The following is a 144,179-nucleotide window of genomic DNA, read 5'->3' as shown; positions in this document are numbered from 1 at the left end:
AAAGTGGTTACTTGAAATATTTGGCAAGAATGTTTTCTTGCCCTTCTTTGCAGTGGAATGTGCTCATAGAGTGCCATCTCACCCACCGTAACGGGGGAAACCGCACAGATCCATATTGGCGAAAATGTTTCACTACCATGATAGAGAAATTGTGCTGCGGCAGGCGAGGGAACGGGCAAACATTCAACACAACAGCATCAGGGTGTCCTATCCTGACTTCTCAGCGGAGGTACAGTGACAGAGGGCCAAATTCTCTGATGTGAAACGTCGACTTTGGCTCCTACAATTGTTCTACACTATGCTGCATCCCGCTAAGCTCCGGGTTAAAGTGAGAGGCCAAGCTCATTTTTTTAAATCATCAAAGATGCATTCCAACTGGCTTGACCGCAATGAGCAGGCACTGAAACAGCAAGGGCACGCGGAGGGGGAGGATTGACACCAGATTCCCGGCTATACTTCTGGATCTAAAGTTACAAACCATATTTAACCACTTCAATACCAGACACTTATGTACCTTCCTGCCCAGACCAATTTTCAGCGTTCAGTGCTCTCACATTTTGAATGCCAATTACATGCTACACTTTATCCAAACAAATGTTTTATCATTTTTTTTCTCACAAATAGAGCTTTCTTTTGGTGGTCTCTTATCACCAAATTTTCTTTGTGGGCCAAAATTTATACTGCTACATATCTTTGGTAAAAATAGCCCAAATTAGTGGATATTATTTAGTCTGTGTGAAAGTTATAGAGTCTACAAGCTATGGTGCCAATCACTGAAAATTATGTGTTGGTATCCCTTGCTATAGGGGGGTAATTGATCATTAATGTCACTGACTCTGGTTTCTACAGCAGTGCTTCACTCCCAGATTACACCTGATGTACTGACGGCCTCTTGAGACAATAACAAGCCAGGAAAGTTCAAATACCACCAAATGACCCCTTTTTGGAAATTAGACAGAAATTAGACAGTCCAAGGTATTTAGTAAGAGGCATAGTGACTTTTTTGAAGTTGTAATTTTTTTCCCCACAATTCTTGGGAAAATTAAAGAATTTTTTTTATTTATTTATATTAACAAGTTATTTCTCACACACATCAAATGCGTACTTGCAACTACACCCCAAAATACATTCCGCTACTCCTCCTGAGTATGGTGATACCACATGTGTAAGACGTTTACACAGCCTGGCCACATACAGAGGCCCAACATTGAAGTAGCACCTTCAGGCGTTCTACAAGCATAAATTACACATCTCTTTTCTCAACCACCTATTACATTTTTGAAGGCCCTGGATCACCAGAACAATGAAATTGCCCACAAATGACCCCATTTTGTAAAGCAAACACCCCAAAGCATAATCTATGAGGCATAATGAGTCTTTTGAACAGTTTATTTTTTTCCAGTTTTTGGAAAATGTGGGGAAAAATGAAAACCCATTTTTTTTACACAAAGTTGTCCATTTATAAGATATTTCTAACACATAGCATGTAGATAGCAAAAATGACACCCCAAAATACATTCTGCTACTACTTCTGAGTAGGGCAATACCATATGTGTGAGACTTTTATACAGCCTGGCCATATACAGAGGCCCAACATCCAAGTAACACCTCCAGGCATTCTAGGAGCATAAAGTACACATATAATTTTCTGACTACTGATCACATTTTTGAAGGCCCTTCATATTTCTAACAAATGTACATACCAAATAACAAAAGATTACCTGTGGTTTTAGTAGTGCAGTGGTCCACAGAGAAGAGCATCAGTCCAGGAAAAAAAGAGAGGAAGTAGAGAGAAGACGTTGCTGGAAGAAGCAGTAGAGGAGTATCTCTGCAATAGGAGTCAGGATTGGTGCAGTTCGGGTGATATGATTAGTGAGTGTTTACATACCGCTATCTGGTAAGCGTGAATTCTCACTGACGATTCACGGTTTTTGGCTTGGTGAAGGTGGATCGCACGGTTGATTGGCACCCCCTTAAAGTGATATTCCTTCATTACAAAGACTTTGTTTGGACTCTTTCTCATTGGTTGTGGGTTTATTGGTTCACCTTTTTTTATGTATATTATTTCCTTTTATTTAATTCATTTGTCACTGTTTTTTATTTAATTTATAATCAATTAATCGTTGTATTTATTTAGTGTATATACATAATTGTAATTTAATCACTATATTTATCATAATCATATTTATTTATTATTTCTTTTTGAGTATTTTTATTTTATTCAATAATTATTTATTCATATATAAGTACACAATTTTGATTGTATATGAATTTTTCTAGCTGTATTGTGGTTTACTAATTTGATATTAGTTGGCTTCGCTTAATTGTAATAATTAGATTTTTTCACTTTTTGCCCATAAATAGTGATATTATCAGTGGGTTATATTTAGTGGGGTAGGTAGCGCAGCCACATTTATTTTTATATGCATCAGTCCAGGAAGCAGGCAGGGATGTGGTCAGCGAAAGCAAAAGCAATCGTTCAGGCAGCAGGCAGGAATACTGTCCATAGTTAGTACAGGCAGAGATTCTGTCAGCACAGCCAAAGTATTGGTCCGGGTAGGAGGAAGAAACCCTGTCCATAAATTCCTGGGTCATTACAGGCAGCAATATGGTCAGCACAGCCAAAGTATTGGTCCAGGCAATGGGAAGGACCATCAAGCTTAGGGAAAGGGGGACAGGGGTAGAGCCTTCTCCCACAAAAACTATTTGAAGCCTCCGGGCAACCAGACCCTGTTCTGGGAACCCAGAAAACCAAAAACTGTTTTTCTCTACTCAGAACTTTATTCTGAAGCCCCTCACATATGTGAGACCCCTGTGTACTAAATTAGAAGGGCAAAAGATAAGTTCAAGTGGCAGGCAAAAACATTACAATTAACAGGCCGAGGACGGTGCACGTGGAAGTCAGAAACATGGTTTAAAACGGCAGGCAAAGACATCGTTGGTAAACAGGCCAGGGTCAGTTAACATAAAAGGTAGAAACATGGTAGCAGGCAAATGATCCACACAGGTATTTGAAATGGGGAAATGGCAGTCTGATAAAAATAAGGGGAATTAATATCTAATGGATGTGTGGTAACTTCTGAAGCAATCTCCGATGCACAGGCCAAGTTGGGAGGGACATTGGGGACAATAATAGCTGATATCTCTTCTAATTCCTCCTCTGCTGCATACACAACATCTCTTTTGGCATCTTCTTCTGGATTTTGTGGGGGGAATGTTATAGGGAAAATGTTGTTCATGAAGTCGACTCACACTATCAGAGCGAATGCTTCCTGGGGCAGGACCTTGTTGGCAAATCAGGGCAGTGACTATGTCTTCGATATATTTGAGATAGGTGATTTGTTGGTGTTCAGTCTTTTTTTTGGAGCAGACAAACTAATTAAATAGGGCCATATGAAACAGATGAAATGCAACTTTCTTATACCAATAAGTAGGGATGAGCCCGATTTCAAGTTGAACATAAGTAATAAGAACATTGGGTGTTTGCCTGTTCGCCGAATAGCGAAAAATGTGGGGTGTTCGTGGCAAATTCAAAAGCTGTGGAACACCCATTAAAAAACGATGGGAGAAATATCCAAACCAGACCTGAAGGGCCTGGTATGGAATTTGGAGGGACCCCCCACAGAATTTTTTTTTAACTTTGGTTGGGGTTCCCCTTAATATTCATACCAGACCCAAAGGGCCTGGTAATAGACTGTGGGGGAATCCCATGCCGTTTTTTCAATGACTGTTATGTGCATTGCTGGGACTGACAATTCATTATAGCCGTGAGTACTTTTAAATTACTTTTTTTCCTTTAGAAAGGTCATTTTGCTCTCGGACTGTTCTAAACACGGGAAACATGTGCCACTTTACAGGCATAATATAGATGATACAAAATTTAAAGGAATATTTCACTCTTATTGTTTCACTTTAAGCATTATTAAAATCACTGCTCCTGAAAAAACTGTCGTTTTTAAAACTTTTTTTTGCATTGATACATGTCCCCTGGGGCAGGACCCAGGCCCCCAAACACTTTTTTATGACAATACCATGCATATAAGCCTTTAAAATTAGCACTTTTGATTTCTCCCATAGACAATTCATTATAGCCGCCAGTACTTTTAAATTACTTTTTTTCCTTTAGAAATTTCATTTTTCTCTCAGGCTGTTCTAAACACGGGAAACATGCGCCACTTTACAGGCATACTATAGACACCCCCCAGGTACGAAATTTAAAGTAATATTTCACTTTTATTTTTTCCCTTTAAGCATTATTAAAATCACTGCTCCCAAAAAATGTCTGTTTTTAAAACTTTTTTTTGTCCCCTGGGGCAGGACCCAGGTCCCCAAACACTTTTTATGGCAATACCATGCATATAAGGCATATATATGGCATTCATCACAAATGTTTTGGTCCGGAATAAACACTTCAGCAAATCGTTGGGAAAATTAATTTTTTAGGGGACATATTTTGTATAATTTGTTGTGGTTGGGGTGATCTCGGGGAGGGCACTGTGAATTATCATTAAAAAGTAGGAAACACATCATCATGTCGTAGTGTGTCCTGGAGATGACAGCAGAATATATCGGCATGTGGTGGATGGGGTTGGTGGACCAGTAGGCAAGGAGTTAATTCTTCTTTGTAAGCTCCATGTTGAACCTAAGACCCAAAAACAATTTAAATCTGTCCAGTGTGAAATATCGCCACTGAAATATGTGGGCGTAGGATGAATTGGGGTTGGCAGCAATAAATTGCTCTGCATACAGATTGGTTTGGTCCACCATATTCTGCAACAAATCTTGTGGGAAAAATAAATAAAATGTATCCAATTCTGAAACTGTTTGGTGGTACCGATGGTGGTACTGGTGGGGGGGCCTGTGTGGTGGTACCAATGGCAGTACTGATGGTATGCCTATGTGGCGGTACCAATGGCAGTACTAGTGGTGGGCCTGTGTGGCAGTACCGATGGTGGTCCTGTGTGACAGATGCAGGGCCATCTTTAAGGCAGGGCAAAAGGGGCAGCTGCCCTGGGCCCTGTCATTGCTGTGGGGCCCAAAGCAGCTGCCTCATACTTGCCAACTATCCCAGTTTAAATTCCCTTGTCCCTTGAAGTTTTAGTCCCGCGCTGTGTCCTGATATCTCAATGTGAAGTGCTGCTACTAATGCTGCCCACCTCTGCCATATTGTTGTGTACAGATGACTCACCAGAAGACCCTGTGTTTATATGTAAATACCCGTCAATCATATCTAAATAGCTGCACCCGGTGGCATTGATATGTATATCATGCCCCCAGCAGTGAGGAGATGATGTGCTGTAACCTCTAGCAACCAATCAGTGAGCAGTATTACTGTACACTAATCTCTAGCAACCACTTAACAAGCAGAAATCATGTGCTGTAACATCTAGCAACTAATCAGTGAGCCGTAATGTGTGCTGTAACCTCTAGCAACCATTCAGGAAGCAGTAATGATACACTGTAACCTCTGGCAACCCATTGCAATCGCTGCCTGATACAGTAAACTGATTTTAAGTCTAGCTGCTATTTCTGATATGTCTCAGAGCAGGTGGAGAGTGAAATTGTATGGGGGGGGGGGGGGGGCCAAGAAAACGTTTGCCCAGGGTCCAATCAATATTAAAGACGGCCCTGGACAGATGGGTTGTGAGGGACGGGCTGTGACAGAGGGGTTGTGAGGGACGGGCTGTGACAGATGGGCTGTGACAGATCCAGATGGACTGGCGGAACTCCTGGCATGTTCTCTTTATTGGGGGGGGGGGCATGTTGTGTACAATAATACAGTACAGTTAGACAGACACTGGTATCTCACTCACTGATCCCTGCTCTCTCATCGCATGATCGGTGTGTGAGGGGAAAGCAGGGATCAGATAGTAACTGCTCTGCTGTGTTTACATTTGTGACTGGCTGTGATTGGACACAGCCAGTCACGTGGTAAACAGCCATTTTCATTGGCTGTTTACCCTGATCAGGGAAGCGCTGTGTTCGAGAGACATGCGCCATCCGCGATCGCTGTGGTGTGTGCCTCCTACTCTGTGTACTAATGTGACCGGCTGTGATGTGACACAGCCAATCACGTGGTAAACAGCCAATTTCATTGATCGGGGAAGCACTGTGCCCACGGGACAATCGCCATCCCCGATCGCCACGATGTGCGCCCCCGCGGGCACACACTATCGGTTATCCTGAAAGACATCATATGACGTCTGGTCAGGATAACATCTTTCTGCTATAGGCTGGGCGGGAAGTGGTTAATGCCTACTACATTTGTGTGGGAATTCCTTCCACTTGTTCAACAAATGTTCTCTGGCTGGGGGACATAATATTTCAGCAGTTCAAGATGAGAGCTACACAACTCAAATTGTGGATTTACATTCTTTGACAAAGTTCACACCTATGCGTTTGACTGTCGTTGTAATGTCTAATTGTGCCCTGTTTGTGGTGCAAGACGAACAATGGTTAGTTTGGTTTGCAGTTTTTGAACAGTTTTTTCTTCCGGTGTTCTCCCAGTGCTTCTAAAGCCCCATACACACTATCAGATTTTCTGCTGATTTTTTCCATCAGATTTACCAAAACCATATAATATGAGGTCAAACCTTAGGGGTTTCAATGTGTATGCAATCAGGCAGGCCCTTGTACTACATGGTTTTGGTAAACCTGAAGGAAAAAATCAGCAGACAATCTGATAGTGTGTATGGGGCTTAACAAATAAAAAGATTTGGTTCAACAGTACAGGAATTTTACGTCGCATTCAGTGCATTGCCTATCCATGGTGTACTCTTCGCCACCTTCTACATACTTGCCCTTATCACTAACTTCCCTTTCTCTATGGCATAGATCCCTATAGTGTCATGGAATGTGAGGGGAATTCACTCTCCTCTCAAACGAACTATGATATTTATGTGCCTTAAAAAATTTAACCCAGGGGTGTTTTTCTTTCAGGAAACTCATTTGACAACTTAGATGGTGAGATGTTTACAGTACAATTGGGTGGGGAAAGCACATCACTCCACTTACACCTCCTACTCAAAGGGTGTGAGTGTTTTGATCTATGGGGCCCTGGATTACCAGGGGTTTGACAGTAAAGTTGATTCAGAAGGTCGTTTTGTCTTTATACACTGTTGTTTTGGTTAATTGACATGTATTTTAGCTTATGTATATATCCCTCAACCTTTTACGGCAGTGGTGCTCCGGTACTTAATTTACTATCGGGGGGGGGCGTGGCTTGGCGCATGGAGAGGAAGGCAGCCTGAGACCTCGGCTCCCGCTCCACCATATAGAACGGCGCACAGCACGGCCGACAGCACCCTCGTTCTTCTCCCCCATGAGCAGGAGGGGGACCGGAGACACCCCCGACCCTCGGGGGATCTCAAATCCAAAGAAATAGGCAGCTACTTCCCCGCGAAGGGATCCGCGGGACGGACCACGCCGGCTTCCAAGATGGCGGCGACCCACTCGGCGGCGGCGCAGGCGGCCCTCGCCGCCTCTCAGGTACCCTCTCCGCTCCCGGAGACCTCTCCTCCCTCACCGCACTCACCCGGTTCAGACACCCGGAGCCCCCACTACCCTGCGTGTCCCGGGAGCCCTCCGCCCCACCCGCATCCTCAGCCAGTACCCTGGGACATGGAATCCTACCTCAAGGCCCTCCCCACCAAAGGGGATATTGAGGCCTATATCAACAGGCTTGAGCGCTCCTATAAGCGTGAGATCACAGACCTACGCCATGATATAGGCCAGCGCTTTGACGATATTGAAGCGACGGTGGAGGAATCTGTGACCAGAATTATTGAACATGATCACATTCTTCAGCAACACACTAATCAGATCCAACAACTGTTTTACGGTCTCGATGACCAGGAGAACAGAAGTAGACGCAATAATATTCGCATCCGCGGGGTTCCGGAATCGGTTGAAAACAAGGATCTTGCCAAAGCAGCCATTTTGATGTTTAACCAGCTATTGAACAAGCCCCAAGATGAGCACCTGGAAATTGACAGGATTCACAGATCCCTGGGCCCCCGTAATCCCAACCCTGCTTACCCAAGGGACATTATTTGCCGCATCCATTTTTTCCACACCAAGTCTGACATCATGCAGGCCGCTCGGTCTCGGGACTCCATTCTCTTTAACGGATCCCCCGTCATGCTTCTGACGGACCTCTCCAGGCAGACCCTTCTCATGCGGAAATCTCTGAAGCCACTCACAGACGCACTTCATTCTAAGCAAATCAAATATCGATGGGGCTTCCCTTTCCACCTGTTTGCATCTCATGAAGGTAAATCGGCCACGTTTCGCACCCTGGGTGATCTCCCTAACTTTCTTGGAGTGTTTGAACTGCCACAGATCCGGATTCCGGATTGGCCCTTGGAGGCGGCCACTCCGGGGTTCCCTAAAGCGCCTCGCTGGGAGAAGCAATCTAGGAAGAAGAGATCCAGATCCCGCACCTCCAAATCTCCACCTGGCTGAATTTACCCCTCATAACCTGGGGGTTTTTTTTTTCCTCTTCCTTTTTATAAACTTTGTGGTTTTCCCTTGACGCCTGCTGGCTTCCAGATCTGCCTATATGCTCTGTTTTACCTCTTTCTCCTCCTCTAGGTGACTGGTGAATTGATCACTGAGCTTGGACCCTGGACTCCTACCTGTGAAGTCCTACTTTTTCAACCACACTGTTCGCTGACGTTTTCTATTTTTGTCATTTTATTTTTGTTGCGACTCTTACATGAGTCCCCTTGTGCTCCTTTTCTACTACGGTTGCTCGCAGGCCTTAGACCGTAACTTGGACTATATTTTTGCTACTATGCTGTTGACTTTCAACTGTTACATTGCTGTTATGTCGCCCCGCACGTGCTGTGCTGTGCGCTTTAGATAAGCACTTTATCTTTATTATTGTTTATTTTGCTATGTTGGGGCGGAGCCCCTAAGTTTTGCCCTTCCACGTTCCCCACGTTAGGGTGTGCAGAGCCTTCATTGCCTCTGTTTTCTGTTGTTTTTCTAGATACCTGTGTAGTGTTCACCTCCCTTTTTCCCCCTGAACACTAGTGGGTGGGATCTGATTCCTCCCTTCCCGCCCTGCCTGGGGGCATTACATCCTGACCCACCCCCCTGGGTTCTGCTGAGCCCTTTTTCAGACATATTTTGCTTGACGCCCTCCCCCCCCTGACCTTAGGGTCCACTTCCTAACCCTTTATCTCCTCAACTGGAGACTACCTCCTCTAGTTCCCATGACAGGAACCCTACCGCACCCCTTCCGTCCCCCCCGCTTGACGTGCCCACTTTAGGTATTAAAATCTCCTCCCTTAATTGTAGGGGGTTTAATACCCCAGAGAAGCGTAGACAACTCCTGCATCACTTTCACAAATCCAAAACTCATATCCTACTCTTGCAGGAAACCCACTTCCGGACAGACAAACTCCCTAATATCTCTGACAAACGATACCCATGTTGGTTTCATAGCACCAACCCGGACGCCAAGACGCGGGGGACCTCTGTAGCCTTCCATGCCTCTTTTAACCCGACTGTTCTCGACCAGGAGATAGACCCCAATGGTAGATATGTGTTTTTGAAGTTGCAGGTTCAACAAGCAGTTTTAACCATTGTTAATGTGTATTTCCCTAATCAGAACCAGCATTGATTCCTCTCCTCCGTGGCATCCCGCCTACGCGCTTTTGGCACTCATAACTTGATCCTGGGTGGTGATCTGAACGTACCATTAGTACCGAGACTGGACTCGTCCACTGGTAAGTCACACATCCCTCCTTCCTCCCTGACCAGTATACGCTCCATTTTGCAGGACCTCTCCTTAGTTGATCCCTGGCGGGTGCTTTACCCTTCGGCGCGTGACTATACTTACTACTCCCCTGCACACAACTCATACAGTCGACTCGACTACATACTGATCTCCCAAGCTCTACTAGACTGTGATCCTACCTGTGACATCGGACTGAGAATTTGGTCTGATCATGCCCCGGTGCATCTGTCCCTTGGGAGGCCCCCAAACAATCGCGCCCACAAATCCTGGCGACTTAACGATAACCTCCTCCGTGACTCAGTCTGCAATGCAGCACTTACCACAGCAATCACAGAGTTTAACCTGGTCCATGCTGAAGACAACACCTCTAACCTGACCAAATGGGAGACGCTTAAATGTGTCCTCCGAGGCATTTTGATTCAGCATGGCTCCAGGCTAAAGAAGGCCCGTACTGCCGAAATTTCCAGGTTATTTGCACTGATCTCTGCCCTTGAGGCCTCCCATAAACACTCTCCCGATCCTAAGATACTCGCAGAACTTTCTAATGCACGTCGGGACCTCCAACGGATCTTTACCGAACGCTCTGTGATTGCCTGTGCTAAAGGTAGACATACTCACCTCACCAATGCGAACAAATGTGGGAGACACCTTGCTCGCACAATTCACCCCCAGCAACGCAGACAAAATATCTCCCACCTCATGTCCTCCACTCACGTTAAACGCACTAAAAACTCGGAGATTGTTTCTGACTTTCGAGACTTTTACTCTGCCTTGTATAATCTTCCAGTAACCCCAACAACCGCCCCTTCCTCGCACTTAGACCTCTTACAATATATACAGGATACCTCCTTACCGCATCTACCCTCTGACGCTGTGTCGGACCTGGAGCGCCCGCTGACTACCTCTGACTTTTTGACTGCCATTAAAGAGCTCAAGCAGGGCAAGAGCCCGGGTCCCGATGGTTACACGCCTTTATTCTTTAAGCAATATGCCCACCAATTGGCTCCACTGATGGCGCGAGCATTTGAGGAGGTTGGCGACGACCATCCGCTCTCTACCGAACTCCTGCAAGCTCAAATTGTAGTGATACCCAAACCTGGGAGGGACCCTACACTCTGCAGTAATTACCGCCCCATCTCCCTATTGAATGTTGATCTGAAACTCTATGCTAAGGTCCTCGCCACGCGCCTGGCCCCCCTCCTTCCCTCTTTGATCCATGGGGACCAAGTGGGGTTTGTCCCTGGCCGTGAAGCCAGGGACAACACCACGAAAACACTACATTTGATCGCCTACACCAAGACACACAATATCCCCGCCTGCCTCTTGGCTTGTGATGCCGAGAAGGCATTTGACAGGGTGAGCTGGCAGTTTCTTCGTGCGTCCCTGCAACAAATAGGCTTAGGCCCTAACTTACTTTCCAAGATTATGGCTCTCTACTCTCACCCCACTGCTCGGGTCTCAGCTAACGGGGAATCGTCCACGCCATTCCGAATAAGTAACGGTACCAGGCAGGGCTGTCCTCTTTCGCCCTTGCTGTTCGCAATCACAGTGGAACACCTGGCACAGGCTATACGTAACAATACCTCTATTCACGGTATTCCTACCCCATCGGCTCCCCGCAAGCTGTCACTCTATGCTGACGATTTACTTCTATATGTCACAAACCCCCGCATTAGCCTACCACATATTCTCGAGGAACTGGACCGTTTCGGTACCCATAGTAATTTTAAACTTAATATAGACAAAACCGAAGCCCTGAATATCTCTCTGCCGGAGCGGGACCTGGCGGCCCTGAAAAGGGACTATCCGTTCCGATGGCAATCACGCTCCATTAAATATTTAGGGACTGCAGTTCCTAGAGATTTACAGGACATCTACTCCCTTAACTATAGCCCCTTGTTGACCAACATTAAACGTTCCCTCGACTCCTGGTATAATCTGAAACTTACTTGGTGGGGGAGGATGAACGTCATTAAAATGGACATACTGCCCAAGGTTCTGTATCTGTTCCAAACTCTTCCTATACTTCTTCCTCGGACGTTCTTCCTCTCCCTCTGATCTGAGATAATTAAATTTGTATGGCTCCGCCACCCCCCTCGACTGAAACATAGGATCCTATGCGCCCCCAAGCTCCGCGGGGGGACTGGACTACCTGACTTTCAACTATATCACACGGCATCCTTGCTGTCTAGACTGTTAGAATGGTTCCCGAGACCCCTACCCAAACTTACAGTGACTATTGAACAAGATATGGCCCTTAGAGATCTTAGGGCCCTGTTATGGGGACATCACGCCGTGTTCCGCTCGCTTCGGGGGGTCTCCCCCCTGACGATCGCAGCTCTGACCAAATGGTACGCCGTCTCCAGCACGACAGGCCTGTCCACGGATCCTGGCCCTCTTTCCTCCCTTTTTGACAACCCACTTCTCCCCACTCTCCTCTCGGCTACCCACATTGGGGCATACCGCAGGGAGGATTGGCCCACAGCTAATCAATTTGTCCACCCCTCCACTGGTCGCTTGCGAGCTCTGACGACATCGTCTCCCCTACCGGACCTGGATTGGCTCTCTGAGCGGTCCATCAATCAATTTTGCAACTCACTCTTCCTATCCGGTAAAACCCATAGGACCCTCACCTTATTTGAAGAACTTTGTATTCTACCTCACACACTGAGACACACGTTATCTCTTCTTTACAAAGAACTCCAATCTCTTACTTACACCTCACTTCCCACTTCTACTGATAAATGGTCTGCTGACGTCGGAACCGAAATCTCCCCATCACAATGGCATACCTCCTTTATCCTTACTCACCAATCCTCTAGATCAGGGTTCACTCAGGAAAAAAACTATAAACTGTTATCACGCTGGTACAGAGCTCCAGTCTCGGTACGCAGAATGTTCCCCGGTTCAACGGATGTGTGCTGGCGGTGCCATGGTGCGACAGGTACGTTCTTTCATGTATGGTGGGAGTGTTCTATGGTTCGCCCTTTTTGGGATAAAGTTTTTGAAACGTATAATGCTATGTATCAAGCTTCCTTATCCCCCTCGCCCTTGGTTGCCTTACTGTCCATTATACCGGGCTCCATTAAACGGCACAAGTCTTGCCTTCTTAGATTCCTCCTCTCAGCTGCCCGTCATAACATCACCCTCTCCTGGAAGACAGATCGGGTCCCGTCGGTAGTTCGATGGATTGAACTTCTTAACCATATGATGGTCATGGAGGAGCTGCAGGCGAAGGTGGACGACAGATATGACAAATTTACTGCTTTGTGGTCTATCTGGCGCCATCACTCGGCCTCAGCGGGCTTCCTTAATGGCCTTCGATAGGACAATGCTGTGTCCTGTATTTTTGTTGTTCACCTGTGATACTCCTTTGGGGTTGCACAGCTAATGGGCCTGTGCTCTTACTTCCCTTTGCACACCACCTTCCGGCTGGCCCCCGTCTGTCTTCCCTCCCCCCCATGTGGCGATATAGGTTGGACGTCGGGCCACCGACCTGGATCCATGCTGACGGCTGCAGTACGACCCAGTATGATTTCAGTTTTTGAGGTTCCTGTCTTCCTCCTTTCCTCTCCCTTACCTTCCCCTGTCCCTTCCCCCCTCCTCCCTTCTCCCCCCCTCCCCTTCCCTCCACCGGTTGATTTCTTTCTTTATTTTCACTTATACTGGTATTAATCAGCTTTGTCATTTACGCAGTTTTTTATGCTTTTACACTTGTACCTCGCTGTTTGTGTATCTTTGGAAATGTACTGCCATTTTGTACTCCTTATTTGCACTGACCTTGTGATAATAATAAAACTATGTTCAACATTAATTTACTATCGGGATGGTAGTCCGGATGTGCCACTGCTCGTGATTGGGGATTTTAATTGCTGTCTGAATCCAGCCTTGGATAGACACCCAGCCCCTAGTTCCTCTGCCCTCTCCAGGAGTACCCCCTTGGCGAGGTTATTGCAAGAGGTGGGCTGGGTGGATATCTGGCGACACCATAACCCTAATGTCAAGCAATTTACGTGTTTCTCTAAATCTCATGGCAGCCTGTCTAGAATTGATCTAGGGGTGGGAAACTTAAGCATGCTCCCGTTTATCTCCGATTTGGCATATAGACCCCACAGTGTGTCTGAGCACTCTGCTCTGTTGGCACACATAACGGTATCCCAGTCGGTTACACAACCTAAAGCCCCATAGAAATTTAATGCATTCTGGTTGAAGCTGTTCCAATCTCACGATGGAATAGAGGGGAGCATGCAAGAGTTCTTTATGTTGCAGGATCCCGATGTTTCTTGTCTATAGCACTGGGAGGCTTTCAAGACCTGCATGAGGGGCTTATTGATTGCAGAAATTAATAAGGTTCCTTAGCCCTAAAGGATGAGGTGGAATCTAGAGTTCAGGTACTGGAACAACAGTATATTACGGATCCTTCTGACTCGGCTAAGGAGGTGTGGCAGGCTGCCCAATCTGCCTATGAGCGTTTTCTCTCCTCCTCGGCTGAGAAGAAATTCTTTGCTAAGCAGGCATTTTTTGAGGAAGGTGAAAAAAACGGACGCCTTTTGGCCAGGATAGCGAACTTTCACCAAAGATCCCCTGCCATAGGAGCAATAAAATCCCGGACGGGTACCTTAATAAATTCACCAGATTTGGTCATGCAAGAATTGGCAAGCTTCTATGAATACCTTTACTGTTCCAACGCTGCTTATGCTCAGGATGATCTAGACCAGTACCTTCAAAATATGTCTTTCCCTGAACTGACAGCGGGACAGAGGCCCCACTTACCTTGGAGGAACTATAGGAGGCAGTCGGTTCTTTTCCCAACTGCAAGGCGCCGGAGAAGGATGGAATTCCTATAGAAATATATAAACAATATTCTGCGGTCTTGCTACCACATTTGCGACAGGTCTTCAATAGGGCCCTGGAGTGTGTAGCTCTTCCACCCTCCATGTCAAAAGGAAATATCATGTTACTTCTTAAACTGGCAAAGGATCCTGTAGACCTAGGGTCCTATCGACCAATTTCATTTCTACAGAGCGACGTCAAGATCCTGGCAAAGGTGGTGGCAATTTGGCTGAATGTATTTATTACATCCCTTGTACATGATGATCAGATAGGCTCCATGCCTAACAAATCCACAGCCATTAATCTGAGACGGTTATTCCTGAATCTGCAGTCTGCAGCTGAAAATGTCGATAGCAGGGCTCTACTATCGCTAGATGGTACAAAGGCCTTTGATAGCATTGACTGGGACTACTTGTGGGCAGTGCTGGAGAAGTTTGGGATCGGACCTATATACATATCATGGGTGTGCCTTCTCTATAGTTAACCACAAGCTGCTCTTAGGGCCTTTGGCACTCTGTTGCATAATTTTGTACTAAGGAGGGGGACTAGGCAATGTTGCCTGTTGTCCCCTCTCCTTTTTGCACTGGCAATTAAACCATTGGCCATAGAGATCAGGGCTAACTCACAAATTGTGGGCTTCTGTAATGGCAATCTGCAAGAAAAGGTGATGTTATACGCTGATACCCTGCTCATGCTGGGTGACACAGATATTTCCTTGCGGGAGGCCATGAAGATCATAACTAAATTTGGTGACTTTTCCGGATTGCAAATAACAAATGATAACAAAATCTGCTTTGCTATTATTGGGTGGGGATGCCACACAACCTGTGGCCTCTACATGTCCAATACCCATTACTACTTCTTTCAAGTACCTGGGGATTCAGGTTACCTCAGACCCACAGGATTTCAGCCGCTTAAACATCTCCCCTCTAATTCAAAGGTTTAGGGAAAGGGTTAAAACTTGGAATAACCTCCGTTTATCAGTGGTGGGAAAGGTGAACTTGATAAAGATGATTCTCATGCCACAACTTCTTCATTTTCTTCACAATGCCCCAGTGGTTATCCCAGTAAAGATTTTTAGAATAGTGAACTCTATCTTCCGTACATTGATCTGGAAAGATAGACCCCCCCAGGATCAAGTTAGAACATCTCCAAAGACCCAAGGGTGAGGGTGGGTTGGCTTTGCCCAACCCATGGTTGTATTGCTTGGCAGCACAGCTGCAACACCTTATTGGTATCTTCCGGGCTAAAAGGGAATCTGTGCAAAAGCCGGTTGGTTCCTCACAGGCAATAACGCTTTACAACATAGGTAGAGGTCCCATTCCAATGGCACTGGAGGTTCTGGCCTTTGCAAGGCCACACAAAAAGTACCCAACATATAGTCTCATTCAAAAGGTGTGGAACAAGTGCAAATACATACAGAAGGCAGATGAGTACACTGAATGTAGTCCTATTTGGGTAAACGACACCTACGCTGAACTGGCTAAACTGCAGTCTGAAGCCCGGTGGAAAATGTAGGTGTTTACTAGGGATGAGCCGAACACCCCCCGGTTCGGTTCGCACCAGAACTTGCGAACGACCCCCGCGTTCGGTACGAACGTTAGAACCCCATTGAAGTCTATGGGACTCGAACGTTCGAATTGGAAAGTGCTAATTTTAATGGCTAATATGCAAGATAGTGTCCTAAAAAGGGTTTGGCGACCTGCCTCCTGCCTCAGGGGACATGGGTCACTGCAAAAAAAAGTTTTAAAAACTACCGTTTTAGCGGGAGCACTGATTTTAATGACGATTAAAGTGAAAAAAAAAAGTGAAATATTCCTTTAAATATGGTGCCTGGGGGGTGTCTGTAGTATGCCTGTGAAGTGCCACGTGTTTCCCGTGTTTACAACAGTCCCTGCACAAAATGACATTAAGCGGAAATAACACCATTTAAAACTGCTTGCGGTTTTAATGTTATATCTGGTTCCTGCAATATGGTTGAAAATCATTCAGAAAAATGGCATGGGTAGCCCTCCCTGCCCATTACCAGCCTATTTGGGTCTTGTACGCATATTAAGGGGAACCCTGTACCCATATTAAAAAAAGGAAATACGTGTTGCCCCCAGGCCCTATATACTCAGAACAGCAGTATACAGGCGGTGCAAACAAGACAGGGACTGTGTAGGTTTGTTGTGTTAAGTTGAATCTGTTTGTAATTTTCAACTGGTACATTTTTAAAGTGTAGCTCCAGTCAAAAAAACTATTTTTAAGCTTTTTGGAAAACATAGGGAAGGGTTATCACCCCTGTATAATTTGTTTTGTCGTCCATCTTTTTTCATCTCACTTGCTGTTGTCTCCTTCCGTTTGCAAGTAGGAGATGTTTGTAAATTGGATGTTTAAAAGTAGGGGCCTGCCCTATATGCTCTGCAGAAATGGCGGAACAAGGTGTTGGTTTTGCAACAACATTGTAAGCCCTCAAAGTGACTCTTGGTGGCCGCTGGAGCGCCCTGCTGTGAACGATTATATCAAGAATTGTAATTACATGCCATTGTTGAACAGTGGTAGAAAAATTGACCTTTGGTGGTTGTGGTGCTGGTGCCACAACACTATAAGTCCTCACAGTTACTCTGGGTGGGCACAGGAAGGGGCCCTCCTGTGAAATATTATATCAAGAATTGTAATTACATGTCCCTGTTAAACAGGGGCAGAAAAATTGGGCCTTAGGCACTGGTGCCATCACACTGCAACCTCTGCCATATACTCTAGTTTTTTTGCAGGAATTAGCCCTGCTGCAAAGCATTGCATCAAAAATTGTACTTAAACGCCCCTGTTAAACAGGGGCAGAAAAATTGGGCCTTAGGCACTGGTGCCATCACACTGCAACCTCTGCCATATACTCTAGTTTTTTTGCAGGAATTAGCCCTGCTGCAAAGCATTGCATCAAAAATTTTACTTAAACGCCCCTGTTAAACAGGGGCAGAAAAATTGGGCCTTAGGCACTGGTGCCATCACACTGCAACCTCTGCCATATACTCTAGTTTTTTTGCAGGAATTAGCCCTGCTGCAAAGCATTGCATCAAAAATTGTACTTAAACACCCCTGTTAAACAGGGGCAGAAAAATTGGGCCTTAGGCACTGGTGCCATCACACTGCAACCTCTGCCATATACTCTAGTTTTTTTGCAGGAATTAGCCCTGCTGCAAAGCATTGCATCAAAAATTGTACTTAAATGCCCCTGTTAAACAGGGGCAGAAAAATTGGGCCTTAGGCACTGGTGCCATCACACTGCAACCTCTGCCATATACTCTAGTTTTTTTGCAGGAATTAGCCCTGCTGCAAAGCATTGCATCAAAAATTTTACTTAAACGCCCCTGTTAAACAGGGGCAGAAAAATTGGGCCTTAGGCACTGGTGCCATCACACTGCAACCTCTGCCATATACTCTAGTTTTTTTGCAGGAATTAGCCCTGCTGCAAAGCATTGCATCAAAAATTGTACTTAAACGCCCCTGTTAAACAGGGGCAGAAAAATTGGGCCTTAGGCACTGGTGCCATCACACTGCAACCTCTGCCATACACTCTAGTTTTTTTGCAGGAATTAGCCCTGCTGCAAAGCATTGCATCAAAAATTGTACTTAAACGCCCCTGTTAAACAGGGGCAGAAAAATTGGGCCTTAGGCACTGGTGCCATCACACTGCAACCTCTGCCATATACTCTAGTTTTTTTGCAGGAATTAGCCCTGCTGCAAAGCATTGCATCAAAAATTTTACTTAAACGCCCCTGTTAAACAGGGGCAGAAAAATTGGGCTGCTGGCATCACCCAGAACCAAAAATGTTCTTCCAACATATCAGCGGAGGAGGAAGAGGATAGACAATCAACATAACAGGACAGTCACTCAGCATCAGCATAGGCAGTCTTGAAGGGATGTGGTATTTCAAAAAAAATTATTCGGTTACATCAGCTTCAGGTGCTTGGTAGCTGTGGGTGATCCAAGACTGATTCATCTTGATGAAGGTCAGTCGATCAACTGATTCGGTGGACAGGCGCACCCTGTGATCGGTAACGAAGCCACCAGCAGCACTGAAGGTGCGTTCCGAAAGAACGCTGGATGCAGGACAGGCCAGTAGCTCAATTGCATACTGTGCAAGCTCTGGCCAGTGATCCATCCTCAAGACCCAGTAAGCCAGAGGATTTTCAGTGGGAAAGGTGTCCAAGTCTGACCTTGCCCCTAGGTATTCCTGCACCATGTAAATTAGACGCTGGCGATGGGTGCTGGAACCAATCATACCTTGGGGCTGCGGACTAAAAAATTGTCTGAAAGCATCAGTCAGACGGCCACCTTCTCCACCGCTCCTTCTGACTGATGCCTCAGCAACACGTTGTCCAGGACCAGGAGTTTGTGACCTCCCAGTCTCTGGGAACGCGTTGCACAGAGCTTTCTGCAAGGCCTCCCGGAGATGTCTCATCCTCTGCTCCCTCTGCGATGGCAAGATAAGGTCGGCAACCTTACCCTTGTACCGTGGATCAAGGAGAGTGGCCAGCCAGTAATGGTCCCTCTCCTTGATCCGAAGAATACGAGGATCCTTCCGCAGGCTTTGCAGGATCAGGGAGGCCATGCAGCGTAGGTTAGCTGAGGCATTCGGTCCGGAGTCCTCTGGGTCACTAAGGACAACATGATCCGCAGCTACCTCCTCCCAGCCACGTACAAGTCCACGTGTTTCTTGGGACTGTAAATCATCCCTATAAGACTGCTGCTGCTGATGCTGAGTGCCAGCCTCCACCTCCATGCTGACACAATCATCCTCCTCCTCCTCTTCCTCCTCCTCACCCTCTTCCTGTGTGATGGGTGGCACAGCAGGAACACTGTCTGGATAAAGGGGGCCTTGAGAGGCAAGGAAGTCCTCCTCTTCCTGCCTCTGTTCTGCCTCAAGTGCCCTGTCCATTATTCCACGCAGCGTATGCTCCAAGAGGTGGACAAGAGGTATAGTGTCACTGATGCATGCACTGTCACTGCTCACCATCCTTGTGGCCTCCTCAAACGGTGACAGGACAGTGCATGCATCCCTGATCATGCCCCACTGGCGTGGTGAGAAAAAACCAAGCTCTCCTGACCCTGTCCTGGTGCCGTAGTCGCACAGGTACTCATTGATGGCCCTCTGCTGCGTGTGCAGCCGCTGCAGCATGGCCAATGTTGAGTTCCATCTGGTGGGCATGTCACATATAAGGCGGTTCTTGGGCAGGTTCAACTCCTTTTGGAGCTCAGCCAGCCGAGCACAGGCATTAAATGATCGGCGGAAATGCACACAGACTCTCCTGGCCTGTTTCAGGACATCCTGTAAGCCAGGGTACCTGCCCAAGAACCGCTGCACCACCAGGTTAAGGACGTGAGCTACACAGGGCACATGGGTCAGTTGTCCCTGTCGGAGGGCGGAGAGGAGGTTGGTGCCATTGTCGCAAACCACCATTCCTGGCTTAAGCTGGCGTGGCGTCAACCACCTCTCGGCCTGCCCCTGCAGAGCTGACAAAACATCCGCCCCAGTGTGGCTCCTGTCCCCCAAACAAACCAGCGCAAGCACGGCATGGCATAGTTTTGCCTGCGTACTTGCGTAGCCCCTGCAACGCCTACGGAGCACCGCTGGTTCTGAGGACAGAGCACTGGAAGAGGCCATGGAGGAAGAAGAAGAGGAGGGGGTGGAGGAGAGAGGTGTGTCACAACCAATAGTAGCATTTTGGAGGCGTGGTGGCGGAACAACCTCCAATACTACTGCACCTTGTCCTGCATCCTTCCCAGCAGCCAGAAGAGTGACCCAATGGGCCGTGAAAGACAGGTAACGTCCCTGTCCATGCCTGCTGGACCATGAGTCAGCGGTAATATGCACCTTACCGCTGACCGCCCTGTCCAGCGAGGCAAGGACATTGCCTTCCACATGCCGGTAGAGAGCCGGAATTGCCTTCCGTGAGAAAAAGTGGCGTTTGGGGACCTGCCACTGAGGAACCGCACATTGTACAAACTCACGGAAGGGGGCCGAGTCTACCAACTGAAAAGGCAGCAGTTGAAGTGCTAGCAATTTAGCCAAGCTAGCATTCAACCGCTGGGCATGTGGATGGGTGGGAGTAAATTTCTTCCGCCGGTCCAGCAGCTGGGGCAGGGACATTTGTCTGCTATAATCGGACGTGGATGTACCACTAGCAGAGTTCCCGGAAGCACTTGGCTGTGACACACCTAATTCTACACCTTCATTCCTCTCAGAGCAGGTTTCAGAGAGGACTGAAGGTCTAGTGGGGTTGGAGATGCCAGCTGATGAGGAGCAAGGAGAGGTCCGCTTTGTTCTTTGGTGTGGGTCTTTGAGGTATGCTTGCCAACGAGCTGCATGGCAGGTCAACATATGTCTGGTCAAGCATGTGGTGCCCAAGCGGCTGATGTTTTGGCCACGTGAGATACGCTTGAGACATATGTTGCAAATAGCAGCGGTGCGATCTGATGCACTCGTCTCAAAAAAGGCCCACACCAAAGAACTTTTAGAATAACGCGCAGAGGAAGCGCTCTGCGCAGGCGGAGCTCTGCGGTGTGATTCAGTCGGTGTGCTGCCCCTAAGCTGGCCCCCGGAGGGCATCCTGCCTCGTTGGACATGTGCCTCCTCCTCCTCCTCCTCCCTCCTTCCAGGCACCCACGTGGAGTCAGTGCCCTCATCATCCCCTCCCTCTTCATCGCTGTAGCAAACCTGGCAGTATGCTGCAGCTTGGGGAACATGACTGCCAGATTGCTGTCCTTCTTGAGCATCCCCTCTCTCTGTGCTCACGCTACTGCCTTCCTCTAGCTGAGAGTCATCATCAGAGCCCACCAAACACTGGGCATCCTCCTGGAGCATGTACCCAACACTGTGCTCAAAGAGTTCAGGAGACTCCTCAGGAGGACGTGGTGGGTCTAGGGAAGGAGTCACTGATGATGACATTGAGAGGAGGGACGACGATGTGTTGGCAGCTGCTTTTCTACTACCCTGAGACTGGGTGAGAGAGGATGAGGAGGATGAAGAGGGCTTGGTCATCCACTCTACCAAGTCGTTGGCATGTTGCGGTTCAACATGTCCAGCTGCAGAAAAGAAGGACAAGCATGTCCCATGGCCACGTGCTGATGACAATGCACCGCGTCCACGACCAGCACTGTTGTCTCTAGACACAGAGCCTGCTTGCCCTCTTTTATCGGCTCGCGCCTGTCTGCCTCTCCTTGCTGGCCTTCCAGACATGGTAATGGCCTGAAGGGAGTTGGGTAAAACAGTAGTTGGGTAGTTTATATTGTGCTGGAGGCACACAACACCCACTAACTCCTGCAGATGCCTTTTTTATAGAACAGCAGAGTTAAAGGGGTATATACAGATGTATACTGTGCTGTGCTGGAAGCACACACAACTTCCAATAACTCCAGCAGATGTCAATCGGGCCCAAATAGAGAACAGCTATGTAGGTGGATAATAGCGGTATGTACTGGGTACAGAGCAGGCACACAGCACGCACTATCTCCTGAGTGACACTACTGACTGCAAGCTCTATTGTTAAAGATGGACCACTAGCTATATAGGTGAGGTGAATATCACGGTGTATACTGCGGTCAGGGCACGCAGACAATAACAAGAGAACAGCAGAGTTAAAGGGGTATATACAGATGTATACTGTGCTGTGCTGGAAGCACACACAACTTCCAATAACTCCAGCAGATGTCAATCGGGCCCAAATAGAGAACAGCTATGTAGGTGGATAATAGCGGTATGTACTGGGTACAGAGCAGGCACACAGCACGCACTATCTCCTGAGTGACACTACTGACTGCAAGCTCTATTGTTAAAGATGGACCACTAGCTATATAGGTGAGGTGAATATCACGGTGTATACTGCGGTCAGGGCACGCAGACAATAACAAGAGAACAGCAGAGTTAAAGGGGTATATACAGATGTATACTGTGCTGTGCTGGAAGCACACACAACTTCCAATAACTCCAGCAGATGTCAATCGGGCCCAAATAGAGAACAGCTATGTAGGTAGATAATAGCGGTATGTACTGGGTACAGAGCAGGCACACAGCACGCACTATCTCCTGAGTGACACTACTGACTGCAAGCTCTATTGTTAAAGATGGACCACTAGCTATATAGGTGAGGTGAATATGACGGTGTATACTGCGGTCAGGGCACGCAGACAATAACAAGAAAACAGCAGAGTTAAAGGGGTATATACAGATGTATACTGTGCTGTGCTGGAGGCACACACAACTTCCAATAACTCCAGCAAATGACAATCGGGCTCAAATAGAGAACAGCTATGTAGGTGTATATAGTGGTATGTACTGGGTACAGAGCACGCAGACAGCACGCACTAACACTACTGACTGCAAGCTCTATTATTAAAGCTAGATCACTAGCTATATAGGTGAGGTGAATATAGTGGTGTATACTGCGGTCAGGGCACAGACAGTAACCACTACACAAGAGCAAAATAGTAAATCAGCCAAAAACAATTGGTGTGTAACTGTGTTGAAGGTACACAGAACACCCACTGCTTCAGATGCTAACAAACACTACACAAGGCCGCCTGAAAGGCAGCTTTATATAGTGTGGGGCGTGCACTACACAGTCTGAGCTATGATTGGCCACAGGCAGGATGCCTGTGGCCAACCATTGCTCTTCCCGCTACTGGCGCTGCGATTGGCCAAGCATGCGGGGTCACAGTGCATGCTTGGCCAATCGTGAGACAGCAATGCATTGCGCCATCGCAGTGCATTGTGGGCCACACAAATTTTGCCGCGAACGGCCCAAACGTTCGGAATTCGGCGAACGCACGAATGACCGATGTTCGAGTCGAACATGCGTTCGACTCGAACACGAAGCTCATCCCTAGTGTTTACGCACTTTAAGCAAATATTTCACAATGGGGTGCTCCGGAGTCCGGACCTTCACAGCTTTACAGACGGAATATAATCTGCCATCTTTAATGGACTTTTTCTATATGGAACTCCAGCATGCAGTTGCAGCGCAGAGTAGGTTTTCGGAGTGGCATCTATCCCCGACCCCAGTATTTAGTGTTCTTAGGGATCCTGAACTCATCTAAGGGTTTTATTTCACAATGCTATGCCATACTATTTCAATCCTATTTGAGGCAATATCCTCTGAAAGTACGGGAAAAATGGGAGAGAGATGTGGACCAGATGGATGGGGAGCAACGAGAGGAGGTATTTCAGGCGGTGGGCATTTGTTCACTGAACGTATCACACAGACTTACTCAGTTGCACATAATATTGCGGGTATACTACACACCTCGTCAGGGCCATCTTTAAGACAGGGCAAAAGGGGCAGCTGCCCTGGGCCCTGTCATTGTTGTGGGGCCCAAAGCAGCTGTCTCATACTTGCCAGTTTACATTCCCTTGTCCCTTGAGGTTTTAGTCCTGTTGTTGTGTACAGACGACTCACCTGCAGACCCTGTGTTTACATGTAAATAACCAGCATTCATATGTAAATAGCAGTGACATGCATATGAAAATATCTGAGGCCAACAGCATTGATATGTAAATAAGGCAGCATTCATATGTATATCATGCCCCCTGCAGTGAAGAGATGATGTGCTGTAACCTACAGCAACCAGTGAGCAGTATTACTGTACAGTAATCTCTAGCAGCCAATCAACAAGCCGAAATCATGTGCTGTAACCTCTAGCAACTAATCAGTGAGCCTTAAGGAGTGCTGTAACCTCTAGCAACCAGTCAGTAAGCAGTAATGATATGCTGTAACCTCTGGCAACCAATCGCAATCGCTGCCTGATCTGATACAGTAAACTGATGTTAAGTCTAGCTGCTATTTATTGTATGTCTCAGAGAAGGTGGAGAGCGAAATTGCATGGGGGGCCCTAAGCAAATTTTTGCCCAGGGCCCAATCAATATTAAAGACGGCCCTGCACCTCGTAGACTCCAGTTGATGAACTTACAAGCTGAGTCCACATGCACATGTTGTAAACATGATCATGACGACCTTATTCATCTCTTGTGGCAGTGCCCCAAACTGCACACTTATTGGGCTGGAGTGGTGAACACTGTTAATTCAATATTTAAAGTGTTGCTACCTTTAGACCCGAGAGTGTTTCTGCTGGGTCTACTAGAAGAATATGATTGGGAAACACATACTAGAGAGGCCATTCATAGAGTTATTTTCCATGTCAGGAAACTGATTATGATTAATTGGAAATCATAGGACCCTCCAATGACTAAGGAATGGATCCATAATATTGGGGAGGTATTACGAATGGAGAAACTTATATATCAACATAGGGGAAGTGCCCTTAAATATGAGAGGTTATGGGCACCGTGTTTGGATGTCCCGGGGCTTTCCCCGGTGGATCTAATCATGGATAGACTTCTAGGACTTAATGCAGTTTGAGAAACAGAATATAAGGGATAATGTTAGATAACCAAATGCTGTCTAGTGTTTCTTCATGCTGTATACTTGTGTTATATGAATGTAATGCATTGTACATTATTGAAAAAATGAAATGTCTGTATATCAATCTTCTATAATAAAAACGTTTTGTTGTATAAAAAAATGAAAATGCAAAGCATTCTCTGAATGATGCTCATGCCGAGCAGAAGACCTCCTGTGTTCAGTAACCAGGGGTGCAGTCACTTGGCACAGGATCCAGAAGCAAGTGAAAGCATTGCCTACTTCAGTGATTTCCTGCTTCCAGGGACATGGAAAGGTATATGCATAGATACATTGGTCCAAGCTGGATCAATGTAACTATGTATAATACAGCTATGCCTGGAATTATTCTTTAAAATAAATCCAAAGCAAAACGTTTTTATGTTGTGGGTAGAGTAGAAAATGGTTAAAATCCTTGTCTATTTTTTTTCGCAACCTGTGACCCACTAGGGAAAAATTACCTCAACTTCTTGCCCTATGAACGCAACAGGAAGTGAAAAAAAATCTCTACAGGTTAAAGGAAATCCCCTCTTAGACAGCTATCACAAGTGTCACTATTGTCTCCATGAAAGATTTCCACTCTTTTCCTGTTCAGGGAACTAACTACAGATCATGGGGCCCCATAGCTAAATTTTAATCCCCCGCAACCTCCCTACTGTCATTGATCTTATCATAAAGTATGTCTATATAGGGGAGAGGTTAGTAGCAAAGCTATCAGTATAGTCAGTACATTTCATAAAGACCAGTGCTGTAGACAGAAGTATTTTAGAAAGACGGGGGCACCAGTGCAGGCAATTAACTTTTTACATTAAAGCTGTTCGCACCTTGTGAGAATTAGACTGCTGGTCTCACACAGAGGTCCTTGGTCCTACAACTGTACGACATGCTTCCCGACACACTGCTGCAAAAACAGGGATGCTCAAGGGGCTAAAGCAGCACTGTTGATTACAGCAGTGCCCAGGGGAGCATGTCAGACCTCTGAAGACCTGGGTTTCTGCTTGAGTGAGAGTAGCGGTCCGACTCTCCAAGGTGCTGCCAGCACAGGGTGACTGCATTTCTGACTGCATTTCCTAACAATACATGTAGCACTACTCCTGTAGGGGTTGCTGATTTCTGGGTCCCCACTGCTACTAAGCCAGTCACATAGCATTTACTTCATTCACTCAACACAGAAAATCAGTCCTTGGCTTGTTTTTGTAGTTTTATTCGGGGATGATAACTTGGATGTGGTAGGGAATTATGATATGCCCCTGTCCAGGACACAGGACAAACAGGGGACAACTTCCTCCCTATTTACAAAGAAATTCACTTCTTCCTTCCTTCTGCACAAGCTTGGTTCACTCTGTGTGGAACTAACAGTCATTTTGTTAATTCAGTAGCAGCCCATTAGAGGTTAGGAACTTCCCATCCCTTTTTGGTAAATTAGCACATGTGGAATGAACAGCATTTCTCATAACCTTCTGCTTCCCTGTGGCCACTGATCCCAGTTCCACTGTTTGCAGAAATACTAGCCTGCCTGGCTGCTTGCTTCTCCCAGTCCTCCTGACTGACGTACACACATGAAGACTTTCCAGGACAAGGTTGGATGAAGACTTGGCACAACGCTGTCTTCAAGAGAGCACTGCTACAGCTGATGGTGTCTCTGCTTGTCTGTCCCTGCACTGTGCTGATCTACTCACTGTCTCTCCTGGCTCTCTCCGCTGCTACTCTGGCTTAAGTCCCTCCAAATGTCTCCTGCCAGCCTCCCAAGCTCCAGTAAAACTCCTCTGGCAGGGGTCTCTCAAGGACTCCTCAGTACTGATTCTCCATCTTCCACCGAACTCCCTGCTACTATGGCCCTTGTCTATTTATGGGCTTTCTTAGTTCGCTGCCAGGTCCACTCTTGGGAATTGGCTAATGGTCCATAACAATTCAAGGAAGCTCCTCGTTACCTCCACCCACTAGTTCCAGAACATTCTTCAATATTCTAGAAATGGGGAGGTGCCGGTGAGCTGCCAGGATGAGTCATCCAGCCTTAGACTCTAGTAACTCTGACCTAGATTTAATGACCAGCTATGTTTTTCCTACTCTCACTACTAGTAGCACACACTAGAGGGTGCTACACACACATAGGTGGTTCGCTTGGGCTTTAATCAATCTATGTACCCTTTGCAAAGTGTATTACATAGAGCAGTGGTAATTCTGGTAGCCCAGGTCCAGTGGTCGGTCGTTACTTAATATATTGGGGGAGGGTGGCAAACCAAAAACAATACCAACCCCTTCCCCCTGCGAGAGACAGTTGGGAATGCGGCGGGCACATGGATATGGGCGCCACTGCCTAGTTCACTGATCTCAAAGGAATTCAGAAATATTAATTTTTTTCTTTTATTTACAGTTTCTATGATTTTTTTTACACTTCACACTCATTTATAGAATATACTTTATAGAACCAGTCACATCAGTCCCTGTCTATGAAGGAACTTACAGTCTAATGATTGTAACACGGCCCCACATGCACAGTAGGTACAGCTTGGATGCAAACCGGTAAGTCTACTTGAGTGTTATTTTACATATTGGGTAAGTGTTAAAAATTCTTTGTTATATTAAAGAGGCACTGAAACTTAATCACTTATTCATTCCAAAAAAACTGAAAAGCCAAAATTATTCATTGAGCTGGCTCACTCTGTGAATGTTGCTCACATGAAACAAGGCTTCCCTGCTATGGACACCCAGAATATGACTCAAACTATGTACAGTATATATACCACAAGCAGCAAACTAAATGGTGAAAGGTTCAAAAACTACTTTAACTGTTCTTAAAATTACCATATTGAATTCATTTTGAAAGTTACCATTCTTTCCCCTGTTTGTTGGAGGATTTTAGAATATAGAGGGTAAGGAGAGTCAAATAAGCTGCCTGAATATTTCTGTGGTTCTTGCCAATCCCTGTGGAAGGGTGCCCAGAAGGTGGCTGGTGAGTGTATAAATAGTTGTTGGAGTCTGAGGCAGCCGCCTTTTTGTTCAGGGAAAGAGGTTCCAAACCTGAAAGGTTACTGCCCTTCTAGGCAGCCCAGCTTAAAACTTCTACTTAAGCTCATGAAGGTCCTTGCTATGGCAGAGCTGGGGGGCTGTTTTGCTAAAATCCCTGAAGCTAAAAGAGTGGTTTCACTGGGGATCCGGTTTCAAAGATTCTCTGAGGAATTGTCTTCCTGAGACTGTAGGGAGAGTTTCAGGTACACATAGGGACACTGTGAGTGAAGGATCCTAGGGAATCTTACTGCTGTTAACCCCTGGTACACTATTACTAAGGCTTGCCTGACCTGGAACATTGCTTATGGTGTCCCAGTGTTGTCCATTCCCTGATCTATTGCTAAAGGGACTGTTCTAAGAAGTAGATACAGAGAGAAGGACGTCCTCTTGTTAGTGTTCAGCGTTCTGGAGTATCCCACAGCTCCCTCAGACCTATCCAAGCAACAAAGTTAAAAAAGGGCAACCCCTAGACCGTTTACTGGGCCAAAGGGGGTGAGCACTACATGCACATCAGAAATGTAATAAATAGTGAAAACTTTTTGCTTTGGTAGGAAATGCTGGGTAGGAAAATTTGGAATACTAATGGAGATGAGGGCAAACATAATAGGGTAGCAACAAATCATCTCCACATAAACCAGAAATCCTTTTGGGGTAGACTAATCATGTAATGTAGATATGTTCATTTATGGGTGGATGTTAGAATAGTTTGTATTCACCTGAACATCGTCCATTCATGACATGCTCAGGAGACTATGCGGACATTTTCTACACTATCTTCTATGGGTAAAATTATTTAACAGCATCGGCTTTGGCAGAGAGGCTCTTTGTCCCCCCCTATTTGCATGAGAAGATTTTCTATCTCTACTTTGATGCTGCATTTCTGAGTGCATATCTTAATTCTTAAACACAATTTCAATGGACTATAGAAATCTTTTCGCCAAATCGTTTGGCATCTGATAATTATATGTTTTTTGAAATAGTCTGAAGCTTTAATGACATGATCAAGTAAAAACTGTCACTCCTCAGTATTATATTTATTGCATGGCCATCAGTGGCGTAACTAGAACCTTCAGGGCCCCGATGCAGGAAACCATGGCGGCCCCCCCCCCCCCCCGACCTCCGGACAGGGCTCTTTTCTCCGAGCCCGATGGTGGAACACCAGGGCCCAGTCCCAAGTGGGTGACTGCATATAAAGGAACCGATTTAAAAAACATAAATTGCAGCCACTGTGCCCATCAAACGCCACCACTGTACCATCTAATGCCACCACTGTACCATCAAATGTCACTACTGTGCCCATCAAATTCTGCTGCAGTGCCCATCAAATGCCACCGCTGTGCCCATCAAATGCTGCCAGTGTACCCATCAAATGCTGCTACTGTGCCCATCAAATGCTGCCACTGTGAATCCCCACCGCCCGCTCACTGTCTGCCCGCCACTTACCGTGCCCTCTCACCAATCATGCAATTAGGGCCCAAGTGCAGTGTTCTGGAACAGGCAGGCTCTGTCTTGGTGGGGCAGCGGGTAACGGCCATGAGCGGGGTCCTCCATGCAGCTACTGCCATCCTCATCTCCCGTCCTCTCCTACTGATGGGCGTCCAATAGCTGCACCTATCGTTTCAGCCAATCTGGTGATGGGTAAAAGACCCGCACACCTGGGGGCGTGGCCTGGATATGGCGGAGTAGAGACGTGCATCGCTTGAGCTCCCGGCCGTCTCCCACCTTTTCTGACGACGTCTGCCAGATTACCGCATTATGCCCTCCTCGAAAAAGCGGGCCACGCAAAGGAAGAGCATACCTGCCAAACCGGCTCTTCCCACGCCGCAAACGGGTGATATCGAGCGACTTTTCCATCTCTCCCAGCTCCGCTCCCCGGGCCCTGTCATGGCGGCGCCACGTGATCGCGGAAGCGGAGGCCGCGCTGCCTGCGCCTCCCCGGACCTCGACCCAGAGGACTCCACATCGGATCCCCTGCTGGGCACCCCATCGGATTTCCACCGGGAAATTACTGACACTCCGCAGGTAGCGGTACCGATGCTTCAGTTGGACGAGGAGCTCCGCTCGCTATTACACTCCCTCCCTACCAAATCGGACATCACCACGCTTATCGGAGCGGTGGAAGCTGCCCACCGAAAGGAAATAGCTCTCATCCGGGAAGAGGGGAAATGGAGGACCGCAGTCGTAGAAACAATCTGCGACTGCGGGGTCTTCCGGAGGCGGCGGGACCGGAGGACCTGGCAGACACGGTGGCGGCGATTTTCCGGAGCATTCCTGGGGTGGATCTGCCGCCTCGCCTGGAATTCGATAGGGTTCATAGAGCCCTTGGCCCATGATCGACGGACCCTGACAGGCCACGCGATGTAGTCTGCCGACTACACCACTACCTACACAAGGAGGAAGTCCTGCGGAGGTCCTGGGAAGCCCCTGCCGTGGAGTTTGATGGGGTAGAACTGAAAATCTTGCCGGATATATCACGTGCGACGCTGCAGAGGCAAGCCCTGTTAAAACCTCTACTGGAGCTGGCTCGTTGCAGGGGAGCGACCTACCGATGGGGCTACCCCTTATCGGTCACGTTCCGCAAGGACCAACGTTTTTTTACTCTCTGCCACCCTGGCTCCCTACCGGACTTATTTGCTTTTCTAGTGGCGGACCCCATTACCCTTCCGAATTGGCTGGCTCCTCTGCCCCGTGCTCAGGGTACAGATGCAGGTCCTGGACGTCAGGGAGGCCTGCCGCCCAGACAACAGAGGAACCGTCGGAGACCCAGAGCACCCTCACCGGAGATCTCCAGGGAAATGTGAGGTAACTTTTCTCTTTGGATTTTCCTCCCTCCCCCCTCCCACCTGCCGCGGCTGCTGCCACTGACACCCTGGGCGGCCTGTTTACCCCTGTTTCCCCGGTGTCTGGCTGCATTCGGACGGCTCTTCCCTGTTCACTGGTTGCAACCGTGATGGCTGATACGGCTCCCCCCCGCTGACCAGGACCGCGCGTTGTGGCGGTGGTCCACCACTTCTGCCCAAACTGCTATGCAGCTCCCCCTCCACTGATGTACTTATTTCTGCACGCAACCTGTTCTGGGGTATTAGTTGACACTGCAGAGACCTTCCTGCTCTGAATCTTAGGGTCCCCTGGGTGAACCGGACTCTGCTGTTATCTGGACTCCGGGGGGTCCTTCCCCCGTACCGCACGACATCCCACTGTCCCTGGACTGTTTTTGGTTTCCCCCGCCCCCCCCCCCTTGCTCTGCCCTCTGCTTCCCACTCACACCTGTCCCGTATGGCTTGCAGTGGAGATGTCTGCCCACCTGCCTGAGAGACTCGAATGAACTGTTTTCTGTGTAGCAGTTTGGAGGTCATGCGGAGCTGTCGTTCCGAAGAGGATTGAGTATTATGTGGGTGGGGGCTCTGGGCCTTGTGGGGGGTGGGTGGGGTGCTGGTGGATCTCCCCCTGGTGTGACTATGGGGGCACCCTACCGGAGGTGCTTAGTGGGCAATGATACACCCTGATCTAATGGTTGGGGGGCTGGGGCTTGGTAGGGGAGGAAGTTATTTGCGGGGGCCGGGAGGACTGGGGCTGTGTCTCTTGTGTTAGGGCGAGACGGCCGGTACACGGCCCCATACCTAGGTCTGGATTGGCACAGATGGGGCCCTGTATCGCCCAGGTCAGCTACACGTTGTGGGCCCCCATGTTTTGTTTTGTTTTATTTCACTGGGTGTGGATGCGGGTGGGGGAGGTTGGGAGTGTGCCCATTTATGGGCGCTCTGCAGACGATGCACGGTTTTAGTACTTGGCTGCGTGTGCGTATAGACTGGGCCGTGTATCGTCTGGGTTCGGTATACCTTTATAGCCAATGTGGTTCCTTGCCTGTTTTTTGCCCTCATTATCTGTTCACTGGTTACATGTGGGATGTTTGCTATATTGCCATTTTTTGTTTATCTATTTTAATGTGTATAATTTTACCTGGAGTCATGCATTATGCTATGGTGATGCTACGAGGTGGGAGGCGGGTTTAGGGAACTGGTTATTGCGTTCCCTACCCGGTTCACTCCCCCCCATAGGCTAGCATGTTTTGCTAGAGGGTATGTTTTGCCCTCGAAGCACTGTGTGCACATAACTAATTTAGTCTTCTCTGGAGACGTAGGGCGCTAGGCCCGGTTTCCGATAACAGTTCTCCTTCTTTGCATACTTGTCTTTTTTCTTTCTTTCTTTTCCGCTCCTCCCCCCCCCCCCTCCCCCACTTCCCCTCTGTCTTTCCCTCACCCACTTTTACCCCCCCCTACGCCTCCCTTTTGTTCCCCTTACCTAGTTATGGCCTCACCTCGCCTCCGCCTTTTATCGCTTAACGCGAAGGGCCTCAATACACCCGAAAAACTGCGTATTCTGCTGGCGGACCTGAAAAGGCTGTACACGGATATTGCCTTTATACAAGAAACGCATTTTAAATCCCGTGCGCTACCATACCTCCGCAATAGGCACTACCCGTTCTCATACCACTCTATCAATCCGATGGCCAAGTCGAAAGGGGTCTCCATACTTCTCTCCCACAAACTTCCGTGGAGATGTCAGGATTCCCTGATAGACACTGCTGGCCGTTATGTTTTCCTGAAAGGACTCATTGGCACGGTTCAAGTGACTCTGGCAACCATATATGCACCTAATGAACTTCAGGCCACTTTTGTGGAGGGAATTATGGAGAAACTACAGGGCTTTAGAGCCGGTCAATTATTGTTGGGTGGGGACTTTAATGTACCCTTATTACCGTCTGTAGACACCTCGGCTGGTCGTACCTCCTTGCCGGTGAGTCAGCTTAAACAGGTTGTGAAGGCGCTCCATAACTCCCAACTGATTGATGTCTGGAGACTCCAGCACTCTAGCGAGCGGGACTATACATTTTACTCTTCTGTACATAGGGTCTACACCCGTATTGACTATTTCATGATCCCTCACTCCCAACTACATGCAGTAGAGCACTCCTCCATCGGGAACAGGACTTGGTCGGACCATGCACCGATCTTTTTAAATTATCGACTATCTGACACCCCGCCTTTGGCGACCAGATTTTGGCGCCTCAATGAAAGTTTGTTGCAGATCCCTGAGGTTCTGGAAGAAGTGACCACGACACTGCGTCATTATCTCCGGGAGAATGCTCTCCAGGATTGTGATCCAGGTGTGCTCTGGGAAGCCCACAAGACTGTGGTTAGAGGTGTGCTTATTAAACATGGGGCATGGATTAAACGAGAGCGCACTAGACTCCTTGACCAACTTTTAGAGAAACTACATAAAGCAGAGGCCCGGCATAAACATGCGCCTACGCACTCCTCTGATACCGAGGTACAATTTTTACGGAAACAAATTACAGACATTCTGTACTACAGGGCTAAAGCAGCCATGCAATCCTGTCGTAAAATGACCTACGAGGCGGGTGACAAATGCGGGAAGCTGCTGGCACGGATGATAAGAGATCGTAAACTCCTGACATATATTCCCCACGTTGTTGCGCCAGGGGGGCGGAGGGTTACTTTGCCTCAGGATATCACTCAGGAATTCCGCGGTTTTTATTCTGATCTCTATAATCTCCAGGCTGACCCACAATCGCAATCAGACATGGTAGATTATATTGTAGCGTCCCATATGCCCTCTATTTCGCCAGAAGCCAGAGCAGAGTTGGAGTCCCCAATAACTTTGGTGGAGATACCCTGAAGTCCATGAAGCCTGGGAAGGCCCCGGGCCCAGACGGCTATACCCTGCAGTACTATAGGAAATTATTAGATCTGCTGGGCCCGCCCATGCTCACGCTATTCAATGCAATAGGCTCGGGCGGGTGCTTTCCTAGAGACTTCCTGAGTGCCCATATCTCGGTGATACCCAAGGAAGGGAAGGATCCTGCGTCCTGTGGTAGTTACAGGCCGATATCTCTTCTGAACATAGATTTAAAAATTTATACTAAGATCCTGGCCACTAGGATAGCTGCCCATCTTCAACACTTAATCCACCTAGATCAGGTTGGCTTTATCCCCTCTAGAGAAGCCCGTGATAGTACCACGAAAATCTTAAACCTGCTCCATTTGGCGACCACCGCGAGAACCCCATGTGTTATGTTGAACATGGACGCCGAAAAGGCTTTTGACCGTGTGAACTGGTCATTTATGTTCGCAGTGCTCCGACATGTGGGGCTGGGGGAACGAATGCTCAGCAGGATAGCTGGAGTGTACTCTACACCCACGGCCCAAGTTAAAATTAATGGGACTCTCTCTACCCCTTTTACGATAACCAATGGGACGCGACAGGGCTGCCCCTTATCCCCTCTTCTGTTTGCGTTATCCCTGGAACCCTTTCTAGCCATGATCAGACTTAACCCCGATATACAAGGGGTGCGAGTTGGACGGTCACAGCATAAGATTTCAGCTTATGCTGATGACATGCTTTTTACGCTGACTAACCCAGGGATATCGCTACCAAACTTGCTGCGGGAATTTGAGAGGTATGGGAGGTTTTCCAACATGAAAATAAATTTCACCAAATCGGAAGCTATGGGTCTCATGTTATCACCCCGATTACTGCCTGCTCTGCAATCCACTTTCCAATTTAAATGGACGTCCACCACCCTGACATATCTCGGGACTAACATCCCCTCGGACCTAGCGGACCTCTATGAACGAAATTTCCCCCTCTCCTTACTAGGGTGAGGCTGCTTTTGGACTCATGGCGAAACGGGATCCATTCCTGGTTCGGTAGGTGCAATCTGCTGAAAATGTGCATTTTGCCCAAATTTTTGTACCTCTTTCAGGCACTACCGATTAAAATTCCGCCCACGTACTTTAAGCAGGTACAGGCCTTGTTTACCCGTTTCGTCTGGGCACAGAAGCGGCCTCGGATACCTCGATCCCAATTCTCCCTGCCGAAATCTTATGGGGGGTTGGCACTCCCTGACGTTAAACAGTACTACTCTGCTGTACACTTACGTAGGATTTTGGACTGGGGTCGTAATCTCGATACTAAACTATGGGCACAAATTGAACAACAACAATGCCCCTTCCCATTGAGGACGGCTCTCTGGTGCCACGAGGCACTACCACGAGCGGTGAAATCCCACCCCCTCATAGGCACCACGATTTCTCAAGGCGCAAAGGCGGCGCTGCAACGGTCTCTGACGACCACGGCGTCCCCGTTGACTCCGATCCTAGGTAACCCCTGCTTTACACCAGGTCTATCACAGGCACAATTTCGACCACTACGGGACTCCAATCTCTCTATGGCCTCTCAGTTTGTCGTGCGGGATAACTGGACTTCCATCCCGGATCTTATGGACCCTTTAGGTCCGTATTGTCTGGATTTTTGGAACGCCAATTGCCTACATCACTTTCTCCATTCTCTCCCGAACCCCCTAGACTATGCCAGACCACTTACTACTTTTGAAGAATACTGCTCTGACACTGAACCGCTCTCCCGAACCCTTTCTAAAATGTACGTTCTACTCAACACACCTGCACAACCACCACACATCGCGGGTCTTACTAAATGGGAAACGGACCTGGGCCGCACCTTTACGCAGCAACAAATTAACAACATACTGCGGTTCGCTCTGCGGTCCTCGATTTGTACCAAAATACAAAAGACGAACTATAAAATTCTCGACCGGTGGTACCTAACACCTAGTCGCCTTCACGTTATCTACCCTGACGCATCTGAGTGCTGCTGGCGCTGTTGCGAAGGACGGGGCACAATTTTCCATGTTTTTTGGTCCTGCCCTAAGCTCTCGGAGTTCTGGGCCGCGGTCCGGACCATATCTCAGAAATTTACCGAATGGCGAATCCCTAATGACCCAGCCTTTTTCTTACTGCATGTTTCAGACATACCCCCTAGGACAGTGATGGCGAACCTTTTTGAGTCTGAGTGCCCAAACTGAAATAAATAAGTTGGTTTTGTGTTGTAAAGTGCCAACACGGCAATTCACGAGAGAGGGGTGCTGAGAAAAAGAGAGTGGGTGTGTGTAAGAGAGAGAGGGGGTTGTGAGATAGGGGTTTGCGAGAGAGCGAGAAAGGGGGCTGTGAGAGAAAGAGAGAGGACACATAGAGAGAGAAAGGTGACAGAGAGTGAGGGGGGACAGATAGATAGAGATGGGGGCACACACAGAGAGGGGGGACACACGAGGGGCAGAGAGAGAGGGGGGTCAGAGAGGGCGAGGGGGAGGGGTGTGAGAGATGCTGAGAGAGAGGGGGGGCAGAGAGAGATGGGACAGAGATAAAGGGGAGGGCACAGTGAAAGAGAGAGAGGGGACAGAGAGAGAGAGCACACATAGAGAGAGAAAGGTGACAGAGAGTGAGGGGGGGACAGATAGATAGAGATAGGGGGCACACACAGAGAGGGGGGACACATGGGGGGGGCAGAGAGAGGGGGGACAGAGAGGGGAGACAGGGGGAGGGGTGTGAGAGATGCTGAGAGAGAGAGAGGGGGCAGAGAGAGAGAGGGGACACATAGAGAGAGAAAGGTGACAGAGTGAGGGGGGACATATAGATAGAGATAGGCGACACACAGGGGGGCAGAGAGAGAGGGGGGCAGAAAGATGGGGGCACACAGAGGGGGAGGAGTGTGAGAGATGCTGAGAGAGAGGGGGGGGGCAGAGAGAGAGATATGGGACAGAGATAAAGGGGAGGGCACAGAGAAAGAGGGGACAGAGAGGGGGGACACAGAGAGAGAGAGAGGGGGGACACAGAGAGAGAGAGAGGGGGGACACAGAGAGAGAGAGAGGGGACACAGAGAGAGAGAGAGGGGGGACACAGAGAGAGAGGGGGGACAGAGAGAGAGAGAGAGGGGGGACACAGAGAGAGAGAGAGGGGGGGACACAGAGAGAGAGAGAGGGGGGACACAGAGAGAGAGAGAGAGGGGGGACACAGAGAGAGAGAGAGAGGGGGGACACAGAGAGAGAGAGGGGGGACACAGAGAGAGAGAGAGAGAGAGAGGGGGGACACAGAGAGAGAGAGAGGGGGGACACAGAGAGAGAGAGAGAGGGGACACACAGAGAGAGGGGGGACACAGAGAGAGAGAGGGGGGACACAGAGAGAGAGGGGGGGACACAGAGAGAGAGGGGGGGACACAGAGAGAGAGGGGGGGACACAGAGAGAGAGAGGGGGGACACAGAGAGAGAGAGGGGGGGACACAGAGAGAGAGAGGGGGGGGACACAGAGAGAGAGAGGGGGGGGACACAGAGAGAGAGAGAGAGAGAGAGAGGGGGGGACAGAGAGAGAGAGGGGGAGGGACACAGAGAGAGAGGGGGGGACACAGAGAGAGAGAGAGAGGGGGGGGACACAGAGAGAGAGGGGGGACACAGAGAGAGAGGGGGGACAGAGAGAGAGAGGGGGGACACAGAGAGAGAGAGGGGGGACAGAGAGAGAGAGGGGGGACACAGAGAGAGAGAGAGAGGGGGGACACAGAGAGAGAGAGAGGGGGGACACAGAGAGAGAGAGAGGGGGGACACAGAGAGAGAGAGAGGGGGGACACAGAGAGAGAGAGAGAGGGGGGACACAGAGAGAGAGAGGGGGGACACAGAGAGAGAGAGAGAGAGAGAGGGGGGACACAGAGAGAGAGAGAGAGAGAGGGGGACACAGAGAGAGAGAGAGGGGGACACAGAGAGAGAGAGAGAGGGGGGACACAGAGAGAGAGAGGGGGGGGACACAGAGAGAGAGGGGGGGACACAGAGAGAGAGAGAGAGGGGGGGACACAGAGAGAGAGAGAGAGAGGGGGGGGACACAGAGAGAGAGAGAGAGGGGGGGACACAGAGAGAGAGAGAGAGGGGGGGACACAGAGAGAGAGAGAGAGAGGGGGGGACAGAGAGAGAGAGAGAGGGGGGACACAGAGAGAGAGGGGGGGACACAGAGAGAGAGGGGGGACACAGAGAGAGAGAGGGACACAGAGAGAGATGGGGACACAGAGAGAGAGAGAGAGGGGGGACACAGAGAGAGAGAGGGGGGACACAGAGAGAGAGAGAGGGGGGACACAGAGAGAGAGGGGGGACACAGAGAGAGAGAGAGGGGGGACACAGAGAGGACACAGAGAGAGAGGGGGGACAGAGAGGACACAGAGAGAGAGGGGGGACAGAGAGGACACAGAGAGAGAGGGGGGACAGAGAGGACACAGAGAGAGAGGGGGGACAGAGAGGACACAGAGAGAGAGGGGGGGACACGGGGGCTGAAAAAGTGGAGAGCTGAGAGAAAGGGAGACCTCTAGCTATGTCCTTATCTGCAATCCCTGCTCTGCCTCCCTGCCCCAGTCTTCGTCTGCAGGTATTCAGTGTATAATTGTGCCCGGTACCTGTCTCCATCTCTGTTCCATCCAGCGGCTCCCTCACAGCCTGTGCCTCTCGCCTGTCCTTGTCTACTGGGCCCACAGTCAGTCTGTTCTCCGGGCCTCACTGTTGAAGGAGGTTTGAGGAGTTCAAGCTCTGGAAGGCACCAGGGATGCTGCGCCCCTCTTCAGCCAAAAAATGAAGCAGTGAAGCTCTTCTCTCCCTCCCGTGCGTGCTGTCAGGCCTGTAGCCTACCACGCAGAGAATGTGGGGCCGCCCACTCACTCGTGCAGACAGTTTCCCACACCTCGCCGCTGCCTGCTTCTCTCCCTCACGTGCTCTCAGGTCTGTAGCCTTCCGCGCGGAGGCTGCAGAGCCACCCACTCACTCGTGCAGTTAATTTCCTGTACCTCGCCGCTGTTTGCTGCCATGTTCTCCCCACCGTGAACCAGGACCCTCTCGCGTGCCCACAGAGATGGCTCTGGGTGCCAGCTGTGGCACGCGTGCCATAGGTTCGCCATCACTGCCCTAGGACATACGCACGATCGATACTACGTCACTTAATGTATGCGGCCAAGTCCTGTATCCCCTTGCTTTGGAAGCAGCAGACGCCGCCTTCAGCGGCGATGTGGGCTACGAAGGTGGAGGATATAAATAAAATGGAGGACCTGGTGCTTACAGCCCAGGATCGGCAGGAGACATATCGAAAGACTTGGTCTCTCTGGAACGTGTTTGTATACTCAGATGAGGGCGAAGCTCTGTTTGGCCGTTGATTTATTTACTACTGGGGCCTGACGGGCCGCGTAGGTGAAGCCGATCCCGCCCTGCCCCTCCCTCCCCCCCCCCCTTACCCATCACCTCTTCCCCTTGACTTTTCCTTCCCTCCCCCCCCCCCCCCCGCCCCTCTTTTCCTTTTTTCTTTTTTCTCTGTTACTCTTCCATTTTCATCTCAGTCTTTATTGTTTCTTTTGGCCGTGACTCCGAACATACTCCCGATGACCTTATGCCGAAGCGCTAGGTTAGGCTTCGGCATGATTGCTTTCTATAGAGAGGCGGGGGCATCTTTGCCAGTCCTGGCCAGGAGGGTTTGGCCCCCAAGGCCAGTGGGTAGGACATGTTTTGCTGATAATCCATATGTTCCCATGCCAATACCTGTACAGCATGTTTGTGAGGCTGCGACCTCTTCTGTCTTTCTTGTTTTACTTATTATTGTTTGTTTTGGGGCTCTCCCAATGTGTGTTTTCGATGTTCAAAACAATAAAAATAATATTTGCAAAAAAAAAAGACCCGCACACCTGATTGGTGGAGAGGTGGTTCAGTGTTAGGAAAGTGAATATTAATTCACTTTTCTAACACACCTGGGTAGACTGTGAGTCAAGCATGGCGCTCGCAGTTCACCTATTTTGAAGCCTATTAGAGCCCATGGCTCTAATCAGGTGCTGCAAAAACACCCCCCGCCGCTGTAATTCAGGCACCCGGCACCCCAAAAGGGACCAGACACCTAAATATGGGGGTGGCAGCGGTGGCCATGGATAGACTCCTGCTATGCTATGCATGAATCTATCCATTGGTCATAGAGGGGGTGGAACCTGTGCACCCTTTTGGATGCACCGCCACTGATAAACACATGCACACACACATGCATACATACACATACATATATGAACACACACACACATACATACAAGCATGCTCACACACATGCATGCTCTCACACACACACACACACGAGCATGCTCACACACACGAGCATGCTCACACACACACACACACACATGCATGCTCACACACATACAAGCATGCTCACACACACACACACACACACACACACACACACACACACACACACACACATACATGCATTCTCACACACACACACATACATGCATGCTCACACACACACACGCACACACATACAAGCATGCTCACGCACACACATACATGCTCACACACACACACATAGAAGCATGCTCACACACACACACATACACATAGAAGCATGCTCACACACACACACACACACACACACACACACACGCATGCTCACACACACATGCACATACAAGCATGCTCACACACACAAGCATGCTCACACGCACACACAAGCATGCTCACACGCACATACAAGCATGCTCACACACACAAGCATGCTCACACACTCACACGCACGCTCACACACATACAAGCATGCTCACACACATGCACATACAAGCATGCTCACACACACACACACACACACACATAAAAGCATGTTCACACACACATACAAGCATGTTCACACACACACACACACACACACACACACACACACACACACACACACACACACACACACACACACACACAAGCATGTTCACTCATACAAGCATGCTCACACACACACACACACATACAAACACAAATACAGTAGATAGTCTTATTAAAAAAAAAAAACAGCAGACATTTGCCTTTTGCTCTTCCTGCCGGGTACTGCACTCTAGGGGGAGACAAAGAGCACACACTGTGCTTTCACTAAGCCTAATGTGAGGAGCTCCCGCACAGTGCCAATTTTAGTTCAGCTGATGATCTGGGAGCTCCTCTCAGCCTCCCCTCCTATCGAAGAGTACAGGGGGCCCTCGGGCCCCCTGCAGCAAGGGGCCCGGTCGCCATGGCGATCTTGGCGACCCCTATAATTCCGCCACTGATGGCCATAAATCTTATCTGGCTACATTAAAGTGGACCTAGCATGAGATATATTATTTCATAGAATCATAGAAGAGACAGCAGAAAATGACCAAGTGGTCCATTGAGTCGGCCTCATTTTTTTAAGTATAGATCTATGTTTGTCCCAAGCATGTTTGAATTCACTTATTTTTGGCTGTCTCTCTGCTCTCTGCTGGAAGTCTTTTCCAAGCAACAACCATTCTTTCACTAAAATACTACTTTTTAGGATTCGTTTTGAACTTTCCTCCTGCTAGATCAAGGCTATGTCCCCATATTCTTGATCTTAGCTTCATAATAAAAATATTTCCCACCTGCACCTTCATCTTAATGTATTTAAAGGTTTCAGTCATGTTCTTACCTCCAAACGGTACATATGAAGTTCCTGAAGTCTCTCCTGAGGTTTTCACCATTTTTGTTGCCCGTCAATATCTTTTTCATGTTAAAAGAAACTCCAGCTTCATCAACACCCACCCCCGCAGTGAAACACCCCCCCAAGCGATACTTAAAAACCCTATGTATACCTATTTACATACTAATATTTTTTAATTTTCTGTTATAGTTTGTAGCTCTGGGTGCTCTGGTAAGGATGTCTTTGTTTGTAGGAGGCACAATGACAGCTCAGCCAGCAGGTTTCTTTTATAAACAAACCCATGTCACCTCCATTATTGGCTCTCATAGTACTTACAACAAGACCCTGATCAGTAGTGTGAGACCAGAAGTTCATTCACAAAACTGCTAACTAGTTCCATGCACCAGCGCCATTGTGCCAGGGAGCAATAATCTACAGTTTTACAGCTAGAAAATAATTAAACCTACCTTTAACGACATGCAGCTTACATATCCTTGCCCCTTCCCTCCAAAGGTCGCTATCAATTTGTGACTAAACACAGTATTGCTGATAATTGCACACTCTATGCAACATCCCCCACCTATGTAATAGCATTGTGGCCTGGCAATTGGTTATTCAGAGTAAATTTTGTATGGAAACTTGTGCACAAAGAACAAAAGCAAATAAAAATCTGCTCTGGAAGACATCTTTTGAAAACAAAACACGTTGGGCGGAGCCTCTTGCTCACATCATCAGGCTCTAGGAAGTGGATGTCCATCCCGGCTTGGTGAATGTATTTTATTTGCTTTGCATGAATTTTTAATGTTGGGAGCCTCAATATACTTACCTAACTGACGGGTCCCCAGTTGACATTGAGAGGATCTGGAGAACCTCGATGCCCAGAAAGATTGCATAAGTGCTTTATGAACGCTCTTGATTTAGGGGGTCATGGGAAGTCGGTAAGTGAGTACTACTACCGAAGTATCACTTCAGGTGAAAGTGTTCGTTGGCAGCACTATAACTATCAGGGAGAGACGCCGTTTTCACTTGTTTGCACATTTTGGTTGGAACTTTTATGATGACTTTGTTATTATATCACTACAGGCATACCCCACTTTTAAGTACACAATGGGGTTTATTTACTAAAGCTGGAAAGTGCAAAATCAGGCTCACTTCTGCATAGAAACCAATGAACTTCTAACCTCAGCTTGTTCAATTAAGCTTTGGTAATAAAACCTGGAAGCTCATTGGTTTCTATGCAGAAGTGAGCCTGATTTAGCATTTTCCAGCTTTAGTAAATAAACCCCATTGTGTACTTAAAGAGGAAGTAAACCCTGATGAGTTTACTTCCTCTTTCATTCCCTGCAAAGGCAAAGCATAATGGACTACTATGCATCGAATAGTAGTCCATTATGTGTCACTTACCTGACACAGGAGCCAGCGAAGTCGCCGCTGTCCCCTGTAGTCCGCCGCATCCATCTTCTCGGTGGGGTCTTGCAGCTCCGCCGCTGTCATTTGGCGAAGCCGCGATGACGTCATTCCCGCGCATGCGCACGGGAGCCAACACGTGCGGCAGCTCCGCCGTTGAGAATGCCGCGCTCAGTGCGCCTGCGAGCCGCTGTCTACGGCGCATGCGCCGTAGACAGTGGTGCCTGTTTTCGGGCAAATATCTCCTAAACCTATATTTCTTGGACCTACAGGTAAGCCTTAATCTAGGCTTACCTGTAGGTCAAAGTGGTTTGTAAGGGTTTACAACCACTTTAAAAGTGGGGTATGCCTGTATAAGTTTGTTTTTCACAATTTATGCAATATTATATGTTTGTTTTTGCACTGTAATCACATATTTGTTTAAGAAATATAGTATTCATATAGATTTTTTTATCCAACACATTTCTATTTCAATTGGTTATTCAGGTAGGAAGTTTTGCATTTGGGGGGGCAGAAGTCGTGTCTCTTGATCCTCCATACATGGAAGGGCCAATATTTTGATAGCAGCAGAAATCAGAGTGGTAGGGGACTTCAGCGGTCCCTAGCACAGGATGTAAAGACAATAGATAACTCTTTCAGAGATTTATGGTGGTTGGAGGTCAGAGTCTGCAAAAAAATGATTTTCCCTTTCCTTTCAATGATTTTGGAAATAGCACTAGGGTGATGCGGTCACCTTAGATACAACCAGTAATTAGCGGCATTCCTTGTTTTTGTATAATTGGAAGTTAGTTTAATCCTAGACACGTTTTATGGATATGTCATAGTAATATTCCAGCGCTACAGGGTCATTTGGCGGTTTGTACAGAAGATTCTATTTTAAGAAAACTGAAAACACTGTTATTATGAAAGAGCAATAACATAATTGTAGTATAATCTGCCGCTCTCAGTTCACAAAATAACCCTAAGACCCAGCTAGCACCGGGATTAAAAATAGAAACATCTAAAGCTTTCAAATCTTCCCCACAAATATGCTGGAGAACTGAACGGATGGAACTGTTTAATGGCAGGCAAGACAGAATAGGGATATGCTATAAGATGTAACAAGAAAAATCCTCTCTTGGCCCTAAGCAGACGTTATTTTATATCACTTTATTAGATACAGTGCCTCAAGAAAGTATTCATGCCCCTTGAAATTTTCCACATTTTGTCACGTTACAATCAAAAACGTAAATGTATTTAATTGGGATTTTATATGATAGCACATAATTGTGAAGTGGAAGGAAAATGATAAATGTTTTTCAATTTTTTTACAAATAAATATCTGAAAAGTGTGTGGGGTGCATTTGTATTCAGCCCCCTTTACTTTGATACCCCTAACTAAAATCTAGTGGAACCAATTGCCTTCAGAAGTCACCTAATTAGTAAATAGAGTCCACCTGGGTCTAATTTAATCTCAGTATAAATACAGCTGTTCTGTGAAGCCCTCAGAGTTTTTTTTTTATATAACTTTAGTGAACAAACCACATTATGAAGGCCAAGGAACACACCAGACAGGTCAGGGATAAAGTTGTGGGGAAGTTTAAAGCAGGGTTAGGTTATAAAAAAAAATATCCCAAGCTTTGCACATCTCATGGAGCAATGTTCAATCCATCATCCGAAAATGGAAAGAGTATGGCACAACTGCAAACCTACCAAGACATGGCCGTCCACCTAAACTGACAGGCTGGGCAAAGGAAAGCATTAATAAGAGAAGCAGCCAAGAGGCCCATGGCAACTCTGGAGGAGCTGTAGAGATACACAGCTCAGGTGTGAGAATTTGTCCACAGGACAACTGTCTTGTGCACTGCACAAATCTGGCCTTTATAGAAAAGTGCCAAAGAGAACGCCATTGTTGAAAGAAAGCCATAAGAAGTTTTGTTTGCAGTTTGCGAGAAGCCATGTGGAAGAAGTTGTTCTGGTCAGATGGGACAAAAACGGAACTTGTTGGCCTAAAAGCAAAACGCTATGTGTGGCGGAAAACTAACACGGCACATCACCCAGAACACCCATCCCCACCGTGAAACATGATGGTGGCAGCATTATGGGGTGCTTTTCTTCAGCAGGGACAGGGAAGCTGGTCAGGGTTGATGGGAAAGATGGATGGAGCCAAATACAGGGCAATCTTAGTAGAAAACCTGTTAGAGTCTGCAAGAGACTGGAGACTGGGGTGGAGGTTCACCTTCCAGCAGGACAACAACCCTAAACATGTAACCAGAGCTACAATGGAATGGTTTAGATCAAAGCATATTCATGTGTTAGAATGGGCAAAAGTCCAGACCTAAATTCAATTGAGAATCTGTGGCAAGACTTGAAAATTGCTGTTCTAAGATGCTCTCCGTCCAATCTGAGCTATTTTTCAAAGAAGAATGGGCAAAAATGTCACTCTCTAGATGTGCAAAGCTGGTAGAGACATCCCCAAAAAGACTTGCAGCTGTAATTGCAGCAAAAAGTGGTTCTACAAAGTATTGACTCAGGGGGGCTGAATACAAATGCACGCCACACTTTTCACATATTTATTTGTAAAAAATATTGAAAAACATTTATAATTTTCTTTCCACTTCACAATTATGTGTCACTTTGTGTTGGCCTATCACTTAAAGTCCCAATAAACTACATTTACGTTTTTGGTTGAAATATGAAAAAATTTGGAACATTTCAAAGGGTATGAATACTTTTTCAAGGCACTGTACACCTGTTCAATGACTTGGTAACACAAATTGCTAATCAGTCAATCACATGGCAGCAACGTAATGCATTTAGGCATCTAAACATGGTGAAAACAACTTGCTGAAGTTCATAACGAGAAAGGAGAATTTAAGTGACATTGAATGTGGCATGGTTGTTGGTGCCAGGCGGGCTGGTCTGAGTATTTCAAAAACTGCTGATCTGCTTGGATTTTCACTCACAACCATCTCTAAGGTTAACAGAGAATGGTCTGAAAAAGAGAAAATATCCAGTGAGTGGCACTTGTGTGGACAAAAATGCCTTGTTGATGTTAGAGGTCAGAAGAGAATGGCCAGATGATAGAAAGACAACAGTAACTCAAATAGCCACTCGTTACAACCAAGATATGCAGAATACCATCTCTAAATGCCCAACACATCAAACCTTAAAACAGATGTGCAGAAGACTACAATGGGTGCCACTCCTGTCAGTATAGAACGGTAATCTGAGGCTACAATTCACACAGCCTCACCAAAATTGGACAATAGAAGATTGGAAAAACATTGCCTGGTTCGATGAGTCTCAGTTTCAGCTGCGACATTCAGATGGTAGGGTCCATCCTGTCTTGTATTAACAGCTCAGGCTGGTGGCGGTGTAATGGTGTGGGGGATATTTTATTGGCACATTTTGGGCCCCTTAGTACCAATTGAACATTGTTTAAACGCCACGCAAACACCTGAGTATTGTTGCTGACCATGTCCATCCCTTTATAACTACAGTGTAACTATCTTCTGATGGCTCCTTCCAGCAGGATAATGAACCATGTCACAAAGCTCAAATCATCTCAAACTGGTTTCTGGAATACGACAATGATGTCACTGTACTTCAATGGCCTCCACATTCACCAGATCTCAATCCAACAGAGCACCTTTGGATATGACGGAATGCGAGATTCGCATCATGCATGTGCAGCCAACAAATCTGTAGCAATAAATGAATGAATGAATGAAATACTTGTATAGCGCACAATGCAAACTGAATCGCCTCTAGGCGCTGTGGCGAGCTTTGATCATCTGCTAAAAGAGGAAGGTCTTGAGTTTTTTCCTAAAAGCCAGGTGATTTTCTTCCAGGCGGATGTTGATTGGTAGAGCATTCCATAGCCGAGGCCCTTGGACAGCGAATCTCCGATCACCCTTGGATTTATACCGGGCTTTGGGCACGAGGAGGAGGTTTTTGTTGGCTGATCGAAGACTGCGGTTTGGTGTGTAATGATTTATTTTCTCCATTAGGTATTGCGGAGCTTCTCTATGCACGCATTTGTGGGTGAGGCACAGGGTCTTGAACGTGATCCGATTTTTTACGGTTAGCCAATGTAAGCTCCTCAGTGAAGGAGAGATGAATTCCCAGGGTTTTTTTCCTGTTATCAGCCTTGTCGCCGTGTTTTGGATCAGTTGTAATCGCGCAAGTTGATATTGTGGTAATCCTATGTAAAGCGAGTTTGCGTAGTCCAGTCGTGAATTAATGATTGTTCCAACTACCACTGCTTTGTCATTCTTTGGGATAAAAGGGATGAGTCTGCGAAGCATGCGCAGCAGATGGTGAGATCGACTGACTACAGATCCTATTTGCGCATCCATTGACATTTGTGCGTCTAAAATAACCCAGAGACTCTTCGCTTTGGTCTTTGGGGAGATAGTCTGCCCAAAGACGGTTGGTGGAGACCAGGAGGTTTTGGTTGCGGGCTTATGATTTGGGTGTAAGATAAGAAGCTCTGTCTTTGATTGGTTCAGCTGGAGGGAGTTGGTGGTCATCCAGTCCTCTATTGATTTGAGGCAGTTTTCAAGTTGTTGTTGGTGATCTTTTTTTCCATTGATCCGGAAATAAAGTTGCGTGTCGTCAGCGTAAGAGTGGAAGCAGAGATCTGAGCATCTGACGCTATCACATCAATATGGGCCAAAACCTCTGAAGAAAGTTTCCAACACCTTGTTGAATCTAAGACACGAGTCCAAAAAAGTCCAACAAATGTGTGTGATTATATGTCAGTATTACCTTGTATATTACCTGTATGTTGTGATCGTTCAGGTGCTTATCTAATAGCTTCTTGAAACTATCGATGCCCCCGATGAGACCACCGCCTGTGTGAAGGGAATACCACATCTTTGCCGCACATACAGTAAAGAACTGTCAGGGAAATAGGTGCATCCCTATGCGCAACCTCGCAAGGTACGTTCGTGTTAACGCGCGTCAGCGCACACGGAGGCGCAATGTGTTTCCAAAACGAACGCCTGATGTTACGTCTGATCGAGTGCGAGTACGCGATGGTGGTACGAATGCATAACGTTACAACGTCGTACGAACGCTATGGCGCGCACACGACGTGACCTAGGCACCTTGCCTATTTAAACGTTCACCTGACAGTGCTGCATCGCTGGATTATCGTCAGCTTCTCCTGTGTACCTGTGTCCGTGATTCCTGCTGTCTGATCTCCTGTGTATCGACCCGGCTTGATTGACCTGCTCCTGTTGTTCTCCTGGCTCTTACCACTGGCTTCTACCCGACGTCCCTTGTCTGCTCCCTGCATCCCATCCCGGCTTGGCTTGGACTCCTATACTCCGGTCTTCAGCTCAGGACCCGTAGCACCGACCTCAGGACTGATCTTCTGTGTTTGACCCCCGGCCTGGCCTTGACCCTGCTATTGGACTTTCGTTCATCCTTCATTTGGACTTTGCAAGCACGGTTGCCCCCAGAGTCCTGTTCAACTCAGCTCCTGTCATCTGCTGCTGCTACCAGGCAACCTGTGCTACTGTGGGCACTGCATCCCTGTGTCATCTTTAGGGTTGTGCTGCACTCGGCCGCAAGGGGAGCCCTCTCAGCATCTCGGCCTCCCTCCAGACTTTTGACAAGAACCCTCTACTTAGTTTAAGGTTAAAGCTCTTTTCTTCTAATTTTAATGAGTGGCCACGTGTCTTGTTAAACTCCCTTCCGCAAAAAAAGTTTTATCCCTATTGTGGGGTCACCAGTATGGTAAATTGAAATCATATCCCCTCTCAGGCGTCTCTTCTCCAGAGAGAATAAGTTCAGTGCTTGCAACATTTTCTCATAACTAATGTCCTCCAGACCCTTTATTAGCTTTGTTTCCCTTCTTTGTACATGCTCCATTTCCAGTACATCCTTCCTGAGGACTGGTGCCTAGAACTGGACAGCATACTCTAGGTGTGGCCAGACAACTTCTATTGCAAAAACAGAACGCAGGGATACTCTGATACAGCAAAATTAACCTGACTGCATTTGCAGGGTCCAAAAATAATTATTCTTCCCCCCCCAATGAGGCAAAATTGCCCTATGTTAGCCAGTGGGATTTGTTCTGGATATCGTTGGGCCAGTTGGTGAGAGGAGGAACTTGATAATACCGATTTAAAGTATGACTGCAGCCATAAGGTAGCATGGGGGATTCAACAGACTTAGTAAATAGTGCCCGTCAGGGGGGGCCCACTGCCCGCTATCCTTTTTTTCTAGCAGCCAGCTTCCACAGATGGTCTTGCCACTGAGCCTAGCCCATACTGGCCCTTTTCCTCAACTCCAAGAAACACACAAAGACGAGTGAGTGATGTATTTCTGGGGCTGCCATCATACACCCAATGACTACAGTTTGAACATCTCTTCAGACTTAACTACCTAAAAATGATATTGACTTTGTTCAGAATTACCATTGAAAGTTCAACAAAAATCTCCCTGGGATTCTGTGACTTTTCTGAAAAGTTTATGTTGAAAATGATCGGACCTGGAATTATCATTTGATGTTTACTTTCACCTCATTTGGATGGAAGAGCCTGAATACTTGTGTTTGCTTTAGAAATGCTTTTCCCTCCATATGAGTTGATGGTAGTATCAAAGCTTATTGCAGCATAGGAGGATGAGAAGTTCAGGTTCAAGGAGATGAACTGCAGGTCAAATTCCACTATGAAGGGACCCAGATGGAACTCAAAAACATCTCAAGCTGATCTCAAAAGATACCCGGATGTACAATGCATTTGCCTGTACAAACAAGGTGTAAAATGGTTTTAAGCTTATTTGAAATGATTGTTTGAAATTGTAGGAGATTGGTAATTCTCAAGGGAGACCATCCTGTTTAGCCAATTTATAGTTTTTTTTAAGGGATTCTGAAGAGCAATCGTGACAACCTACATTTATTATGCTATTTTCTGTTTTCATTTAAAGGATAATCTCTTCACAATTTCTCGAAGGGAAGGGCAGCTCCTCAAGACAGGGTACTCCAGAGGATTAATCCATAGATAGTGTCTGCTCTTCTGAATTATGACTGCATATATCAACTATAATTTTGTAAACCTACAAGGAGACATGTATACAGCTCAAGGGAAGTGGCTCACCACTTACCTCTTTTTTTTTTTTATCCAGAAACCACTTACCTCTTTAATTGTTCAGGAAAAAAATCACTAAACTCAGAGATAAAGTTCAAATTTGCTGTGACCTTGGTTTCATGATAAATCCTGTTAGTTCAAAATGTGTTGTCCCAACGGATTTTTGTTTGAATTTGTTGGGTAAATTTTGCATGACCTTTGAGCTATGGCCAGCAATCTTAAAAGGGCCAACAAAGGTGGCTTTTGGATAAGACAGCCCCCCCCCCCCCACTATAAAAGGAAATGGGGAGTACAGATCAATTCTGATTGCTAGTCGGTTGCTCACATCCTTTGCTGCTTTCTATTATGTTATTATGGGAATTTTTTTGTCTTTATTTTAGTTTGTGGTTGATTTGAAGTCAGTGATCACTTTTAAGACCCCATTCACACTGGACAATCAGGCCGTGTGCCTCTGTGTCCAGGGCCGATCATTGGCAGTGCCCCTCCCAGGCAGTGTCTATTACCACCTGATTGCCCACCACAGTATCACAGTCCCACTATAAGTCACTGGACACCTCCATTACCAGTATAGTTTCTATAACTGCAAAAATTCCAGTACATACAGTGCCTTTAAAAAGTATTCATATACCTTAACATGCTTCACATTTTGTCATGTTACAACCAAAAAGGAAATTTTTTTTTCACATTTTTTTTACAAATAAATATGTAAAAAATGTGGTGTGCATTTGTATTCAGCTCCCTTTACTCTGATACCCCTAATTCAAATCTAGTGGAACCAATTACCTTCCGAAGTCACCTAATTAGTAAATAGAGTCCCCCTGTGTGTAATTTAATCTCAGTATAAATACAACTGTTCTGTGAAGCCCTAATGCCCCATACACACAGTCGGAACTTCCGATGGAAAAAGTCAGATCGGATTATGTTGTTGGAAAATCCGATCGTGTGTGGGTTCTATCGGACTTTTTCTGTTGGATTTTCCGACGCACAAAGTTTGAGAGCAGGATCTAAAATTTTCCGACAACAAAATCCTAACATTTAAATTCCGTGTAGACAATTCCGACGGACAAAGTGCCACGCATGCTCAGAATAAACTAAGAGAAAAAAGCTATTAGCTACTGGCCCGTTTATACTCCCAACATACGTGTTTGACATTATCTTGTTCCGAACGATCAGATTTTCCGGCAACTTTGTGCGACCATGTGCATGAAAGACAAGTTTGGCCCAAAATCCGTTGGGAAAAATCTGATGGATTTTGTGGTCGGAATGTCCGACCGTGTGTATGGGGCATTAGAGGTTTGCTAGAGAACAAACAGCATCAAGAAGGCCAAGGAACACACCATACAGGTCAGGGATAAAGTTGTGGAGAAGTTTAAAGCAGCGTTAGGATATAAAAAAATATCCAAAGCTTTGAACATCTCACGGAGCACTGTTTAATCCATCATCTGAAAATGGAAAGAGTATGGCACAACTGCAAACCTACAAAGACATGGCCGTCCACCTAAACTGACAGGCCGGGCAAGGAGAGCATTAATCAGAGAAGCAGCCAAGCGGCCTATGGTAACCCTGGAGGAGCTACAGAGATCCACAGCTCAAGTGGGAGAATCTGTCCACAGGACAACTGTCAGTCACGCAATCCACAAATCTGGCCTTTATGGAAGAGTTGCAAGAAGAAAGCCATTGTTGAAAGAAAGCCAAAAAATTCCCATTTGCACTTCGTGAGAAGCCATGTGGGGGACACAGTACATCTGTGTAAGAAGGTGCTCTGGTCTAGGCTTTTTGGCCTAAAAGTAAAATGCTTTGTGTGGTGGAAAACTAACACTGCATATCACCCTGAACACACTATCTCCACCGTGAACATGGTGGTGGCAGCATTATGTCAGCAGGGACAGGGTAGCTGGCAAGAGTTGATGAGAAGATGGATGGAGCTAAATACAGGGCAATCTTAGAAGAAAACCTGTTAGAGTCTGCAAAAGACTTGAGACTGGGGTGAAGGTTCACCTTCCAGCAGGACAACGACCCTAAACATACAGCCAGAGCTACAATGGAATGGTTTAGATCAAAGTATATATTAATGTGTAGGAATGGCCCAGTCTAAGTCCACACCTAAATCCAATTGAGAATCTGTGGAAAGACTTGAAAATTGTTGTTCAAAGACACTCTCCACCCAATCTGACAGAGCTTGAGCTATTTTGCAAAGAACAACGTCCAAAAATGTCACTCTCTAGATGTGCAAAGCTGGTAGAGACATCCCCAAAAAGACTTGCAGCTGTAATTGCAACGAAAGGTAGTTCTACAAAAGTAATGACTCAGGGGGGCTGAATACAAATGCACCCCACACTTTTCAAATTTCTTATTTGTAAAAAAAAAATGAAAACCATTTATCATTTTCCTTCCACTTCACAATTATGTGCCACTTTGTGTTGGTCTATCACATAAAATCCCAATAAAATACATTTAAGTTTTTTTGCTGTAACATGAGAAAATGTGGAAAAGGGGTATGACCTATTCAAGGCACTGTATACCATAGTTTGTAGACATTATAACTTTGGTTATTAGCGCTAAAAATTGGGCATGATATACTAATAATTGGTGCGAACTTTGAGTTCTCCAAATTTTTAACAAGAATGGAACCCTTGGCAAATTGAACCTAGGCAGATTTACTCAACTCCAGCTGAACAGATTTCCATTTTTTTTTTTTTACAGCAGCAGGTGTCACCTCTACAGCAGGCCATACACCTATAGATGTCACTCAGCCTGCAAGTCTTTGCTAATCTTTCCTGAAACTGTGTACGGCCTGGCTATCACACTGAAATAGTTTCAATTACTGACCCAGAACAATTGTGCAGATCGGAAGTCCTGACTGCACTACCTGCCTGATTCTGTGACCCAGAAAAAGAGACAGCTAGCAATTTCAGATGTTTAGAATTTCCTGATGGCCCATATCTCTTACTTTAACTCAGTTCCAGCCTATGCCAGACTCTTTAAAATTTACCACTTTTGGGAGTGCTGGATGCATCCACCAGCATGTGCCATGGTTCTATCTCCCAACCCCTATGGTACTGCTGTGCCATGTAGTGGAATGTGGGTTACATTTTAGAATCACAGCATATGGCAGGAGCACAGGCATCCCACACCCATGGAATTGTCAAATGTTGAAGAGATTGATGAGGGCTGGAACAGGAGATTGATAGGACACACAGGCCATCACAGACGTGAGTATAAGAACCCTTCCAGAACCTTTAGGGAGTTTTTTTTATGACAGACAGACTGGGTCACTTTAAAAATAAAGCCAGATTTTTTTTTACTATTAGGTGTTAAATCATTTATACACATCTGACATTTTAAAGCAGTATTAATATTTAAACCACACGGCCACTTTATTTCTTGTAGGCAGGTTACAGTATAACAACTAAAAACGCCATCTTTCACAATGGATTAAAAAAAATCATTCATGCAGATTGAAGACATTTTCCACATCAATGCCAATGCATGCAGAGCCTGCCTCGATTTGTTCGAGAGACAGTAATACTTTATTCTGAAATACCAAGGGGGTAACATTCTACTTCTTCCAGTTTTTTTTTTTTTTAGTTTAAGCTGAATTTCCTGAGGACACACAAGATTATATTTTTAATGGTGGTTCACTCCGCATATGGTGGCTCTGCTCTTCTGCTAAAGTTCCAGCTAAGTTTGGGGGGGTAGGATGATCTAAGTTTAGCCCTCCCCCTGCCAATCTATCATTTTCTTAATTATGTTTCCAAAACTGGTTGTACTTAGCTTAATGCGCAGTCTAGCAAACCATGCCAAGTTTTACAATTTTATTATGTGGCCAGAGCTCGGCTTTAATGTGAGATACATAAAAATCCTCTGTGAAATGAAATTCACAGTAGGGGCTTGGTCATAAGTTACACAGTCACAATTTTTGAACACTACTCTGAAGAATGCAAGCATTTTCTAAGCAACATTTCAGATTGGCCAAAAAGTGTCCTAGAGCTTAGTAAACGCTTGACAAAGCTTGCAAAATGACAGAGGATGTCTATAAAATGCATGCTAAAGCTAGTTTTCGGCAGCACAGTGACTTAGTGGTTAGCACTTATGTCTTGCAGCACTGGAGTCCTTAGTTCACTTCTCAGCCAGAACCTTATCTGCATAAAGTTTGCATGTTCTCTGTGTAAGTTTACTTAGGGGACTCGTTTCCTCCCACAGTTTGGTAGGTTAATTGGCCCCAGTGAAGTGTCATCACATTTTGGATGCTGGTACCAAGCCCAGTCAATTGGAGAGGGTTGAGGTAAGACTTGGCAGCCTACTTTATAAAAATTTGCCCAAAAATTCTATGGAAAAAAGTAGTTCAAGTATATCAGTCAAGGTGCCCAGAGAGCTGACCCACACAATTGCCAAGCATTGGACATGACTGAAGAGATATATACAAAACAAAGCTGCAGTCCAGGCTTCATTGAGATTTCGCCTTAACATTTCCAGAGCAGAGCTGAAGTGGGTTAAGCAAAATTCAATAAACCAGTTTCACTTTTACATTTTTTGCATGCTAATTATAAGCTCAGGTTTTAAAAATGCATCTATATAATATGCACAAATATTCTTTGTGTTTCATCTAATGTAATGTCAGAGTTACCTTTTTTTTTTTTTTATAAAAGCAGAACTAAAGCTGAAGAAGAAAAAAAATGCAAATAGACAGCCTTCTTATTGCAGAAGAGACATATGAAATCCACCTGAACGACCAATGTCCTGCTCGGCCTTCAATTGACAATAGGCTGTGCGAGAAGTGGTTAAGCAGACTTTTCCTGCCAGGAGTTCTGGTGTTCAGAGGGGCTTAAACAGATACCTTGTGTGCATGAGGGTTAGAATACAAAAAACAGAGTTATGTTTTTCCCTACACTTGGCTGAGTCAATGACCAGAACCATAAGCAATTTTGTTTATATATAGCACATAGTCTTTGCTTGCCTTTATCCAGCTAGCAGGGCACTGCTCTTCCCAATGACACCAACAATAGAGCACTATTTTCCCGATAACTCCAATGATGGGGCATTATTCCTCCCAATGACTATTCCTGATACTACTGACCAGATATCCTATGGGGGTTATTTCCGAAAGGCAAATCCACTTTGCACTACAAGTGCAAAGCGCACTTGGAAGTGCAGTCGCTGTAAATCTGAGGGGTAGATCTGAAATGAGGGGAAGCTCTGCTGATTATATTATCCAATCGTGTGCAAGCTAAAATGCTGATTTTTATTTTCCTTGCCTGTCCCGCACAGATATACAGCGACTTTACTTCCAAGTGCAATTTGCACTTGTAGTTTGCACTTATAGTGCAAAGTGTATTTGCTTTTCGTAAATAAACCCGTCTTTTTTTTTTTTTTTACTCCCACTGCCTGCCAAGGCAGAGGCATTGGGGGTTATTTACAAAAGGAAAATCCACTTTGCACTGCAAGTGCAGTCGCTCTAAATCTAAACGGTAGATCTGAAATGAAGGGAAGCTTTGCCGATTTTATCATCCAATCATGTGCAAGCTAAAATGCTGTTTTTTATTTTCCTTGCATGTCCCCCTCGGATCTACAGCGACTTTACTTCCAAGTGCACTTGCAGTGCAAAATGGATTTTCATTTAGTAAATAACCACCATTGTTTACGCACAACTGATGCAGAGGAATTTTCTACTCGCACCGTCCAGCCCCCCTAATATCTGAAGGACAATAAACTGGCCATTTGTTTAGAAACCCTGACAACAGAGGAAGTGTTACTCTACCAACATGTGAAATTTGAACGACCAATGTACGATCATAAAAAAAGTTTTGCCAACTTTTTGCATTACTTTCAGAACATCCCTGAAAGGAAAAAGATTTAAAAAAAAAAAAAAGCATCAAAACCTAAAAATATAAATTAAAGTGATGAAAACAATTATAGCTTAGTATAGTTTAAAAGCAGTTTGCAGGTGCAAACACAGTGAAAAAACAGAGCATCTTCTTTGACAGCTCAGCTAAAGGGGAATCCGATATGACCCCGTTCAGCCAATCATGAAGGTTTTAGAAGCGTGCGTATCCGGAGGGATACTAGAAGTGCTTTTTTTTTTTAAAGTAATTCACATAAGGGCAAAGGTCTGGGAGATCACATACAGGGCCTAATGCATGGGGAGCAAATCCAACCAACCACGGAGGGCAACAGAGGAAACGGGGAAAGAGGTTGTATCTGTACACTTGCTCTATTTGTTTTGTACTGTATGGGAAAGCTGTTAGTATGCTTTAAAAGCCATTATCCTTAATAATGGATGATAATAGAAATATCTGCCCAGGTCTCACAACAGCTTTTCATGCCAGTGATTTTGACAAAGCTAAAAATCGGAGTACGTCATTTCAGAGAAATGTTCCCATACTTACAGATAATTGCAATTCCAGTACAACTCCAAACGTGCAGATATGTTTTCAGTCACTTTTTTTTTTATAAAAAGGGAGGAATCTGAGAAACTGAAATTTATTTTATATCATCCTTGAACAGAGTTTGTTCAACTGAATGGAAACAAAATCGATGCTGATGGGAATGTTGGATATACTAGCAGTCTATGGAGGTTATTTACGAAAGGCAAATCCACTTTGCACTACAAGTGCAAAGTGCACTTGAAATTGCACTTGGAAGTAAAGTTGCTGTAGATCCAAGGGAGACATGCAAGGAAAATAAAAAGCAACATTTTAGCTTGCACGTGATAAAATCAGCAGAGCTTCCCCTCAGATTTAGAGCGACTGCATTTCCAAAGCACTTGCAGTGCAAAGTGGATTTGCCTTTCGTAAATAACCCCCTATGTGATTTAGCATATAACAGTAGGGCTTGCATAGAGCTGCACGATTAATCTTTTTTTTTTGTAGCCTCCCTGGCGGGAATTCCCCGAGTCTGGCTCGGGGTAAGATTTAAATACCATAAGCGGTATTCCCGAGCCAGACTCGGGACCGCATCGCTGGATCCATGGAGGAGTTTACTTACCTTGTCCCCTGGATCCAGCGATGTCCCCCCGCTGTGATCTGTGAGCTGTCCTCCGCTCGATCTGTCACAGTGCCGAGCTCCGTTCCCTGCGAGCGTTGTGACGCACAGGGACGGAGTTCGGCGCCAAATTCAAAAAGTAAAATACACAGTATAGATACAGTATTGTAATCTGTAAGATTACAGTATACTGTATCAAATTACACATCCCCTTTGTCCCTAGTGTTCCGTGACAGATCGAGCGGAGCACGGTTCGCTCGCACAGCAGGGGGACATCGCTGGATCCAGGGGACAAGGTAAGTAAACTCTCCCTGAATTCAGCGATGTGGTCCCGAGTCTGGCTCAGGGTTAACGCTTTTGGTATAAAATCTCCACCCCGAGCCAGACTCGGGAATACCGCCAGGGGGGGGGTTAAAGACTAAAGGGGTTATTTACAAACGGCAAATCCACTTTGGACTGAAAGTGCACTTGGAAGTGCAGTCGCTCTAAATCTAAGGGGTAGATCTGAAATGAGAGGGAAGCGCTGCTGGTTTTATCATCCAATCATGTGAGAGCTAAAATGCCGTTTTTATTTTCCTTGCATGTCCCCCTCGGATCTACAGCCACTTTTCTTCCCAGTGCACTTGCAGTGCAAAGTGGATTTTCCTTTAGTAAATAACCCCCTAAGCCTTTTTTCTGACACTATTTGCTTATAAAGTTAAAATCAGCATTTTATTCTAGAAATTTACTTAGAACCACATACACACTAGAAAAAAATAAAAAAAAATAAAAAAAAATAAAAAAAAAGGGCAGTCATTGTTTTAGGTCACACTGTATTTGCACAGCGGTCTTTAAAGCGCATTTTATTGGGGGAAAAAATACACTTCAATTAATTTTAAAAATGAATAAAAAACAGTAAAGTTAGCCCCTTTTATTAAAAAAAAATAAAAAATAAATAAAAAATAAAAAAAGGTGGTCCTCATTTTATCCAGAATCCTGCAGCTCTAGGCTTGCACATAGTTACCAACATTCCCAAGTGCACACAAGTTACTATTTTATTTTATAAAGGCAAATCCACTCTGCCCTGCAAGTGCAGTCGCTGTAGATCTGAAATGAATTATCACCCAATCATGCTAAAATGCTGTTTTTTATTTTCCTTGCATGTCCCCCTTGGATCTACAGCGACTTTACTTCCCATTACATTGGCAAGCAGTAGCACCCAATAAAAGCAACCTACCACCACCACCACCCCCCCCAACTTTATAAATGAGCCAGAAGGCTGCTGCCAAATGCAACCAAGGGCATTACTCACAAGTGCAACAGGTACTGCGGCTTCTCTGAAAAGCGATCCAAGCTTTGACAGGTGGTGAAGAGGCTATGGGGGTTATTTAGGAAAGGCAAACCCACTTTGCACTACAAGTGCAATAGAAATTGCACCGAAAGTGCAGTCACTGTAAATCTGAGGGGGACATGCAAGGAGGGGGTGGAGAGAAGAAATGGGGGGGGGGGGGGGGGGGAGAAGCATTTTAGCTGGCACGATTGGATGATAAAATCAGCAGAGCTTCATTTCAGATCTATCCCTCAGATTTACAGCGGCTGCACTTCCAGGTGCATCTGTAGTGCAAAGTGGATTTGCCTTTCGTAAATAACCCCAGGTATCTCATTTCCATGCAATGCATGCGATTGACACGGTAGCACAGCAATTAAAGTGTAAGTAAAATACCCCATATTGTTTTCAGCCAAGGAAGCTGCCATCTTTGCCTCTGTTTAATCTACAACTGCCATGATGCTGCACATGAGATCAGTTATGACACCAGCCATTGGATGGTTTGACAGTTTGGTTGAGAGCACAACCAATGGGAGTGTTACATTACCGGCACGTGCCTGAAATTAACGTTTTTTTTAAACTGGTAAATGGATGGGTTTACTTCCACTTTAAAAAGTAAAAAAAAAAAAAAAGTGCGAGGAGAAACACTGTGTACTTCTCATGTTGTTCAGGTAGATCTCCACCTCTTTAGGGTTGCCTACCCCTGGATCATCTAGGACTCCTTGCTTGAACTGGAGTCAAAGTTTCTTTCAAAGACTTTGGCAGTGGTGGCACCAAAAAAAAAGCAAAGCTACGCTGTCTTTGTAAAGAGTCACTGTATTATTTCCTCATGTAGGCATTTCCTGTGCCAGATTTTCATGATCATTTCTGACACACACACACACACACACACACACACACACACACACACACGTTTTAAAATAAAAAAAAAATAAAATAAAAAAAAAACCCACACTCGTTCTGGGTTTTCCCAGCCTGCCAAAAAAAAAAATTCTGATAAAAGCCTATGTGTGCATGGGCACATAGAATAACGTGCTTTACTGACTGTAAAAACACCACACATGCCCAACACCCAAAACACCGCAGCTTTAAAAAGTGCCCAGTGTGCATGAGGCCTTTTGGGCATATCTAGAATTCAGACAATGCAATCAGCTTGCCATCATGTTGATCAGCTGCCAAGATAACATTAGACAAGCTCTTCAACGTGTGCCATTTAGTGACCTCAATGCGTACTAATCAGTAAGGCAGGCCATACACAGTGCGGATTTCTTTCCTGCAACAGGCAGCACAGACAGGAGAATCAGCAATGGTCTTCTCCCTGCAGGAGAAGACAGTGATTATTGCTAGCGGCTATAGCAAGCTGGTAGCAATGTCGCAAGAAAATCCAGCAGGCTGGTTGTACCAAAGTTGATCAATCAACTTGGTATACATAAAGCTTGGCCAATAATGGTTCTAATCTCGACCGGCCGAGATTCCAACTGTGTATGGCTGGCCTGAGATACATCCCAGTGTGGTGAAAATCTAAAAAAATATGGCCAAACATATGTGGACACCTGACCATCAACACCTATATGAGCTTGCTGGAAATACCATCCTAGTCTGGCCCTTCATCCAAAAAGAACATTTGTGGAGGAGGTTGGATGAAAAGACCAGACTAATAAATGGCGACACAAAAAGAGGTGTTCAGTAGGGTTGAGGTCAGGGCTTTGTGCAGGCAACTAGGGTTCTTCCAAGCCAAATTCACCAAACCTGGTGCAGCTCTGCATAGAAACCAAACAACTTCCATTATTTTTGTCAAAGCTTAGTTGAACAAGCTGAAGTTCAGAGCCGATTGGCTACCATGCAAAGCTGCACCAGATTTTGCACTCTCCAGTTTTGATAATCCAACCCCACTGTCGTTACGGAGCTGGCTTTGCACACAGCACAGTCATGCAGGAACAAGAAAGGACCTTCTGCAAACTGAAGCCACAAGGTCAGCAGCACACCGACGCCTGAACTCAATTTGTGAGTGTCCAAATTCTTTTTGCCTTATAGCGTATGTCCACCACATGGATTTTCTATAGAACAATTGGGGTATAGACACAAGATTCTATTGTGCATGCCGAAGTCCTATGTGGGACACTCACAGTGCCACTTACATCCCCAGGGAATAATATGGATTCTTCATCTAAGATCATGTGGCCCCTGACTGTACAAATGAAGGATCCTGCTTAGACATACAATGGCTACCCCACCGGAGTCACATTGAGATAAGTATTAAGCATAGCATGCATACGTAGTGAGCAAATATAGCTGCCCTTTGTACATATATAAAAATCACAAACACATAGAAACAAGATTTTAGAACAAGAACACACATTAACCAGATCGATCTACATTACGCTGATGGCAATCACGTTGGTATATACAAAAAAAAAAAAAAAAAAAAAAAGAAAAACCTGTAAAAGACCAATCAATACCTATAGAGCTAGGAGACATGGCAAACAAACACAGCCTTATGTCGCGGAGAGGCACACAGCTGTTCGACCTGATATTCTTTTATTGAACGTTTTGTAGCATTTGTCATAGAAGGCACTTACAATACAGAGAAACAAAGAATTCAAAAAAAGGCACCAAGTGTGCAAACAGTAACCAACACAAAACATAAAAGGACTGCGGAGCACCTCCCCCCCCCCCCCTTTCCCCAATACAGTACATGGTTCTGCTACAGACCTCTCGTGATGTAAAACAGTTAGGATTTTTCATACAAAGTTAAAAATTGTTCTAATATTAAGAATTAAAAGAAAAAAGGAAATGACAAAAAAGATAAAACACACACTGGCAGGAGTCACAAGTGACGTGGTTCTTTAATCACTGGAGCGCGCTCAGTTTTTGCATGGCAGGAGATCTTGGTACATTTCGGCAAGGTGGGCCGCTTCCCTCTGGCCAGAGAGCAAAGCACCATGGGTGGTGGAGTAATACTTTCGATGGGTGGCCTCTCCAGAAAACATCACCTGCAGGGGCTGGAGAAAGAGGAAAAAAGAAAAATAAAATAAAAAACTTAATAAAAAAAAAGGTTTGGGGGTAACTATACCAGTATTGGTATATAACACACACACCAAAAGTATTGGGACGGCACATGAACTTTAATGGCATCCCACCCCATACACACTGTTAGATTTTCTGCAGATTTTTATCTTCAGATTTACCAAAAAAATATATGAGATCAAACCTTGAGGCTACTTTCACACTGGAGCGGTGCACCTTCAGGATGTTAGAAAAAAAATAAATCCTGTAAGCTGCATCTTTGCAGCACCGTCGTATACACTGCTCCTAAAGTGCCGCTGCCCATTGAAATCAATGGGGCAGCGGCATTTGGCACCCTTTTTTGGCCACTAGCAGGAGTTAAAAGCTCCCCGCTAGTAGCCGAATAGCGCCGCTAAAATTACTGTAAAGCGCTGCTAAAAAATAGCGGCGCTTTACCGCCAATGCCTCAGTGTGAAAACCTATGCTACATCCTGGTGGAGGTTTTCTCGATTCAGATATTAATACCCCACAGGAAGTATAATCAAGTGGTTCTACCCCTTATATGTGTTGATCAATGGGTCCTCTGTCTATTTTTCTTTTTGTTCTTTTTGTATTGTTTAATGAATCTGTATTTTGATGTGCCTGACCTCACAGATGTGCTTCTAGAAGAATGTTCACACAATCCCATAGACACACTCCTAAACCTTGTGGACAGCCTTCCCAGAAGAGTTGAAGCTGTTATAGCTGCAAAGGCTGGGCCAACTCAATATTCAACCTTACGGACTAAGACTGGGATGCCATTAAAGTTCATGTCAGGTTATACTGCTGTCTGTACATGCTGGGGAGAGCCTTATTTGTCCTGGTGACCACTGTCACAAAGAAAGACTGATAGGAAAGCCAAGGTATTACAGTTGGCACCAGAACAGGAGGAGAGGGAAAATATTTCAATGGGGATACCTGTTCAAGGAGAGACTTCACCTCACTTTGGAGAATAACTCTTACTTCCTGTTGTGGCAATAGGACAGGAAGTCAAAGGAAACTTGCCCAAGTGACAGAACAAAAAACAAAAACACAGATGTTTTAACAATTTCCTACTGTACCTGAAACAGATTGTTTTGTCTAGGGCTATACCAGACTCAACTGGACTTGTGCTGGAACTGGAGTATTCAGTTTTTTTTTTTTTTTTTTTAAATTATTTTTATTAATTTGCAAGTAAAACAATAAAACAACCTACAGCCTATTGGGCATACCCAGGCTGATTATTACAAAACCCCCCCTGAGTCAAACAATCAGGGAACAACCAAATAACCCTCCCCCTCCCCCCACCCGATACACCGCCACCGGCATGTGCATCCAAACAGAAAAAAGAAAAAAACCCCCTCCCCCTGTACGCTCCAGCACCACTGCACATTACTCAGGACAGTTACTTAATTTGCCCATGCTCCACCGCAGTCCACACTCAGACCCAGGTTAAAATATGCATGCATCACCCTTCACCTACCAATCCCCCATTGCCCACGTAAATACTGACCCAAGGTTACATGAATATCACACAACTTAGAACTCTTCCCCTAGTCACTAATGAAACTCCATCAGTCCGGATTCAAGTCAGCGTTGGTGTCACGCGACTCCGTCCAAATGCCCCATACTTTATGAAATTTAGTGCCACACCCTCGCGAAAGGTAGGTGGCCCTGTAAAGAGGGAGAGCCGTATTCACTAAGTGCTTCCAAAAATTAATAGAGGGGGCTACCGGGGCCTTCCATTTGAGAACAATCGACTTACGGGCATAGTACAGCAATAAGCCCAGGAGTGTTCTGAGCGCTCGGCGTGGAGCCAGCGGCTCGACCAGTCCTAAGAGGCATATCTCGACCGATAAAGGTATGTTAACGGTGGTAACCGCCAGAATAAAATTAGTCACCTCCACCCAGAACCCAGCTATCTGAGGACAGCTCCAGAACATGTGTATGAAATCCGCCGAAAGTGAGTTGCATCTCCAACAAGAATCAGGGACAGATGGATAGATTCTGTGAAGACGTTGCAGAGTGTAATATACCCTATGCACTATTTTGAATTGCACCAATCTATCTCTGGCTGACACTAACTGTAGGAAAGGATACCCCCATACATCTTCCCAGTCCTCCGTATCCAAGGAGGGAAAATCAGCCTCCCACCTTGCCCTTTGGAGTTCCAGACCGGTATGGACACCCGGGAGTAATACCTTGTAGATAGCAGACAACGGTTTGGACAGATCAACATCTCTGAGCAGAGATTCCAACCTTGAGGTGTAAAATGCGACGGGGGCATTTCCAAACTGCGTTCGAAAGGCATGATTAAGTTGTAAGTATCTGAATAAGTGTGAGTTGGGCAGTGTATACTGTTGTTTCAGCCTGTCAAAGGTCTGAATTTTGCCCTCAACACAGAGTTGATCAATATATTTAATACCCCTGCTTGCCCATACACTAGGGTCGGGAATAGAGCCAAATTCCGGTAAATTCGGATTGAGCCAAAGAGGACTATGCGGGGAGATGTGTCCCGAGGGTACGGGGCGCATCAGATTGGCAGCCTTCCATGCCCTTATAACCGCCCTCATTGCAGCAGTAAGAGGAAAAGGGGCTCGCAGACCGCGATACACCAAGTGTCTTAGTGCCTCATACGACCCCAACCACGCCGCTTCCAGGACCACCGCCGCATTGGACTCGTCTGAAACCAGCCAATTATGAGCATGAGTCAGAAGAGCCGCCACATAGTAGGAGTGCAAATCCGGGCAAGCCAATCCACCCTCCCCCCAAGGCCTCTGCAATACCGTGAGCTTAAACCGTGGCTGACCAGCGCCCCAGAGAAAGGACACCAAAAGAGAATTTATCGTGCGAAATATTTTTTTAGGAATCCAGACTGGAGCATGTCTGAGAACATAGAGAAAAGCAGGCAAAAGCTTCATCTTAAATAAATTAATTCTCCCAATCAAAGTGAGAGGGAGATGCGACCATGCCTTCAGTCTAGTCCTCATCCGCCGCACCAGTGGATCCAGATTGAGGGCACAAAAATCAGAGGTAGAGGGGGAAATGTAAATCCCCAAATATTTCATTGTATCTGTCCACATGAGTGGCAGGTTGGGATCCGCAGCTGCCTTGGCTTCCCTGTCTATTGACAAAATTTGAGATTTATCCCAGTTTACCTTAAGCCCTGAACAGTCAGTGAAGTGAGAAAGAATAAGTAGCGTCTCCCTGAGAGACTGGGCCGGGTCACTTAAAAAGAGTATGAGGTCATCTGCATATAAGGCTACCTTCTCCTGTATGGAACCCACCTGTATCCCTCTAACTCCCTCCGCCTTCCTGAGGGCCGACGCGAGTGGCTCCATTGCCAGGGCAAACAGAGCCGGTGACAATGGACAACCCTGCCGCGTTCCTCTCCTAACAGCAAAAGGCTCTGACAAGGCGCCACCCAGCTTAATCTGCGCCAAGGGCTCCTTATATAAAATATGTATCCAATTACAAAATCCCACTCCAAAGCCCATGGCCTCCAAAACTAAGGACATAAACTGCCAGGCCACAGAGTCAAAAGCTTTTTCAATATCTAGTGTAACTATGACCCTCGTAGAAGACTCAGTGGCCGGCAACTGCAAATGTGTAAACACCCGTCGTAGATTTATATCAGTGGACTTCCCTGGCATAAATCCAGTTTGGTCCATCTCAATCAGGGATGACAGGACCGTCCGTAACCTGGTGGCCAGAACCTTCGTCAAAATTTTCAGGTCATAATTTAGCAGGGAGATCGGTCTATAGGAAGCACACAGGGAAATATCCTTGCCAGGCTTAGGGATAAGCACTATATGTGCTTGATACATGGATGGGGGAAGCCCCATCTGAAGTTTGCTATCGGAGAACACTTTTAACAACTTGGGAGCAATCAGTGGGGCATACATCCTGTACCAGTCGCCAGGTAGACCATCAGGTCCAGGAGTCTTTCCACCAGGGAGTGAGCGAATTGCCTCCTCCACTTCCTCCAAGGTAAAATCCTTATCTAGGAATTCCCGGTCCTCCTGTGATAGAGAGGGCAAATTTAAGGAGGAAAGAAATTCCCTCTGCGCTTCCACCGACCCCCCTGGAACCTCAGCATACAGTTGTTCATAGAAGGCCCTGAACTCAGAAAGTATCATGTCAGGCGCGGACACCAACTGACCATCCGAACCATAGATCTCTGAGACAACTGTCTGCATTTTAGAATCAGCTACTAAATTTGCCAGAAGCTTACCATTTTTGTCCCCGGATTCGAAGATTTTCCCTGCCAGAGACTTCAGATCTAAGTGTGTGGCCTCCGCAAGATGAAGGGATAGGGCCCGTCTTGAATCAGCCAGCCGAGTAAAGCGCTCCGGGGTCGGTGAGGTGGAAAAAGCCTCAGCCGCCTCGGCCTCGCTCCCCTCAAGCTGCCGCATCCGAGATGACATCTCAGAGCGGACCGCCTTGATAGCCGAAATATATTCCCCCCTGGTATTGGCCTTAAAAGCATCCCAGACCATCTGTACCGAGGCAGAACCCTCATTCAGATCCCAATATTGTTTCAGCTTAGGAGCGACCTCCTCCCCCACCCGCAAGTCCTGTACCCATTTGGACGCCAGACGCCAACAACCTGTACCCCTGGTGTCCGACAACTGCAAGGTGACCTCCAAAGGTGCGTGGTCAGAGAGGCCTGCAGGTAGGTACAGGGCCCCCCTCACCGACGTCAGGGCCCCAGAGTTGCCGAAGACCAAATCAATCCGAGAGCCCGATCTATGTGTGGAGGAGTGGAAAGAATAGGCCCGTACGCCCACATTCCTCCATCTCCAGATCTCAGTGTAGTTAAACGTTTGGGCCCACTGCAGTAGATCTGGCGAATAAGCCCTGTTCGGGTTGGATGAGTCCAGGGACGGGTCTAAAATAGAGTTAAAATCCCCAGCTATGTACAATCTGGAGAACTGTAGGGGAGCCAGCAGTTCAGCAATCTTATACAAAATCTGTGGATTGAAAGGGGGGGGCACATATACGTTGACCAAAGCGTAAACCACCTGGCCAATCTCTAACAGTAGGACAATAAATCTACCCCCTTGGTCAGTGTGCAGGTGAACAACTTTGTAAGCTAGTGATTTGTTTAGCAAGATGGCCACTCCCCTCGCATAACTAGAGTATGTGGCATGAAATGCCTGTCTCACCCAGGGCCTGCGCAGGGCAAGGATTTTATTCCCCAGGAGATGAGTCTCCTGAAGAAAAAGTACATGGGGTCTGTGATTATTCAGGTATTTAAACATCAACGCCCTTTTTACCTTATCATTAAGGCCCCGCACGTTCCAAGACACTAATCTCAACGCCATGGAAGCAATTAATAATTATGATAGTACAGTAATACACATACAATATCCCAGTATCCTGCCAGCGAACATGGTGCAAGGCAGCACAACATACAAAACAGGTGCATTTATCAGTGGATTCAGAGCGGGAGTATTCAGTTTTAAAGTAGAAATATAGGCAACACCCCCCTCCCCCCCAGTTTGGAAATGATAGCTGCTGCTCCAGGATATGCCGCCATATAGTAGTCGGTATAACGATTGAGCCGGTGTTTCTAGATCTATGCATTGTATCTGTCTTCACCTTGAACCTGAAGTGCACTACAGGATATAGACAGGCAAGTGCCCCTTTGAGAACTTAAGACGCCATCTCCCTGGCAGGGTTTCTTGGTCTGTCATCCACCCAGTGTTTTTTGGATACAATCTTATGCCTGTCCTGCAATTGGGAGAGATCAATAGCGTGCTCACTGGACCCTCCTGAGACAAGTTCTGCTTTATACGCAACCTTTTCTAACCTCACCCCCTAAGCACCTGAAAAAGCAGACAAGGCGAAAAAGCGTTCGCATGAGGTATCCTTCCCTTGTGTGACATTTGTATGTATTTCAATAATCTGTAATAAAAAAAGTTAAGCATGACACAAATATTAAATTTTCACAAAGTTTGCTGCCTCCACTTTTATGATGCCAATTTGCATATACTCCAGAATGTTATGAAGGTTGATCAGATGAATTGCACTTAATTGCAAAGTCCCTCTGACATGAAAATGAACTTAATCCCATAAAAAAATATTTCTACTGAATTTATAAAGAAGGCTTCAGCGTGCCCAATAAAGTCCAGCAAGCACCAGGACTGTGTCATACAGTTGATTCAGCTGCGGGTTCGGGACACCACCAGTGCAGAGCTTGCTCAGGAATGGCAGCAGGCAGGTGTGAGTGCATTTGCACGCACAGTGAGAAGACTTTTAGAGGATGGCTTGGTGTCAAGAAGGGCAGCAAAGAAGCCATTCCTCTCCAGGAAAAACCATCAGGGACAGACTGATATTCTGCAAAAGATACAGGGATTGGACTGCAGTAAAGTCATTTTCTCTGATTGTTTGGGGCATCCGGAAAAAAAACCTTGTCCGGAGAAGAAAAGGTGATCGCTATCAGTCCTGTGTCATGCCAACAGTAAAGCATCCTGAGACCTTTCATGTGTGGGGTTGCTTCTCAGCCAAGCGATTGGTGGGCTCACTCAAACTCACAAAGAAAGAATGGTACAAAAACATCCTCCGAGAGCAACTTCTTCCAACCATCCAAGAACAGTTTGGTGATGAACAATGCCTTTTCCAGCATGATGGAGCACTTTGCCATAAATTTGATACCCAATTGGCCCGATGAACAAAACATCAAACTTTTGGGTCCATGGCCAGGAAGCTCCCCAGACCTTAATCCCATTGAGAACTTGTGGTCAAGTCTCAAGAGTAGGCAAACGAAAACAAAAAAAAACCCCCACAAATTCTGACAAACTCCAAGCATTGATTATGCAAGAATGGGCTGCCATCAGTCAGCATGTGGCCCAGAAGTTGATTGATGGCATGCCAAGGCGAATTGCAGAGGTCCTGAAAAAGAAGGGTCAACACTGCAACACTGCATACATTGACTTTACATAAACTTAAAGTGGTTTTACCTACAGTTAAGCCTATATTAAGGCTTACCTGTAGGTGCTGGAAATATCTCCTAAATCTCCACAGTGTAGGAGATATTTATAATAAAGCCGTGCGCCAATAACTACGGCACATGCACACTTTAGAAAGGGCAGGTCATGCCGTGAATGGCGGCTCCTGTGCGCACGCACAAGAGTGACGTCGCGTGACTCCGGCCAGGCACAGAGCCTGAGTTCACACCCCTCGGAAGGAAGAGGGGCGAAGATGGATGCTCCCTGCTAGTGGGGACAGCGGTGACATTACAGGCTTCGGGTTTCAGGTAAGCGACACATAATGGGCTACTATGCGATGTATACTAGTCCATTATGCTTTACCTTTGCAGGGAAATAAAGAGGAAGTAAAACCCATCTTTAACCTCCCTGGCGGTACGATTATTTCGGATTTTAGGTGCTGAAAGCGGTACTATTATTTTGCATGAAAATTTGGTTTTTTATATTGTAGTCCTGTAATTCTTAGCAATAACTCACTTAAATCTGTCCAAACCAGAGTCTAGGAGACATCCTGAGTATGATAAAGTTTGAAAAATGAAATCATAAATTATAAAATAATAAAATTTATTCAATAATGTAATCAAAACAAAAACACAGAAATTTGCTGAGTTGCAGAATTGTCACTGTCATTACTTTTCAGTATTCGATGACGAATCTCCCCACAAATAGCTATCCCTCAATTCTGCGAGCGATTCCAGTTTATTATCGCTGTTTTCTAGCTGGTGTAAAACCATTTTTGATGTAAAGGGACAGTTTTGGTTGCTATGGACAATCTCCAGTTTCCAGGCATAAAGAACAGTTTTTATAATATAAAACTGCATGCAGGACACTGGGCAGACCACTAGGGACAAAGGGGATGTGAAATAATTACATACAGCAATGTGATCTGCAAGATTACATTATACTGTACGTAATGTGTGTGTTTCACTTTTTGAATTTGGCGCCGATCTCCGTCCCTGTGCGTCGCAACGCTCGCAGGGCACAGATCTGCGATGTGATGAATCGAGCGGAGCACGGCTCGCTCGTACAGTGCGGGGACATCTCTGGATCCAAGGGAGAAAGTAAATAAGCTCTCCCTGCATTCAGCAATGCGGTCCCGAGTCTGGCTCGGGGTTACCGCTTTTGGCATAAAAATTCCACCCCGAGCCAGACTCGGGAATACCGCCAGGGGGATTAACGCAATTAATAGAAGCCTTTGACACTTATGAAAGGCTTGTAATTATACAATAGTAACATCTGACAAAAAGATCTAAAAACACTAAAGCAGCACTTTGTGAAAAGAAAATTTGTGTCATTCTCAAAACTTTTGATAGAGATCAGGAATTAGGACTTCTATTCTGGATGCCTGTTCCAGGTCTGCAACACATAGTGAAGCCATGCACAGCCAGGGAAGAAGAATTTCTGATAGAAATACATCAAGGCAAGTATATACACAATCCCTGTTACAGGGGAGATGTGATCATGTATTAGGGATCGACTGATTATCTGTGAGGGCGTTCACTTTTTTTTTTTTTAAGTATCGTATTGGGCACAAATGTACACGATATTACTTTAAGGGGTTTACTGAGCCCAGATACCATTCTTTAGAGCAGACGGTTGGCTTTATTGCAACAACCACCGATGCGGCTCGGCTATTACTACAAACAACCTCATGCCCCTCACCCGGGCTCTTCCATCTCACCGAGAGGCCCGAGCAACCAGCCGGCACATCTGCTGGCTGGCCGAAGACCCGAAGCCGGTGCTTCATTCGGCTCTCGGATATAGTGACCCCCGAAGCGACGCCGTGACATCACCTCCCAGATTACTGGCATCTTAAAAAGTTTTAAAAAATATCAAGTATTCAAAAACGCAGATCTTAATGTTTTAAATACTTTCAAGTGCAGAGGAGGGGTTTGGAGTCTTAAAGACCCCCATAAAGAGTACCTGTCACTGCCTATTATTGTCACAAGGGATGTTTACATTCCTTGTGACAGCAGAAAAAAAAAAAAAAGGGGGGAGAAAATGTACAGAATTGGCACACTATATCGGCTATCGGCCTGAGAGGTATGTGTGAGAGTGTATAATAGGGACAGTAAGTGGCTGGAGTAGAGTTATGTGTAATGTACAATGTAGTACATTGACAATGTAAAAAAAAAAAAAAAAAAAGAAAAAAAAAAGCCATTTGTAAGGTGTGCGGCCCTTGCCTGGGTACTTACAGCAGTTTTGGAGCTCTCTGTATAAGGCAGCGGCTTCACCAACTTCTCCACATCTGCCCCGCTGGAGCCAACCTGGGTGTAGGAATAGGAGCCAAAGAAGTGCGGGTTAGTGCCCCAGAAGGACCTCAGGATACGCCGAGGTTTTGGAATGTTCGGATTCCCTGTAGTGAAAAAGCAAAAATTATAATTGGTGTAAAGTTAAATGCCACAATCAGGCTGTAAAGTGCAAAAACCACATCCACTTCTGAACGTTAACCTGTCACTTTGATTTCCCAGCATACTGCAGGCACCCCTCCTATACCAGAACGGACCTCCTCCCCAAAAATCAGACATATGACGGCTTACTAAAAAAAAAAATAAAAAAAAAAAATAAATATAAAAAAAAAGGTAAATTTTACACATAACTCCACGGGGGGGAGGGAGAAGGGAAGAAACAGCAGGACACTGGCCTTCCCAGTGAATGGCTGGGGAAGAAGGGAAGAAGGGGTGGGGGGGGGGGGGGGGTTTGTCAGCAAAAAAGTCTGATCATTAGAAGAGAGCAGGCTAAGCTCCCAGCACTGCTAGAGAACTGAACACTGTACGCATGCTTAGTGTGGTCAGTTTAATAGGAAAGCAGATGGGCTGGCAGGAACACTGGGGATTTCACATAAAAGGAAGCAATAAAAAAAAAAAAAAAAAAAACAGGAGACTCTCATACAAGTACATGGTACAGCAGGCACATTTTAGGAATATGAAATGTTGATTTTACACACTCTAAGGCTACTTTGTCCTATTGAAACTGCATGTACATTCACACTGTGCAAATGGGAGCAAAAGCTACTTTCTCTTCAGGTTGAATGTTTCATACGGAACAGTGTGAATTAGGAAAATACCACATTATGGCCACTAGATGGAGCTGATGATCATAGTAAATGATTTTTTCCTATATTCATCAGATCCATTTAGTGACAATAGGTTTCCTGATGGACTATTCTGTATGAATAAAGAGCGCTCAATCCAGGTTTTACCACACATTCTCACAGATCAAAACTACATGCAGCTTCACAAGATGGGGGGGGGGCGCCAAAGTCAAAGGCTTCTGAAAAGTGATCCTGCACAGACCACAGTGATCGCGGCTAGTAGTGTATACATAGCCTAACGGACGCAAGTTTAAAAGTGATTGTGAAGCTTTAAATGTAAAAAAAAAAAAAAAAAAAAAAAAAAGAAAAAAGAAAAAAGAAAAAAGAAAAAAAAAAGAAAAAAAATCAACATGCCCTACTTGCCTAAACTGTGCAGTTTGTTTTGCACAGAGTGGTCCCTAACACCGACTTCTGGGTCCCTCTGCGGCTCCTCCCCGAATCAGATAACCCCCTAGAACAGTGATGGCGAACCTTGGCACCCCAGATGTTTTGGAACTACATTTCCCATGATGCTCATGCACTTTGCAGTGTATTTGAGCATCATGGGAAATGTAGTTCCAAAACATCTGGGGTGCCAAGGTTCGCCATCACTGCCCTAGAACAATGATGGAGAACCTTGGCACCCCAGATATTTTGGAACTACATTTCCCATGATGCTCCACTACACTGCAGAGTGCATGAGCATCATGGGAAATGTAGTTCCAAAACATCTGGGGTGCCAAGATTCACCATCACTGCTCCCAAGTCCAGCATTCGGCGTCCATAGCCACTGAATGTAGGACTCGTCCCTGCCCCCCACATCATTGGATTTTATTGACAGCAGCGGGACCCAATGCCTGCGCTGCTATCAATCTATCCAATCAAGTACCGAGAACTCTGGGAAGAGGGACAGCGCATCCCTGGGCTCAGGTAAGTAAAAAACGGGGGGGGGGGGGGGTCCCCAGATAAGACTCCCCGAAAACTGGGACTGGACGGGGTACCATTGGCTCTATGGCCATTAGCTCAACCATTTAAAAAGGAGGTCAGCAAGTTCAGTCCGCAGATTACTCTCATGCCACATTTCTCTTAGGCCTCTTTCACACGGGGCGGATCAGTAATGATCCGCCCCGTGAGGATCCGCTCGCTCAGCGGGGATCGCTCCGTTGTCCCGGCTGAGCCGGCTGCAGACAGGGCGGTCTCCGCACACTGTGCAGGGACCGCCCTGTCAGATCTCCGCTCTCCTCTATGGGGATTGGATGAGCTCGGACCGTGTGTCCGTGTTCATCCGATCCGCTCTGCAGACGGATAGAAAAATAGGATTTTCCTCCGTCTGCAGAATCGGACTGTTGCGGAGGCGGAGGAAATCGGGTGTCTGCGGATGCTCATCCACAGACACCCGCTATCCCATAGGGATGAATGCATGTCCGTATTTCATCCGCAAACGGATGGATGAAATACGGACATACCATCCGCATGTGTGAAAGGGGCCTAAAGCTATATTTTGAAATATTAGAATAAATCATTCTAGAACAAAATCACAGAGACCTCTCAGACGGGAAGAGGGTGTGACTGCCATCTGTATATTATGAACCTAAAGCCACGCTAATGCCAATGGTTACTGAAGAAGCACCAGACCAAAAAATAAAATAAAAAAAAAATTATTGAAAAGGGATGACAATCCACAGGAAATATGGTCAGTAAATGTCATTTCCAGGAATAGATTACTTAATTTCATAAAGTAAAACCATCAAGATTAGGATCCCGGGTTTTGACTATGTGACAGTCATTTTCAGGTCTGAGATTTGTACATGGCTGAAAATAACCGGACTACTCTGAATACAATTCATAATCATCCGGCGCTGCCACTACCTTTGTCCCCAAAGCGTTTGTAAAGTCACCCCCCCCCCCCCCATTTTAAAATAACAAAACATGTCACTTATCTGCTCTGTGCAGAGAACTGAATTTTTCATGTTTTTCGTTTTTAAAGTGTTACTAAACCCAGGACCCTGCATTTATTATATCTCTCACAGAACATGGAAATGCAATAGTTTTAGTAAACATAAATGGCTAAATATCTTTTCTCATCAGCAGTATATAGCAGTCTTGTGACTTCTATCAGTGTCTGGTTAGCGCATTATCCTCTGACTGACCTATGATGTGGCTGGGCCCCTGATCCTCTCTGCCTGGACAGTGCTGATGGGTGGGTGCATGTGATCAGCACAAGGCCAAAGAGGAGAGGGGAAAAAAAAAAAAAAACACCACACTAGCAATACACACCAAACTGAGCATGTGCAGCTGGTCACTAAGGCTCTTCTCTATCAGCTGATTGGGGACAGTGGAAGAAGGGGAGGACCGGAGAAGACAGAATCGAACAGGTTTTTTTTATCACAATGCACTGGATTAACCCCTTTAGTTCCACAGTGAGTATAACAAGCATGCTTTAATGCACATACTGACTGATTTTACTGTTGTAGGTCTAGTAACACTTTAAGCACACCAGCACTGAGTTGTATAGTCACTTCATACTTGATTAATAAATATGATATACACAGCGGTGACACGTTGTGGGCAGTGGGCTGGTACACGGATCAGTCATTAGCTGGTGACAGATCGCACCACACATGGAGGACATTATGATGTCCAGTGAGAAGAAAGACAAAAGGCCTGTCTGGCTGTCAATCTGCTATAGACTGTGCAGCAAGGTGTAACCCCCTTAGTGCCAGGCCTTTAAAAAGCAGGGGTCCCAAACTGGCGGCCCTCCAGATTTTGTAAAAAACAATCCCATGAGGTATTGCAAGGCTGACAGTTACAAACATGACTCCATCAGGCAGAGGCTTGATGGGCCTTGTAGTGCCGCAACAGCTGGGGGGCCGCCAGTTTGAGACCCCAGCTTTAAAGGGTTTGCTATGTGGGGCTTGGCTTATGGCCACATGGCCGCCGTGATTGGCTGTCACATGATCGCAAGTTATCATGCGCTCTCACAACCACACTGCTGCACGCAAATATGCGGCTGCTCTGCGCCAACTGGTTAAAGTACAACTAAGAGGGAAAACTTTTTTTTTCAGTTTAGTATAGAGTGGAGAGGGATTAGAACTCCATGTCCGTTTATATTGCTGTCTGTGCCCCCGTGAGGGAGATTCACCCTCCATTTGTCCCGTTTACCATCATCAATGAAAGTAAAAAGGAAGATCCCACATGTTGGGGTGTCCCCAGAAAAGTAATAGAGGAGAAATTTTTCAATGGGGACATTAGTTCTGGTGACATGGGGGTCCCCAAAGAACTCCCTCAGTTTTCAGGGATTTCCTCCTCGCTCCTGGCTTCTCCTCCATCATGGAGAGGCACTTTCCATGGGGGTACCCATGTGGGTGTGCTCACAAGTCCCGCTGCTGCGTCCATTGACACAGACAGCATTAAAGGTGAAAAACCTGGAGACTTAAACCCTTTAACCACTTGCCTACAGGGCACTTTCACCCCCCCTCCTGCCCAGGAAAAAATTTCAGCGCCGTCATACAACACTGTACCCAAATTAAACTTTTTATCATTTTCTTCACACAAAGAGCTTTTTGGTGGCATTTAATCACTGATGTATTTCAACTTTTTTTTTTTGTAAAAATGTAAAGAAAAAAAAAAATATATAAAATACAAATTTTAGTTTGCCAGTACATTTTTGTATGTAAGCAATTTTTCTCCTTCACTGATGTAAGTTAATGAGGCAGCACTGAAAGGCAGCAGTGACTGGCAACACTAATGGGCACTGATGGGCTTTACTGTAATCAGGGCACGGATAATCAGTGCCTGGCTGTTCCCTGCAAGGAGATGCTGCTGATCGCCTATCCTCGTTACACTCCCACGCACTTCCTCGCTTACATGTGCCCGGCAGGGATTGGACACAGCCAATCACACGGCTCTTTAACCGAGTTTGGGGTCGTGCCATATCCTAGCAACATGGTGCGACTGCCCGCAGGTATGGCTGTTCTGGGGCAGCGTCATGACCTCCACCCAGAACAAGAGCCGCACTGTCCCTTCATCATTTGATGGTGGAAAACGCCTAAAGTCTGTTGTATGTATGTATGTATGTGTGTATATATATATATATATATATATATATATATATATATAATTTTTTTTTTTTTTATATTACACACACCCCAAGCAGCTTGCTGTGAAATGCTGAGCTGCACAGCACGTGTGTCCATTCAGACACAGAGCCATGCCTCCTCTCTCCTCATTGGCTCACCGACTGATTGGCAGCAGTGCAAGCCAATGACACCCACTGCTGTGTCTCAACCAATCAGGAGGGAGAGTCCTGGCTGGACTGAGGTGGGGCTCAGGTAAGTATTGTGGGGTCTGCTGCACACTGCATAGAATGCAGCAAGATTAAAAAAAAAAAATAATTTTGCCTTTAGAATCACTTTAAGGCAAACATGACAGCTTCGGCCACACACTATTCATTTTTTCTGTATTTCTAGGAACATCTATAACAAACATTACATTGAGTAAAACATCAGGATAAGGATCCTTATTTTGAAAACATGACAGTTTTTAGCCCAATGAAATATGGAAATTAGGACCATATGATGAAAAGAAAGATCCCTACCTTTGTGGTAAGGAACGACCCTTTACAACAGTTTTTCTTTGCGATCCGCAAGCCATGGGACCGCACTTTGTACAATTCTACTTTTACTGCTAAATAGCTTGTCTGTTACAGATGGTGCACACCTGACAGTTACTGCAGTAAATACTACTGACCAAAAGTGAAATCTGATGAGAAATGGTGAGCGGTGGTTAGAAATACACAAAGCTTTACAGGAAAAGCGATTCTGAATAACACAGGAGGGGATTGGAAAAAGCAGAGGGAACCTGCAGAAGTTTGAGGATTTTATTTTATTAATTAATGGGCAAGTTTTGGGATATTTTCCTTCCTTGTTCCATACTCACATCAGTGAATGCTGGTTCCAGGTCAGTGACCCAGCAAGGGTGATGGCCCTGGAACTTGCACCTCGGAAAAAAAATAAAAAATCACGAGCTGCCATCTTGAGACATTTCCGGACCTAGTCTGAGAACACTTTTTGGGGCACCAGTAAAAGGTATCAGCCCATTACAGTTCACCTTTAAAGGTTGAATTCTGGGCACAAAGACTGTCACATGTTCCTTAAACCACTTCGCCTAAGGTGGACATCATATGACGTGGAGATATTTAAATGATGGGTGCAGCTATAGGAATCATCCAGATCTTTTTTTCATCCGGCGATTCACTCACATGTAAAAGCCATCATTGCGGCCGTTTAGCTGCTAGATTGCTTTTACAGGCGGCGGCCCACCCCTCCAGTCATCCTCGTGCGCTTCTCCTGGCCTCTCCCCTGCAATCAGGGATGCAGACAATAAATCTCCTAGCAGAGGTGATTCACAATAGAGCTGGCCATGGACTAGATGGTGCCAGGCCATCTCGATGACCCTCGGAGACCAAACGTTAGGACTGCCATGACGTTACCGGCAAATGTAAACACTGATTTTTTTTTTTTAAACTAGAAAGACTGAGATCAATTTTTATATGTCAGGCTTTCCAGCAGAGAAGGAAAGATGTGGGGACTTCTAGACCCCAGATCTCTCCATAAAGAGGATCCGTCATGCCCTATTCCTTTTACAAGGGATGTTTACATAGGAATAAAAAGTAATCAAAAAAATGTAAGGGAAAGTGTAAATAAAAATAAAATAGCGCCCTATCCCCTCACATATGTAAAATGGTGCTCAACCCACACATGCGGTATAGCCGCAAACGTTAGAGGAGGTCTTGTGCTTGGATTATTGCTCTCATTCTAACTGTAAAAAAAAAAAAAAAAAAAAAAAAAAGTTAGCTTCGCCTATGGAGATTTTTAAGTACTGAAGTTTGGTGCCATTCCAAGCGTGTGCAATTTTAAATCGTGACATCTTAAGCATCTAGTTAAGCAGCGGAAATCATCTTTCACATTACAGAAAAGTTGGGGTAAATGTTTTTTGTAATTCATGAAAGTGTTTATTTTTCCCCCAAAAAATTGCTGCGCAAATACCGTGACAAACTGCAACCACCATTTTATAACCTAAAGGGCTCTGCTAAAAAAAAAAAAAAAAAAAAAAAAAATTTCTATCTCCACACACCTCTCCATTTTTCTTCTTCTTTAATGTGGGGGTTCTGGGTAATTTTCTAGCAAAAATAAAAATATGGATTTGTACATGTAGGAGAGGAATGCCAGAATTGGCTTGGGATGGAAATGGTTAAGAGCCACAAAGGATATAAATCTAATGTATGCCTTAGCAAATCCAGATGTTACCTTGTAAAAGCAGCAGTGATATCACTATGCGGTATATAACCAGTGCAAAAAGCAGAGCGGTGGGAGAGATGCCACCCACTACAGGCTGTCTGCAGAAAACTACAGGAAGGGGCGGAGACAAGACCAGTCATCCTGCACAAGGAGAGAGAGAGTAGCTATGGCCGGTCTTTATTACAGGAAGCTCCTGCACAGGGGTAACATCTCACACTGGATTACTGCACAGATCTGGAAGAAATACACAAAACGCTTCCACAATTCAAGAAAATAAACAGGACTCTTGTATTTGCATACCGCAGAGTTCAGCTCCAAGTTTGTATTGTCATATAAATAACTATGAGGCATGTTAAAATCATCCACCTCAATAAAATATAAACCCAAAGCAGCCCTCATTAATAGCCGAGTTATCCTAATCACTACTGTCCTGACCTTCATGTGGACAAGCGGAAACTTAAACTGTACTTGTAAACATTTCTAGAAGACAGATTGTATTACATGGTGAAGGGAGGTCGCTGGAAAAGAGGACAGAGGGCACCAGGGACTTGGCAGTCAACATATGTGACATAATAAAGCTTAAAACCTACAAATACAAGGCCACCGAGATTATAGATCCCATTTGTAAAACAAAGCACGTCTGCGCCTGCGGCTGCAGTGCTACTGAACATTCACCCCTTTCTCCATACAGAGTAAGGCCACCCATCCTCAGTGATGGGCCACCAGGGTGTGGAGGCACAGCCTTGCTCTTGAAACTGATAGAAGTGTTCCTATTCACTGGGAACAGGAGAAGACATGGGGAGGAAGGTGCCTGGTTTTAATATTTAGGCACCAGTTAAAGTGCAACCAAAAACTAAATGAAAACCACGACAAACTACATCATAGACGTCCTTCAATTACACTCATAGCTCCACTTTCTGTATATAGTGACAGTTGCTTTAAAAAAAAAAAAAAAAAAACAGTAAATTGTGTCCACAGCAGGTAGCCAAATGAGACACTAAGCAAAAATCAAAGAGCTAGTGTCTAGTGTAGAGGTCCACCTCCTAGTGGAAGGAGCAACTTTGTTTTACCTTGGGTTCAGCTTTCTGTAAGAGCAGATCAGCCAGTGTTGGTGTTTGCATAAAGGACAGTAGAATAAAATGCAAATCTTATGCCTCTTGCACACAATTCTCCCGCTTGAGCATCTACTTTTATGCCGCGTACGCACGATCGGAATAAGCTCTGATGGTTTTTCCGACGGAATTCCGTCAGGATTCCGCTCAAGCTTGGCTTGCATACATACGGTCACGCGCAAGTTCTGTGAACTTTCGACCGCCAAGTACGCCATGACGTATAACACTACGGTGAGCCGAGAAAATTAAGTTCAATGCTTCCGAGAATGCGTCGAATTGTTTCCGAGCGTGCATAGGAATTTTGCGCGTCGGAATTTGTACAGACGATCGGAATTTCCATCCGAAAAATTGAGAACATGCTCTCGATCTTATGCTGGCCGAAATTCCGCTGGCAAAAGTCCGATGGAGCATACACACTGTCGCATTTTCCAACCAAAAGCTCTCATCGGTCTTTTGCTGGCCGAATTTCCAATCGTGTGTATGGGGCATTAGCCTTTTTTCGTATAAGTTTGCGCATATGCGTTTGTGCAATTTCACACGCACTTGTTCTTGTTCTGCAGTATGTAAATGGCCATGTGCGCATGAGGCATAAATTACTGAGCAAAAATGCAGATTTTTCTATTAAAAAAAAATAAAAATAAAGAATGCACGGCGCTTGTTAATGCGCCTGTGTGCAAAGGCACATTATAATTAATGGGCTGTATTTTATCTCCGTAAAAAAAAAAAAAAAATATATAATAATAATAATAATAATAATAATAATAATACCTGTCTGCAGCAGCCACCCCGCCCCCCAATACTTACCTGAGCCCCATCTTGGTCCAGCACTGCGCACAAGAGCAGTGGCTCTCCATGGTCTCTGCCTCCTCATTGGCAGAGACAGCGGTGGGATCCATTGACTCCCGCTAATGTCAATTACAGCCAGTGAGCCAATAAGGAGAGAGTGGGGGGGGGGGGGGGGGCGATACCCACTCTGAATGGACAGACAATACTTCATATTCTCATTGCACACGTTCCTGGATACGTTTTCAAAGTTTGGGTACTGCAGCAACAACCAGCTGGCTACTGGTTCAAGTCACAAAGTAGATATTTGCCAGCACACCATGGATTATTTATTGCATGATCACAACACAAGGAGAGTGCAACGTTTCGGAGTTACACAGGACCCCTTTGTCAGGCATGTGATCACATGCCTGATGAAGGGGTCCTGCGTGACTCCGAAACGTTGCACTCTCCTTGTGTTGTGATCATGCAATAATCAGTTTGGACGCTACTTTGCGTCGATCCATGGTGTGCTGGCAAATATCTATTTTGAATGGACAAAGACCAGCAGCTCGGAGAGCGAGCCTGCTCAGGTAGCAGCTTACTATGGCGGCACACAACAGGAGGGGAGGAGCCAGAAGCGTTGGTGGGGGATTCAAGAGGAGGATCAGGGCTGCCCTGTCCAAATGCATGGCACAGAAAAGGTAAGTATAACATATTATAATAAAATAGAAAAAAATAAAAAATAATCAGCCTCCAATATCACTTTACGTTAGTAATGAAGTAAAAAACCCTGGCCAAAAAGGCCTTTGCCTGCAGTTCAATTATCTTTTGGGTTGAATGATGCCAGTACCATACAATCCACTCTTTGTGATCCAAGGAGGTCAAAGATCACAGGGGGCGGCTGCAGAGATTGACGTCATTACATAGCACCATTTTCACCAGTATTCAGGACTTGCCCATTGCCGAAAAAGAAAAATTCCCTGAGCAGGCATCACGTGGTTGAACTAAAAGACCCTTGGAAAAGTAGCATACATGAAAATAATGTTAAAGTTATTTGGGTTTGAGGTGGCAGTGGAAGCTTAAAACCCAGGATTGGTTTAAATCCAATCAATTTGCATAATTCAGCTACCATGGTGTGGGACAGGTGTTGGTAGTTGCATAGCTGAAGGAGCAGATTCTTGCATCAGCCAGGGCCCTAAAGGTACTAGTTACACTTCTGATACATGGGTGACAGATGGTGTGAAAAGCACCCATCCATGTTAAAAGGAGTTGATAGAAACTTTCAAACGATATAGTAAAAAAAATAAAATAAAAAAAATAAATAAAAAAAACCCACGCACGTTTTACATTAAGATCGTTAGAAGAGGATCAGAACCAAAGAATACACCTGAGTTGTGGTAGGACAGATTTAAACGTAGCTAAGTAGTGAGTATGGAAGTAGGGAGGGGAGAGCCAGCACTGGAGAATCCAATATGAAGATCAGCAGGCTACTCAGATGACCAAACTCCTACACCCAAAATCTCATTATGGTGGACTGGCTTTAATGCCTTTGTTTTGCTGTGAAGTACTAACCTGTAAATTTTCTCAACAGTTCAGTGCAGGTTTCGGCAACAGTCTCATCATCGCATTTCTCCATGATCAACGCCTCCTCCCCACAGATCCAACCGCTAAGCACATAACCGTATCGCTCTGGAGGGTACAACACATCGAAGCTACAGATCTTCTTATACCACAAGTCCTCTGGATACGTCAAGCTCTCACTTTCTGCCTCGTCCTCCCAGACGAACTGGATGCTGTTACACTCCGGACTCCAGAACGGCTCTTCGAATTCCAGGAAGATCTTGTCGGTGGTGCTGATCCCCAACTTCTCAATTGCCATGACTTTTTCTTCCGGAAGGCGTGGGTGAAACAGCGTTTCGTGAAATTTCTTCAAGACTCCCAGCGAAATCGTAACGATCACATGATCAGCGGGAATTAACTCGCAGTCTTCGCATTCAACAAAGACTGGATAGCCCTTGTCCTCCATCTGGTCGTTGTTGTGGTCAGCTACCCCCTCAATCCGCTTGCGGATGGAACGATTCCAGTGGATGCACTTGATAGGTTTGCGCAGCTGGATGACCGATTGAGGGATGGAGGACGATAAGAGTTCCACAATCTTAATGAAGCCACAGGGAATGACGTGATGGGCACCAGGAATTTCTGTCCACTCCCCAAACTCGCTGAGTGACACTTCATCCATACTGTGTGAACTGCTCTCGCAACTTTCCACCTAGGAATAAAATTTAAAAAAAAATTGTAACCAAGACAAAGCCCAACCAATAAAACAACGTGCAAGAAGGGATATACAGACATAACTAGTCACATTATGCAAAAACAATGGGCTAACTTTACGGTTTTGTTTATTTTTTTTTTAAGCACAAAACTGTTTTTTTCCCCCCAAAACAAAATTTCAAAAAATTGCTGCGCTAACATCGTGCAAGGTAAAAAGTTGTAATGACCGCCATTGTATTCTCTACGGTCTTTGCAAAAAATAAAAAAAATATATACAATTTTTTTATTAATAAATATACATATGTTTGGGGGTTCTATAATTTTCTAGCAAAAAATAAAAAAAAGATAAATTTGTACATGTAGGAGAGAAATGTCAGAATTGGCCTGAGTGGCAAGTGGTCAAAATATTAATTTTGTCAACCATCAGGTTTTTAACCTGTGGACCATTTAATCCCATAACCCAAACACCTGCTTTCTATTGCAGGCACCTGAAGGTGACAACATATTGTAGATCTTTTGTAGAAAGGCCTTGGGCCCCACCAAATTGGTAGTACTTTGTAATGCAGATAGCAAACTGTGGCTAGGTACTGGGTGAAGCCCACCCACTCCTTTACTACTGGTTGGGAAGGCCATTGATAACAGTGATGGGCCAATAGTAAAAAGGAGAAAACAGGCCAGAAACGCCAACCTCCAGCTCACCATTGTTCACTTCCGATAAGCCCACACCAGCCACTTAATCGTAGCTCTCCATTTCACTCTATTCACATAAATTGCAAAATCTTTGGCTCTTCCTCACCCATACTTGAAATGTGCTTCAAGGACAAAAGTGGTGGGATTCAACAAAAGTGGTGGGATTCAATCAGCCACTAATTTCAATCAGCCACTAATTTTACAGATCTAAAGGTCTGGGTCAATAAAATATCCCCTGTGGAGCTCCCATCTCAGAGCTTTAAGCAAAAAGGTGCAATCATCTTTCAAATAGGTTACATTACATTGTACGATGCAGTTTAGAGCAGCACCAATGTGAAAATCCATGGGAAACCATGTAGAATGAAGGGTGGGAGATAGGGTTTCATGCTTTTACACACTTGAATGCGTAATAAATAACAGTACACGGCATATTACAGGAAAATATAAGCCCCCCCTTTTTTCTCCTCATTTGGAACACTATACTAGAGCTATACAATGTAGAGGTTAATTCACCCCAATAGAAGTAACTCGAAAACAGATAAAGAAAAAATAAATAAATAATACACACACACACACACACACACACAATTTTAAGCATTGAAAAGAAAAGCCAGAAGGCCATGAACAAACCTGTGCACAGTGCAAATAACATGGATATTTGTTAAATTAGACATACTGTGTTGAGCTAAGCATATAGTAATGGATCAGCAAGCCGAAGGCATCATGAAATATTCAACGCGCCTTGCTGGAACAGTAAGAGGAAAAAAAAAAAAACCCCACACACACCACAATGTGCATCCAGTAGAGTAATTATATACACTTACACTCCGCTAAACTGCTTTATCATAGGCTGAAATGAAGATGAAAAATTAAAAATGACTCTGCCAGAAGTACAGAGTACACAAATGAATGGGTTCAAGCTTAAAGGCACAACAAAGCGAAAAGAAAAATATTCTCCAGTATGTTCAATGCAAAAAGAATAAAGACACCATAGTTGTTTAAGTACAGTACTTCTCTGTACATTTATAAGTAGAGATGAACCCTAACTAAATGATGACATTTAGTTTGCTTTGCGTGCCATCAATGGCTACATGGCTTTTTTTGGGGGGGCGGGTTCTAGAAATGGTAGATCTTAAGCCAGCCAGAGATGGGTTGAAAAATTTGGGGAAAAAAATGCTGCGCTAAAGAAATATCTCAACAATCAGTCTAAATATCTAAAGGCTGCGATTGATACGATGTGATACACACCTATAAAGCATACAAGTCAGGAATTTCAACCGCGCTCACAATTACAAAAATCGAAAAAAAAAAAAAATTAGATAGAGATCTATCTATCTATCTATCTATCTCTATATATATATCTCTCTCTAAAACCTATAACAGAATAATATGTATACACTATAACTAGTCAAAAATTATAATACAAAAACCCAACTAAGTGAATAGTAAAAATATACTCTATAACTCATATTTATAAAAAAATTGTGGATAGATAGATATATAAGCATAGATGGGTTGAACCTCAGCTGGTGCAGCAGGGAGCGAGATTCTACCCATCTATGGCCTGGCTGATTGTACCCAATTCAATTGTTGTAGAACTTGAGAAACCAGCATTTCTGATTTTTATATGGGATAGCCAGCAGCTATAGCCGCTAGCAATAACCACTGTTCTGGCATGGAAGGCTCCCAGCGTGCCCCCACCCGGAAAGAAATCACATCTTCTATGGCCTAAATGTCCTAAGTCACTGAAACAAGAGATCACTCCTCAATTGGGACATGTACAGCAATAAAAAGGGTAAGAACCTTTGGGTTTATGTCAGTTTTGTTTGTTTCAGGGTCTTTCAGAGGTCCACCCTGAATGACAAACAGGGAATTAGTCTTTTTGACTTTGTAGCAGTGGATCAGGGATAGACCAACAGCCCCAACCACAGCTCTAACATCATCCAGACCATTTGTTTTTGGTAACTGGACAGAGGTAGGGAAGAAGAAGAAGCAGAAGAAGAAAAAAAAAAAAAGTCCTTACTGCAGTGAAAGGCAAAAGCTAACTTCGGCAATAAGGGAAACCTGAACTCATCACAATTTTTCCCATGCAGAAAATGTTCCTTTCAGGATAAGGCCACCAGGACAGTCACACAACCCCACCACATGGGTGAAATTAGAGATTAATGTGTCAGTTTCAAAAGGTAGTTTCTGAAATACAGAGAACCAGATAGAGATCCTACAGAGTCAAAGGGGAATGGCGCTACATGGGAGAAAACCCGTACAAAGGTCTTACGTGTGAGAGGCCAACATTCTCAAAGACAACAATCAGGGAAGAAATCTGCTTAGAACCAAAGGCTGATCCAGCCCCAGCCTGATGAAGGAGAAGATTTGTACCTGGGGTAGAAGTCCAAAAACGTCCACCATGCAAAGTATGCCTTCCGTGTCCAATGATGGACCTTGCAGGAAGTGAACTTGGATTTTAGCATTGTAGGAATCACAGACTCAAAGATGCCCCTTTCCCTCAGATTTTGGGCTTCAACAGCCATACTGTTAAAGCTAGCGAGAATGAATGAAACATGATGACATGATGGCAAATTGCTCCTAGGGACAGATCGATCCTAATGATCTGACAGACTTTCTGACGGCACTTTCAGGAGTCTCACCAAGTCAGCATACTACATCTGCCTAGGCAAGTTGTGGAACAATGAGGATCACCAAAATGACCTCCATCTCGATCCATATGGATCCCTGTGAAGACATGGAAGACCGTTCCAGAAGAAGAAAGCGGCATAGATGAAGGTGTACTCATCCCATGGAGCCACAGCATCCACTGTTGCTGCTAGAGCAGTGGTTCTCAACCTCAGTCCACAAGTACCCCAACAGGCCATGTTTGCAGGTTTTCCTTCATCTTGCACAGGTGCTTTAAATCGGAGTCAATGGCTTGGCATTTTGGACAGCTATTTTATCCAAGAGAAATTACCAAAACATGGCTTGTTGGGGGTACGAGGACGGAGGTTGAGAACCATAGTTACCTGGAGACAAACCTGTCAAACTTGTTTCACCTGGAGTCCAAGTCGTGCTCATTTGGCATCCCTCACCTGCAACAAATGTCCTGGAACACCTTGGGATGAAGGGACCACTCGTGAATTCAGGAGCTGCCAGCTGAGAGAATCTGTCTGCCAATTATTAACGCCTGGAATTTACATGGCTCAAGGGCTGAAATGTGAAGTTCTGTTCAGGACAGGATATGAACTACCTCTTGCCATGGCAAAACTTCAGCCTCCCCAATTATTGAAGAATGCCAAATCTGTAGGGTTGTCCGACTATGTGGATCGGATGACCCTCCAAGTAGTATGGTCCAATGCTTCAAAGATGCCCAAAATTGCCCTAAGTTCCAGGATGTTGACTGAATGAAGAGACTGCCAAAGATCAACCCCCTCGCACTGACAGGGTGCCAAGTACTCCTCCCAAACCCTAACCAGCTGGCATCTGTCATATAAATACGCCAAGAGATAGGAAGGACTTCCAACTCCACAGCTGGATTCTTAAATGATTGAGAAAGGGACAACTGGGTCTCCAGTGCACAAACTAATCAATCTGTACAGAGTCCAGATCGACTTGTCCCACAAGGAGGGTCTTCTTGAAGTGGACATTGCGGAGTGGGGAGATACAATGCATAGTACTTAAGGGAGGGAACTACACAGCCTGCTCCCCAGGCTTTTCACTTTTCCAAGATAGGTGCTCTTGCCCCCAGTAACATCTTTGAGAATCCCAGTAAGAGTTGGTGTGCCTTAAAGGAATGCAGTTATCTGCAGTCCAGCACTTTAGCTCTAAGCATATGTACCGACAGGAGATAAGTGAGAAAGAAGACGTAAAGCCAGGACTTAGATTTAGAAAGGGCTTCCAACTGCTTATTGCTGGGTCCTGGAAGACAGGTGTCGTTTCTACCGTAATAGTAAGAACTCTACAGGCAACTTGTATTGTTCAGAATAAATTGAGATCCCCGTGTAAGCGGGAAATCCACCATCTTTCAGGTCAGGTGCTGGGCAGCTGCCTTGCTGCATTGTGAACACAGGAGGTTGACGGCTTGGCAGCATTCAGAGAGCACTTAGCATTTTCTCAATGAATGCAATGCATTCTGACTGGATGAGGTTGAGAGGCAGGGTGGTGACATCAAAATCTCCACCTCGTCCAATCAGAGAATGCACACTGCTCATCAGTTAAATCGCAGCGCAGTCACACCACATGGCTCTTTTTTTGCTTTGTACAAGATTTGTACACTTTATTCACACTGCGGTGAGATTCAGCCCAATGTCCTACAAAAAAAAAAAAGCAGCATGTCTGCATTTTACCACTGCGCCAAGCTGTGTTATAGTGTGAATGGGACACATAGCATATAGGAATGGCTTCCTGTGTGTCCCTGCCGCAACAGACATTTTGCCATACAGTAAAAAGTCTGTCAAAGCTTAGCGTGAAATGGTCCTTGAGAAAATGCAAAATGTTCTCTGAATGATGCCTGTTCCAAGTGAGTGACCTCCTGTGTTCAGTAAGCAGCAGTGCAGCCATTCAGCACAGGGCAAGGCACTGGGAAGCCAGAGGCAGCTTTCATTGGGATCTCACAGGTATGACACTAGTGCCACGTACACATGATTGGAAATTTGGCCAGCAAAAGACAGATGAGAGCTTTTTCTCAGAAAATGCGACAGTGTGTATGCTCCATCGGACTTTTGCTGGACGAATTTTGGCCAGCAAAAGATTGAGAGCATGGTCTAGATTTCAGTTTTTCAAGTTCCTATCCAAAAATGCGTTAGTGTGTATGCAATTCCGGCGTGCAAAAACTCATGCATGCTCAGATACGAGACGGAAGCTATTGAACTTTTTTTCTAGTCCTGTCGTACGTCACCGCGTTCTTGACGGTCGGAATTTGGTGTGACCGTGTATATGCAAGACATCTTGAGCGCAATCCCATCGGGAAAACCATCAGAGCTTTTTCCAACCAAAATTCTTATCGTGTGTATGCGGCATTACACTGGTCCAAGCTGGACCAATGTAACTATGTAAAAATGGCCATGCCTGCAATTCATCTTTAAAAGTTCTGCTAGCAGAGTACAGGGTTAATTATACCAAAAACATAACTGCTCAGCCCCCTTGACATTACATTGAATGCAAAAAAATAAAAATAAAATAAAACCCCCATCTTCAGTTTTGGAAAAAAAAAAGGCAAGCATAAATTAGCAATGACAGACCACCATGTTTCACCCAATCAGGGCTTAGTCTTAGTAATGGATGTTAATGCAATTTGGCAGCAAAAGTGGAAATGCACTTTAAATATCAAAACACCCATCCAGTTGTCTTTTTAAAGAAGACATTATTATTGTATATCACTGGGAAACTTTAACACAAAACGTGCCCCTTCAAACGGAGAGAATCTTATGGATTAAAAATTAACCATTGTTTCATAGACACCGATTTAAAATATAGGTTTCATTTTTGCAGTTTTTCAAAGCCTAGGTCCATTACACCAGTACAGCTTTACAGAAAATCACAAAGTCTTCAGGAAACAGACAAACAACATGGACTTACCTTTAAATATTGCTGTATCATGGCCAGCTTGAGGCTCTTTGTGGTCTCCGAGTCATCAGGATCGTCCTTGATGCGTTTCTGGACCACATCCCGGGTAAAGACGCCCACGCTGTTTTGACTTTCTGCGTTAACTGGTTTTCCATACTGAAAAAACTCCTGAGTCAGGTTATAGACCTGAAGAGAGAAAAGAGTTCATTAGTGACCATGGGTCATATTATTCACTATATATGGGGACCACATAGCCTCGAGTTTCTCTCTCTAGATATACATCTTTTAATCTTCCCAAGGTTCCCTTTCCCCCCATCCAAAGTAGTATGTCACCAGCACACCAAGGATCTCCAGAACCGGTCCAAAGCTTTATTCAGCGATCATAGTTACAAAAGCAACGTTTCAGAGACTCCCAGGATCCCTTCATCAGGCATGTGACCAGCCTGATGAAGGGGTCCTGAGGGAACCCAAAATGTCGTTTTTGTAACTATGATCATAGGCAGAGATCCAGAACATATGTAAACAAGGCAGATCACCGCTCTGTCAGTAGGCAATTGGTTCCGTGTTCCTGCAAAAGTAGGAACATGGATCAATGCCATCCTCCTGTTAAAAGCACCACCCACACAACATACAAGCACTGGCTAGGCACACAGTTAACCCCTTCCCAGACAGTGTCATTAGTACAGCAACTGCATATTTTTTAGTAGTGATCAATGCATTAGTGTCACTGGTCCCCAAAAAAGTGTAAGATAGTGTCCGATTTGTCTGCCGCAAATATCACAGTCCTACTGAGATATTTGAGATCTTTGATATATATTTGATACTGATAAGTTGCTGATTGCTGCCTTTACTAGAAAAAAATAAAAATAAAAAAATAGAGTACAAATGCATAAGTATATCCCATAGTTTGGTTTGTGCAAAAGGTATAGCGTCTACAAACTATATACACTTAATGTAATGTATTTTACCAAAAATATGTAGCAGAATACATATGGACCTAAATTTAGGCAGAAATTACAATTTTTTATTTTTTTTTGATTGGATAGGTTTTATAGTAGAAAGTAAAAAAAATTCTCTAAATTGTCAGTCTGTTTGCAGCACGAAAAATAAAACAGCATTGCTGATCAAATATCACCAAAAAGGAAGGTCTATTTGTGGGGGGGCATACATTTGGGTTAGGCAACTCAGTGCTGTATCGCAAAAAAAAAAAAAAAAAAAAAGTGGTTAATATTGAAAAAGCAAGAGTTAGAAGTGCATTGGCCATCATGCACAGCTGAAGATTTTGCATTCTTCAGTTTTAGTAAATCAAGCCCACCGTGTCTCTGGACATGCTTTAAAACCCCCAGACATGGGGACAGAAGTTTTTTTTTTTGGTTTGATTTTTTTTCTCTTAAAAAGGGAAGAATGGAACGTCATCCAAAATAGGAAGTTTTGCCCATTTGCCTCCCCCACCTTTTTTTGGACAGGTAAGTGTCCTTACATTAAAGTGGAAGTAAACTCCATCGTTTTCAGCCAAGGAAGCGGCCATCTTTGCCTCTGTTTAATCTTCAACTGCTATGGTGCTGCACATGTGATTTGTTATGACACCAGCCATTGGGTGGTTTGACAGTTTGGCTGAGAGCACAGCCAATGTGCAGTTAGCATTCCCAGCATGTTTTTTTTAAACTGTTTAAATCGATGGGTTTATTCCACTTTAAAAGTAAACAGCAACAGTAGCTGTAGCTTGCTGGATTCTACATTTTCTGGGGAGTAGACTGAAGTTCCTCTCCAACGGTTGAGATAACAAATTAGCCAAACAGGTCAAATATTGTTTTCAATGAGTTGGCCAACAAACTTGCATTGGGAGAAGGAACAGTAACAATACAACTATGGCTGCAAAGCAGAAACCACATTGTGATGAACACATCACCATTTTTCTAGGTAAAATATATTTCTAAACAACCCATGCAATCCATACATATGCAAAGAAGTCAACACAAATAACTTAATTTTATTACACAACTTAATTTCTGAAATGACACAGGGAACAAAGTATGCAACACATGAAAAAAGGGAAGTGCAAAAAGGCATGGAAAGCCGAGACACCAGTAATTAGAAAGCAAATGGCACTGCACATCACCCCGAAAACACCCCCATACCAACAGTAAAGCTGCTGGAATGGACCAAGTCAATCACCCGACTTCAATCCAATAGAAATCTATGGAAATATCTAAAGATCAGAGTTCATAGAAGAGGCCCACAGAACCTTGAAGATTTGACGACTGTTTAAGAATAGGCCAAAATCACATCTGAGCAATGCATGCGACTATTTTCTCCATACAGGAGGCATCTTAAAGCTTTCATTACCAACAGAGGATTTTGTACCAAGTATTAAATACATTTCAGTTAGTGTGTTCAATACTTTTACCCTGTGTCATTCCATTTTATTATTACACAATTTAAATTCTGAACCCATTTGTTTTGCCAACTTCATATGTATTGATTGTAAGGGTTGTTATAGACAGGTGGGGAAAATTTCATGTCAATATCGCCTTTAAAAATTTACCTAGAAAAATTGTGACATGTTCAATACTTATGTTAGCCACTGTATAGCTTAAAGCAGGGATATGCAATTAGCGGACCTCCAGCTGTTGCAAAACTATAAGTCCCATCATGCCTCTGCCTCTGGATGTCATGCTTGTGGCTGTCAGTCTTGCCATGCCTCATGGGACTTGTAGTTCTGCAACAGCTGGAGGTCTGCTAATTGCATATCCCTGGCTTAAAGCACTATTAAACACATTAAAAAAAGGAGTTGACTTCCATCAAACCGATCTCTTTCAATTAAAAAAAAGGAGAGAAGAAAAACGGTTCTGATAAGACGAATGGGTAAATCTTTATGGAAATGACTGGCAGGGAATAGGAGCGCCAGGGATTTGTGAAATCTTAGCGAGGCTGGCGAGAGCGAGCTGGCTCTGCTTCCACCTCACTACCCTCAGGGGAGATCTGTTAGGTGAACAGAAAAGTACATTTGTCTAACATGCAAGCTCAGGCCAGCCAAGTACAGCGAGCCATCTCTCCACTGAAATTATTCCGCAGCGAGAACAGGAAGAATCTCACGTGTCGTGTGCAGGAATTCATATGGCAAGCAAGGTCAAAATAAAATACATGTAACAAATGGAATAAAGGCTACTACTGAGGATCAGACGCTAAAGGTATATAGAAAATTTCTACATTCATGTCAAGATATCAAGTAACCTACCAATAAACATCCTTCACAGTGCTGACTATCGATACAAGGTCAAAGCCAATGGTTGCTAGACGTGCCCCTCCTTTGGCCATGGTGAATTTGCCTTCGGCTTCTGAATATTTTCAGCACCACGGATATCAGCACATGAATATTACTCAATGCTTGCTAGATCACTGGTTCTCATCACAGCCAAAAAGTAGGGGTAACCATTTACCTCAACACGTTTCCTAAATCTAACCTCTAAATCTGAAACTAATCCCTACTGCAGGCTCATCAGATCATGGAGATTTAAAAGGAGGAAGTCTAGTAAATAAATATTTGAAGCATTATTGGGTAGGACTACAAGATACCTCATCTAGATATCCATCCCTAATTTTGATCTTTGCTCTTGATGCTAAAAAGGTTGTGCAACAGACCTAGCCAGGACAGAGGCTGTTGGAGGGGACAGAATGCGAGCCTCTTGCGTTGCATTTATGGGCCCTGGCATTTGGGGGAACAGTGCTCTTTGTGAGCTGTATGCCTGGGGACCCCTGAGGTGGCATTACTTGGATTCAGAGCCATGTCCCCCCCCCCCTCCCAAGACAAACAGACTCTGGATATGCATTTGCCATATTAGAAAAAGTAACTGAATCACACTGTTGGGACACAAACTGTTAGATGTCATCAACTCCAGCCACCTGTCTGTTGTGTAAATGAGTCTAGTCTGGCTTGTAAGTATCCCACACATTGTTGTTTGCGCTAATTAACCCTGTGTTTAAGTTTATGGTAATGTGTATTGAATAGTCAGTGAGCTAGGAGAAAGTCTTACCTTGAAAAGTCCCATCTCTCAGACAACTAGTCTGGGTCAATGATCAGATAATTAGCTCTTGCTAATTAGGTTAGGTTTTAGTCATCCTACTGTATATATTTGTGGGAGATCTCAAATAAAAGGCTATTCCTGGTGCACTTCAAGACTGGTGTTGTCTAGTTCTTGGGGGTTCCTATAGCCAGATCCATTGGACTTGTGTTCCAGAACTTAGAAAGCGGTATACTGACGGAAGCACTCAAGCGGAGTGTGGGGGACATTCTGTCACAAGTTGCTTTAGCCAGAAGAGATTTCTTAGCTAGGCGCCATGGTCAGTGGTCCTCAAATGTGGACAGCCCTTGGGGCACATTGCTCGCAATGACAATTTCTCCCATTGATACTGATGGGTATAATTCCTCCCTGACACCAGCGATGGTGAACAATAGCTACTATTGAAAGCAAACAATGGGGCAAAACTTCTCCCATTGACAACAATGAGGTACAATTCCTCCTATTGACACCAACGATGAGGCAAATCCCCCCCCCCACCACGGGACACAGCTGTGGCAAGCCATTCATTCAGTGTGACATGTCCTGTGAGAGTTCTGCTGTTGATCTCCTTTCACCGCCCACCAAAACCTTGGCACCTGCACACCAGCCTGTGTCAGATCTCTCCTGCTGCTCCACTGATCTCTCCTCACCATACCAAAGCCAAGTATGACCAAGACAAATTGTGGAAGAATGCTGCATTCTTAGACCGCTACTAGGAGGTGAAGGCCAACATTGCATGCTTCACCCATATTGCCATTAAAAAAAAATAAAAAAGGGTGCAAGCAAGCGCATCTAAATACCCCCTTGCTCCCTGATCAATCCGACAGTCTCCCTGTGGATATATATCACTAGAGGAGGGGAATCAAGCAGCAGAGGAGAAAGGGATTGATCTTGGGAACCTTGAATGCCCTTCTGTCACAGCCCCACATGAATCCACTGAAAGAAGTTTTACAATTGGTAATAAATGGGGCCCAGGTTCCTTCCACTGACACCAAAGATGGGGCGCTATTCCTACCACTGATATCCAACCCTCAAGAATTGTTTTTACTTTCACTGACCATAGACTGGTCACCCCAAAGGCCACAGGAACTAGCCCTTTGATTAGAAAGTAAGAGGAGCCACGATTTATTTGATCACTGGTATAGCACTAAACACCTCACTCCAAATACACAGAACAGTTAGAGCTTTGGTGCATGAACTTCACCCAAAACATTCAAACAAAAAAAAGGTGCTGGAGAGCCATCAACTATGCTTTCTTCTCACTCACTGCATCAGCTACTGAACAACTAGTGTTAAAATGTTGGTTCTTATAGCAAGGATAATGAGCCTCTAATAGAGAAGTTACATGTAATTACACATAAAAAGTGATCACGGAATATGCCTATGGACCTAAAAAGGAAGATTTTCACGAAGGTAAGGGTACTTGCATTATGTACAGCCAAAGCTTGACAGGGGTGACTGACTGTTCAGAGAGCTGTGAGAACCGAGTGACTGGCAGTGCTTGATCGCTCGGTTCTCAGTGTTAGAGCCAGCGATTTTTATTATATCAACACAAGTTCTCAAGAAAGATCACTTATCCAGCACTTAGGGAAATATACTAATAAAGTGGAAAAGCAGCTGCTATAATATAAAACAAACATTTCTAACAAAGGGAAGCCATCAAAACTACAAATAAAATAAATTTAGATTTAAAAAAAAAAAAAAAAAAAAAAAAAAATTAATTCTTTCAAACTTCAGCAGCGCTAAGGTTTTCGCATAAAAAAAAAAAAAAAAATAATAATAGGTGGTCTGGAAATCCAACCGAAAACCAAAAACAAACAGTCTTTTGTATATAGCAGTTCATAAATGATTCATCAGCTGTTTTAAACGTTCGACTATGCCTACATTAGTGCTTATAATCCCTCTAGGAATCACACTCACCAGATTCAAGATCAGAGTCTCTCAGTATGTATGGAGTGGCTACGATCACTTCCAAACGAACCTCCATCCAATCTTCAGCTGACACGGAAACCAACAAACACTCACGTCCTCTGACTCACCAGGATCCAACCAGCTAGGAGTTTTCCACAATACTCGGGCAATTAAAGGAAAGAGGAAACCTCAGGTGTAAAACTTCAGATTGTGCAGTTTGTGTATCGGTCCAGGATAAGCAAAAGCCTGGGGAGCCTGTGGGGGATGGCCTCCCGAGCCTCACTGGAGAGCAGGGCAGACCCCTAAATTTACAATAAGGAAGCACACATGCAGGGGTTTGCTGTAAATATATAAATTGCCAACACATTCAAAGTTGTATTAAATAACTGGTACTGTGTGGCTAGACACTGTCTTTTGGATTCCAAACTGGACTCCACAAAGCATTGTGCACCAAGATTTCAAAAGAGTTAGGTGTAAGAACCCTGTTACTGATGTGTTTTGTCTCTGCGTCTCCAATATGAGGAGATGGAGCAGCTTGAATCTGGTGAGTGCGATTCCTAGAGGGATTATAAGCACTAGATGTAGGAACGGTCAAACGTTTAAAACAGCTGATGAATCATTTATGAACTGCTATATAAAAAAAAATGTTTTTGGTTTCAGTTGGATTTACATACCACCAATTTTTTTATGCAAAAAACCTTAGCACTACTGAAGTTTGAAAGACTATTTTTAATCTAAATTTATTTTAATTGTGGTTTTGATTGCTTCCCTTTTAGAAAGTTTTTTATATATATATTTTAATAATAATGCATTTTATTCATTATAAAAATATATATTTTATTCCCATACTTCTCTTAACTACCAGCATTAGAAGACTAATTAAGAAAGTTTAAAAAATACCTTTTACAAAATTTCTTTATGGTTGCCTCTACCTCGGAGTTGTATTGGGATCATCAAGGGCCTTGACAATTTAAATCTACTTATTTTGCATCTACTTATTTTGCAGTGGATTTGCACAAAGCAGCCCATATCCTCTTCTCATGTCCCTCTTTGCTCCTGGCCCCTCCGTGTTCAGGGACCCCACAGCAGGCAGCTTGCTATGGGGCACCCAAGTCACAGCTCCATGTCCGTTCAGACATGGAGCCCGTCCCCAGCCCAGTTTCCTCTTTTCTCTGATTGACTAGATGACTGACAGCAGCCGGAGCCAGCCAATCAGGAAGGAGAATCGTGGATGGCTGGAACAGTCACAGACAGAAGGACCTTAGGTAATTAGGGGGGCTGGTGCACACAAAGCTTTTTAGCTTAATGCATAATAAAGCCATTTAAAAAAATAAAATAAAAAAAGTAGGGGACCGGAGAAATACACTGACTAGTGGCTTGAGTCAATTGGCTGCAGCCTCTGAGGAACGGGAAGTTTTCCAAGATGTTCTCTTGAAAATGTTGATTAAACAATAGACTTCTGTTGAGCAGGGGTCCCACATGTCACTGGCATGATGACTTGAGTGGCTGGCACAACTAGATCAGCCAGAATCTATTCTGGTGCTTTTTATATAACAGAGCTACACTTCTTCCTCAATGACAGATTTGGTACCGTTTAAAAACAAGGCACTTACCGATTAATAACTAGACATTTCAGAAGGCTTTTCCTAAAACCACCACTACAATCTGCTCACATTTATCTCCTGACTGAGTCGGTTACATCCCTGTCTATAAAGCAATTTACTGCGACTCGTGCCCTGAATATCAATGGGTGACCTGTGCCCGCTGTGCGTATGCATACTAATTGTAAATCATCTCCTCTGCCGTAAAAAGGGGACATTGAGGGCTCATTAATCACTGGGACCGCATCAGTAATAAATTATGGCCTACAAAGAGCCTCATCTTATATTTTACAATTACCCAAACTGGAAAATCCCGAGGGGGGCACCAGTTTCATGCCCTAAAAAGGCCAATAAATGAATGTAAAAGCACGCCATTAACAATCTACAGAAAGCCCCCGTTATAGCACAATATTAGACTTATTTTAAAGCTGAATTTAAAGCAAAACGGTTCAAAGAGTATTGCAGAGGACATGTTTAGTAGTACCTGAATGTGGTGTAACCATGTGGTATAGAAATGCTGCACACCACCAGCTCAGTGTATGGCGATGTAAAGAACTGACCTCAGCTCTTCCTTGACCATGTTTTTTGTTGTAAGCTGCAAATAAAAGAGAAGAGCTCCGGGATAGGTTTTTTTTTTCCCCTATGCAGTGGGGCTGTGCCCACACTTTATGGGTCCTGGAAGTGAGGACGGCAAAAACAGACCTTCGCTTGATGTGGGGGAAGCGCCATTTTCCAGAGGATTGAGGTTTTAGGCATCACCCCCCTTTTAGTTACCTGAGCCCTCATTCGATCCAGCTCTCGGGGGGAAGGGGGGGGGGGGGATTTCTCCAGCAGTCCCTCCCAAAGAATGTACTGATGTGTAGTTTGAATACACCTGTGTCATGCAACTGGTGAAGAGCGAGTCTACCTTGCCCGGTTTCATTATGCAAAGAAGGGTGATCGTTCCCTGAGTGTAGCTCTTAAAAGGCAACTATGAAGGAGCCAACACAGACGAGTCATTCTGATGTCACTCTTCCTATAGACTGGCCGAGTCATTCTGACGTCACACTTCTTTAGAATGGAGGATATCACTTATAGATAGAATATCACTTAGGTTTCTTAGTCGCAGCACTAGTTTAAAATCAGAAGAGAAAATATTTAAAAAAACAGAAGCTATCCTTGATGTACAGGTAAGGTAAATTCCCTACAAGTGACCTCACCTATACATGTGTATGTGCCTTTTTTATCTCAGGTCTCCCAAACAAGATCTGGTTATTAATTTATCTGTGGGTCTTCTAAATCCACAGCAGCCATGTCATAACGCACAGTTCTTGGGGTTATTGTTGGGAGGCATTTCTTCTTGAATTTGAAAATAGGCTTTTTCCTACAGCTTACCTGTAAAGTCCTCTTCTTGGAGTACATCACAGGACACACAGCAGCTATAGTAATTACCATCTGGGTTATATGCCACCTATAGGTGAATGGACACTGGCACACCCAAAAGACAGGAAGTCCTCCCCTATACAGGAAGCAATTCCCCAAAGAGGGGAGGGGCCTGTGTGTCCCAAGGATTTCACAGGTAAGCTGTAGCAAAAATCCTATTTTCTTTAACGTACATCACAGGACACAGAGCAGCTGAGGGGAGGGAGGGGGAGACACCATCATTGAAACTGCCACCAAAGGAGGACCTACTCTATTTGTAATACGCTGAGGCCCAAGGCAGCATCTTCTATGCGATTGACATCGACCATGGGAAAAACCATGGGCAGTAATTGTGATGCATCGTGGAATTGAATCGTTGACAGGATAATCGTAATCGATTTGTGAAGATGCGCACCTCTAACCCACACGGCTGTCAAATTGGGGCCAACGACTGTGTCCATGCATCCTAATAGACATGAATGAGACTACATGGAACACCTGGGTATTCTGGGTGGGCAAAGATAGCCCATTTGCACAGGGGAACACATAGCTACACCTGTCTAAGTGAGGACTTACTATCCTGATAACAGTATGTCAAGGCAAAGGAAAAAAAAAAAAAAAAAAAAGTGAGGGCAAGCTCCCAAGTCCTGTTATGCGCTTTGCCTTTTGCTCAGATTGCTACAATATAAAAAAACAAAGATAAGAACTGGGAGGGTTAAATAAGGGAGATAACACAGGAAGTGGCACAGCTCTGAATTTCAGACAAGATCAACAAGACCTATTTTTTCAAACAAAATTTGTCCAACGGTTCTAAATATTGAGCAAGTTGGTGGTTCGAGTTATGTGCACCTTAAGCAGTTGTGTACCAAATGGTGGTCAGGACACCCTGGGTAACAGACGGGGGGGGTTTGGGCAGCAGCACGGTGACAGGGCAGGTTAGAGTATGGAGATGCGAACTGCAGTGGGGTGACACCCGTTGGCAAGGCCCAGGGCCACACCACTGCACCAACGATCCCCTTCTCTCATGGCCAGGCAGAGTGAAGCCTCTGTTTATGTCTACACAGGCGGAGGAGACCTACGGTGCATGTCCTGTGCTGATCTGAGGTAAATCAAGGGTGTGACTGCACTGAATGGTGGGGGTGACACCAACCATAAAGACACCATTGGTAAGCTGAGCTGTGACAGTACGTGGGGGTGCAGCCAATCAATAGCTTGTTAATATGAAAAATTAACTGCAGCAGTTCTCACGCTCCTTTTCGGTTTCAGGACTGAACACACAGAGCAGCTTATGGGCAGACTGGAGGGTAGACTCAGCACATCATTGGAAGGGGCAGCCAGCTGAAGAGGACCAAGATAGTGCAGGCTGGAGATGCACTGAAATTTTTGGTGGCCAAAAATAGGTGTTATCTGCATTTTGCCAATAAAAGCAAAAAAAAAAAAAAAAAAAACCCCACGCATGCAATTTTACTATGATCAGGGTGATTATTTTTTTTTAATTTTTTATAGGTCATTCGACAAAATAAATATAATAACATAGGTGCATTATTGAGGCGTAGTTGCTGTGATTTCAATGCATTTTAAAGGGGGAGTTTTTTTTATTTATATATTTTTTTTTAAACTGACCAAAAATGCATGGATTGAAAAGTCTTTTTCCCCCTAATAAAAATCATCATGTTATATTTACCTGCTCTTGCAGTGAATTTGCACAGAGCAGCCCAGATTCTCCTCTTCTCGGGTCCCTCTTCTGTGCACCTGGATCCTCCCTTCTGTTGAGTGGCCCCACAGCAAGCAGCTTGCTATGGGGACACCGGAGCCGAGTCACAGCTTCCTGTGTCCATTCTGACACAGAGCTGCGGCCCAGCCTCACCCCCTCTCTACAGATTGTCTGGCTTTTTTTGACAGGAATAGGAGCCAATGGCACCACTGCAGTGTCTCTGCCAATTAGGAGGGAGAGAGTGATGGGCAAGACACTCGTGAACATTGCTTGACAGAGATAGGGCTCGGGTAAGTATTAGGGGGGGCTACTGCACAGAGAAGGCTTTTTATCTTCATGCATAGAATGCAAGAAGATAAAAACCTTCTGCCCTTGCAACCCCTTTAAACACCACAATGGAAGCGAAATGGACCAGTGTTAACACATACATAGAATTTAAAGGAATGCATTTTTTTCTTGTGCTAAAAAAAAATAAAAAAAAAGTGCCAATAATGTCCAACAATATAGTCACATTCTTTGAAATTCATAAAAAGATTTGAGTACCACATCATCAACTCCTATCTTCACCATGCTCCAAACGGAAACCAAAAACTAAAACTTCCCCAAAATATAAACCAGATCTGCATCGGGGATGGGAGAGGTTGTCCTAGGTTTATCAGGTACCTGGAAGTTCAGTTTCTGGGGTCTCAAGCATTAGGTTAGGAAACCGAGGGAGCATGTTAAGGTAAAAACAGACACCATACGGTGGTACAACAGCCACGTGATTTGGATTTCCTTGCATACCATACATGTTCATTTAGACAATTCTGGGACCAGTGACCTTTCAAATGTTTTGCCTCACAACCACTGAGGTTTAACACTAACTCAGCCATTCTAACAATCAGCTCTACAACTCACCTCGTTATAAAGATCACTGAATTCTTCAACCAAATCTTTCGGGATCCTCTGGCCACTGCCGGTGAGGTAGTGAGCCACTCCATTCTTGGAGTAAAGGCTGATGCGACCAACACTTCTCTCTCCATCGGTGGTTTCCTCCAACAGGCCATTGTCTTCTGCTAGATGATAGATGGGGTTGCCATTTGACCCATGGATCCAAGTAGCTCCCAGTTCAAATGTAGCGTGGTCTACCAAAAAATAAATAAATAAATGGAAATGTGACCCAAATGAAAATCGGCCATAAAAAAAAAAAAAAAAAAAAAATTGCATCATTACAAAAAAGTGGACATAGACAATTTCTGAAAGTGCTAATCAAGTGCATTCTAAGCTCTTGTTCTATGCTGCTTGCATGTTGAAAACAAACACTCAAAAGAGTGGAAAATTAGGACTAAAAATGTACAAACACTCACCAAGTTTTAGACTTTGTACTCTGCCTCCTATCCGATCAGATGCCTCAAGGATGGTGACATCCGTGAATCCTCTTTCAAGGAGATATTTTGCAGCAGACAGGCCTGCAAGCCCTGCCCCAATAATTACTATTCGCGGTTGTCGGTTTCTCCGTGGGCCACTACTAAGAGGATCATCAGTGCTGTCTGAAGATATTTCACAACTTTGCATGCCGTCCAAGCTCTCTTTTTAGTTGACCTGTTGGAGAAAAAGGGACATTGAAAGAAGAACTGAACCTGGGGATTCAAAACATTGTCACATACTGTAAAACAGGCCTCTATAAACAGGATCGCAGTCTTAATCTGACCCAAGTCGCTGTCCCATCCGGACCGCCGCCATTTAGGAGCCAGTTCTTCACCTTAGCCGCGGCTGTGATCACAGCGAAGAGCATGAGGCAGGATAGTTCTAGGTACAGGGCGGGAGGCACGGTTGCTTTGGATGGAGGGTGGGAGCTTCAGGCGTTCAAGAGCAGTCCCAGCAACCAGTCACCTGCTAGTTCACTCTGGCAAGCTCCAGATTTCCATCCAAAGCAGCTGTGGATCCTGCTCTCGAGAGGGAAGAGGCAAAGTTGCAGGGAGCTTCAATGTGAATGGAGGGGGGGGGGGGGCAGAGCTGCAGAGGGGCTGTAATATGAATAAAGGGGCAGAGCTGAGAAGTGAAGGGGCAGAGTTGGGGGGGCCTGCAAAACTGATATAAGAACAGGACTGTGATATAAGTGGAGAGGGGCTATGATGTGAAGAATCCAAGTCATTACACAAACATGCAATTCGGACCCCTGCTAGAAGAAAGATCTTACTAATCAGACCTCTGATTTTTAATTCAATACCCTTCTGCCGTAAAAGATATTTCTTATTAGGTTATAATTTTAAGACATTGCATTGATAAAATAGAAACAGCAAATTAAGCAAACTTGTCAATTGACTAAAAAGGAGACTGAGGTTCATCAGATGCCGGCACATTTTAACGTGGATAGTAGAATAAGCAAGCATCTGAGGAATAGTAAAATTGCATGTAATAATCAGTGCGAATGTCCAAAACCTGAAGGACTAACCTAACCAGCCAACATGCGTACACCAAGACTTAAGCGCATCACTAACTAGGTTATTTATAGTGCACCAGCGTAGAAAAGTGCTTTCAAAGAATGATTGCATTCCTGAGGCCACCATTATTGAACTTGAGCTGCCAATGCCATAAGATATAACCGAAAAGGAAAGGGGAACCAATTAAATCAATTATGGATATGTTTAATAAAAGCAGAGAATCTCAGATAGAGAGAGATATCTACACACTAGGTTACTATTCTACTCTACAGGAGATCCAGAATACACATACTGTACAGTACGTGACAAATTCATCTCAACTCATAAGAGAACACGTAGACAGGATAGGACACATTGTTCATAATCTGTTCATTTCCTATGGTCAAGTAGTATTGGAGATGTGATGACCCATTATGCTCTGTACCTAGAACACGACACCCAAACTCACCTGGGCATATTCGTAATACAACACTATTACATAGAAAACTATACATCAAAACATTGGTTGGCTCAACCCCTGATCAAGACCACAATTCTAAATGTATTATACTCTATACCCAACACATTTCACTCCAATATGTATGACCCAATCGTTTTACAATTGTGATATATTTTATACATGGAATATTACATCCCAACATGGAAAGTCACCAACAGGACGCGATTATAAAAAGCACCATGTATGCTGTATTCCATTGTATGCTTTCTTACATTATACAGTCAACATGACCAAACACTGGTTGAGCTCACAATATAATGTTATTACACTATGCATTCACGCCAACATGACCCAAATTTTATTATACGCTCTACATCGAATAATACACCCAGACATGACAAGCAACCTTTGGGCATGATCATAAGACATTGCTATTACATTCTATACATTGAACACTGCACCCAAACATGACCAAGTACTAGACATGACCCCCACCATAGTCTGACTACTCGACATTTGTTTAATATACAGTCTATATGGAGTACAATACTCCCACATGACAGACTAGACATAATATAAATTCATTATAATAAACATAGTACACAGCACCTTCGCAAAACATATCCCAACTACTGGACATGGTCTTAATATAACCAACTATTAGAGTCTATACATAAAACACTACATCTCAAACATTAGTGGATATGATCCCATCCAATGATTAGAGTCTATTCTTAGAGCTCTACATCGCCAACATGACCAACCACTGGGCATGGCAATACAGTTCTATTACAGTCCATATATAGAGCACTACACCTCACAACAGGACCATAACAATTCTATTACACTATACCACCAACATAGCCCACCACTGGACATGGCCATAATACAATTCTACTACAGTCTATTCGTAGAGCTCTACAACATGACTAACCATGGGACATGGTAATACAATTCTATTACAGCCAATACATAGATCACTACACCTCCATCATAACCAGACTACAATTTTATTAGTGTCTATACATAGAACACTCACCTCCAAACACGACCAACCACTGGACATGATCACAACACAATTCTATTACACTCTATACATAGAACACTATACCTCCAACATGGCCCACCACTGGACATAACACAATTCTATTACAGTCTACATGAAGAGCACTAGACCTCCACCACATACACACACAAAAGATGCAACTTGTCCTTTGAGATGTAGTGTTTATCCCTTGCATGGTCCAAAGATTCAATCAAATCTTATTTTCTGGTAAGAAGTATATTCGCAGCTTTAGAATTTTAAAATAGGAAAGCTTGCCAGAGCTCTTTCCACAAAATCATGTTTCCCGCAACAGTTTACTTTGTTATCTGACTGTAAAAAGCTGCATAAAACTGCCGGTGCTCCAGAAATAAAAACACAGCCTACTTGGCAGAGGATGTCAAGTACAGCGACGGGAGGAAGAAAGGAGCAGGCACAGGGTTTCACAGAAGGAAAAACAAATTAATTTTGTTGTGAAAGGAGCCTTTGCGCTCTTGTTCTACATACAGAGAAGCAAAGGCTCTTATTAACCCACCCTGACGGCCCCCTATAATCAGAGGGTTTAGGAAGCAGAAAGGCTTGGTATGATTCGGATGAAGTAGCGAAGATGGGGGGTCCTCGGAATCCTGAAGAGGAAGAGATGTGTGTACTTGAACTCCAATAATGGGGCACATGAAACGTGGGGACGGGCCAAGAACACGGCAGTAAAATATTTTCTGAGAACAGGCTGAGCTATGATAAAAAGGGGGCTGGATTCAAGGCTTTACATATCAGACAACCACCGAAGCGTAGAGACCTTCCCTGCAATTCATATAGTGTCAGACACTCATTAGAAATTGGTCTCCAGATTATGTGAGAAATGGTACAACTTGACAAAATTCATGTGATTGTCAAGGAATATCAATCTCTTGCAATGTACATTGATCACCCAGAGGGGATTGATTTTTTCTTTGAACAAAAGTGGGTTTAAACCTTTTAAAGCGGAGCTTCACCCAAAATGGGAAGTTCCGGTTTAAGTCGCCCTCTACCTAATTTGGCACGACATTTTTTGACAGGTGCCCGTTCCCACTTCCAATCCGAGCAGAAGTTCCTCTCCCTAACCCCCCCCCCCCCCTGTCATTTTCTGGGACACATCACAGGTCCCAGAAGACTGCGGGACCATAATCTAAAGTGCAGTGGGCAGCCGGCTGTGAAGCGGCAAGCGGTCCCAGCCAGGTGCCCACTTAAGATGCTGTTGGTAGTGGTAGTGAAAAACTAGCCTGGGAGAAGACAGCATTGGATCCATGGAAAGGCAAGTGTCCTATTAAAAGTCAGCAGCTATAGGAATTGTAGCGGTTGACTGTTCTTTTTGTTACAGACTGGAGAACCGTTAACAATTCCAGTTGCTAGCAGTGGCACAACAGCTAAAGGATCACTGAGCAGGACTTCACCACACCAGTAACCCAATCCAAGGTTTTAGCTGGTGTAGGGCAACGTCACAAAACAAAAAGCTGGATTTCAAGCATTTGCTAGTCAATTTTATATGAACAAAGAAATAAAAACAAAAAAGAAAAAAAAACTACATTCTGACAAGAGGAATGCTTGTGATCAAAAAGTTGGTTTTATACAACACAATTGCCTGGGGCTAATCCTAAAGCTTTACATTTCCGGCTGCAATTACAGGCTTTTCAGTACACAATGGGATCAGAGTATGTCTGTAAAAAAACAAAAATTTACTTAAAGTGAAGAAATACCTTTTTTCACGTAAGGCATGTACTGCATTACAATAGTCAATTACAGGCATAACTGATTACCTAGGTAAGCTGGCCGACCACAAAAACAGATATGTGGCATGGCAGTGTCATGTCAAGCATACAAGTGTATGTAAAGCTGGGCATGCCTGTACAAAAGGATTTCTGTCATAATCTGTACACCAAGTGTTAATAAATTTCAACGTACTGCTGAGCCATCATTGCTTAACCAAACAAGGAGACATGACGCAGATTGAATCACCACTTCCACTTCTAGGAAGATTGACTCATTGTAGAAATACAGAAATGACGTGCCTTACTGGGGAATGCTGCATATTTAGGTCCTCGCTAAAAATCATGCACATGCCACCTACTGCAAGAAGAAGAAAAAAAAAAAAAAAAAAAAAAAAAAAAAGTCCACTTATGACATTTTTGCATTAAAGCCTCTAGAACAGTGGTCTACAATATGCTGCCTTTTGTTTGCCTTTATCTGGCCCACGGGGAACTATTCCTGCCACTGACAAAAACCATGGGGCACCATTCCTCATCCACCTGACCACAGGCATGGTTTACTGCCACCGACACTGGGATATTTTCTACTAGCACTGGACACAATCTTACCCTCCTAAATTCTGAACAGTGAACTGGCCCTTTGCTTGGAAAATTTGGAGACTCCAAATCATTGTAACTGGGACCTCAGGTGCAATGCACAGGCTCCTGCCTCCAGCCCTGTGTGGGAGGTATGGACCTTTGATCGGAGGAAGTAAGCAATGGACTACAAGTGCAATGACATAACCACACTTGTTCTCTATTAAGATCTGAAAGTCCACCTGCCATGTAGTCTTCCCATTCAGAGATCTATGTAAATGGTTGACTCACAGAATTCGAAAGAAAACAGAATGCTGTAGGGAGGAAGACTTCAGGCAGATAGGTGGGGGGTGGGTTTTGAATTTGGCAGTTAGGAGAATGCAAAAAAAAGGTACACCCTAAATAGAGAGGTACCATGATCGGGATTTATGGTAAACCCCAAAACATGGTCTTAAAGGTGGAGCCAACAATGGTGTGTCCAAAACACATAAGGCCTCATTCACATGGACGTAGACCATGAATGGGCCATATGTTCATGCATCTTGAGCCTCCAGGTGCTGCATGTAGGCAATGAAAATATATGGGGATGAGAGGTGTGGGTCTGCTCCCCCCAATGAGCACTGTCGACTCCAAGGTCATTACATGCTAGAAACAGGATTGTCAAAAGAACACTCATCATGCTGCTTTAGGGATCCTATTGCTGAGGCGTGATCTACAAAAGAGGACTGCTTGCAGTATTACCAATTTTAATTGAATTAATTATTGTATCAAGGCAGATTTAGAATTGAATGGTGGATGTGGGAAAAATTCTTAAAGAGGAGCCGTCGCTTTACCTAGGCAGAGGAAATAGTCGGGTTCTCGATGGCCCACACCCAGCTAACACTCGCCTTCATGTGCTCCCCCCAACACTCAGGTCCTCTGTTGGATCTCTCAAATGCACAGAACCTCCACGTCCTTCCAGTAAACCGTGCTCGGGCCTCATGGAAGGCCAATCTCCACTGAAGCGTGCAATAATGTTACAACAGCTGGTCTCGTAGAAACCGATTCCACCGAAGCACATTCCAGTCCCCTTTGGCTTCTGTCATGTAGCACTAGGAACGTTGTTAGAAGCCCTTGTATTATCTGATTATGGACATGTAAAGGATATAACCAATATAAGTGGCCAGATATGGATGGAGCACAGTGACCCCATCTATTCCGATAAGAGAACTACAGATTCCCAGAAGCAAGTAAAAGGAACGCAACACAGAACTCTGCAGTCAGTTATTCATAACTAGAACTTATATTGTTCAGCTCAGTGTAGCCTTCTCTTTGGCCTACCTAGGGTGCTGAAGTGAAAAAAAAAAAAACGGTCATGCACCTGCATGGGACTTGCATTATTTCCCATCATCCAAAACATGATTGAAGACCTAGCATCTGGAAGATGAGCAGCACTGCACAAGCATGGGAAGGTGAGTATTTGCCGACTTTAGTCAAAGCAGAGCAACACCCCGCCCCCAATTTGGCACTTTGAGCGGGTACCTGGTTTTACTAGGTACCAGCTCCCACTTCTGGGTAAGATCACCTACAACATTTCCAGCCCCTCCATCTACGGAGACCTAAAAAGTGGAACTTCACCCAAAAGGGGAAGTTCTGCTCCCTATTACAGCCCTACCCAAAGCCTAGGAGTAAGGCTATAATAGCTGAAATATGCCAGCGTTGATCCTGTGCATAGGATGTAGCCAATAAAGAGGAGACCACCAAGGAGTCATCAAGTTGCCGGCTTAATTTCTGCTTTGGACTTTTGAACAGGGGAGTGAGGATCCCCCAACCAGAGCACTGAATCTCAGCAAGCATTTTACAATTGTGCAGTTGAGCTTGGGTATTTTCTGCTTGTATTTACAAGCATTATATAGGCATAAATTACAAATTACTCATCTCAAATTCTGCTCTAGATTAGGTTATGGAGCCAAACGCCACCTCACATGATTTAAATCCTGTTTAAAGGATGCATCACACTTGCAGCATTGTATACCAACCCCTGAGCAAATAGACAGGTGTTCAGGAGGTAATGACTGCACCGTAACCACATCCCATTGACTGACATGGGCGAGTTTGCAGGCGGCATATAGAGTTAAAATTGCTGCACGGTGAAGCAAAGAAATTTGGCTGCAGCAATTCTTTTACACACCTGAGCAGCATCAGGTTTGCTTGTAGGTGAGCAGTCATGTGCAATAAAATGCTAGTTTTTACCACCCCCCCATGTGATAAAGATTAGGAAATAAATTGCTTTTCAGGAGGGAGCTTGGCAGCTGGCTGGCAGGCTTTGACCCTGTAAGTTTACATTGTTCATGGTTGTGGTGTGGCTCCAGGTCACAATAATGGGTCAGTATCACCGCTGATCCAGACAGGGGGTATAAATTTGAAGCCAAGCATCTCAACCATGACATGTGTAATCCTCCCTGGCTACTGTGTTGGGTTATGGGGGACAATCAGGGCAAGTGTAATCTAGGCCTTTGGGGGGGTCATTCACACCAGCCTGTATGCCAACACAGGTCTGCGTTGCAGTGTGATGTGTAGGGGCACAACATTGGCGCTGGTGTGCAATGTATTGGGGTAGTGAAGGGGCAATGCTTTGGTGATGGTATGCGATGTGAAGGAGCGATAGCCTGATACTGATGTGTGATATGTAGGTCCAGTGAGGGAGCAATGACTAAGTTGGTGATGGTGTGCAATGTGTAAGAGTAGTGAAGGGGCAATGTGTGCGTGTGTGTGTGATGTGTAGGGGCAGTGACAGGGCAAGGAGTTGGTGCTGGTGTCTGATGTGTAGGGCATTGCAATGCGTTGGAGCAGTGAAGAGGCAATGCATTGGTGCCGATTTGCAGGGGCAGTAAAGAAGAAATGCATTGGTGCTGATGTGCAATATGTAGTGCCAGTGATGGGGCAATTAATATGTTGGTGCTGGTCTGTGAGGTGTAGGGGCAGTGAAGGGGCGATGCATTGAAGCAGTAAAGAGGCAATTCCTTGGTGAAGGTGTGCGATGTGTAGGGGCAATGAAGAGGCGATACATTGGTGAAGGTATGCCATGTATAGGGGCAGTAAAAGGGGTGATGCAATGGTGCTCAGAGATCTCAGAAATCATGTGAACGGGCCCTTAAAAATCATTCCCAGTCTGTTCCCATCACCATGATTGGAGCATACCTTTAGAAATGTGACATCATTATTCAGAAACAAACTTCTACCTAACCTGTTCCTTCCTACAAATTTACAAGGTACAGAAGTTTTACTACTGGGAACTTGTTCTTTGTACATCATAACAATGAACACAATTCTCCTAAACGCAATGATTCACTAAACAAAATTCATCCCGGATTACACCACCCCTCCCAGGACTTGTACATAATGTGAATGAAAGGTTGGGATTACATCATTCTCATTATGAAACAAAGCAAACACCTTGAGATCAAACTATTTCCAGGCAGTTTCTCTGCGTCTTATGAGCAAGTCTGTAGACAATAGCACAGAGGATTCTGGGAAAGTTCAAGAGGTCCTATGCCTAAAACTGATGTAAGGAATTAGGCTGAATGCTAGTAACATGAAACAACCACATACAATATATATTTATACATACAATTTGTGATTTCTTTGCCATTTTTTGGAGAATATGAAAACCGTGGTTTTCACACGCATGGGGGTACTTGAAAACATGGGGGGGGGGGGCGGCACAAGACAAGGGAAGTCCCATTTGGGAGCCAATGCATCCACACCAAGTGACTGATCTCATCTCTGGAGAGAGAGGGGAAAAAAAAAAAAAAAAAAAAAAAAAGTAAAAACCCCTCCCTTACTGGTCCTTTGGGACTTGGGAAATAACACCCTGTTGCATCAGTTCTCTCAAAAGAGAAGTCATAGCCAGGGCTTTAATAGTAAAAAACCGGCAAGGCTAATCCTCGCTGGCTCTTTTTACCATTGTTGCATTGGAGCGTGCTGGGATACATTGAGCCACGGCACCTGTAAGTGGACCTGGTGTATGGATTGGGTTGTCCCTGCAGAGAGCACAGTTACCTTTTTCTCTTCATAGCCAGGGCTTTCTTCTGATCCTTTGGAAGGCTTGTAATGTAAAAGCGATCTGGGGGCATCTGAAAATTCCAGTTGATGGCCTTTGACCGATTGGATTTAGAGCAAATTAGCTCTTTGTTGCCTTTTCCCAACCTGGCAGAAAAGCTTGCAGTCTTCTGCCTATTGGGAGGTGGTCGTCATTGCTTTGAGGTTTGCTTGGGGGGGGGTCTAAAAAGCACCCCTCTATCTGTCCCCCTCTGGGGGTTCCAGGGTCTGAGTCGGATCTCTTTATGGGCTTGAAATTTCTTCCTTTGCCGCACCACTTTTTTTTTTAAATGCGGAAATGCTTTTTTCTTATCCGCCGTTCTATGGAGGATGGTCTAATTCTGGTCCAAACATCAGATCTCCTGTAAAGGGAATTCCACACAACTTCACTTTTGATGCCGGGTCCCCTGACCAGGTTTTAAGCCAGAGAGCCCTCCTGGCTGAATTAAGGGCTGAGGATCTGGCCAACCTGATGGATTCTGCTGAAGCGTCTGCAATATACTTGACCGCTCTTAAAAGGGTAGGGAAGGACTCTAGCAAATCCTTCCTAGGAGGGGTCTGCTACCACATGGCCTTTAAGTTGTTCCAGCCAACACTCCATGTTTCTTACTACTACTGTAGAGGCCATTGCCGGCTTGAGGTTAGATAAGGATGAATCCCAAGCTTTCCTCAAAAGGGAGTCTGCCCTTTTGTCCATGGTGTCGAAGTACACCCATGCCCTCAAATGCAAGAGCAGTCCGTCTTGACACCTGGGAAAAGGCGGCATAGATTTTTGGACTTTTTTTTTTCTCTAGGACCCTTGAATAAAAGTCCTTCCTGGATCTTCCACTCCTTCCCAATTGTGTCGGCCAGTACTTTATGGACCAGAAAGACTGTTTGGCCTCCTCTAACCCCTGGTACATTTCGTCATGCAACGATAGTTGGGTTTTTTCTTCTTGAATTTCCAAGGTGGTATAGACTGCTTTCAGCAAGTCGTTCACCTCTTCTAGCGTCAGTTTATATCTGGACGCGCTAGTTCCCCCCCCCCCCCCCCAAAACAATCGACTCAGAGGAGGATGGGGGGGGGGGAAGGAAACTAGCGCGTCCAGAGGGGGGGGGGGGGGAAGGGGAACACTCTCTCTTCATCCTAATCACTATCAATTGGTCTAGAAGCGGTAGCACAACCAGAGTAAAATGACAGATCCCTGGCCAGCTACTGGTTTGAACCAAAGCCCAGGTTCTGTCGGGGGGGATCTGTTATTTAGTGGTGGTCGCATTTGAACAATGGTAGTACTAAAGGACAGATTATGAAATTAATGAACATTTTAAAGTGGAAATCAACCAAATCAAAGTGAAAAATGCCAATACTAAGAAGAGTCCAGCGAAAACATTGCTACCAATCACAATTGACCTTAAAAAAAAAAAAAAAAAAAAGCTAGGTGTCCAAAAGGGTAATTTCTGATATGGGCTGCTATAAAGCGATACTGACAAGCCCTTGTAATAAGAACTTTGTTAGATAATGACTATAAAGTAAAGTATCAGTGTTACATAGATTCTTAGAATACGCCTTCCACATAAGTAGAACAAATGCCAGGAAGGGTTAGACAAGGACATGAAGCCACGTCAGTCTTTGTACTCTATATTATCATAGTGGAGCAGGAGAGCGGACGACTGACTCAGCACTGCAACGTCACCTCCCGAGCAGGACTTTCACAATCACTCCAACAGGATCCTACCCAATAATCGAGGCTCAACATCTTAGCCCTTATACACACGGGCGGACATTCCGACAACAAAATTAGTCTGATTTTTTCAGACGGATTTTGTCCGAAACTGGCGTTGCATGCACAAGGCCGGACAAAGTTGTCGGATAATCCGATTGTTCGGAACATGGCGTTATTTAGTTACGACGGGACTACATTCAGGCTAGTAGCCAATAGCTTTGGTCTAGGAATTTGATCTGAGCATGCTTGCCACTTTGCCCGATCCGAATTCTCAAAACGATCGTACAAAGTCCGATCGGATCATGTCGGAATTTTTTTTATATCCAGCTCTCAAACTTTGTTGGTCAGACATTCTGACGGAAAAAAGTCAGATGAAGCCCACAGACGGTCGGATTATCCCACAAAGCGGTCTGATCGGACATTTTCCGTTGGAATGTCCGACCGTGTGTAGAAGGGCTTAGGAGCACAGACCAATCCTTGCCTTAGATCTGCTTTCAGGGATTTCAAGTTTATACAAGTAAAAATTCCAAACAGAACCTGCTGCTTAACGTCACCATGGAAACCAAATAAATTCAGAAAGAGCAGGGTCAGTAGTACAACACATGTATGAAATTAAGCAATAGAAAAAAAAAAAAAAAAAAAAAAAAAAAAAAACAATTACGATGTGCAAAATGTAACAGCCCAAACCTTTTAACATTTCAGATTTTTCTGTACTGCAGTTTGAGAATGTTCAGATTGGTTGCCATGGGTTACTGCTGCTTGTAGATCATCCCAGTTCTTCCATCTCAAGTCCACAAAAGCAAACATCACGATATGGGTTAGACTTTGTCAACTGTTTGTGCTGGGGTGATTCACCCCTCGATTTGCCCTGGTGACCATTGTCACAAGAGCAGAAAGTGATGGAAGCTCCAAAAATTTTTATAGTTGTCACCAGAAAAAGAGGCCAAGGGGAAGGTCCTCCAAGGGGACACCGGTTCTGATATGAACGGTCTAAAGCTGGTCATACATGGCTTGAATTTTAGCCACGAGGGTGATATCTCCAAAGTGGACATGTACAGCAAACAAAACAGGATGGGGTTTCTAACTCTTTCTACCTTAGATGCAAAGTAATATTTTTTTCTACTTTTTAAAAGAACATATAAACATAAAAGCAGAATGATCTGTAACACCAAGATGAAGCATGAAAGTATAGGTATAAAACCAATTTACGGTTTGGTAATGATTCTCTGGTCAGTGGGAGAAGAAATAGCTAGTCTGTGGCATAGCAGGGAAGGCGGCTATTCAGGCCCTCGAAGGAGGCGCCAACGAGCCCCCCCTCAGGAGAGACCAACAAACCTTCTGGCCCTCAGGAGAAGTCAATGTACCCGTTGACCCAAGAGGAGACATTTAAGGGGTTGTAATGCATTCTAATGCCTTCTATGCATTAAAGCGGGGGTCCACCCTAAAGTGGAACTTCTGCTGATCGGAACCCTCCCCCCCTCCGGTGTCACAATTGGCACCTTTCAGGGGGGAGTAGGGTGGAGATACCTGTCAAAGACAGGTATTTACACCCACTTCTGGGCATAGACTCCCGTGGGAGTCTATGCCTCTTCCTGTCCTGTCGCGCTGCCTGCTGGGACACACGGGTCCCAGAGGCAGCGCGGACAATTCCTATTGCGCTGCGCGACTCACACATGCGCAGTAGGGAACCGGGAAGTGAAGCCGATTCGCTTCACTTTCTGATTCCCTCACCTAGAATGGTGGCGGCAGCAGCCGAGAGATCGATCGGCATCGCTGGACCCCGGGACAGGTGAGTGTCCATTTATTAAGAGTCAGCAGCTGTAGTATTTATAGTTGCTGGCTTTTAATATTTTTTTTGTAGGTGGAATCCCTCTTTAAGGTGAAAAACCGTCTCTCAAGCTCACCTTTGTCGCCAGCGGTTTAGACATTAATGGCTGTGTGTTGAGTTATTTTGAAGGGACAGCAAAATTTACACTTTATACAAGCTGTACACTCACTACTTTACATTGTAGCAAAGTGTCATTTCTTCAGTGTTGTCGCTTGAAAAGATAATAAAAGGTTTACAAAAATGTGAGGGGTGTACTCACTTTTGAGAGATACTGTACATTACTGAACACACGAGACTGGCAACATCTAAAGTTTGCCATCAATGCTACCATCCAAATGTACAATCTCTCTACAAATTTGCCAACAACCAGGTATTGTAATGGCCTACCTAAAAATCTGTACATTTTTAACCAATTAGGCAAGTCCTTTCATGACACAGTTGTTGGTAAATCTAATGAAGAGTGTAAAGTCTACAATCAGAGGGCAGGATGTATGGTCAGCTTTTAACTCACTTTGCACTGGATAGTATGTGCTGTAGCTCTATACAGAGATCAGATAACCCAAACTAAAAAGGTGCCTACATAACATTTAAGGCTGGTCTCCCAATCTGGCCAAGTGATTGTTTCCTCCAACCAAGTGCCAGAGCCATAAGCAGGCCCGGGACAAGTGACGGGCAGGAGGGGTGGCTAACCTGGGCACTGTGGTATCGTGTAAGGGGGGGGGGGGCACACTGAGATTAAGGGGGGGTATTTGTGCTAGGAGTGTTGGAGAATTTGTGTTGGCAGGGGGGGGGCGCAAGAATGGGGATAGGGGATTTGTACAGGAAAGAAAGATCAGGGGGCAAGGCATGTGTTGTGAGGGGTGATCTGGTGGGGGGAATTTGTGTTGAAAGAGGGGATAGGATGTGTACTCGGAGGGGAAATTTGAGGGGTAGAGGATTTATTTCAGCAGGCGGTGGGAGTTCTGCTAGGAGGAGGGGGAACTTATACTTTTACTTTAAATTTGCAGGTCAGTGCTCAAATATTTTGGCTGACACCTAATGCCCATACATCTTTGTGGGGGGGGGGGGGTGCAGTTTGACATGTTGGCCCTGGGGTCTAGCCGACCTTGTCCCGACACTGGCTGTAGGTACTTGCCTCCCCTTCTGAAATAGAATGGCTGGAACTTGCCAGAATAAAATGGCATAAAGGCATTGCCAGCCCACAAGGTTGTGTGTGAGAATCCTGTCCCATAATGGACCACTTGGTCTTCAGCCATCACTCATCTATATTTCTAGGTTATCTATGGCAGCTTGGCCAATTGTAACCCATCTGGCCAAATAAGTTCCAGTTCTTGTAGACTCCTACAGAACTTTCTGATTCTTGGACATGAGGCTTCCTTCACCTGGGCATATCTATATGTAGACCCGTGCAAAAGGCTGTCCTTGCCTGTACAGGTGTTCTGTGCATGCCTATTGGGACACAGCAACGGCACAAATGCAGACGGTGATCCCAATTTGACAGCCACTCGGGTGTGCGTCCCCGAACAGACTACGCATCCGCTGTGCAAGCATAAAACATACAAAGCCTAAACTAATTGTAGAAATGACCAGAAACAATTTGTGAAGTGTTTGCAAAAGTAAAGCTTAAGCCATAGATGCCTACAGAAAATGTGCAAAAAAAAAAAAAAAAAAGGCCTATATGAACAAAACAAAAGGGAATGCAATACGGCTAAAGATGCTTAGCGCAAGTGTGAATGCTTTTAAAAAAAAAATAAAAAAAAAAAAAAACACAGGCAGCTCTATTGTCTATGGACTCATGTGTACAATATGTAGAGATCAGCAAAGCGGAGTGCAGATCTGTAAAATGTGTCCAAAGGTCAGTAATTTATGTCCATACACATTTATGTTTGTACAGTTAAAGCGGAGGGCCGGTTATAAAAAAAAAAAAAAAAAAAAAAAAAGTCAGCAGCTGCAAACACTGCAGCTGCTGACTTAATAAACACACTCACCTGTCCAGGGCGCCCGCGATGTCGGCCGCCCGAGGCCGACCCGTCCCTCGGCTCTCGGGTCCCGGCGCCGCCATCCCTTGTAAGGGAAACAGGCAGCGGAGCCTTATGGCTTCACTGCCCGTTTCCTACTGCGCATGCGCGAGTCCCGCATCGCTTTCTGAATGGGACGCGCTGTGTTCTGGAACACACAGTTCCCAGAACACAGCGCGACTCATTACCCAGAAGACGCCGCGACGAAGAGAGAAGACAGAAGATCTCCGCGGAGGAGGAAGAGGAAGATTAGGAGAAAGTGCCTAGCAACAGGCATTTCTGGTAAGTAAAAAAAAAAAATTTTTTTCATTTTTTTTTTTTAGATTTTTAGTAATTTTTAACATTTTTTTGTTTTTCAGGGTGGCCCTCCCCTTTAATGAATTGGGAAGATATCAGCCGTCTAACTGCAAGCACTGAAATACCCATTTCATGCTTTTTTAATGCCGCATCTTCCTGCCAAGACCCTGCAGAAGATCACCATGCCGTGTACACGTCTCCCTTTAACTGCCGCACAACTGCCATTTCTCGGTTCGTGGCGGCGCCAAACGCCTCGTTACTGCAGCTCCCGGTGTTTGTGAACGTTTGATGTGCAGCAGGGATGTTCTATGATTGCTTTGTTAATTGCCCGGCGATCGCTCTGAACGAGTGCCAGCACACGCTGCGTTCCACTACACAGCCGAGGTTTACATCCACATGAGCTGGCTTGCCCGGATGTTGCAGGCAGACATTAAATACACACACACACACACACACACACACACACACACACCAAAACAACGTGCCAGTCCTGGCTGCCATCAAAGGAAAAGTGTAAGGCTGGATTCACACCTATGGCATTTTTAGTGCTTTCTGCATTTTCCAGATTTGCTCTACAGAACATGTTCCATAGGAAACCATGATAAATGGACTGCAGTGCAAATCTGCAAAATGCAAAAAGCACAAAAAATGCCATAGGTGTGAGCCTAAGAGTTCTTCGCAGATTGCCAGCTTCCAGAGTCGAGGGAAGTCACCAGCGCGGCGTTTCTGCTAAGCAAGGAAGACGATGGGAGCACAATACAGTCAATGAGGGCTTTGTACACCGAGTTCACAACAGACACAATGAGTGCCGTTTACACATCCGACAACCGAATGTACAACAAAATGGGGTCAGAGGAAGAAAGAGGAATGACAGCTGATGGACGGGAAACCACCATACACCATAGAATCCCATCTCTGCATTGGGAGACATCAGACCTTTAAAAAGGTTTATTTGCACATCCAAGAAACATGTGTTCCCATAGGTTCCCCCCACATTCACACTTTGGGGTTCATTTATTTAAAAAATTGCATGAATAGCCATCCAACGAATCTGTATGTACATTCATAAAAAAAAAAAAAAAAAAAAAAAAATTATATATTTATATTTATTATTTATTTATTCTTTGCTGATCGCCAGCTTCCAGGGTCAGGGAAAGTCACCAGCTCAGCATTTCTGCTAAGCAAGGAAGACAATGACATAAATGTGTTATTTTTATTATATTAGCTGCGTAAATTGACAGCACTATACAAGAACCTAGAATAAAAATATCACTACTACAGATACTTGTATAGCACTGTTAATATATGCAGTGCTTTACATAATATAAATAATATTATTATCAGTGCATAAACTGACAGCGCTATACAAGTACTTGTAGTAACAATACTAATAAAGAAAATCTCTGCGCCCCCAGTCTAAAAAATAAAAAAGTTACTTATCAATGGGAAACCTGAGCCTTGTTCACTGCACACAACCTTAATGAAATGGATCTCAGGGCCCTCCTTCACATCAGAGGTTCACCTCCACCAATCAGAGTCACCCCTCATAATGTCAGAGTTGGACCCACCCAATCAGAGCACCCCCCCCCCCTAAAAAATATGGCCATCACCTCAGAGCCTGCTCCATTCAATCAGAACTCCCCCAAAAATCCCACCCCAACCAACCAAATGCACCATTAAAGTTGGCCCCCCATCACATCAGTGTCCCCCTATAAACGAGTCCACCTCAGCCAATGAGATCTCTCTCTCTCCCCCCCCCCCTTTCATTCAATGACCATGACACCCCCCCCACATCAGAGCCTCCCCATCACAGCAGAATCACCCTTACCCAATCAAATGCACCCTCATCAAATCAGGGTCACCCCTTCACGGCATAGTAGCACCCATCACATCACACCCCTATAAATGAGTCCATACCATTCAATCAGAATCCCCCCCATTACATCAGAATAACCCCTATCCCCCACCACACACAAATCAGTGGCTCACTGAGGGAACCCAGGCGGCACCTCGGTCATGAAATGCGGCTTCCTCCTATAATATGAGCCTTCTTTTATTATGGGCTGCAGTAAAATACCGCATTATGGTCACTAGATGGAGCTGAGGAGCACAGGAAATAAAAATAAAAAAAAGAAGAAGATGGGGGGGGGGGGGAAGGATACAATGTAACACTTCTAGAGAACACTAGAGGGAATTAGCAAATACACTGAACCATTTTTTTTGCTTTGCAGCACTGAGATGATTTGGTCAAAATATGATTGTATTTCAATTGATCAGATTATAAAAATTGCATGGTAAAAAAATAAATAAAAAATAAATAAAAACCTCAAAAGATGCAGTCATTGATTAGGAATTGTATCATCCGACTAGCAATGGAATTCCACTACCCCAGGGGTGGCAATCTGATTGATTGTGTCATTGACTAAAGATCAATTCCAAGATTGAGAGATTGGAAAAGAAAATTGATCATTTATTGTAGTGTGTATGGCTACCATAAAAGAAGGTCGTACAATAAGGAACGCCATACATTATGCAATTTTCTTTCCTTCAACCACGGGTGGAAGGAAAGAAAATCACTCCATTTCCTCTACCAACACACAGTCAGTGTTTATGGGGGGGGGGTCCCCACTATTGTGTTCTGACAATGGGGAGGGTCCCTCCCTGGTGTAACAATACAACGATCGAAGGAGAAAAACCCAAACAGGCGGCTTGTACTGAAGTCAAAAGGATCGACTTTAGTGCAACCGGTCTGACCATGGATGGAGCAAAATTCTTCTGTTAAATGTCGATCAATCCCAAGATTGTATATTTTATTGCACCCCCCACAAAGATTGTAGAGTACGGCCACCATAACAGAGAGCATACAATCCGGCTGTACGGTGTGAAAGGAGGACACCAACAATACAGTCATTGGACAGCCAGACATTCAAACCAAATCCAGCCGTGTCTCATGGCAGCGATTGGTCAGGAAAGTTGATCAGAAAGTCCCATGCTGGGCTCACACTGGAGCACGTCGGGAACGGGGGGCAAAAAACGGCACTGAAAACACATTGGCCAGACGTGGCACGGTGCCATTAAAAGGTTACCGAGACCCCCAACATATCTACTACCGTGTTTCAGTGCAGCACCAAATGTGGTCGGGACTCGTTTTCTGCATTTGAAACATTGGGCAGGCCCCCTACAGGTGAGGAGCGCAAAACCCACTCGGGCAGAAAGGGGTGCCTGACCCGCCCCCGAGGCCCATCATACACATGCCAATCTGTGTGCAACCGGACTTTTGGATTTACTAAATCTACATACTAGGAGGACAAACCTAATCCATCCAATCAGGTCCCTGCAATACAAAGCTGCCGGCAGATCTAATGCGCACACACACACACACCAATCTGATCCAAGAATGATCAGAAAGGACGAGTCCAGCAAAAATCTAATCGATTTTTGTCGCAATGATTCTGATCGGCAGTAGATGGAAAACCCAACAAAAGGAAAAGTCGATCGTTCCCGTGTATGGAGCATGGAACGATCCTATCAGTCTTCTTAGCAAATTCCCCATCAGATGGTGAATTGATGAATGAGAGGACGGTGTATGAAGTCGTCTGTCATGGAGGGGATTGTACGGTGTATGGAGGGGGTGTCACGCCGTGTAGAGTATCAGGGGAAGGATGATGTGATCGGGAAGATCTGCAGCCACCATAGAAGATCAGATCATTACTCCATGAAGAAAGACTTCCATAGGGGGGGAATGGAGGGCAACTGAACCCCCCAACCCTCCACAAATGGAGCAATGCTGGCAGCTCCCCTCCCCCACCAGACTGCAGGGACCTCCATGACGTCTGCTGACATCCATCCCATCCCCCCACACCGATCCCTATACCTACCTTCCTCCGAGCCCCGGGGTGAACACAGCTCCGCTCCCTTGGATGTCTCCGGCCGTCCGTCCGCTCCGCTCCGATCACCGATCCGCCGTCACTGACACCGCAACGACCTGCTCTGTGTTTATCACTGAGGAGGGACCGCCCACCGGGAGGACGGAGCGCCCCCGCCCACTCCGCCGTATTATATAAACCGGCTCCGCCCCTTCATGAATATGTGACAGAAACCACCGCCCCCTGAGAGTTGTGCACCCGCCCCCCACATATTAATATTACATTCAGCTTTGCGCGATCCTTCCCTTCCTAAATATTACTAAGATCTGTCGTTGTATGACTCCTCCTCATTACTATGTGATAGGATCACCGCCTCCTGAGAGCTGCAAACCCCGCCCCCTCATTAATATAACATTGTGGGATCTCCTCCAGCAATCTGTGCACTCTTCACTATTATTACAGAGATCTGTCCTCCTTCATATATATATAGATCAATATGTGATAGCCGGATCACCACCTCCTCCCACAGCTCATTATTATTAGAAACAGCTTTCCTTATTCATATACATTACATAGAAGGACCACCCCTCATGAATATCTGATGTGATTGGATCCCCACCCCCTCCTGAGAGCTGTGCACCCGCCTCCTTATTAATATTTCAAAGATACAGAATATCATAGTATGAACTCCTCCTCCAGATTGTGCCCCGCCTCCTCATGAATATTATAAAGAGCTTTCTCATTCTTACATGTCTATCATTTCCTCTTACTTTTTATCACTATTGCCTCCTTCTTAATATTTTATTATACTATTACCTCCTTCTTGGTATTATAGTATTACCTCCTCCTTTGTCATACGTTATACTATTAACTCTGTTTTATTATATTATTACCTCTTTAATATTATATTATTGCATTACCTTCTCTTTATTATTTTATTATAGTATTGCCTCCTTATTCTTAGATCATAGCTTTACCTCCTCCTTTTTACTGTATTATAGTATTACCTCCTTTTTATTGTATTATATATGTAGCTCTGACTCCCGAAGGAGCTGCTGATTTAATTGGGCTTACCTTTACCTTCTTCACCTCTTGCGTGTCTAGGGGTTTCCCAAGGTAGATGGCCCAAGAACTGTAGAGACCGACACCAGATCCACTCAAAGGGATTTTTATTTGCAACAAGTAGTTAACAAACACAGTCTCTCAACATAGGGTTAGAGGGTTTAGGTAGGGAAAAGTCCAGGTACTCTTAGTGCTAAGTCAGTATGAAAAAATAACACATCTCTCATATCAGGAAATCCAGAGAATAGCCATTCACAGCTGGATCCTCACCCTTATCAGATAGTCCTTCTCTCACCAGGCCTAGAAGCCAACAAGGTGTTTAAATCAGATAGAAGTCTCTGCCACAGACTTGGTGTAGAGCACTTTAGTAAAACTGAAAGGTTGTAGACCAGTGGCGGCTGGTGAAGTTTTAGGATGGGGGGGCACAAGACCCCGCCCCTCCACGTTTGGCCCCTCTCGCTTCTCATAAGCCCCACTCCTTATAAAATCCACATCATATACCAGGCTGCACATCATATACCAGGCTGCACATTATACACTGGGCTCTGCACGTCATATACAAAGCTGCACATTATAGACCGGTCTCTACTAAAGCAACCTGTAATTCATACATATCTGCATTCTGCAACCTGTAAATCAAACATATCTGCATTCGCCATCGACCACACCACATGTCCCTTTAAGAAAAGAAAAATGTAAAAAAAAAGGTCCTTATGTGCACTGTGTCCGTCGCCGGGCACGGTGCAATATTGGAAGCGCCACGTCTATGCAATCACAAGATTGCGATCGGCCGCGCCACAGAGCTTGTTTTTTTGGGGCAAATGAAGCGCCTCGTCTGCAATCTTGTGATTGCATAGACGTGGCACTTCCAATATTGCACTGCACCTGGTCCCCGGCACCGGGACACAGTGCACATAAGGACCTTTTTTTTATTTTTTTATTTCTTAAGGGGACATGTTTAAATAAAAAAAAAAATTTTTTTAAACTTTTTTCTTGACTGCCTGGGGGCAGTCTATCCTTCAATCTCCACATGTCTTACAAAAAAATAAAAAATCGTATGGTCAGCTGTATTCAATTTAGTAGAGATACACGTGGCAGCTACGTGCTTTAAAAAATGTTGTCTTTGATAAAAATTTGCTTTAAAATCAATAATAGACGTGTAGGAGTTAATTTTTACACGTCATGTATGGTGCAGGTGTTGCAACCTGCACCATACCACACATTAAACTAAAGTTCATAAGCGGGGGGGGGGGAAGGGGGCGCTGATGCCGTCCAACCACCAAAACTTCGATAATGCGCTGCCGTTCGCCTACCACAAAGCTGGCTGTGCATCATAGATGATAAGCGGGGGGGGGGGGGGGATTGCCGTCCAACCAAAATGATGAGGTCTAAAAGTGCTTGCTGTTTCGTCTTCTGTGCTCCTGATGAGCAGCGGAGTAGCAGCAGAGTGGGCTTGAGCTGAGCAGCCGATTGGAAAGGTCGGAAGCCCCGCTCAGGTCCTAACTGGTACTCGCCTGACTCGCGGCGCGATCGACTCACCACAGAGCAAGTTTTTTTGGGGCAAATGAAGCGTCTCGTCTGCAATATATGGCACATACATACCTACATTATACATTATTCTAAGCTGGGCCAATGTAATTATGTAAAAATGACTATACCTGGATTTCAGATTTAAATACACTATATTACCTAAAGTATTGGGACACCTGCCTTTATACGCACATGGACTTTAATAGCATTCCACTCTTAGCCCTTGTACACTCTTAGCCCTTGTACACTCTTAGCCCTTGTACGCTCTTAGCCCTTGATAATCCGACTGTGTGTGGTATGCATCGCACTGATTCCGTCGAAATATCTGTCGTACCCAATTTTCCAATATGTTGGAAATATTTCCCGACCAACTGGGCCGATCGGACATACTCCGATCATGTGTAGAGAATTTTGATCGGACCAAGTGCCACGCATGCTCAGATCAAATTCCTACATCAAAGCTATTGGCTACTAGCCTGAACGTAGTCCCATCGTAACGAAATTACGTCATCACGTTCTGAAAGATCGTATTTTTTCGCCAACTTTGTCCGACCGTGTGTATGCAACAGTTTCGGACAAGATCCGATGGACAAAATCCGACGGGCAAAATCCGACGGATTTGGTTGTGGAAATCTCCGACCATGTGTACAGGGGCTAAGACCATAGGGTTCAATATTGGGTTGGCCCACCCTTTGCAGTTATAACAGCTTCAACTCTTCTGGGAAGGCTGTCCACAAGGTTTAGGAGTGTGCCTATGGGAATGTTTGACCGTTCTTCCAGAAGCACATTCGTGAGGTCAGGCAATGATGTGGATGAGAAGGCCTGGCTCGCAGACTCCGCTGTAATTTATCCCAAAGGTGTTATATCGGGTTGAGGTCAGAACTTTGTGCAGGCCAGTCAAGTTCCTCCACCCGAGCTCGATCATAAATGTCTTTATGGACCTTGTTTTGTACACCAGTCCAAATCATTTGGTGGAGGGAGGATTATGGTGTGGGGTTGTATTTCAGGGGTTGGGCTTTGCCCTTTATGTTGCGTACACCCGATCGGATTTTCCAACAACAAATGTTCGATGGGAGCTTGTTGTGTAGGCTCCAATTGACATTTTTGTCAGAATTTCCGGCAACAAAAATTTAAGAGCTGGATCTCAAATTTTCCGACAACAAAATCCGTTGTCAGAGCGTGTGTACACAATTCCGAAGCACAAAATTCCACACATGCTCTGAATCGCTCAGTCTGGTAAAACTAGCCTTCGTAATGAAGATAGCACATTCGTGACGCTGCACATTCTGTAATCTTTCAATGTAGAGCATTCTCTTCTTCTTTATAATGCTAGAATAATGAAGTTGTTTTGCAGCTGATATTCACACAGAGTTCTGACAAACTGATTTCTTTATTATTTCTTGTGATCTCATGAATCAATTTTTTTGTTTTTTCACCAGATCTCCAGAATAATGTTTTTAATTTTTGTTTATAGTAATTTTTTCTAGTGATCTCCATAATCTTTTTTTCGTTTTGTGTGTCAAGTTACCACAACACCATTATTATCTTGTATTTTTAACCTCAAGGAGATTGGTTGGTGTTGGTGTCCCTTGTTCATTTTACATGGTCTTTTTGAAATGTACCTGCCTACTCATAAACAAACTGTCCTTTTTTTAATTATAACACATAGCCAATGATTTAAGAAAAAATATATACATTTATTAGGGGTCATAACAAAATAAAGAGGAAGGCAACGCTGGATAAACTGGTGAAATTAGCGAAACCTTTGTACCCCAGGGCGGACATCAACTATTTGACAGGCAAAATTGGGAGCCTGAGGAGTCCATTTAATAGGGATCACAATCCAGTCCAGGACTCCAAGAGATCAGGAACAGCAGCAGATGACATATATGTCCCCAGGCTGTGTTCTTACAACAGCCTGCGTCTTTTGCCAGACCAGACCGAACCCAGGCCATCACTCTCTTGTCTTCCTTCCACGCTTGCTTCCAGGCTGTGGCTCTGGTGTTGGAGTTGTGGCAGGAGGTGGAAGAGGATGGTCCAACTCACACAGGTGGGATTTGCTTGTGATTTTTCCCCTCGATCCCTTATTTAGGGCCATATATATGAGTTCCTCACAAAAGAGGCGTTGACCCACCTCTATTTCCTACGTTTTGTTGGCAGCCATGAAAGCATAGGCCTCCAGAAGACTGGTGGAGGTTCTGAGGGCCGCAGAAGCCTGCCAAATGAACCCAAGTGCTGACTCCTCCATGCTCCTCCCTTTCCTGGACCTTTTTTGTTGAAGGTGGAGGGGAGGGACCTGGGATTCCGTCAGGCTACTGGGCCCAGCCACCTCTTGGCTGCCACTTACTCCACTATCTCCTGGCTGCCACTTTCCCCTGCCACGTCCTGGCTGCCACTTTCTACAGCCTCCTTCTGGCTGAGGATTTCCTGTTTATGAAAAAGAGGCATAGTTTTAGTTTATTGTTCATCAATCACACACAATTTTGATAAATATGTTGAACAATGCTATACCTCAAGCTGGGCTCCTCCACATCTTCTTTCTGGGTGGAAGGCCCGGGTTGGATGTCGGAAGCTTCAGCTGGGGTGGAGGGAAGAGTGTAAGGAAGGGTTGATTTCAGTCTGGTCTGACAGAAATCAGTCTGTCGTAGTACCACAGCCTGGGTACATAAATTTAATCTGCTGCTGCTCCTGATCTCTAGGAATCCTGAAAATTCTTGCACTTCCTATTATATGTGCTCCTCATGCCACCAATTTTGCACTTCAAATAGTTGATGTCTGCCGCGGGGATCTGCGGCTTCACAAATTTCAGAAATTTATCCAGCGCTGCCTTCCTCTTTAGTCGATTTGTATAAAAGGGGTGTTTTGCCTGCCACAAACAGGGCAGTTCTCTGTACAAATCAATGAATTGGGGGAGGAAATCATGATCGTTTAATCGATCCATTTTATCTGTAAGACACAAGACAAACCCTAATGACAGGCTAAACTTGCATAATCTTGTCCCAATATATGCCTCAATCTATAAGCAGGATAGGCCACTAATGCCCCAAGTTAAAAATGTACCTTCGTTAGAATGATCGGCGCTTCCGCTACTCCGTCCTCCACTCACAGATCGTACGTCTGATGCAAGAGTGTTATGCTTTATATACACTGCGCATGCGTGAAACTCCGCCCACCCCTGACCTTCTTTATAGTATATTCCCCTCCCCTTGTCTTTCAGCACAGTGGGAGAGCACCTGGCGGAGAGACAACAGGTGCATGCAGACAGCAACAATGACGAAAGCCGGAAGCCTCGAACGGAGGAGATTTCAGGCTTCTAATATGTCCTTGGGAGAGATGGTGGAGATAATGGACATCTTGAAGAGGGCCGACTATGACAGGCAGCATGGACCTTATCCAAACCCAAATGTCAGAAAGGCCAAGATCATGACTAAAGTTGTGAAAAGTCTGCAGAAGAATTTTGGGGTACGGCGATTGAAGGATCAACTGAGGAAACGATGGTCAGACCTCAAATTGAGGGAGCAGAATTAGTACAGAAGAATGCTGCCAAAAAGTAAGTATTTTGTCGTGTGCTCCTATTCTTACTATGTCCGTGCTGCTCCATGTGCTTTAGACATGTGCACACTGAAATATTTTGTTCTGGAATTTCGGCTTCATCCAAAAAATACATTTATTTAGTTAGTTAGTTTAGTTAGGAATTAGATTTTATTTATTTAGTTTTGTTAAAAAATGCATTCGTCCGAAAATCTAAATTAAGGTCAAATCTGTCAATTGAAGACTTATGATGTCTGTTGAATGTTCTAAGAAGATTCGACGAAACAGCTAAACTGTTTGATGTCGCAATCATGCATTTCTGGTCAAATGCTCCACCCACAAGCTATAGAAGAAGTCTAATGTTTTATGACTAGTAATAATTATATTTATTAATTATTATTACTAGTCAACCAACATTAGAATTCTTCTATAGCCTATGGGCGGAGCATTTGACCATAAATGTCCGCTCGCAGAGATTTTATGATTTTAGCTGCTTCGTCTAATCTTCCTGTCTCTATAATGTTGAATATTTTCTCTCTATGTAGAATAATCTTGGACTAATAGAGTTAGGTTAGACACATTCGACCGCAGATTCGATAGACACAGATCACTATTGTCACCATCATGTTGAATCTTCTATCTATATCGGACTGTTGTCGCAACATAACGAAAATAAAGCATTTTTTATGTCGGATCTTTCAGATTGCGAGGGAGCTCGCATGAATTTGTGGAGTCCTTGCGGGGAGGAGCCAAGACAGCTGCCGAGAGACCCCAGAAGAGCAGGTTCGGGGCAACTCTGTGCAAAACGAGCTGCACAGTGGAGGTAAGTATAACATGTTTGTTATATAAAAAAAAAAATGCCTTTAGTGATCCTTTAACTACATTTGTTCAGGCCTATTTCTTGTAAAAGAAGTTTAGTACATTGTTGTCTAGATGGGTTTGTAACTAGAATGAAATGCAAACTTGATTCAGTGTAAGGAGAGGACACTGTTTACACATCTGGACTCAGGAGCACTAGTGTGGGACACCAGAAAAAAACTTTTTAGGGTGTCCCACTGTCAGGGCTGGCTTAGCCCTTCCTTCTCTGGACTGGCTGCTCAGCTGTCAGCTAATTGCCAGCTTTCATCTCTCTCCACAGTTACCAGCTGTTCCTGATCCTGCTCGTCTGACCTGCCTACTTAAAGCTGTCCAGATCACTTCATCTCTGCCTTCACCTTGGTCACATCACAAGAAACCATCTCCTGCGGTTCTGTTTAAAGACTGGCTTGCTGACATCCCTTCTGGCTCCTTATCCTGCTTGCTGTTGCTCCACTTGGATCCCTGACTTCTGGCCTGGCTGATTACCCAATCTGGTTATTGAACTCTGGCCTGGCTGACTACCCAATCCGGTCACTGGACTCTGGCTATACTTTGACTACGCTTTCTCTATTTACCTTTTTATTTTTATTTAATAAACAAGTGTGATTTAATTGCACTTCTGTCTCAGTCTTATTCATGGTTTCTGACACCCACACAGGTGCTCCAGTGGATACTAGGGGTGTCTCCATGTGTGAAATTTAACCCAAAAAGGTAAGTATTCCAGCTTGAAGAAAGGGAAAAAATCATGTCTTCGGCTTGGAACTTTGCCAAAACAGACAATTGTACGACACTTCAAGCAATGTTTCATATTCCTATTTCTTGCCTCAAATATCTGTGTGCTAAGTATACCTTTATTTTATTCACATAGGGGAAAAAAGAATTGCAACGTCAGAGGTCACCAGGGACCCTCAACCTCCTAAAGAAGGGGAAATTCCAAAACCACAACCTGAGGATGTGGAGGAAGGGAGAGGTTTATGAAATGGGCAAAATAGTGACCACAACAGGTGAGTGGTAATAGATGTATGCCTGCATATTTCTAATACATGGTGTGTTTTTTTATTTTAGGTGATGTGGATGTTGTGGAACAAAAATCTAATTTCACAAGTGCACGTGCACATGTCCTCATCGGGGAGATCATGGTGTGCAATCGGGATATCGATGATGTTGAACGTTCTACAGACGGCTCCAGAGTGGTGGTTTGGGATTGTCACCTCCGGAAGACAACGTGGCTGGCTGATCACCTGATTCGGTCGTTCCCGATGAGGACCCTCACCACGGCCCAGAGGGTTTTTAACTACCAGCTAGCCAGAGCCAGAAGAGTGTTGGAGAATGCTTTTGAGATAATGGCCAGCCGGTTCCACCTATTCCACCTATTCCTTACGCCAGTCAACATGGCGGAATATAAACCATATAATCCTTTCATGCTGCATTCTCCACAACTTTTTAAGGAGAAATTTTATGAACTATGTGGCAGCAGTTAAGCCTGAGGCCAGATTTCAAGACCAAACCTTGGCGGCACTTGAAGCTGGCCGTCCTGGCTTCCCCCCCCAAGCACCCGTGAGGTCTGTCAAAAATATATGGAGTACTTTGCAGGTGGGGGGCCATTGATTTGCCAGAAAATGTTTAACAAACCTTTTGTAAATAAATTTGTATTTTAAAATTAAATAATATTTTCCTTTGATTTACTGCTTGTGTTTCTTTTAGCTATCTCCTAGGTTATCCAATGTGCTTCTTTTTTTGCCCATTTTCTGCAATAGTGCAAATGTAATTTCTTTGATACGTGAGGTGACAATCTTCAGCTAACTATTATGTTGTGGGTCTGCTACATACACACCTTGTTTTTGTTGTTAATGTATGTAATGCATTAATGCTTAAAATATTCATCATTGTCCGCACCATGAATTTATTTTTTGGAATTACGAAAATGGCCTGATTGATGCAGATTATAAAGCACTGTGGGTGTTATTTACTAAAGGAAAATCCACTTTGCACTGCAAGTGCACTGAAACTGAACTGAAAGTGCACTTGTAGTGCAAAGTGGATTTGCTTTTAGTAAATAACCCCCATTGTCACTGTTAACAACAACTTAAGCGAAAACCTGCTATTTAGCATTGAAAGAGGAAGCCACACATTGTTGAGTAGAACATTTTTTACTCTGTGCACATTCACATGTGCATTTAGAAAAGGGTTTTTTAACAAACCAACATATTTTTTGAATACAATTTTTTTTGGTGACAGTAGAAATATCCTTTTTTGTGATAAACAGCCATGTTTTTAAACCATACAACAATACACAACTCAGGAAATTACAAAGTTCAACTTTGACAAATTTAAGGCAATATCAGACATTAGTATGTCCAATAATAATAAAGAAATAATCAGTTTGTGAGAACGCTGTGAATATCAGCAGCAAAATAACTTCATTATTCTAGCATTAGAAAAAAAGAAGAAAATGCATTAAAATATTAAAAAATGTGCAGCGTGACGAATGTGCTATCTCCATTATGAACGCTGGTTTTACCAGACCAAATGCTTCCATCTCGTACTTGATTCAGAGCATGCATGGAATTTTGTGCGTCGGAATTGACTACACACACACAATTTCCGACAACGGATTATGTTGTTGGAAAATTTAAGAACCAGCTCTCAAATTTTTGTTGTCGGAAATTCCATCAAAAAGTGTCCATTGGAGCCAACACACGGTCGGAATTTCCGACAACAAGCTCCCATCGAACATTTGTTGTCAGAAAATCCGATCGTGTGTACGCAGCATTAAGGCGTCAGCAGACATTTCTGACAATTTCATGCTGCCAACATTGTGGGAACAGTTTGGGGATGGCCCATTCCTGTTCCAACATGACTGCGCACCAGTGCACAAAGCAAGGTCCATAAAGACATGGATGAGCGAGTTTGTGATGGAGGAACTTGACTGGCCTCACAAATGCGCTTCTGGAAGAATGGTCAAATATTCCCATAGACACACGCCTAAACCTTGTGGACAGCCTTCCCAGAAGAGCAGGGGTGGATTGACAACTCATGGGATCCCCAGGCAACAGGAGATTTTGGGGCCCCCCAGCAAGCTGCATGCTGTGGGGGCATTCCATAGGAGGGCGGGGCCAGGAGCAGCGAATAGAGACCCGAGAAGAGGAGGATCTGGGCTGCTCTGTGCAAAACCAACTGTACAGAGGAGGTAAGTATGACATGCTTGTTATTTAAAATTAAATAAAAAAACAAGACTTTACAATTCCTTTAATTAAAACCAGCAACTGTTGAGACAACACCTTGGTCAGGTTTATGTACAGTATAATGTACAGAGTACGTGGGTCAGGAGTAAGTAACAAACAAAACAACATATACAGTACAGCAGTCGGGATGATTGCCATGCTCAAATCAGAGTCCTCCCTTACACCAAAGTCCCAACATTCTCCCTATACATTGCAGTCCGCAGAGTCAGAGACAGGTAATCAGTAGGGAGATGTAGCAGAGATTGGGGGAGAAGTTCAGAACATCCTTCCCCCAGGAGAAGTGAATTTCTCACACAGAAAAACGATCTAACAGCCTTATGCCTCATACACACGATCAAACTATCTGACGGACAGGGTCTGATATGGACCTGGGGGGGACCCCCACGCTGTTTTTTCGTCGTAGAGCTTCCCCTTTAAGTCCATACCAGGTGACGGGGTCAGTGACGTGTCAATCTCACCGCCGAAGGTGGCGACATTGACTTCCTTTACTAGTCCCGGCTACCATCTTCATTTCAAAAGTTCAGCGGACTAGCACACACACATCCGGATTGTCAATTTTTGAGTCAAAACTACTTTCTAAGTCAGCCGGACCTTTGTGTTTTATTTACATTTCTTTCACAGGTGAATGGGTAGACGTACATTGTATCCCATACTCATTCACATAGGGTGGGGGGGCCGGTATCTGAGGGCCCTCTTATTAAAGGGGGCTCCCAGATTCCGATAAGCCCCCGGCCCGCAGACCCCGACAACCAACGGCCAGGGTTGTCGGGAAGAGGCCCTTGTCCTCATCAACATGGGGACAAGGTGCTTTGGGGTGGGGGTGCTTCCCCAAAGCACCCCCCCATGTTGAGAGCACGTGGCCTGTTATGGCTCAGGAGGGGGGGCTGCTCGCTCGTTCCCACCCCTTTCCTGACCGGCTGGGTAGCGTGCTCGGATAAGGGTCTGATATGGACCTGGGGGGGACCCCCACACCGTTTTTTCAGCGTAGGGCTTCCCCTTTAAGTCCATACCAGGTGACGGGGCCAGAGACGTGTCAACATTGACTTCCTTCGCTAGTCCCGGCTATCTGGAGCCGCGTTCAAAATGAACGGACTTTCCTCCATGTGTGGGCAAGTCCGTTCATTTCAAAAGTACGGCGGACTCCCGCCATAGTCCGGCGAACCTAGTCCGCTGGAAAAGTCCGGTCGTGTGTGGGCAGGTCCGCTCATTCGGAAAGTCCGGCGGACTTTCTGGCAGTTTGTCCGTGTCTGATCGTGTGTACGTGGGATTAGAGACAGGAGCTCTTCTAGAGAAAACACAGCCTCCCCCTTCTGCTCACTAGAGAAAGCACTGATAAAACTACATTTAACTCAGCCAAGTTAGTCAGCTTACCTTGTATCAGTCTGAAGTCCATCCCACACTGCAGGCTATGTCCTCGCCTCCCTCTCCTCTCCTCCAGATGTCGGCTTCTCCTGCTCTGTATTCAATGAAGCCTCATGGGGGAAGGCGGCGTGTACACTACGTTACCATTGGCTGAGGAGGTAGTGGAGGGGCAGAGCAGCTATAGCCTCCGAAATTTTACATCAAAATGATGTCGGTGTCAGACATTTCAGGGACAGATGTAAAAATACACAGATTTTTACAATCTGTCCCTGGTTTTACTGAGGCTGGCAACCCTGATGGGGCCCTCTAGTGGCATGGGGCCCTCGGTCAGTGCCTGAGTGCCCGAATAGTCAGTCCACCCCTGTAGAATTCCTATGGCGGGGTGTTTTTTTTTTTTTTTTTAAGCATGTGATTAGAGCCAGAGGCTCGGGGTGCAGAGAGTGCGCCCTGATCCCACCCAAATGTGTGACCATAGCAAATAAATTTTAGCTATCTTCACACTACAGTGCCTCCCCGCCAATCAGCAGGCAGGTCAGTGAGACCTGTTTCCTGATTGGCCAAAGCGCCAGGCAAACCTATTGGAAGCCTAGTGGCGCTTTGGCAAGTGAAGGAAGCAGGAGAGGAGCTGCTGCTGCTGCTGCTGCTGCTGCCCGAGTGTGGAGGAGAGGAGGATAGTGGACGGAGACACAGAGAATGTGAGTCTTCAGGTAAGTGCCGGACTTCCTGTGAGGGTGGGGAGGTCTAGAGCTGCAAGCCTCGGGGGGTATGCAAGTGCCAGCAGCTGCGAGCCCCTAGCGGGGGGGTTGTGTTTATTGCCCGGGTAAGTGGCTGCATTTGACGGGCACAAGTGGCTGCATTTGATGGGCACAAGTGGTTGCATATGATGGGAACAAGTGGCTGCATTTGACGGGCACAAGTGGCTGCATTTGATGGGCACAAGTGGTTGCATATAATGGGAACAAGTGGCTGCATTTGATTGGCACAAGTGGCTGCATTTGATTGGCACAAGTGGCTGCATATGATGGGCACAAGTGACTGCATTTGATTAGCACAAGTGGCTGCATATGATGGGAACAAGTGGCTGCATTTGATTGGCACAAGTGGCTGCATATACTGGACACAAGTGGCTGCATATGATGGGAACAAATGGCTGCATTTGATGGGCCCAAGTGGCTGCATTTGATGGACACAAATGGTTGAATATGACAGGCACAAGTGGCTGCATGTGACAGGAACAAGTGGCTGCATTTGATTGGCACAAGTGGCTGCATATGATGAGCACAAGTGGCTGCATTTGATGGGCACAAGTGGCTGCATTTGATGGGCACAAGTGGCTGCATTTGATAGGCACAAGTGACTGCATATGACGGGAACAAGTGGCTGCATTTGATTGGCACAAGTGGCTGCATATGATGGAAACAAGTGGCTGTATTTGATTTACACAGGTGGCTGCATATACCGGGCACAAGTGGCTGCTAATGATGGGCACAAGTGGCTGTATTTGATGGGCATAAATGGCTTCATATGCTGGGCAAAAGTGGCTGCATAGATGGGCACAAGTGGCTGCATATGATGGGCACAAGTGGCTGCATTTGATGGGCACAAGTAGCTGGATATGATGGGCACAAGTGGCTGCATTTGATTGGCACAAGTGGCTGCATATACTGGGCATAAGTGGCTGCATATGATGGGCACAAGTGGCTGCATTTGATTGGCACAAGTGGCTGCATATACTGGGCATAAGTGGCTGCATATCATGGGCACAAGTGGCTGCATATCATGGGCACAAGTGGCTGCATATGATGGGCACAATGGCTGCCTTTGATGAGCACAGTGGCTGCATTTGATGGGTACAATGGCTGCATTTGATGGGCACAATGGCAGATGCCATTAAAATTCACGTGCATGTAAAGGCAGGTGTCCCAATACTTTTGGTAATATAGTGTATGTAATACCTGAGAGAAATGTCAGAGGCTGAAAACCTAACAGAGGGAATGAGGGTCAGAGAGAATGGACAGGATACATTTCTGGATGGGGATTTGCTGCAGAAGACAATATAAAACGGGGAAGATGTTACATGAGACTAGTAGAGATCAATACTATTACCCTAACCAATGTTCCCGTTACAAAGTACTGAGATCTGAGGGCCACACATTATACAGTGTACTAAAAGGTAGCATGTTGCCCTCAGGTCACAGGTTGGGCACCAGGGAATTAAGATTTTTGCAGGCCATCTTCTTGCTCTTTTTTCTTCTGCTTTCACACAATCCAGCAATGACCCAACCTCTCATCATACCAGCATCTACGTCTCCGATTGCATCAGTTTTCCACACTTCAGACATTCTCCAACGGAACTGTTTGAGTTTCCATCTGGAAAATTCTCTGTCATTCTGTAAATATCTCTCTTTTCCTAGACAGCTGCCTCCAAGCAAAAGTGTTAGCCGGGGTCATGTCCTTTTACTGGCAAAAAATGTTTATTCCTTGCTGGAAAGGCCCAACTGTCTAGGTGGTAGCAGGGAAAAAATAAACTTCTATATAAAAGCTGTAATCCTCTTTGTTTCTCGATTCCTCGTCTCACTTTTTAACCTATAAAAGGATACCTGGAATCTGACTGTACAAAGACACATTTAGGCCGCGTACACACGGGCAGACTGTTCGCCCAACTTTGTTCGTCAAACAATCCGACAAACAGTCCGCTCAAAATTTGCATGAACGGACTTGACCACACACGATGAACGAACAGTCCGCTGAAAGCGTGCGCTATGACGTGAACGGCACGTACGACGGGACGAGAAATTTGACGTCCAATACACTGCAATGCAACCTTCGCCGTGTAAATCCTTTCTGGGCATGCGCGAAACTTAGTTTGTCGAACAAGCCTACACACGAGCGGACTGTCCGCTGAAACCAAGTTTCAGCGGACTGTCTTACGGAAATTCAGAAAAACTTTGTTCGTCAGACTGTCCGCTGAAACTGTCCGCTGAAGCCCAAACACGAGCGGACTGTCCGCTGAAACACTGTTCAGCGGACTAAGTTGGGCGAACAGTCCGCCCGTGTGTACGCGGCCTTATTCATGTTGTATACATATTTACTGTATAGGCTATTGTCAGAGCTGGGCTCAGCCCTTCCTTCTCTGAGCTGGCCACTCAGCTATCGGCCAATTGCCAGCTACTATCTCTCCACAGTTGCTCAGCTGTTGATGATATCCTGCTCGTCAGTCCTGCCTACTTAAGTCGTCCAGTCCAGAGGATCTCTGCCTTCGCCTTGGTCAACATCACAGAAACTATCTCCTGCGATCCTATTCAAGACTTGCTTTGCTGACATCCCTTCTGGCTCCAGATCCTGCTTGCTGTTCCACTACACTGATCCCTGACTTCTGGCTTGGCTGACTATGCATTCCGGTTACTGAACTTTGGCTATGTTTTGACTACGTTTGTTCTTTTTTACTTTTATTATTAAACAAGTGTGATTTAACTGTACTTCTGTCTCAGCCTGATGGTTTCTGACAGCTATAAGGTATTCAGTAGTAGACTGAAGGGATCAGGGAAATTATAAAATTCAGTCAAAAATTGAATGATTTGGACAAAATATCAAGATTTTTTGTGACATGCTTTGGAGGCAATAGGGAAGACAAAATGTAAAGGGTAACTCCACTTTCTTGGGAAATAAACAAACAAATTATAATCCCTTGTACACACGGTCGGAAATTCCGACCACAAAATTCGTCAGATTTTTTCCGACGGATTTTGTCCGAAACTGGTGTTGCATACACACGGTCGGACAAAGTCGTCAGAAAATCCGATCGTTCGGAACGTGATGACATTCGTTCGTTCCGACAGGACCACGTTCAGTAGCCAATAGCTTTGCTCTCGTACTTTGATCTGAGCATGCGTGGCACTTTGTCCAATCGGAATTCTCGATAGAGACAGACAAAAGTCTGGATCATACTGTCGGAAAATTTTACATCCAGCTCTCAAACTTTGACGGTCAGATATTCCAACGGAAAAAGTCCGATGGAGCCCACACATGGTCGGATTATCCGACAAAACGGTCCGATCGAAAATTTTCCGTCGGAATGTTCAACCGTGTGTACAAGGGCTAATACAGCATATACAATTGCTACACCAGCCATACTGTAATTGAATGTTGTTAGGAAGACCTTTCCATTTCAATCTGCAGAATTGTAATTTTCTTTAAAATTCAATGAAATATGGCAGCCTGGAGGTGTTCTGTAAACAGATGGTATGCAGAACTACCTTAGAACTGCTTGTGTGATTGGCTCATTGTTTTCCCGGAAGTCTGCACTAAGATATAACTCAGATTTTAGGCATCCTCTGCAACAAAATTTCATTTTTAGTGAGATACTCCCAGGTAGTTGATTACTTCTAAAGGGATGCAGACCCTGCAACGTTCCTCATTAGAACATAGAAAGTGAATCAGCTGATTAATATAGAAAAAGTCACTCCCATTAAGAATAATGTAATCAAATAAACCGCTTTTTCTTCAGCGCAAAAATAGAAGCTTGTTAAAATCCCTGCAATGTACAAAGATCACCCAGGGGGGCTTGTTTTTTTTCTAAACAAAAGTGGAATTAGTCTTTCCACTTCCCACACACACTACACGCAGACGGCTAGTTCTGGGAAGCAATCATATAATGGCCTCCCATGATCTCGCCAGATGCAGGGCGCAGGTGGCGCGCGCTGTGATCACAGTGTCTGGAGTTGCAGTTCAAACAGTGCCCACCACTTCTGCCAATGTGATCTGAACAGTGCTGCTAATGTGTGTCCACCAGTGCTGCCAATCAGTGCCCACCAGTGCCACCTATCAGTGCTCATTAGTGCTGCCTATCAGTGCCACCCATCAGTGCAAACTATCAGTGCCCATCAGTACCACCTCAATAGTGCCCATCAGTGCAGCCTTATCAGAGCCCATCAGTGAAGGAGAAAAATGACCTGTTTCCACATTTTATAACAAACAAATGAATGAAATTTAGTTTGGGTACAGTGTTGCATGACTGCGCAATTGTCATTCAAAGTGCAACAGCGCTGAATGCTGAACATTGGCCTGGGTAGGAAGGGGTTATAAGTGCCCAGTAGGCAAGTGGTTAAAGTATGTGTAAGCCCTAACAATTTCCTTCTCTTATTTCCTCCTTTTTATTTGTTAAAGTTTTTCGCTTTGGATAGCTTGTAAGCAGGTGCCTACAAGAGGTTAATGTATTTTTGCTGTGCTGAGTTATGTTCTGCAGCTGTCTGTCTCAAGCTGTGCTGTTTTTCCTGTCTGTGCTCATGTCCCCAAGTTAAAGGGGTTGTAAATGTACATTTAAAAAAAACATAATAATAACATGTCTATACTTATCTACTCTGTGCAATGTAATCACACAGAGCGGCCGGGAACCTCCTCTTTTCGGCGTTCCTGGCCCCTCCTCTCTGTCTAGTCCCCCCATGGGATGCTGCTTCCCATGGTGGCACTCGTGCGTGCTGGCACCCGAGTCCCTCTGCTCCAACCATTGACACAGACAGCGGGACTCAGCCCGCCCCCCGCTGTCTCGTCATTGGCTTTGATCGACCGCACTGGGAGCCAATGGCTCCCAGTGCCCCAGCAAAACCAGCGAGACCCGGAAGTGAGGGGAGAAAAAATCTGCAGAGTGCACGGTGCTGGATCAAATGAGATCTCAGGTAAGTAAAGGGGGACTGAGGGGGCAATGCTGACACCTAAACTTTTTTTTACCTTAACCACCTCAATACAGGGCACTTTCACCCCCTTCCTGCCCAGGCCATTTTTTTTAGCTTTCAGCGCTCTCATAATTTGAATGACAATTGCGCAGTCATGCTACACTGTAACCATTTGAAATTGTTATCATTTTCTTCACACAAATATAGCTTTCTTTTGGTGGTATACTATTTAATCACTTCTGTTTTTTTTATTTTTTCCTTAAAAAAAAAAAAGACAGAAAATTTAGAAAAAAAAAAAAGTTTCTTCGTTTCTGTCAGTAAATTTTGTAATTAAGTAATTTTTCTCCTTCACTGAAGGGTGCTGATAAGGCGGCACTGATGGGCACTGATGAGGGGGCACTTATGAGCACTGATGAGGTGGCACTTATGAGCACTGATAGGTGGCACTGATATGTGACACTGATGAGCACTGATCGGTGGCACAGGTGGACACTGATGAGTGCCACTGGTGGGCACTGATAGGTGGCACTGGTGGGCACAGATAGGCAGCACTAGTAGGCAGTGATAGCCGGCATGGATAGGCGGCACTGATGGGTGGCACTGATGGGTACTGATGGGCATTGATGGGTGGCATTGATGGGCAGCAGTTATGGGCATTGATGGGCAGCACTGATAGCCCGCACTGAGTGGCCTCACTAATGGGCCCTGATTGCTGGCACTTGTGGGCACTCATTGCTGGCACTGGTGGGCGCTTCTTGCTGGCACTGTAGGGGTATTATTGTAATCAGGGCACTGATGATCAGTGCCTTGATTACATACCCAGATGTCCTCTAAGAGGAGATGGTGCTGATCGGCTCTCCTCTCCTCAGACTCTGTCAGTGTGTGGCAAGGTGCGCCGATTACCGGCATCTCTGTGTATACATGGACCAGCTGTGATTGGACACAGCCGATCACATGGTTAAAGAGCCGCGGCCATGGCTCTTTACAGAGATTGGAGTCGCTCTGTGTCCTAGCAACAGGGGGGAATGAGGCAACACACATTTATCTGCATGTCGTTTTTTTATTTTAGTAAAAAAATACAAGAGGATTGCTCAGAGCTGGATTAACTCTTCGTGGCAAGATTGGGCACAGATGATTTGACATCCTCTACTGTACCAGGTAGAAGTCTTCATTAAAAAAACATTTACATCCACTTTAATGCACTTTAATGCAAGGAGGAATGCATTAAGCTAAAACATTTTTAGACTTTACAACAACTTTAACTGAGCTAGCCATGTAGATGTGTGGTAGATCTGAGGAATTGATTGGCTAGATTTTCCTGCCAATTTTCCAGAGACCGACATAAATAGGGCTCACTGAAATTCCCTGAGGGAGCTGAAGGGAAACACTGCCAAGATGTAGGATGCTACTCTGCCAGTCTGTGCCCCCATCTGGGGGCCCATTTGGGGTTCCCTGAGGGGCTTGGAGCCTGAGGACTTTATGAACTTATTGCTTTTGTGGATCACTACTAATCATGGACTCTATGGGCTCTGCAGTTATTCAGGTATGGTTACCATATGGGCACTAGAAAACCTTTTTACAGGATTTTGTGTGAGAAGCTGCTTTACAAGAACTGTTCCTGTATGTTTGTCTTTTTTTTTCAGTAAAGTTACTGTTAACTGTTATTTGCCTGGTCTGAAGTCTTTGAAAGGGTGTGTGTACAGTGTATCTAAAGAACAATATGGAAACCGGGGTAATTGGCGCTACCTATTTACCAACATTAATTCTCATTCCAACTAAATGAAGATAATTCCTTCTTCCAGGATTCCTTAAATCCTTTAGAGCCCTACTTGTTTCTATTAGGCCGCGTACACACGCGGGGACTGTTCGCTCAACTTTGTCCGTCAAACAGTTTCAGCGAACAGTCCGCTCAAAATTAGCATGGACGGACTTGCCCACACACGACGAACGAACAGTTTGCTGAAACCGTGCGCGATGACGTGAACGGCATGTACGACGGGACGGAAAATACGACGTCCTATACACTGCATTACAACTTTCGGCGTGTAAATCCTTTCTGAGCATGCGCGGAACTTAGTTTGACGAACAAGCCTACACACGAGGGGACTGTTCGCTGAAACCAAGTTTCAGCGGACAGTTTTTCGGAATTTCCGAAAAACTTTGTTCAGCAGACTGTTCGCTGAAACTGTCCGCTGAAAGCCCACACACGGGCGGACTGTCCGCCGAAACACTGTTCAGCGGACAAAGTTGGACGAACAGTCCCCGCGTGTGTACGCGGCCTTAGAATCAAGAAAAAACAACAACAAGAACAACTCCTGCTGGAATCTAATACAATCACATAGATGGTCTAATGTGTGTCAACCACAGCCCTACAGAGTATGGTAAGTATATATAATCTGAATAAATCATGCATACATCCTATAAATAAAGGAAGATGAGCTACATACCAAAAAATGGTGCTATGTGCGATTTTATGCTAAAATGTCCCAAAACAATCTTCCTACCGGAAATTGGAACTTGATTACTGAAAATGACAGATAGATCCAGTAAAAAAAGAGGAGAGAACTAAAAACCAAAAAACAAAACAAAAAACAAAAAACGACCGCCGCTGAAGACGTCAGTGACGATACGCGTTCGACGGAGTTACGCCTATTACGTCAGTTCCGGGTCGCCGACGGTGGTTGGAACGCAGTTGGAGTGCAAGCTGAAACTGCGTATCCACCGAATGGCTTCCACCGCTGAATTGGGATTCACGCTAGAAGGGCTCTATCCCTGGGGGACTTCTAAAACTAGAGTGATTATGTGTAACAGGGTATATCCCGGGACATTGCCCTAAAGTGTTTTTTGCACTCATAGTTTTTTGTTTTTTGGGATAGAGAGCCATCAGCGTGTTGTTTATTATTATTTTTCCCTCAGCTTGGTTCTACTATATACAATCTGTTTTTCTGGAACGATACCATTAATTAACATATGGAGGCTGAGTGGATTTTTTAGTGGATTGTGTCTCCACATCTTTTCTCATTATATGAGATTTGTGTTTTTTCACCCTTTATTTTATTGTGTTTTTTACTGTTTTTTAATATCTTTTGTGGCCATAAATTTATTTTTATACAAATTACACTATGGAGGCTACAATTTTTTTCTTATGAGGATATATGGAATCTCCCTCTGGATGCGATTGAGGAGCTGGATATCGGCAGACTTTGATCTTAAGGCGAATTACCCCTGCAGGGGTGTATTCTTCTGGTGAGTGGGGTATCTTGTGGGGGAACACGGAAGTCACGTTGAAGATTGCACAAGAAGCACTAAAGTCACTTTTGAACATTTTATGTTGCAATTGCACCATTGAAGATTTTTTTCGATAACTGGACACTATTTTTTGTATTTTTATTTTTATCTTTATTTTTATTTTTTTACTTTTATTGTTTATTTATATTTATTATTTTTTTCTCTTGATTCTCTATTAATTTATCTTTTGAGTGTCATCATCTTTAAGCATATACATTTTTTCACTACGGATTGTGTTATTTAATTTGCTGGTTTATTGATTGATTGATTGATTTTTTGATTCTTTGCTTTTTCACCTGCACTTTTTGATGCACTTTTTATATATATATTTTTTATATATGTTTGTAATAGTATTTGCACTTTCATATTTATTTTTTACATCCAGGATTTGAATTATATTTTCACAAACACATATATATATATATTTTTAATGGCAGTTTGTTAGTATAATTATATTTTGGCATTAATGCGATTTTAAGGCAATATCGCACCTAGCAACATATATACATATATTTTTTGTTTTTTGTTTTGTTTTTTGGTTTTTAGTTCTCTCCTCTTTTTTTACTGGATCTATCTGTCATTTTCAGTAATCAAGTTCCAATTTCCGGTAGGAAGATTGTTTTGGGACATTTTAGCATAGTTGTAACTTTGAAAAATCGCACATAGCACCATTTTTTGGTATGTAGCTCATCTTCCTTTATTTATAGGATGTATGCATGATTTATTCAGATTATATATACTTACCATACTCTGTAGGGCTGTGGTTGACACACATTAGACCATCTATGTGATTGTATTAGATTCCAGCAGGAGTTGTTCTTGTTGTTGTTTTTTCTTGATTCTAATAGAAACAAGTAGGGCTCTAAAGGATTTAAGGAATCCCGGAAGAAGGAATTATCTTCATTTAGTTGGAATGAGAATTAATGTTGGTAAATAGGTAGCGCCAATTACCCCGGTTTCCATATTGTTTTATTCTTTGGAAGAAACCCCAATTGGAGTTTTTTCCTTGTGGGTGGCAGCAACCTAATGATATAAGAAATTATAGGATTTGTCCTAAGCCATAGGTATTTTTATCCGCTTTTGGTTTTCAAACTCCCATTGTTGAGTAGCGCGGTTTTTTTCATTTTCACACTTATCTAAAGAACAGGGCTTCCAACACAAGTGGACTGAGCTAGAGGAAGATGCAATACGTGGATCTAACCCACGGAGTACTGTCCATTAGAAGTCAATTTGTTGTTGCTAAGAACTACGGTGTATGTGTCATTGCAAGGCAGCCAATTAGCCAGGAGACTGGTGACTGGCAGGGGGTGACAGTTTCTCTTGTAGTGGAGGGGGTTAAATGCTTGGCACCTCCACTAATGGCGGTTCCCCACCCTTTGGGGCCAGACTCAGAGCACAGAGTGCCTAGGGACCGAGCCTGAAGTCACAGGAGAAGGAGAGAGTGTTTCTTGTATCGCATAGCAACTCTAGCACTACCCCCAAAGGAGCATCTGGAAATTGCTCAGGTTCTGCCACCAGTAGATTGTGTGCCCCCCTCCCAGCTAGGGACACGTTCGCGGTCACTCTTTGCCTCAATAACCAGTCTAGGGGTATCCTTTTATGTTGTTTTTATTTTTTGATTAAGTGGAATTAGGTTGAGCAAATTACTTTTTTCTTTCTGTAATGCTGAAGCAAAAGTCCTTGCACAAGTGCTGGGTTGTGCTACAGTGTCTATTGATGCTGGCTGCTGGGGGATCTATTGTTGCTGGAGGGGATCTATTTTTGCGGGGTGGGGGATATTGTTGTTGCTGGGGAGGTCTATCATTGCTGCTGGGGGACCTATTGTCCCTGAATGGGATCTATTCTTGCAGGGAGGAGGACTATTTTGCTATCAGGCTGTGGTCAGTGGGAGTAGAAAAATTACACAGCACCCCTGTGGTTATTTTTCCAGAAGTCTACACTAAGATATGAGTCAGATTTTTTCCATTCCCTGCAACACAAATGTCATTTTTCTCAAAGGCAATTCACATGTAAAGGGATTCAGAACCTGGAACTTTCCTCATTAGAACCCTGCAAGCATAGCAACTGGTTGATAAATATAAAGTAACTCCAATTCACATTCACTTTGCACATGGGCACAGACAAACAATATTAAAATAACAAAATAACAAAATCTAGAAATCTGCAACAAAGTTTGTTAAAACCCCTGCAATGTACATAGATCCGCCAGAGGGGGAATGTTTTTTTTTTCTCAAAGACAGTGGATTTACTCTTGTAAGGATAAACTATTGAGCACCACAGAGATGAATTCTGCATCCCTGGTGATGACATGGAGCATTTTCCAATCATAGGAGATGGAAATCGAGTAGGGCTGTTACTGATTAAAATTTTCGTGTTCGATTAATAAAAAAATTTTTTTTTAATCGATTAATCGACTAATTTCGATTAATTATAACGCACATACAGATCCAACTACTTTTAGCTGATCTCCTTGCATTGCAACTGCATTAGTCAGTGGTAAATGTGGTATACAATATATACAATCACCCGAAACTAATTAGGCCGCGTACACACGCGGGGACTGTTCGCCCAACTTTGTCCGCTGAACAGTGTTTCGGCAAACAGTCCGCTCGTGTGTGGGCTTTCAGCGGACAGTTTCAGCGAACAGTCCGCTGAACAAGGTTTTTCGGAAATTCCGAAAAACTGTCCGCTGAAACTTTGTTTCAGCGAACAGTCCCCTCGTGTGTAGGCTTGTTCGTCAAACTAAGTTCCGCGCATGCTCAGAAAGGATTTACACGCCGAAAGTTATAATGCAGTGTATAGGACGTCGTATTTTTCGTCCCGTCGTACGTGCCGTTCACGTCATCGCGCACGGTTTCAGCAAACTGTTCGTACGTCGTGTGTGGCCATGTCCGTCCATGCTAATTTTGAGCGGACTGTTTGCCGAAACTGTTTGACGGACAAAGTTGGGCGAACAGTCCCCGCGTGTGTACGCGGCCTTAGTTAACACAATCCATGACTTAACTTCACAGTTCACACAAATACGTTTTAAATTCAAACTGTAGCGCTGATGTAAGTATTTTTTTAAATTAAACTTTAAGAAAAACATAGAAAGTTCGTTTAACTTTAATTATAAAACTTATCTAGTATATTGACTGCCAGTCACTTTATAGTAGGCAAGTAGGCATCACTTTAGCTAGTCACGCAGACATACCAGAGTGTTTACAATTTATAGTTTTTTTACAACGTAAAAGACGGAGGTTATCAAATTTGCCTACATTTAGCTCACTGAATGATCCCAGTTAACCACATCCATATTTACCATCACTGTCCAGGCTGTCTGGTGACATCACGAACATCTACATCACCGGACTCCTCCCCCCTACCCTTCGTTAGCAGAAGGAGGCACTTGGGGAAAGGGGGAGGAATCCGGTGACCTTGATGTCCGTGACGTCACCGGATCTCCAACGGAACTCCCTGAAGACCTGGAAGCCGGCAGAGAGGTGAGTACCGATCAAAATAATTTTGATCGATCAAAAAAAACGATTTATCGAGAAATTAATTTTTAATTTTCCCAGCCCTAGAATCGAGGAATGTAATTTCCACATTCTGAAAAACCTGTCAATGCCATCTAATTATATTGTCGATCTGCTGCTGTCCTAACCATATAAGCTCCTGGATGGCAGAGTAGTTAAAACGATAGCACTGCACGACTGATCAGACAGCCTATCCAGAAGATAGGTATGATTTTTGAACCACTTAGCAGGGACAATCTGAACCCCAAATTCCTCTATAAAAGAATGAGCAGGAGGTTGCCAAGCCAACCATCCAAGCACCGCTCAATCCACAAACGGCAAAGAAAATGATGTTTTTCCTCTTGACTGCTAAATGAATGCATGCAAAGTGTACTATTTAAGTTGATTAATGAAAAACCTTTTAGGAAATTATATCAGATGCATTATGAAACATGCCCATAGATGTTTGTTCTTTGAGCGTTTCTTTCTGCATACCAGTGTTCTTGCTGATCAATACCATGAAGGATATCTTACAGTGACCAGCATAATGATAGACATCTGGAATTGAATCTCAGAAAATTGGCATTATCTAGATTTCAACTGTAGGCATCTACTACTGATGGGGCATTACACTGGGCACCAATGTAAGGAGGCAAATTGTCCACTAACTGTGTAGTTTACCCTCCTATGGAACGTAAACATGATAAGCATGTAAAAAATACAATAGGGTGTAACTCAAGACCTACAGCACACCACTCAGCGCCAAAATATTCCCAATGTACCAAACTGGTAACCCAAAAACTTACTTTAAAATAACCCCAATTAGAGAGTAAAAGGGATTAAATAGTACCACAGCAGCTATTTAAAAAATACATAAACATTTAAAAAAAATACTATACAAAAAACAGGTTAGATACTGTAGGTTAGATACTATAAACAGCGCTATTGTTGAGCAATAAAGGATTGTGGCCAACTTCACAAAATTTCTTTAAGAACAGTGCTGCGTGCAGAATAGTTCAGATAATGTTCAGAGGTGATCCTTAAAACTTCTCTCAGTGTGCACCTTCCACCAATCCACTAAGATTCCACCATGTGAAAACACACTCCCCTCAGGGAGTTAAACTCACCAGAACACTCTAGTTCAATAGCCTCTCAGAGAAGTCATCCTCTGTACCATATCACACAATCACCAACGTCCCAGGAGTTCAATGTGTGAGAGGCACTCCTTATAAAATTAAGACGTAGATGGTCTCCCAGTTGGTCTTCACTAATGGCGTCTATGTGGTCTTCAATTCAGTTCTGTGGGGCCATCAATGAGACTTTCATGCCACATAAAGGAGAGTCCCTAAATTGTGTAAAAAAAATACACAACTAAAGTGTATCTGTGCCCACAATATGCTCATTAAACTAATTGCATATTCTTTAAAACAAACCCCCATTTAACTCTCTAGCTGCTTGCACTATGAAGTAATTCATTCTCAAAGATCCTTAAACATCACAACAAAGTCTCTACCTAAGGGTT

The 144,179-nt window shown here is 44.8% G+C and overlaps 1 protein-coding gene across 1 annotated transcript; it reads right to left on the bottom strand.

The window, feature by feature from the left end:
* Positions 1-60,655: 60,655 nt before the first annotated feature.
* SMOX (spermine oxidase) lies at positions 60,656-118,767 on the bottom strand. Its single transcript, XM_077478011.1, has 7 exons — positions 118,628-118,767; positions 99,948-100,182; positions 99,499-99,725; positions 87,926-88,099; positions 80,972-81,668; positions 70,346-70,506; positions 60,656-61,136 (listed from the first exon to the last, which is right to left on the bottom strand). The coding sequence occupies exons 2-7, from the start codon at positions 100,153-100,155 to the stop codon at positions 60,999-61,001; spliced, it is 1,605 nt and encodes a 534-aa protein (XP_077334137.1). The 5' UTR covers positions 100,156-100,182; positions 118,628-118,767; the 3' UTR covers positions 60,656-60,998.
* Positions 118,768-144,179: the final 25,412 nt, after the last annotated feature.

The sequence above is a fragment of the Lithobates pipiens genome, unplaced genomic scaffold (assembly GCF_037356315.1).
Source record: "Lithobates pipiens isolate NorthernLeopardFrog02 unplaced genomic scaffold, aLitPip1_a1.2 Scaffold_13, whole genome shotgun sequence".
NCBI lineage: Eukaryota > Metazoa > Chordata > Amphibia > Anura > Ranidae > Lithobates > Lithobates pipiens.
This window is presented reverse-complemented; position numbering and strand designations above follow the sequence as displayed.

Bases quoted from the DNA above. Each gene is read 5' to 3' on its own strand.
- SMOX (XM_077478011.1), bottom strand. From the start codon at position 100,155: ATGCAAAGTTGTGAAATATCTTCAGACAGCACTGATGATCCTCTTAGT. The intron at 88,100-99,498 runs GTGAGTTGTAGA...TTCTCTCTTCAG, and splicing joins TCAGTGATCTTTATAACGAG to GTCTATAACCTGACTCAGGA. The intron at 81,669-87,925 runs GTAAGTCCATGT...TTTTATTCCTAG, and splicing joins TGATACAGCAATATTTAAAG to GTGGAAAGTTGCGAGAGCAG.